The sequence below is a fragment of the Oncorhynchus mykiss genome, chromosome 28, assembly GCF_057628025.1.
Source record: "Oncorhynchus mykiss isolate SJ-2025 chromosome 28, ASM5762802v1, whole genome shotgun sequence".
NCBI lineage: Eukaryota > Metazoa > Chordata > Actinopteri > Salmoniformes > Salmonidae > Oncorhynchus > Oncorhynchus mykiss.
The window spans coordinates 12,946,436-13,090,614 of NC_143049.1; the positions used below are offsets into that span (position 1 = coordinate 12,946,436).

General features: G+C 42.2%; 4 protein-coding genes across 10 annotated transcripts; 2 read left to right on the top strand and 2 right to left on the bottom strand.

The window, feature by feature from the left end:
* Nucleotides 1-12,435: 12,435 nt before the first annotated feature.
* Nucleotides 12,436-84,206, top strand: rock1 (Rho-associated, coiled-coil containing protein kinase 1). Of its 5 annotated transcripts, none has more exons than XM_021589150.3 (33): nucleotides 12,436-13,446; nucleotides 49,273-49,354; nucleotides 56,346-56,446; nucleotides 56,640-56,777; nucleotides 56,994-57,169; nucleotides 57,429-57,513; nucleotides 60,341-60,485; nucleotides 62,789-62,927; nucleotides 63,495-63,586; nucleotides 65,212-65,371; nucleotides 66,356-66,425; nucleotides 67,036-67,124; nucleotides 67,314-67,362; nucleotides 67,522-67,657; nucleotides 68,604-68,695; nucleotides 69,379-69,625; nucleotides 70,554-70,660; nucleotides 71,080-71,230; nucleotides 71,655-71,815; nucleotides 71,968-72,152; nucleotides 72,971-73,040; nucleotides 73,128-73,231; nucleotides 73,419-73,584; nucleotides 73,792-73,885; nucleotides 74,040-74,128; nucleotides 74,295-74,486; nucleotides 74,761-74,926; nucleotides 79,659-79,729; nucleotides 79,874-79,962; nucleotides 80,152-80,230; nucleotides 80,992-81,253; nucleotides 81,491-81,698; nucleotides 82,113-84,206. In XM_021589150.3, exons 1-33 carry the CDS (start codon nucleotides 13,354-13,356, stop codon nucleotides 82,180-82,182), a joined length of 4,158 nt encoding a protein of 1,385 aa, XP_021444825.2. In that variant the 5' UTR covers nucleotides 12,436-13,353; the 3' UTR covers nucleotides 82,183-84,206. The 5 variants fall into 5 exon arrangements, 4 of the variants coding, with proteins under 4 accessions (XP_021444825.2, XP_021444828.2, XP_021444826.2 ...); XM_021589153.3 differs by having other exon boundaries at nucleotides 82,608-84,206; XM_021589151.3 differs by having other exon boundaries at nucleotides 82,889-84,206.
* Nucleotides 84,207-84,507: 301 nt separating this feature from the next.
* Nucleotides 84,508-100,032, top strand: LOC110508562 (ubiquitin carboxyl-terminal hydrolase 14). Of its 3 annotated transcripts, none has more exons than XM_021589155.3 (16): nucleotides 84,508-84,913; nucleotides 85,939-86,084; nucleotides 86,193-86,225; nucleotides 93,713-93,817; nucleotides 94,119-94,222; nucleotides 94,560-94,618; nucleotides 94,851-94,981; nucleotides 95,182-95,262; nucleotides 95,343-95,407; nucleotides 95,582-95,696; nucleotides 95,855-95,920; nucleotides 96,040-96,132; nucleotides 96,260-96,388; nucleotides 96,590-96,653; nucleotides 96,808-96,915; nucleotides 99,782-100,032. In XM_021589155.3, the coding sequence occupies exons 1-16, from the start codon at nucleotides 84,898-84,900 to the stop codon at nucleotides 99,925-99,927; spliced, it is 1,461 nt and encodes a 486-aa protein (XP_021444830.3). In that variant the 5' UTR covers nucleotides 84,508-84,897; the 3' UTR covers nucleotides 99,928-100,032. The 3 variants fall into 3 exon arrangements, with proteins under 3 accessions (XP_021444830.3, XP_090081528.1, XP_090081529.1); XM_090225402.1 differs by lacking the exon at nucleotides 84,508-84,913 and adding an exon at nucleotides 84,953-85,176; XM_090225403.1 differs by lacking the exon at nucleotides 84,508-84,913 and adding an exon at nucleotides 85,284-85,456.
* Nucleotides 100,033-100,760: 728 nt separating this feature from the next.
* Nucleotides 100,761-109,569, bottom strand: thoc1 (THO complex 1). Its single transcript, XM_021589156.3, has 21 exons — nucleotides 109,364-109,569; nucleotides 109,062-109,135; nucleotides 108,884-108,944; nucleotides 105,021-105,090; nucleotides 104,757-104,875; nucleotides 104,584-104,632; nucleotides 104,394-104,489; nucleotides 104,201-104,283; nucleotides 104,016-104,095; nucleotides 103,756-103,864; nucleotides 103,435-103,569; nucleotides 103,131-103,231; nucleotides 102,943-103,009; nucleotides 102,799-102,849; nucleotides 102,553-102,623; nucleotides 102,324-102,419; nucleotides 102,033-102,098; nucleotides 101,782-101,865; nucleotides 101,506-101,653; nucleotides 101,302-101,386; nucleotides 100,761-101,187 (listed from the first exon to the last, which is right to left on the bottom strand). Exons 1-21 carry the CDS (start codon nucleotides 109,412-109,414, stop codon nucleotides 100,910-100,912), a joined length of 1,974 nt encoding a protein of 657 aa, XP_021444831.1. The 5' UTR covers nucleotides 109,415-109,569; the 3' UTR covers nucleotides 100,761-100,909.
* Nucleotides 109,570-125,069: 15,500 nt separating this feature from the next.
* Nucleotides 125,070-127,922, bottom strand: LOC110508565 (aquaporin FA-CHIP). The gene is made up of 4 exons (XM_021589158.3): nucleotides 127,333-127,922; nucleotides 126,296-126,457; nucleotides 125,929-126,009; nucleotides 125,070-125,672 (listed from the first exon to the last, which is right to left on the bottom strand). The coding sequence occupies exons 1-4, from the start codon at nucleotides 127,693-127,695 to the stop codon at nucleotides 125,496-125,498; spliced, it is 783 nt and encodes a 260-aa protein (XP_021444833.1). The 5' UTR covers nucleotides 127,696-127,922; the 3' UTR covers nucleotides 125,070-125,495.
* Nucleotides 127,923-144,179: the final 16,257 nt, after the last annotated feature.

The window sequence follows — 144,179 nt, forward strand, 5'->3', positions numbered from 1 at the left end:
TAAAAAATCTTTGGAGGGAGTTGAAAGTCCGTGTTGCCCAGCAACAGCCCCAAAACATCACTGCTCTATAGGAGATCTGCATGGGGGAATGGGCCAAAATACCAGCAACAGTGTGTGAAAACCTTGTGAAGACTTACAGAAAACGTTTGACCTCTGTCATTGACAACAAAGGGTATATAACAAAGTATTGAGATAAGTATTTGGTCAATAACAAAAGTTTATTTTCCACCATCATTTGCAAATAAATTCATTAAAAAAATCCTACAATGTGATTTTCTGGATTTTCTTTCTCATTTTGTCCGTCATAGTTGAAGTGTACCTATGATGAAAATTACATGCCTCTCTCATCTTTTTAAGTGGGAGAACTTGCACAATTGGTGGCTGACTAAATACTTTTTTGCCCCACTGTATATACAGTGCATTCAGAAAGTATTCAGACCCCTTCCATTTTTCCACATTTTGTTACATTACAGCCTTACTCTAAAATCGATAAAACGAATTATTTTCCACATAAATCTAGACACAATACCTCATAATGACAAAGAGAAAACAGTTAAAAAAAATAAAAAATTTAAGCAAATGTATCAAAAATACAAAACAGAAATACCTTATTTACACAATATTCAGTCCCTTTGCTATCAGACACGAAATTGAGCTCAGGTGCATCCGGTTTCCATTAATCATCTTTGAGATGTTTCTACAACATGATTGGAGTCCACCTACGGCAAATTCAATTGATTAGACATGATTTGAAAAGGAATACGCCTGTCTATATAAGGTCCCACAGTTGACAGTGCATTTCAGAGCCAAAACCAAGCTATAAGTTTGAATAAATTGTCCGTAGAGCTCTGAGACAGGATTGGGTTGAGGCACAGATCTGAAAAAGGGTACCAAAAAAATGTCTGCAGAATTGAAGGTCCCCAAGAACACAGTAGCCTCCATCATTTTTAAATGGAAGAAGTTTGGAACCACCAAGACTCTTCCAAGACTGGTCCTAGACTTGGTGCTCTGGTACCGCTTGCCTTGTGGTATCAGAGAGAAGTATATAGGTCCTGGATGTCAGGAAGCTTGGCCCCAGTGATGTACTGGGCCGTATGCACTACCCTCTGTAGGGCCTTACAGTCAGATGCTGAGCAGTTGCATTACCAGGCGGTGATGCAACCGGTCAGGATGCTCTCGATGGTGCAGACTGGAGAGACCTGAAAATAGCTGTGCAGCAACGCTCCCCATCCAACCTGACAGAGCTGGATAGGATCTGCAGAGAAGAATAGGAGAAAATCCCCAAAGAAAAGCTGTGCCAAGCTTGTACCGTCATACCCAAGAAGTTTAGAGGCTGTAATCGCTGACAAATGTGCTTCACCAAAGTACTGAGTAAAGGGTCTGAATACTTGTGTAAATGTGATAATTCAGTTTTTTATATTTTATAAATTAGCAAACTTTTCTAAAAACCTGTTTTTAGTATAAGGCTGTAACATAAAAAAAAATTGGGAAAAAATCAATGGGTCTGAATACTTTCTGAATGCACTGTACATACACTGAAACAAAATATGAACACAACATCCAACAATTTCAAAGATTTTACTGAGTTACAGATCATGACTGGGAATACAGATATATATGTGAAGTTCACAAATGCCTTTTAAAAAGGTAGGGGAGTGGATCAGAAAACTAGTCAGTATTTTGTGTGACCACCATTTGCCTCATGCAGTGCGACACATCTCCTTTGCATAGAGTTGATCAGGCTGTTGATTGTGGCATGTGGAATGTTGTCCCACTCCTCTTCAATGGCTGTGTGAAGCTGCTGGATATTGGCCGGAACTGGAACACGCTGTCGTACACGTCGATCCAGAGTATAACAAACATGCTCATTGGGTGGTGGCATGTCTGGTGTGTATGCAGCCCATGGAAGAACTGGGACATTTTCAGCTTCCAGGAATTGTGTACAGATCCTTACGACATAGGGCCATGCATTAGCCCGCAGGTGAAGAAGCCTTATATGGATGTCCTGGGCTGGTGTGGTTACACATGGTCTGCGGTTGTGAGGTTGGTTGGACGTACTGCAAAATTGTCTAAAACGATGTTGGAGGCGACTTATGGTCAAGAAATTGCATGCTCACTCAAAACTTGAGACATCGGTGGCATTGTGCTGTGTCACAAAACTGCACATTTTAGAGTGGTCGTTTATTGTCCCCAGCACAAGGTGCACCTGTGTAAGGATCATGCTGTTTCATACGTTTATTGATATGCCACACTTGTCAGGTGGATGGATTATCTTGAAAAATGAGAAGTGGTCACTAACAGGGATGTAAACACATTTTTGGCCAAAATGTGAGAGATATATGGTTTTTGTGCGTATGGAAAATTTCTAGGATCTTTTAGTACCCGCAAAACACTCATCTCAACGTCAACGGTGAAGAGGCCAATCCAGGATGCTGGCCATCTAGGCAGAGTTGCAAAGAAAAAACCACATCTCAGACTGGCCATTAAAAATAAAATATTAAGATGGGCAAAAGAACACAGACACTGGACAGAGGACCTCTGTTCCCGGGATCTCCTCTTCACTGTTGACATTGAGACTGGTGTTTTGCGGGCACTATTTAATGTCCTCCCAATTGAGGACTTGTGAGGGGTCTGTTTCTCAAACTAGACACTAATGTACTTGTCCTCATGCTCAGTTGTGCACCGGGGCCTCCCACCCCTCTTTCTATTCTCGTTAGAGACAGTTTGCCCTGTTCTTTGACGGGAGTAGTACACAGTGTTGTACAAGATCTTCAGTTTCTTGGCAATTTCTCGCATGGAATGGCCTTCCTTTCTCAGAACAAGAATAGACTGACGAGTTTCAGAAGAAAGTTCTTTGTTTCTGCCCATTTTGAGCCTGTAATCGAACCCACAAATGCTGATGCTCCAGATACTCAACTCGTCTAAAGGCCAGTTTTATTGCTTCTTTAACCAGAACAACAGTTTTCAGCTGTGCTAACATAATTGCAAAAGGGTTTTCTAATGATCAATTATCCTTTGAAAATTATTTGGATTTTAAACTTGGATTAGCTAACACAACGTGCCATTGGAACACAGGAGTGATGGTTGCTGATAATGGGCCTCTGTCAGCCGATGTAGATATTCCATAAAGAATCTGCCGTTTCCAGCTACAATAGTAATTTACAACATTAACAATGTCTAAACTGTATTTCTGATCAATTTGATGTTATTTTAATTGACAAAAAATTTGCTTTTCTTTCAAAAACAAGGACATTTCTAAGTGACCGCAAACTTTTGAATGGTAGATAATTCAAGATGTTTAACTCACCAAACCTCAGAGGGAAGGAGGAGAGGGACACTCAAAGTGTTTTTAACAGCCAGTCTGCTGCGATATTTAGATTGTGTTGCAGCAAGAGAGGAGAAGCTGGTCTCACATAAATAGGTAGAATTAAAGGAGCTTAACGTCATCACTGCCCTCTCGCTGAGTTGCGGGTATTATACACCGCTTTACAGCCAGAATGTGGAAAGGCGCATCTCATTCAAACGTTCGCCCCAGACCTTGGTCACAGGTTAGCTCCAGGTTAGCTCCAGTTAGCTCTAGTTTATCATCAAGAACCGGTGACAGTATGCGAGTCTCTTCTGTGCTGGTGAACGGATTACGCATCCACTGCTTTCCCGGGCGTGGATCGGATATTGAGGGGAAGTAATCGTAGAATTTGAGCAGTTTGTCTCAAATGTAACCCCCTCAATTTACGCATGTGATCCATGTCTACATCACCCTCGTCTGTCAAAATTGAGAAGAGGGGGAGTATTGTCCACTGGGTCTCTCCAGGCGCACAGCTTTTTATTGAAGCGGCAATTGTATTGTTTGCTTGGAAAATGTCACTTGCGCGTCCCTGGTTGGATAGGTTGAGCAGCAATCCCGTCCGTACAGAGCGGTCCCTTCGTAACGGTCCCATCGTAATCCATGTCCCGTTATGTAGGCCTATTCGTTCAGAACCCGGAATATTTCACCTGCAGTTGTATTCGGAGGCAACTCTCTGCAACAAATACATTATTAATATAGCCTATGTAGCGTTAATGTTCAAGAAGTGGCCGTCTGAAATGTCAGTCGTCTCATCTAATTGGATTGCAGACCAATGTTGTTGTGCGAGCTCTGTCTAAAACCTGGGATTCAACATGATCTGCCATATTCTGGATTCTATGCGTGACAGTGTTATTGTAAAGTAGGATTGCACTTTCCTTTGTAGCAGCAGTTGGGCCTAAAACGTCTTGCCATTTTCTTGCCTGCCGATTTTTCTCCCCCCCCCCCCCTTTCTATTTTGGCACTACAAGGCCTGGCACACATAGTTTTGGTAGCAAGAACATGGCCTTGCGGAAATACTCTCCCCTCTCTTCTAATTTCCTTAATTTTGTGGCTAGAGTGAAATACTTTGTTTCCTATAAGAGCTCTTATAGGACCAGGGCACAAACAATAATATACTAATACTCAATAATGTTGCTCTTTATTTAACCATCTTACATATACAACCTTATTTGTTCATCGAAAATTGTGAATAACTCACCACAGGTTAATCAGAAGGTTGTGATTGAAAGGATACACATAACTCTGCAATGTTGGGTTGTATTGGAGAGTCTCAGTCTTGAATAATTTCCCACACACAGTCTGTGCCTGTATTTAGTTTTCATACTAGTGAGGGACAAGAATCCACTCTCAGATAGGTATGTGGTTGCAAAGGGCATCAGTGTCTTAACATCTCGATTTTCTAAGGATACTCTGAGTGCAGCCCAATCCAGAAATCGGGCAGTGGCTTCTGATTAAATTAAATTTTCACAGAACCGCTTGTTGCAATTTCGATGAGGCTCTCGTTCAGATATCGATAAGTGGACTGGAGGCAGGGCATGAAAGGGATAAGGAATCCAGTTGTTTGTGTCGTCCGTTTCGGGAAATTACCTGCGTAATTACGCACCCAACTCACTCAGATGCTTCGCTATATCACATTTGACATTGGCCTTAAGCTTGAGTTCATTTGCACACAAAAAAAGTAATACAATGGTGGAAAGACTTGTGTTGTCCTGCAGACAGAGAAGAGCTCCAACTTCTTAATCATAGCCTCAATTTTGTCCCGCACATTGAATATAGTTGCGGAGAGTCCCTGTAATCCTAGATTCAGATCATTCAGGTGAAAAAAAACATCACCCAGATAGGCCAGTCATGTGAGAAATTCGTCATCATGTGAGCGGTCAGACATGTGAAAACCATGATCAGTAAAAGAAAACTTTAAGTTCGTCTCTCAACAAAAAAACCGTGTCAATACTTTGCCCCATGATAACCAGCGCACTTCTTCTGTATGTTGTAAAAGCATTACATGGTCGTTGGCCATATCATTGTGTGACAAAGTGGAAATGTAGAGTTCCCATTAAAGAACACCGCAGTTCGTGGGTAGAGTAGTGGGTGAAACCATTCACTTCAGGAAAAGGTTTGATATAAATAAAGTTTCCTTTCATTATGTGTGTCGAATTCATAAAAAATATTTGCTGCCATTGTAGAAAGGTTGGCAATATGAGAGGTCTTCTGGACGTTTTTTAAATTTTTATTATTATTATCCTTGAAAGAATAACTAAGTGCTTCTCCCCTATTTGGAAAGTTTGTCTGCCTGCTCTTCAGTCTGAGAGAGATATTCTGAGTGCAGGTTTGTGTCTCCCTCTGTACATAAAAAAAACTGTTCAAAACTGTATAACACAATAGTGTCTTTGGAAAATGGGTTCATATTCAATAGTGAATGTGACTATGTATATATATATATATATATATATATATTATATATATATATATATATATATGTTATGTTCTGTTAATTACTGATGTCCCCTTTAAGGATGGAGCACCCTTGGTCATGCGCAGTATTGTTCTATGTTATTCTGGTACTAACTAGTTTGAGTAAATGTGAAGCTCCAGTTCAATTGCTTGTATTCCGAGTCTTTCTTATTACATAAATAAGTACTAAGTGTTAAGACACTACAATGGCGACGAGGATGATTACCTGCAGTGTGCATCACGAATACAGATGGAGTTCGTAGGAAGAGAGGAAGATTTTGACCCTGTAGCACAACAGCTAGCAAGCAGTGAAGACGAGGGGAGAGCTGACGAGAACGAGGCGGCAGATCAAAGACCCGTGGAGCCGGAGGTAAAGAGAATGGCTAGCATCGGGAAAATAGATGTGTTTGATGACACGCAAGAAAACTGGGCAATTTACATTGAACGACTGGAACAGTACTTCATTGCAAACGACATTGCTGATAACAAAAGAGTACCAGCGTTGTTGAGTTTAATTGGCCCAAAAACATACAGTTTGCTAAGAGATCTGACTGCCCCTCTGAAGCCCTCAAATAAAACATTCACAGAGATTGTGGAGATATTGCAAAATCACCTATCACCTAAACCACTCCTCATCGCGGAACGTTTTCGTTTCCACAAGAGAGATCAGAATGAGGGGGAGGGTGTTAGTACATATGTAGCAGTGTTGAAGAAACTGTCTGAACATTGCCAGTTGGGAGAGAACCTAAATGACACATTAAGGGATAGATTTGTGTGTGGACTGAAACATGAACACATTCAAAAACGTTTGCTCACAGAATCAGAGCTCACGTTTGCAAAGGCTGTTGAAATTGCTGTGGCTATGGAAATCGCGACTAAAGATGCATTTGAGTTGCAAAGTAAAAGAAGTACTGACCTGTCACAAATTTCCCTGCACAAGTTTTCACGCAGTCTACAGCGCCCCCGTGTGGCCGAAAAATGCAACAGGTGTGACAGAGATGGTCACAAAGCAGAGGACTGCCGTTTCAAAGACGAAATTTGTCACAAATGCAGTAGAAGGGGGCACATTCAAAGAGCATGCAAAGCTAAATTCAGTCACAACAGTAAAACTGAGAAAATTAAAGGGTTGGTGAATACACTAGCAGAGAACAGTGGCAGTGATTCAGATGAACGATTAATTGGTACAATGGAGTTAAACACAGTGACTTCTCCCAGCAGTAGCATAATATGGGTGACACCAGATATCGAAGGCAAACCCCTCAAAATGGAGCTGGACACAGGATCTGCAGTGTCTATAATTTCCACTACTGTCTACAATGAGCACTTTAAGGCTATCAAGCTGAAGAACACAAATGTGTTGCTGAAGACATACTCAGGAGAGAGATTGAGCCCAATGGGGGCGTTGCAGGTCAGAGTGCATTATGGGGGGCAAACACAGCAGTTACAGCTGTATGTGGTGCCTGGAACTGGCCCCCCATTATTTGGCAGGGAATGGCTTTCAAAAATAAAGCTGAATTGGTGTGACTTGAAAATGCTCCACACGTTCCAGTCCAAAGAGAAAGGCACAGACCAAACACTGGAACACTTGCGGAAGAAATACAACACAGTTTTCAGTGATCAGATGGGAACAGTAAAAGGCTTCACAGCAAAACTTGTACTAAGAGATGACGCAACCCCGAAATTCTGCAAAGCCAGATCTGTTCCATACTCCCTGAGACCAAAGGTGGAAGCGGAAATCGATCGCTTGCAGGATACAGGGATCCTGACGAAAGTGGACAGAAGCGAATGGGCCACACCCATAGTTCCTATTTTGAAGAAATACGGGTCTGTTAGAATGTGTGGGGACTTCAAGGTAACTGTGAATTCAATGTTGCATGTGGACCAATACCCCCTACCACGTCTGGATGACATCTTTGCTGCACTAGCTGGTGGGAAACACTTCAGTAAAATCGATCTGAAACAGGCTTACCTGCAGCTACCGGTTGAAGAGAGTTCCAAACAGTACCTGACAATAAACACACACAAAGGTCTATACAGGTATAACCGCCTGGTTTTTGGCATTGCATCAGCCCCAGCCATTTGGCAACGAACTATTGACCAGATTTTGCAAGGAATCCCAGGAACCCAGTGTATCCTGGATGACATGATCATAACAGGACGCACCGACAAAGAGCACCTGGCTAACCTGGAAGAGGTCCTGAAAAGACTGAAAGAGTATGGTCTACAGGCAAACTTAAAGAAGTGTGAGTTCTTCAAAGACAAGATTGTCTTCTGTGGACATGAGATTGACTGCAATGGATTGCACAAAACACAGGACAAAATCGAGGCAGTGGTACAGGCACCACGACCACAAAATATCACAGAAGTAAGATCTTTCACGGGACTGATCAATTACTTTACCTGCTCCTACCTATCTTTCCGATTTGGTCCTGCCGTACATACCTACACGTACGCTATGGTCACAGGATGCAGGCCTCCTAACTGTCCCTAGAATTTCTAAGCAAACAGCTGAAGGCAGGGCTTTCTCCTATAGAGCTCCATTAATATGGAATGGTCTGCCTACCCATGTGAGAGACGCAATCTCGGGTTCAACTTTTAAGTCTTTATTGAAGACTCATCTCTTCAGTAGGTCCTATGATTGAGTGTAGTCTGGCCCAGGAGTGTGAAGGTGAACGGAAAGGCACTGGAGCAACGAACCGCCCTTGCTGTCTCTGCCTGGCCGGTTCTCCTCTCTCCACTGGGATTCTCTGCCTCTAACCCTATTACAGGGGCTAAATCACAGGCTTACTGGTGCTCTTCCATGCTGTCCCTAGGAGGGATGCGTCACTTGAGTGGGTTGAGTCACTGACGTGATCTCCTTGTCTGGGTTGCCCCCCCCCCCCTTTTGGGTTGTGCCGTGGAGGAGATCTTTGTGGGCTATACACGGCCTTGTCTCAGGATGTTAAGTTGGTGGTTGAAGATATCCCTCTAGTGGTGTGGGGACTGTGCTTTGGCAAAATGGTTGGGGTTATATCCTGCCTGTTTGGCCCTGTCCGGGAGTATCGTCAGACAGGGCCACAGTGTCTCCCGACCCCTCCTGTCTCAGCCTCCAGTATTTATGCTGCAGTAGTTTATGTCGGGGGGCTAGGGTCAGTCTGTTATATCTGGAGTATTTCTCCTGTCTTATCCGGTGTCCTGTGTGAATTTAAGTATGCTCTCTCTAATTCTTTCTTTCTCTCTTTCTCTCTCTCTGAGGACCTGAGCCCTAGGACCATGCCTCAGGACTACCTGGCCTGATGACTCCTTGCTGTCCCCAGTCCACCTGGCCGTGCTGCTGCTCCAGTTTCAACTGTTCTGCCTGCGGCCATGGAGCCCTGACCTGTTCACCGGACGTGCTTCCTGTCCCAGACCTGCTGTTTTCAACTCTAGAGACAGCAGGAGTGGTAGAGATACTCTGAATGATCGGCTATGAAAAGCCAACTGCCATTTACTCCTGAGTTGCTGACCTGTTGCATCTTTGACAACCACTGTGATTATTATTATTTGACCCTGCTGGTCATCTATGAACATTTGAACATCTTGGCCATGTTCTGTTACAATCTCCACCCGGCACAGCCAGAAGAGGACTGGCCACCCCTCATTGCCTGGTTCCTCTCAAGGTTTCTTCCTAGGTGCTGGCCTTTCTTGGGAGTTTTTCCTAGCCACCGTGCTTCTACACCTGCATTGCTTGCTGTTTGGGGTTTTAGGCTGGGTTTCAGTACAGCACTTTGAGATATCAGCTGATGTAAGAAGGGCTTTATAAATACATTTGATTTGATTTGGTCTGCCTGCTCTTCAGTCTGAGAGAGATATTCTGAGAGCAGGGTCGTGTCTCCTTCCTCTGTACATAAAAAAAACTGTTTAAAACTGTATAACACAATAGTGTCTTTGGAAAATAGTGAATGTGACTATGTATATATTTATCTCACCGATAATGTATTTAAGGCCTATTTCGGCAAGTTAACCAAGTTTTTGCTGGTTAAGCTAGCCATGTTAATGACGAGCTGACTAGCACTGTTGTCAGTCCAGTGCACTGTAATGTTAAGCTAGCTATTGCTAGCAGGTGATTTGCTACCAGGTAATTTATTGAAATATTAAGTGAATGTTTATTTTCTTACTACCTTAAAAGGTTTATATGAAAAGGGTTGTACTTGTGCTCTGTATTCATGGATTAATATCACTTCACATTGAGGGCATGTATCATTACTGTTTCTCCTATCTAAAATATATCTTGTGTTCTACCTAACCAGTGAACGTGTGGCTGTGACCGTCCTGTCAATGCCTGTCATCATTGTTTGATATCTTTTATTGCAGAAAAAAACAAGTCAACCTGAAGTGTGGGTGTCCGTGTGCATTTCTTCTGGGGGGGCTATGTGAAGTTGGTTACAATTGCATAGTGCAGAAAATACACAAGAGTTCAGGGGCCTTGCTTTAACCAAGTTAACTATTTTCACTTTAGTGTCCAAAACATCTTTCAAGCTGTCAGGCATTCCCTTGGTAGCAAGAGCCTCTCGGTGGATGCTGCAGTGTACCCAAGTGGCGTCGGGAGCAACTGCTTGCATGCATGTTCCCACTCCACTATGTCTCCCTGTCTTGGCTTTTGCGCCATCAGTACAGATTCCAACATGAGAAGCAGCTACATATGGACCGTTAGTAGAATTCCCACGCGAGAGTAACGATTAATGTGATTGGATGTTAATTATTTGACCAGGCTACATGTATTTTACTTTGTGTTGTTATTTCGCTGAACACCCAGATGGTTTAATTTTATTTTAGATTATTTAATTGTATTTTTGGCAGTGAAACGAGGCTACTCAGGCGAGAAAAAAAACTCGCCCAAATGCATAACCCTGTTGGAAAATATATATATATTTAAATGTGAATCACATTTTTATTTGGTGTACCCCTAGGGGGAATACCTGGGCTACATGAGCATGTTCTTGCAATTTTTCCGCCCTAGGCAGACCAAGTAAATTAGTATTTTCCAGATGTTGAAAATATGTATTTTCTGAAAATATGTGGTTCTGAATGAAAGTTGTGAAGACATTTATAGACGTCTTTGATTGGTTCAAATTTGTTTTGGACTAGATCAAAAATCAATGTCCATGTATGTGGAAATCAACGTTGGTCCAGACTGCACCAAAAAAAGATGGCGTGAGTTGGTCTGTGCTAATTTATAAAAAAAAATATGTAACTTTTTTTTTTATCTTGGCAAGTCAGTTAAAGAACAAATTCTTATTTGCAATGACGGCCTAACCCGCATGACGCTGGGCCAATTGTGTGCCACCCTATGGGACTCCAAATCACGGGCGGTTGTGACACAGCCTGGAATCAAACCAGGGTCTGTAGTGACGCCTCTAGCACTGAGATGCACTTCCCTCGACCGCTGTAGGAGTAGCCTACATTGTTGCCTGAAATTGAATTTTGCCCATCTATGTGGTAAGCCTACCGTTTGCAAATAACCAAAAAAAGATGTCCAAAAGAAGTCAGCTCGGCTTACTGAGGTCTAGTTTTACCAAGTCAGCCCACAATGGAATTTGATGAATCCATGTGGTAGCCCCACCATTTGCTAAACAGGCCGTTGCATTGGCTTTACTAGTCCTGATTCCTGTGACTAATAAATTTGGCTATTTAAGCTCTGAAAATCAGCTACCCAACTTTATCAGGAGTTATCGTGAGGCTATTTGCAATGTGTTTACACAGCCGGAAACGCATAATGATTTTATTTTTCGCCATGATTAGCTTGTCAGAAATGGACAGATACAACTTGAAACCACTGATCATGACAATTGGGTGAAACTCCTGGACAACAGTTGTGATTGTCCATTTTACTGACCTATCCTGTTTTTAGGTTAGGCGCATTTTGTAGGTTAGGCTATTTGATCGGATAAACCTGCATGATGTAAAAATTCTCATTACATTGTCATACCTTTATCTCCAGCCTGTAGGCTAAAAAAAGGCCACATACTCTTTCTACCATATGCTATATCTGCAACATGATTTATGTTGGATTTTATTTTTGAGACGGAACGTTGGTTCGCCGCAGTGAACAAATTATTATTATTTACAATGACCGGCCAAAACCGGGCAACGCTGGGCCAATGGCGCGTCGCCCTATGGGACTCCCAATTGCAGCCAGTTGTTATGAAGCCTGGATTCGAACCAGGGTGTCGGCCTCTAGCACTGAGTTGCATTGCCTTAGACTGCTGCGCCACTTGAGAGCACAATAGACAAGAAAAAATATTTGGACACTGCTTATCACAGGGCAGCATCAACGCTTACGACCAAAGCCCAAATCTCTGGTTGAGAGAAATTGGCATTGTTTTGGGGCAGAATTATGTTGAGAACTAAGCCTAGCCCATGCACAAACTCCTTTGCAAACTGGGGTTTTACACTGTTGAGTGCTGACACCGGTGTAGATCGATTGGAAATCTCTATTTGATTTTAAAGTACTGGCTGGGTGGGAGTCTGAAAGGCTAGATAAAGCAGGATGTATTTGTCTACTTTTGAATTGGGTTTGGCCGGGCCTCCTTATGTGGAATTTACATTGACATGTATATTGTAAAGAGGGGCGTGTTTGAGCTGGGCCCTACAACATGTTGTCATCATCATGATCGTGCGCTCAACAACCCAGCCTGGGTAAACTCCATACCGTCTATGGTGGTAAACTCCTTCAATGAGCCTCCACCGGGGCTCATGCGCAGTACTTGACGTTTCAAAGTTGCTTCTCCGGGTGTTTGAACAGGAAGGCGGACATGTTGGTCAGGCGGTGGGAGAAAATCGGGCATCGTTTAGTTTTTCGAAAAATAACATAGCTAACGTTAGATCAAAACCAGATTTATCTATGTAGAACCAGAAAGTTTTCCTTCTGTATCGGTCGATATCGATGGCCGATGACAATGTGAGGCTTACAGCGAACGGACGTCAATGAAATGTTGTAACAAGACGGTGTTTTAAACGGATCGAAATTTGGAAGGATCATTGTTTTTCCGCCACTTCTACTTTGCAGCTGTCAGACTCGTTTATTGTTTTTTTTTGCAAGGGCCTTACACTGATATATGGACACAAGCCTGGGAGTAATGTGGCTACTTTGCAGCCTATCGGATTTTTAAAACTGTATTTAAGTTTTACTCTTTGGATGTATTGATATATTTTTAAATTCAGCACAACTCATCTGCGGCATCCTGTGGACGCCGACTAATCTGTTGATGCATTTAGCCAAGTTAACTTGCTAACGCTAGCTAAATTAACTTCTTTTGAATTGCTGAAGTTGTCTGCAAAACCTGGCTGAACTGGGGAAATATTTATTCTGAAAATGTGGCTTTTGAATATCAAACGCCACTTTAAACGTTTCGTGGTCAGTGAAAAAGAGAGAAGAGGCACGTTTCTTTGATTGAATCTGCGGGTTCTTTCTAAACACTTGAGTTCACGCAAAGGAAATAACAGTAGGCTAAATAGCTACGTTAGCACTTGAGCTAGATTGCTAACTCGTTTTATTTAGCTATAGCACCGGCGTGGAACTCTACTTGTCTGCAAAAATGTCGGCTGGAGAAAGTTTGGAAGCTCGTTTTGAGAAAATCGATGCCATGTTGAAGGACCCGAAGTCGGAAATAAACACGGATTGCCTTTTGGTAAGTAAACTAGCCAGCGTTAACTTGACGATAAGCTTGGCTCGCTAAAGTTGGCTAACGTTAGCTAGATATGTTATTGAATTAGCTAACTATTAGCATCATTTAGCTAACTAGGTAATGAATGTGTTAGTAATCTAACTACCGTTAGCCAAGTTGAAATTGGTTAGATTAAATTAGCTAGCTAACGTTAGATTAGAAGTTAGTTTGCTACTCAACTTTCTAGCTACCTGGTGTAGGCAGCTATATGAATAGCTGCCTGCTATAGGCTATATTTGTTAGCCAGCCGACGTCTTGAAGATTGGCTTGCTACCTTGTAAACGTTAGCTAACTAACGTTGACTACCTGTTAGCTAATCAGCTAACGTTATTTGGCTAACAAGCTGAACAAGTGGCATCCAAAACAACCATGAGATATAACCTTAGTAGGGCTGTGAATTGCCAGGGATCTCACGATACGATGTTATCACGATATGTAACTACGTGCCTAAACGATATGTATTGCGATTCTACATTATATGTAACGTTATTGCAATAACACGTTGAGTTTTTTTTATTGCGATTTGATGTTCCAAACGTATTGCTCACTAAAGTTATGTCTGCTGCCGAGTGACTGTTTTGATCGGTCAGGGAAATAAAATGTATCTATATCGTCATTCCAGTCCATTTTTTTTACTGTTTCCGGGAACGTTAGTTAAAATATATATATATTATATATTTTTTTAAATGTCCATGTTAACTTCTTATCAGGCATCGATGCTAGAATGGCTGAATAACTTTAATTAAGTTGAATACCGGTATGTCTGATTATTGATATAATTACAATTGACACATTTCACTACTAGTAGCTATTTTAAAATCGTCAACGCTGTTGATAGTGAAGGTGCTATGCTATTTTAACCCGAGGGTATTTTGCAGTCTAAATATTAATAAATAACTGTGTAGTTTTGTTTCCATGAAGATGGACACAGTCCAACCTTGACCATGGTGACTTTGCAGCCTGGTCTCATATACAAGACGTAACACAGTAAAACACACAGAACACTCAAATTACTATGGTATGGTGACATAAGACAGATCGTTACTCTATCCAAAAATGAAAGTCAGGTGGATGCTACTTCGAATCTCATCATGGACAAAGTTAGCATTTTAGCTATTACCCAACTTTTCAACTACTTACTACTTTTTAGCTACTTTGCAAATACTTATCATGTTAGCTAACTTGTCCCTTAAACCTCTACTGACTCCCCATCCCGCATGCGGGAGCGTAATCATCGCTTGACACTAATTAGCATAACGCAACGGACATAAATATCCCTAGGAAATATTCCTATTCATGAAAATCACAAATGAAAAATATTGAGACACAGCTTAGCCTTTTGTTAATCAAATCATCTCAGATTTTCAGAATATGCTTTGCAGCCAAAGCTAGACAAGCATTTGTGTAAGTTTATCGATAGCCTAGCATAGCATTTTGTCCAGCTAGCAGCAGGTAATTTGGTCACGGAAATCAGAAAAGCAATCAAATTAAATTGTTTACCTTTGATGAGCTTCGGATGTTTTCACTCACGAGACTCCCAGTTAGATAGCAAATGTTCCTTTTTTCCAAAAATATTATTTTGTAGGCGAAATAGCTCCTTTTGTTCTTCAGCTTTGGCTGAGAAATCGCCCGGAAATTGCAGTCACGAAAACGGCGAAAAATATTCAAAATTAGCTCCATAATATCGACAGAAACATGGCAAATGTTGTTTATAATCAATCCTCAAGGTGTTTTTCAAATATCTATTCGATAATATATCCATCGGGACAATTAGTTTTTCAGTAGGACAGATTGGAGTAATGGCTACCTCTGACCACTTGCGATGTGGCCGCCTATGGCTATTCTTCAACATAAATGTGTAAAACTACGTCACAATGCTGTAGACACCTTGGGGAATACGTAGAAAGCGCAATCTGGTTGATAGCCCATTAACTGCTCAATAGGGACTCATTGGAACGAAGCGCTTTCAAAACATGGGGCACTTCCGGATTGGATTTTTCTCAGGCTTTCGCCTGCAACATCACTTCCCCTAACCTTAACCCCTAGCATAGCTAACGCTAGCCACTTAGCTAGAGTTAGTAACATAGACCTTTTGGAAATTTGTAACACATCATACAAAATGGGTGTTGGACATCCACAAATTAATACATACCATAAGAAGTGGAACATATGCTAAATGGAGTGTCTCGGATTTATGTACAGAATGATACGAAATGCTCCGAGGCCAGGTTTGCCTTCTGGTTGTCAATCATAGTGCATTGAACCAAAACAGAAAAGGCACAGTGGACCAAATGTGACAGGGGTTGTGGCTGTCTGCCTGAAGGCCTCCTTTGTGATGTACAGGCAATATTAGAACAAACTCTTTGGAGAGTAGGGCTATACATGGACTTTTATTTTTTTAATATCCTCTGAAGTGGTAGCATCACGCCTGTTCGAACCTGCCAACCCAGCTGCATCAGTTAACTTGCTTGGGTCTGCCTGCCCTGACGTTTTACTGTGTCACTCATTCCCCGCTCATGATGTAACTTGTATCAGACTGCCACGTGCTAAACCTCAGAGGAACACCTCCAGACTCAAGTATCAATCATGCAAACCGAAAACAAAACTGTTGTTATCAGCAACCATCACTCATGTGTTCCAATGGCACATCGTGTTAGCTAATCCAAGTTTATCATTTTAAAAGGCTAATTGATCATTAGAAAACCCTTTTGCAATTATGTTAGCACAGCTGAAAACTGTTGTTCTGCTTAAAGAAGCAATAAAACCGTCCGCCTTTAGACTAGTTGAGTATCTGGAGCATCATTTGTGGGTTCGATTACAGGCTCAAAAATGGGCAAAAACAAAGACCTTTGTTCTGAATCTCGTCAGTCTATTCTTGTTCTGAGAAATGACGGCTATTCCATGCGAGAAACTGATGATCTTGTACAACGCTGTGTACTACTCCCTTCACAGGACAGCGCAAAATGTCTCTAACCAGAATAGAAAAAGTGGGAGGCCCCGGTGCACAACTGAGCAAGACGACAAGTACTGTTTGAGAAACAGACACCTCACAAGTTCTCAACTGGCAGCGTCATTAAAAAGTACCCGCAAAACACCAGTGAAGAGGCGACTCCGGGATGCTGGTGTTCTAGGCAGAGTTGCAAAGAAAAAGCCATATCTCAGACTGGCCAATAAAAATAAAAAAATTAGATGGGCAAAAGAACACAGACACTGGACAGAGGAACTCTGCCTAGAAAGCCAGCATCCTGGAGTCGCCTCTTCACTGTTGACATTGAGACTGGTGTTTTGCAGGTACTATTCAATGATGCTGCCAGTTTTACTGCTTCTTTAATTAGAACAACAGTTTTCCGCTGTGCTAACATAATTGGAAAAGGGTTTTCTTTTCAAAAAACGTTTATTTCAAAAACAAGGACATTTCTAGGTGACCCCAAGCTTTTGAACGGTAGTGTATATATCTCAGAAATGCAGTGTAACATTTTGTCTCCTTATATTACAGGGTGAAGATAATTATTATTATTTTTGACGGACAACTCTCCAAAAATCTATGTGATGGCAAAATCGAGAGCTTCTAAAAATATCACCTTAACTTGATAATTAAAACGTCAATTGATAGTCATTAACGTGGTTCTTCACTGACCATGTTTACATGCACACCCATATCCCCCTATTTTCCGGGGTACTCAAGTATTCTGTTTTTGAGTTGACGAACATAAGCGGCATATCGAGTTTTGCAATAACCCGAAAAAAGATTATATCGCGGTTATGAGAAACCAGGGTTAAGATGCCTGGGAAATATTTATCTTAGACATGATACTGTGGCACGTAATCATCTTTTCCCGTTTTAATGTTTTTTGCGGTCTGTGCAGGCTCAGTTTCTCTTATCATGGGTGTTGTGTGAGGATGCTTTTATCTGATTGTCAAAGAAATCACTTCAAAAAGTGATTCTGCCAAATTCTCTAAAACAACATTGGAGGTGGCTTATGGTAGAGAAATTAACATTAAATTATCTTGCAACAGCTCTGGTTGACATTCCTTCAGTCAGCATTCCAATTGCACGCTCCCTCAACTTAAGACTGGCGTTGTGTTGCAAATCTCCACATTGTAGTGTCCTTTTCTCCTCAGCACAAGGTGCACCTGTGTAATGATCATGCTGTTTAATCAGCTTCTTGATATGCAACACCTGTCAGGCGGATGGATTATCTTGGCAAAGTAGAAATGCTCACTAACAGGGATGTAAACAAATTTGTGCACATTTGAGAGAAATAAGCTGTTTGTGCTTATGGAACATTTCTGGGATTTTAATTTCAGCTCATGAAACATTTTTGTTGCATTTATATATTTGTTCAGTGTAGTTAATACTGGTAAAGTTGTCTGTATTTAGAGACCCAGGAGCAAGCACAATAACAGTGAAAAGATTGGTCCTGTCCAAAATGTTAAAATGTCATCAGTTGGATCGGTTTTAAGGAAATTAAAGGTTCAGTTTGCCTTGGGTGCATATTTTATGTGGTTGAAGTACTCTCTGCTTCAGTTACTATTCCATTTCACTCATATTCATTTAAATGAGGAATATTCATGGAAACAGGGATACTCGTAAGCGGGATATCAAAGGTGCATGTAAACAGCTTATCGTGAATAAGACCTTAAGTGGGATATGAGGTACAAACCGTAATACTGTGTGTGTGTGTAAACATGGTCACTAAACTATACTTAATACTTGTATGATGCGCATTTGGTGTCAAGCTGTTTAATTACACTGATATGTTCAAGCAGCGTCATTATCTGATCCAGGAAGGAATTTTCTGAATGACAGTCTAGACGAACAGCTGTTGTGATAGCACATGCGACGCAACAACAGCCCAAGTGCTTGAAAAAAGGTAATTTGTTTCGCCAGTGAAGACAATTGTGCCTATATGCATGTTGGATCTAATATGTCTAGCGATTTATGTTTTTCTATGCTTGATAGTGCTCAGTTAACTGGTGTTTTTGTTTTACCAACATCAGTTCAATTACTTGAATTCTGTTTACTCCAGATTTTTTTGTGACCCCAATGCGCCGTTTCTGTAGAGAAATCAAATCATTCACGAGAGAAATCGAGGAAATTACAATGTGGGATGCTGGGCTGAAGGGAGTTGTAGTTTTGATTAAGCAAATTTTCAACCTAGGTCAGTGTCGAAACGTAATTAACTACAATGATCATATTCAACCTTACTTTAGACTTAAGTTTGTCGCCTGTCTTCCCGCTTTTGGGATGACCCCCCCCCCCCCCCCCCCCCCCCCCCCATTGTTAGGGTGTGGACATGAGCATCTCGTCATTATATACTGATCGATACACTTTTACGATTGATATGTTAGATACACACACACACACAAACCGCATGAAAGAGGAATGTACACCAAAACAGTTTGTTAAAGTATGCCTTACCTACTTTGAGGAACTAGTAAAATGATCTTGTCAGACAGCTCTGCAGCATGATAGGCATGCTAGCCAAATAGGGTGACTAAAGATAGTACTGTATGGGGAGCACAACGTTATATGGCCTGGCTGCTACTGTCTCAGCAGAGATGAGATGATTACTTTAAGCAATGAAAAATAATAGTCATCAAATAACTAAATCATATTTTATTATTTCCTAGTAAATTCCTAGTTACCTATTGGGTCGACATCAATGTGGACCTGACAGACTGTTGAAAAAAAATATGATCAATGTTTTGGCAATTTAGCTTTGGTTTCTTTTTTAATTTATCCGGACCGACTGCAAAAAGCACTAATCGCTAGGCACTACTGCTTGATTTACAGCAGGGTCTCGTTAGATTTAACTGAGGTATTATCCAGGTAATGAGGTCATTTTCAGTTTTTTTGTGGCTCGAATTGGACACTGAGTCTACTGTGCGCAATTGTGTGGGATAGACTATTGTGCAACACCCAACGCTATTCTTCTTAATCATTCTGAATAGAATGCCAACAAATTACATAGCCTCGTGTTCGTCTTCTGCTGATTTACATGTCATACATTTTGGTTTCCATGTTACACCTTTTTAGTTTAAACAATACAAGGGGCTTGAAGTAGTCTACTCAATCTGGAATTTGGAGCTCAGAAGTTCAAGTACTGGAATAGGCCTACCTTGAAAATCTGACGTTTCCTTACTTTTGTGCTTGTAATTATCGTAGGCAATTTATACGTTTTCATTCTCCCTTATCTGTGATTATATCTGCCACTTTCGTTTGTTTCCTGCCGCTTCAGTTGAAGGGTGTTGCGAAACTCTGTTGCGGTAAAACCACGTGCTGTTATGAGGATGACAACATCTAATGCTGGCTCCAACTTGCCTCATATTTTACAATGTAGTAATTATAATTAGAATATCAATGTGTTGGCAAGGCCTAAACAAAATCTTTGATAATGGCCTATTTATTTTTTTTACACTTTGCATGCTTTTTGGGGAGGGGTTTGTATTGTGCCCTATATGTACAATTATATAAATTATACAATTGTCTAACATTGAGGTCCTTAAATTACAATTAAGTGCTTGAAGAAGTCCTTTAATTTGACTTGCCAATGTCTGTATGAACCCAGCTTAAATTGTGAATAGGCCTAGATCTATGTTGTATAGGTGGAGTTATGGGAGAATTTGCATATATTCCTTTAACTACACACTTATACCTGCATCAAAATATATATATTTTTGTTTCCAACCATTTTAAATTTTGATCCTAGTGTGTCAAATTTGCCCAATTATTTATAGAAAGACCCACAAGCAAGTTGCCTAAAATGTGTGATAAGTATGAATAGGACTGGGAACTGCGAGGGGCCTCACGATACAGTATCATCACCATACTTAGGTGCCGATATGTATTGTGATTCTCACGGTTTTAGATTTGTTGAGATTCGAGGGACGAGAGAGCATGAGAGTTTTATTTTGATCAGTCATGGAAATAAGTGCTGAAAACAAATTGGCTCACTATTTAAAAAGATGAAGAACACGCTAGAATTGAAAAATATAACAGTTTTGGTACAGTTAAAGCCGACTAGCGCAAAAGTATTGCCATATTGTACAAAATGATATTGCCATATGTCGTCCATAATAATATCCTGATACCCCCCCACCCATAAACAACTTATAAACGGGAGGCATAGAAATGGTGCACATAAAACAACTCTACCGCTTCTTAGACTTGCTTTTAATGAGTGACAGATCTATAACAAACATTTCTATGTGAATATGACCGGGTCGCCCGAAAAGTTACATATTGCAGCTTTAAATTAAGCTAGCAGGTATTAGGCTAAGCCGAATACAGATGGGGGAAGCCTTTCTCTACATGGAGTTCAAATAAATAGAACCGCACACTGTCGGAAAAAATAATTATTTAAAACCGAGGCTTGAATGCAAAATAAAGATGTTTATTGAAACGTGGCCAAAAAAAGCTCCCTAATAATTGATGATATTTCTCGCTTTTGTATATTTTGTGTATATAATCTAGATCATGCATTCTATTGTACTTGGTACTGATTCATAGATTTTCCAGTGTTTTTCTTGCTTGATCATGTGACACATGCAATTAACCTTGAAATACAAGCCAGGTGTGTGTGCTGACAATTTCCACTGATGACCTTGTAAAAAAGCTTGTGTTTTCACCTATTTTTTTGATTTTATGCATTTTCTTGCGCAATGGTTTTTTGGGGCACCGTGATGGTTCAATAAACATCTTTATTTTGCTTTCAAGCCTCGGTTTTGGATTTTCCTTTTTTCTATGGTTTGTGGTTCTATTTATTTGGCTCCTACACACCTGGAACAGACACTATTCAGTAGTTAGGACCTTTTTTAAAGAACATCATCTACATGGAGGGTGCCAGGGCTGCTAGCCATATTAAAAACGACACCCTTTTAAAGAAGAACAGTTGTTTAGTCTCCCTGGCCTGCCTGCCTGCCTGCCTGCCTGCCTGTCATAGAGAAAGGCACTCACCTAATGCACACACTCCGGCTCTGCTCTGACTTAATGGCAAAAAGCTGTGGCGACTTTTCCGAAGCTCAAGCCCAGGGCAGCCACACACACAAGGGTGTTGTTCCTCTTTTCCCCTTAGCTGCAATCTCCCTCAATGAATGGAAGCCTTTGCTTCAACCCCCTCTCCACCACCACTCTGCTTCTTCACCCACAGCTTAATAAAATTCCATGCTAATCAAATAACCTCTTGTCTTTGACTGGCCTGGAGTCCCCTGTGTGTCCCAAAGCCATTCTGTACGTGCTGCCTGCGCCTGGAGAGAGTCAGAGCTGCTTGCCCGGCCTCTGCTCTGAGGTAGCTAGCTGGGTGTGTTCTCTCCACCCATAAAACCAAAATTATGTGGGCCGTGGTAGTTTCATGTTTCTGAGAGCTTTGCCTGTAACATTTAACTCGTAAAGCAGTTTCCAACATGTTTGGCTGCTAGGCTATGAGTAGGCTAATCAGTTCCATCAAAAAAACACAATGCTAGCTGTTTTCTAAGGATGCTATGGTTATCTGACTCTAACCTGATTTGACTTTTTGTTGTGTTTTTCCGCTAGCTCTGGCGGGGTCTGGGGTTCCAATCTGTTTTTGCTCTCTTGCCAACTCCCTATGGAATTGCCATGCCAAATGTTGTCAAGAGAGCATTAACAGACTGGCACCCAGGCTAGTTTGACCGCTGCCTTAGCCGAAAGCAGTGATGTTGCACTTTTGCCCATTTGTTGTTTTGACTGTGATATTTTGCCCCTGTCCTGCACTCAGGGGTAGCCTACCACTCCTGTCAAGCTTATCTTCTCCCTAAATAATTTCTGTTGGAGAGAGAGATGGAACCTTATCTGTATCACACTGCCCACCCTCATCACAGCTCCAGGCAGGCTCCTGCTCCTGAGAGCCTCTCCGCACAACCAGAATTCCTGGCATTGTGTTGGGAAAAGCTCGCTGACATTTTAAGGGTGCTTTTATCGTCTATATAGTGAGCTATGTGTGTTTTTCCATAGGTCTTTTGATAGTACACAGGCCTAGTTTAAAAAAAGTGTCATGCCCTGGAAATCCTGGAATAGGAGCCTGAAGCTGTCTGAAATAGCATTTTTAACAAAAGCTGCATTCTAGTAACAGAATGTTATATTTAAATCCTAATTGCTAGTTGGTAGTTTCCTTGAGTTTGATCACATGTTTGGTAGAACTAATTCACCGGCTGGCAGAATGGGATGGCTGGATTGATCTGTTGGAGCTTGCCTGGTATGGGCCTTTGTTCCTGCTATAGCTCAGTCTTTATTTAAGCAGTAAGGCTCGAGGAGGTGTGGTATATTGGCCATATACCACAAACCCCCAAGGTGCCTTATTGCTTAAATAAAGACTTGGCTATTATAAACTGGTTACCAATGTAATTAGAGCAGTAAAAATACATGTTTTGTCATACCTGTGGTATAAGGTCTGATATACCACGGCTGTCAGCCGATTTAGCATTCAGGGCTCAAACCACCCAGTTTATTTATTTTTTAGACACTTTGCACATTGGGCTCCCTAGCCTAGCATAAGTCTGTTTTGCCTCTTCCTTGAGCTAATGCCTAGCTGATTTTTAATGTGCTCACATTTCTAGATTTTCCTTGTACCAAGTCTTTCATTCCATCCATCCTCAACCCCAGGACGTGGGTGCTGACATTACACTCTGATTCCCTAGTTCAGAGATCAACTAGATTCAGCCATGGGCTGATTTTTATTATAATAATTTTTCCTGGAGCGGATGGTCAGTTGGCCGGAACATGCACATTGGCCACAAAAAGCCCAAACATATATTGACTCAAACAATCCTTTAAAACTTTGCTTTCATTTGTATACTTTCACAAACACTGAGTATACCACACATTAGGAACACCTTCCTGATATTGGGTTGCAGCCCCCTTTGCCCTTGGAACAGCCTCAATTCATTGTGGTATGGAATCTCCAAGGTGTCAGAAGCGTTCCACAGGGATGCTGGCCCATGTTCACTCCACCGTTGTCAAGTTGGCTGGATTCCCTTTTGGGTGGTGGACCATTCTTGATACACACAGGAAACTGTTGAAAGTAAAAGCGTTGCAATTATTGACACAAACCGGTGCGCCTGGCACCTACTACCATACCCCTTTCAGATGCACTTAAATCGTTTTTCTTTGCCCATTCACCCTCAGAATGGCTGGTAAGTTGAGTGACAACGCGTTCTCTTTTACAGCAACGACCTGGGGAATAGTGACAGGGGAGAGGAGGGGGGGATGAATGAGCCAATTGTAATCTGGGGATGATTAGATGACCATGATGGTATGAGGGCCGGATTGAGAATTTAGCCAGGACACCAGGGTTAACACCCCTACTCTTACGATAAGTGCCATGGGATCTTTAGTGACCAGAGAGTCAGGACACCTGTTTAACATCCCATCCAAAAGACTGCACCTTACACAGGGCAATGTCCCCAATCACTGCCCTGGGGCATTGGGATATATATCTTTAGACCAGTGGAAAGGGTGCCTCCTACTGGCCCTTCAACACCACTTGTAGCAGCATCTGGTCTATCATCCATGGACTGACCAGGATCGACCCTGCTTAGCTTCAGAAGCAAGCCAGTGGTGGGATGCAGGGTGGTAATGTTGCACAATCCATGTTTCAAGGCTTAAAAATCTGTCTTTAACTGGTCTCCTCCCCTTCATCTACACTGATTTTGAAGTGGATATAACAAGTGACATCAATAAGGGATCATAGCTTTCACCTGGTCAGTCTGTCATGGAAAGAGCATGTTTTAAGCATGTTTTCAGTGTATGCTGTAGTGTTAAGATTTCCCTTCACTGGAACAAATGGGCCCAGTCCAAACCATGACAAACAGCCCCAGACCATTATTCCTCCTCCACCAAACTTTACAGTTGGCACTATGCTTTTGGGCAGGTAGCAATCCCCTGGCATCTGCCAAACTCAGATTCTTCTGTCAGACTGCCACATGGTGAAGCGTGATTCATCACTCCAGAGAACGCGTTTCCACTGCTCGAGAGTCCAATAGCAGCGAACTTTACTCCACTCCAGCCGATGCTTGGCATTACGCATGGGGATCTCAGGCTTGTGTGCGGCTGTTCAGCCATGGAAACCCATTTCGTGAAGCTCCCAACAAATTTTTCGCTCCCGTTTTGCGCTCATGTGGCCGATCACTTCATGGCTGAGCCGTCTTTTTTATTTATTTTTTATTTTACCTTTATTTAACCAGGTAGGCAAGTTGAGAACAAGTTCTCATTTACAATTGCGACCTGGCCAAGATAAAGCAAAGCAGTTCGACAGATACAACAACACAGAGTTACACATGGAGTAAAACAAACATACAGTCAATAATAAAGTATAAACAAGTCTATATACAATGTGAGCAAATGAGGTGAGAAGGGAGGTAAAGGCAAAAAAAGGCCTTGGTGGCAAGGTAAATACAATATAGCAAGTAAAACACTGGAATGGTAGTTTTGCAATGGAAGAATGTGCAAAGTAGAAATAAAAATAATGGGGTGCAAAGGAGCAAAATAAATAAATAAATTAAATACAGTTGGGAAAGAGGTAGTTGATAGGGCTAAATTATAGGTGGGCTATGTACAGGTGCAGTAATCTGTGAGCTGCTCTGACAGTTGGTGCTTAAAGCTAGTGAGGGAGATAAGTGTTTCCAGTTTCAGAGATTTTTGTAGTTCGTTCCAGTCATTGGCAGCAGAGAACTGGAAAGAGAGACGGCCAAAGAAAGAATTGGTTTTGGGGGTGACTAGAGAGATATACCTGCTGGAGCGTGTGCTACAGGTGGGAGATGCTATGGTGGTCTTTGCTCCAAGACGTTTCCACTTCACAATAACAGTTGGCCTGGGCAGCTCTCGCAGGGCAGGAATTTGACGAACTGACTTGTTGGAAAGGTGGCATCCTATGATGGTGCCACGTTAAGTCACTGAGCTCTTCAGTAAGGCCATTCTACTGCCAATGTTTTCCTATGGAGATTACATGGCTGAGTGCTCGATTGTTATACACCTGTCAGCAATGGGTGTGGCAGAAATCGCCAACTGCGCTAATTTGAAAAGGGGGTCCACATACGTGTGTGTGTGTGTGTATAGTGTGTTTGAGAAGTCCGTACTAGGCCCATGGGTGTTCTAAATAAGCCCACCTCTTAAATAGTAAATTCTAATTAATTTCCAAATGTTCAAAACTTACAAACTGTCATTTATGTAAAATTGGATCATATTAATATTCCTTAAAGTTATTAAAATAAACTGATCATTGCTATTGTTGATCATGAAGGTAGCACATAACGGGTGTGTTCAATCGGATCACACGGAGATCAATGTGGATTTAGGCTTTTGTTTTTGCCAACCAGTGTACAAACCGGATTCAACTAATCATAGACTTGATTCAATATGTGATTAGTTGAATCAGGTGTGTTGTTGCTTGGTGAGAACACAAACCTGCACCCACACTGGCCCTCTGAGGATAAGAAGAAAGATAACACACACAATTTTCAATGACTTTTCTGAAAGCTGATTTCACATTTGCTGTACGGCTGTTCTTGTTAATTGTCTTTCTAAAGCATATCTGAAGAATAAGATCTACTCTTATTTTACCAAGGTACAGGTGGTGGTCCAAAAAATGTAATCACCTGGATGAATGAAGGACAACAATATGACTGTGTCCCCACCCAATAGTGCATGAGTCGTCACCCAGTAGTCCATATTCTTGTCCTCATTTGTTTGCATTTTAGTCTACCACTTGTAGGTCTTTTATTCCTTATGTCCTTCAAGCCTGATCTTATTCTCTCTCTGCATCAACCTGTTCTTTCCAAAAAATCTTGGCGAGAGTACAGAGGTTTTTAATCTTGGTAAAGGCACCGTGGCTAGATTAGGGCTGTGATGGTCATGCCGTTTTTCCAGACGGTTATTGTCATGCAAAAGACTGCCAGTCTCACGGTAATTGACGTTAACATAAACACGTTTAGCATTTCCAGGAATAGAAACTGCATACATGCCTTTGGAACATCTATAATAAAACATGAAAAAATCTAAATGAATTGAATATACACCATCACAATAAGTCCATTATTTATATTAGGAAAGTCTAAAACATTAGGATATGAATGAAATGTATTTCAGAACATACAGTAGACCAACTCATTCTGTTCTTATCTGGCTATGTGCCATGCCATAGGTTGTAGGTGTGTTCATTAGGCAGACAGGATATGCTTATAAGTACGGTTTAATTATTTTATTAGATTTTATAGTAAGAAGAATATAATTTAAATTAGCTGAATAAAATGAATATCTTTTTCCCATTTTGGAGCCAGCCATTTCAAATACGCACTATGTTGAGCTTAGGAGTGATCAGTTGAAACTGGTCCTATATGCTAGAAATCAGAGTTATTTGGCAACTTTAGCTGGGGGAGTCTCGGGCTGAAAATAAGTTTTCATATTTTTATCCATCAGATTATTTTCAATTTGATCTAGTCTGAATATGTTAAATTAGTTTAGATTGGCCCATTTATCAAATGTGCAGGAATAGCAATTGGAGGCCGCTTTCCCGACTTCATTTTTTGCGGGGTAGGCAACTCTGGTTGTTTCACTCCATGCAGCAACCACTGTTTTGAGGAGCATGCATCCAGGTGATTCCCCCCCCCCCCCCCCCCCGCCTAAACTCTTTATGCCGTGGGCTCTCCAACCTGGTTCCTGCAGCTACTCAGTGCTTAATTTGGGAAACCAAGTGAAATCTGTTCGGGAACATCGATAGGAACACGTTTTCACAACAAAACATGTTTCATTCAACTGTTAACAGCCTCTATCTCTGCTCGCTCTAGAAAGGAATGAAGGGTAGGAGATGGAAAGGCACGGTGGTGAGATTCTGTAGCTTAAGGTAATGTCAGCTTAATTTTGAAAATATAAAAATGCCCTATTACTAGGCTATTCAAAATCATATAGAAATGCACTATAATTGTAGGCAAACTCTGTTAGCCACCCTGCACAATCAAGGAACCAATGTCATTTATTTTTTTTACTTAAAAGAAAATATTTAACTAGGCAAGTCAGTTAAGAACATTCTTATTTACAATGAATGCCTAGGAACAGTGGGTTAACTGCATTATTCAGGGGCACAACGACAGATTTTTACCTTGTCGGCTCGGCGATTCGATCTAGCAACCTTTCGGTTACTGGCCCAACGCTCTAACCACTAGGCTACGTACTGCCCCATTGCCTAGGTCTATACATTCTGGTCTATACATTCTCTCCCAGTCTCACGGATAGAAAGTTTGGAGCGTAGCATAAGTCAACCAGTCCATCCAGTATGCGTAATAGTACAGTACACACTCAAAAGCCATTACTAAAAATGTTTATTTTGGAGGATAGGCTACACCAAATATACCAAAGACTTCTTAAATAAATGTTTTAAAAAATGGTTGTGTGTAATATGCGGTAGGCTATGTATTGTATTGCACAATCATAATTTTAAGTCAGTTTTTTTGGGGGGGGGCTTGGGCTCATTATGCCTGTGTAAACCTGTGTATGTTTTTTTTTTTTCTTCAGCGTAGAAAGCATTGTCCATTCAGGCTTTAAAACAACATCCACAACGACTATTTTCCACTCAGTTTCAACCTGTTGAACTACTTCATTCAAATTGATCAATCAGTGAGGTGAGCTTTTTTTTAAAGAAAAATACTGTTTTCATGAAGTGTGTGTGTGTGTGTGGTTTTAGATTGTATTTGCATTGATGTTAGATGGACAATGGAGCCCTGAGTACCAGACCATCAGCAACCTGACGATCGTTAGTGAGTTGGGTACCACCAATGCATGTTCAGAGTGCATAAATGGAGATTACTGTGACTTTCCTGCGGTCAAAGCAACCGCCCTAGGCTACATGCATAATATGCATAACTGTAGTTTTTTTGTGTGTTCTAAATAACTTAAATCTGGAACAAAAAATGTATGCTCATGTTCAATGAATATTAGGGAGAGCAACACTATCCCCATGTTTCAAGTCAAACCGGGCTTAATAGAAGCGTACTGGGCTTAATGGTGAAAAAGACAGAATAGCAAAGTCTCTACTCATAAAATATGATGCAAAGTTAGTATTGAACAGTATTTTATTTATTTATTGCCATTTTACATTTTGTGTAGAGTGTTGACATGAGAGATGGCATCTGTGTATAACAATGCCAGGTTAATTTGAACAAAAATGCATTGAAGAATGAGCTGTGAAAGATAATTTCCAGCAATCTTTCTGTCGTTCAAGTTATGTTGCTACAGTGTGACATGCAGGCACAATTGCTAGCATGGAAAAACCCATGTTTCTTAATGGTCAAGAAAGTCATTAATTCTCAAGGAATATGCTATCGTGTGCTTTCGGCAAGTATTCAGGCCCTTCCCCTTTTCCACATTTAGTTACATTACAGCCTGATTCTAATATCAATTAAATATGTTTGTCCTCATCAATCTACCACACACTACCCCATAATGGCAAAATGTATATATTTTATTTTTGCTCAACTTGAATTGGCCAGTTGGGGAACACTGCCCTAGTTGATCCTGCCTGGTGCGAACAAAAAACAATGCATACCTTCAAACTGCGAGCTGCTTTATTAGTGTGCCCACTATTATGTGCAGAAACCTGGGGGAAAATACTGCGGTAGGTCTGTTAAGTTGACCATTTTACCACCACGCTGGCGCTCACAAGTCATGACCGCAGTTAAATTCCATGTGACCTTTTAGTCACGGTAACTAGGCTTCTCCAAAACTGCTCTGATGCTGCTGATGGTCATTAGAAGCCTACCAAACATGCTAACGACCAGTCGCTAATAGCCTGGTACTCAGCGCTCTGTTGTCCCTCTAATCACTCTGACATCAATGCAAATGCCTAGGACCCCTGGAACAGCTTTAGAGAGCAGATAGCGTACAGAGCCTAGTGACGGGTGTTCTTATAAGCCCAGCCATTGTGCAATCGCACATGGAATGAGTTTTGACTACCCACTATTTAAAAGAGGATCCCAGCTTTCTCCTGCTGCTATATTTATTGCTCAATTCTAGAAATGAAGCACATAAATCCGCTTTACAACCTGGCATACAAGGGCGTGAGTTTCAAGTTTGGGGAAGTAAATTTTCACAATTTACAAAAAAAAATCACATTTTATTATAATAAAAAAACAAACATTCTATGCATCATAAGTGTGCATTTGCCTTGTAGCGTTGTATTCGTAATGTGATGAGTAGATCGGATAGTCATAATTTAGGCTAATAATATAACTCACTGTTCAGTGTGGTGTGTGTGTGTGTGTAGTGTAGGCCTAGACTATATCAGATACGTTTCTTCTATTTTTGCATGGGGAAAAAACGGGGCCTTTTTATAAACGCATTCCATGCAATTCTACTACACTTTATGACTGGAGACATTAGCAGAATATGTTTTTATATGACTAATTACAGGGTTGCCTAATCTGCTGACACTGACAAACAGATCAGTGAAAACGACATTGTCTATATAGGCCTTTTGAGAAGGGGGAGACGGAATATGAAGTCGATCTAAAAATCCTTGAAATTGTTGCATGTTGCGTTTTTTAAATATTTTGGTCCAGTGTAGATGAGTTTGTTGCAGACAGACCAGTAGAGAGATGAATGCGATTTGCAAGAACATTAACAAACTGCCATGCATAGCCGATATGATTAATAGGATATTTGTTTTTAGCAGGATATTTTCTACCGGTAATATATTTGTTGATTTTTATGTAGGATATTCGTACCTAGTTGCATTTGTGTGTGTGTGTATACAGTGGGGCAAAAAAAGTATTTAGTCAGCCACCAATTGTGCAAGTTCTCCCACTTAAAAAGATGAGAGGCCTGTAATTTTCATCATAGGTACACTTCAACTATGACAGACAAAATGAGAAAAAAAATCCAGAAAATCACATTGTAGGATTTTTAATGAATTTATTTGCAAATTATGGTGGAAAATAAGTATTTGGTCACCTACAAAAAAGCAAGATTTCTGGCTCTCACAGAACTGTAACTTCTTCTTTAAGAGGCTCCTCTGTCCTCCACTCGTTACCTGTATTAATGGCACCTGTTTGAACTTGTTATCAGTATAAAAGACACCTGTCCACAACCTCAAACAGTCACACTCCAAACTCCACTATGGCCAAGACCAAAGAGCTGTCAAAGGACACCAGAAACAAAATTGTAGACCTGCACCAGGCTGGGAAGACTGAATCTGCAATAGGTAAGCAGCTTGGTTTGAAGAAATCAACTGTGGGAGCAATTATTAGGAAATGGAAGACATACAAGACCACTGATAATCTCCCTCGTTCTGGGGCTCCACGCAAGATCTCACTCCGTGGGGTCAAAATGATCACAAGAACGGTGAGCAAAAATCCCAGAACCACACGGGGGGACCTAGTGAATGACCTGCAGAGAGCTGGGACCAAAGTAACAAAGCCTACCATCAGTAACACACTACGCCGCCAGGGACTCAAATCCTGCAGTGCCAGACGTGTCGCCCTGCTTAAGCCAGTACATGTCCAGGCCCGTCTGAAGTTTGGATGATCCAGAAGAAGATTGGGAGAATGTCATATGGTCAGATGAAACCAAAATATAACATTTTGGTAAAAACACTGTTTCCCATGCTTGTTCAATGAACCATTAACAATGAACGAACATGCACCTGTGGAACGGTCGTTAAGACACTAACAGTTTACAGACGGTAGGCAATTTAGGTCACAGTTATGAAAACTTAGGACACAAAAGAGGCATGAGGACTGCAGATGTGCCCAGGGCAATAAAATGTTGTCTGTGAGACGTCTAAGACAGTGCTACAGGGAGACAGGACGGACAACTGATCGTCCTCGCAGTGTCAGACCACGTGTAACAACACCTGCACAGGATCGGTACATCCGAACATCACACCTGTGGGACAGGTACAGGATTGCAACAACAACTGCTCGAGTTACACCAGGAATGCACAATCCCTCCATCAGTGCTCAGACTGTCCGCAATAGCCTGAGAGAGGCTGGACTGAGGGCTTGTAGGCCTGTTGTAAGGCAGGTCCTCACCAGACATCACTGGCAACAACGTCACCTATGGGCACAAACCCACCGTCGCTGGACCAGACAGGACTGGCAAAAAGTGCTCTTCACTGACGAGTCGTGGTTGGATTTGCGTTCATCGTCGAAGGAATGAGCTTTACACCGAGGCCTGTACTCTGGAGCGGGATCGATTTGGAGGTGGAGGGTCCGTCATGGTCTGGGGTGGTGTATAACAGCGTCATCGGACTAAGCTTGTTGTCATGGCTGGCAGTCTCAATGCTGTGCGTTACAGAGAAGACATCCTCCTCCTTCATGTGGTACCCTTCCGGCAGACTCATCCTGATATGACAAGCCATACTGCTCGTTCTGTGCGTGATTTCCTGCAAGACAGGAATGTCAGTGTTCTGCCATGGCCAGCGAAGAGCCCGGATCTCAATCCCATTGAGCACGTCTGGGACCTTTTGGATTGGAGGGTGAGGGCTAAGGCCATTCCCCGCCCCCAGAAATGCCCAGGAACTTGTAGGTGCCTTGGGGGACGAGTGGGGTAACATCTCACAGCAAGAACTGGCAAATCTGGTTCAGTCCATGAGGTGGAGATGCACTGCAGTACTTAATGCAGCTGGTGGCCACGTCAGATACTGACTGTTACTGTTACTTTTGATTTTGACCCCCCCCCCCCCTTTGTTCAGGGACACATTATTCAATTTCTGTTAGTCACATGTCTGTGGAACTTGTTCAGTTAATGTCTGTTGTTGAATCTTATGTTCATACAAATATTTACACATGTTTAGTTTGCTGAAAATAAACGCAGTTGACAGTGAGAGGACGTTTCTTTTTTTGCTGATTTTATTATAACACAGGGTGTGTTTATATGGAAAAATACACGTTTAAAAATTGACATCGATTGGTCGAAAGAACAGGTGCTTCCTGGTCGACCAAGATTTTGTTTTGTCAGGGACAGCCCTAGCTAGAATGCAGACTAAAAGGATGCAGATCCAGGCCCTTTACTAGATAGGCAACCCAACCCACAGTCCTCTCATCCTCCCTTGATTTATTTCATTTAAAATAATTTCCTCCTGTTTTTTTTTGTTCCTTTTAATTTTTCCTCGTTACTGTTCTTTTTCTTTGTATCCCACAAACCAAGGAATCCCTTCTGCATGCCCTGGCTGTGCTGTCTGTGTGCTTCAGTCGAGCCAGCTAGCTGAAGTGAGCTGCAGCTCTACCAGCCTCAGGACAATGTTTAATAAATTGTTTAGTTGGTCCAGGTTATCTCTGGGGTGAGGTCAGGATCCTGCCAAGGCAAGGCAGGCAGCCATGGTTGAGTTTGCTTTGCTTTGCCTTGAGAATCTGTACTAAGGAACTTGTGAGCAGTGCTCCTCTCTCTGTTGGAATAACTCAATTATATTTTGATGTGAAAGCCTTTGACAGCCAGTACAACTCACAGGGGCCTCATAAGGAAATGGAATGCCCTGGTTCGCCATGCCTGGGTTCACTGTCATTGCCATTTATACACAATGCTTGTTAGATATGCGGTCTTTCTAGGTAAATGTGATTTCCTGTCAGCACTGTACAGTGGGGCAAAATAGTATTTAGTCAGCCACCAATTGTGCAAGTTCTCCCACCTAACTATGAGAGGCCTGTAATTTTCATCATAGGTACAGTGCCTTGCGAAATTATTCGGCCCCCTTGAACTTTGCGACCTTTTGCCACATTTCAGGCTTCAAACATAAAGATATAAAACTATTTTTTTTGTGAAGAATCAACAACAAGTGGGACTCAATCATGAAGTGGAACGACATTTATTGGATATTTCAAACTTTTTTAACAAATCAAAAACTGAAAAATTGGGCGTGCAAAATTATTCAGCCCCCTTAAGTTAATACTTTGTAGCGCCACCTTTTGCTGCGATTACAGCTGTAAGTCGCTTGGGGTATGTCTCTATCAGTTTTGCACATCGAGAGACTGACATTTTTTCCCCAAATCCTCCTTGCAAAACAGCTCGAGCTCAGTGAGGTTGGATGGAGAGCATTTGTGAACAGCAGTCTTCAGTTCTTTCCACAGATTCTCGATTGGATTCAGGTCTGGACTTTGACTTGGCCATTCTAACACCTGGATATGTTTATTTTTGAACCATTCCATTGTAGATTTTGCTTTATGTTTTGGATCATTGTCTTGTTGGAAGACAAATCTCCGTCCCAGTCTCAGGTCTTTTGCAGACTCCATCAGGTTTTCTTCCAGAATGGTCCTGTATTTGGCTCCATCCATCTTCCCATCAATTTTAACCATCTTCCCTGTCCCTGCTGAAGAAAAGCAGGCCCAAACCATGATGCTGCCACCACCATTATTGACAGTGGGGATGGTGTGTTCAGGGTGATGAGCTGTGTTGCTTTTACGCCAAACATAACGTTTTGCATTGTTGCCAAAAAGTTCAATTTTGGTTTCATCTGACCAGAGAACCTTCTTCCACATGTTTGTCTCCCAGGTGGCTTGTGGCAAACTTTAAATGACACTTTTTATGGATATCTTTAAGAAATGTCTTTCTTCTTGCCACTCTTCCATAAAGGCCAGATTTGTGCAATATACGACTGATTGTTGTCCTATGGACAGAGTCTCCCACCTCAGCTGTAGATCTCTGCAGTTCATCCAGAGTGATCATGGGCCTCTTGGCTGCATCTCTGATCAGTCTTCTCCTTGTATGAGCTGAAAGTTTAGAGGGACGGCCAGGTCTTGGTAGATTTGCAGTGGTCTGATACTCCTTCCATTTCAATATTATCGCTTGCACAGTGCTCCTTGGGATGTTTAAAGCTTGGGAAATCTTTTTGTATCCAAATCCGGCTATAAACTTCTTCACAACAGTATCTCGGGCCTGCCTGGTGTGTTCCTTGTTCTTCATGATGCTCTCTGCGCTTTTAACGGACCTCTGAGACTATCACAGTGCAGGTGCATTTATACGGAGACTTGATTATACACAGGTGGATTGTATTTATCATCATTAGTCATTTAGGTCAACATTGGATCATTCAGAGATCCTCACTGAACTTCTGGAGAGAGTTTGCTGCACTGAAAGTAAAGGGGCTGAATAATTTTGCACGCCCAATTTTTCAGTTTTTGATCTGTTAAAGTTTGAAATATCCAATAAATGTCATTCCACTTCATGATTGTGTCCCACTTGTTGTTGATTCTTCACAAAAAAATACAGTTTTATATCTTTATGTTTGAAGCCTGAAATGTGGCAAAAGGTCGCAAAGTTCAAGGGGGCCGAATACTTTCGCAAGGCACTGTACATTTCAACTATGACAGACAAAATGAGAAATAAAATCTAGAAAATCATATTGTAGGATTTTTTATGAATTTATTTGCAAATTATGGTGGAAAATAAGTATTTGGTCAATAACAAAAGTTTATCTCAATACTTTGTTATATACCCTTTGTTGGCAATGACAGAGGTCAAACGTTTTCTGTAAGTCTTCACAAGGTTTTCACACACTGTTGCTGGTATTTTGGCCCATTCCTCCATGCAGATCTCCTCTAGAGCAGTGATGTTTTGGGGCTGTTGCTGGGCAACACGGACATTCAACTCCCTCCAAAGATGTTCTATGGGGTTGAGATATGGAGACTGGCTAGGCCACTCCAGGACCTTGAAATGCTTCTTACAAAGCCACTCCTTCGTTGCCCGGGCGGTGTGTTTGGGATCATTGTCATGCTGAAAGACCCAGCCACGTTTCATCTTCAATGCCCTTGCTGATGGAAGGAGATTTTCACTCAAAGTCTCACGATACATGGCCCCATTCATTCTTTCCTTTACACGGATCAGTCGTCCTGGTCCCTTTGCAGAAAAACAGCCCCAAAGCATGATGTTTCCACCCCCATGCTTCACAGTAGGTATGGTGTTCTTTGGATGCAACTCAGCATTCTTTGTCCTCCAAACACGACGAGTTGAGTTTTTACCAGAAAGTTATATTTTGGTTTCATCTGACCATATGACATTCTCCCAATCCTCTTCTGGATCATCCAAATGCTCTCTAGCAAACTTCAGACGGGTCAAGACATGTACTGGCTTAAGGAAGCGGGACACATCTGGCACTGCAGGATTTGAGTCCTACAATGTGATTTTCAGGATTTTTTTTTTCTCATTTTGCCTGTCATAGTTCAAGGGTACCTATGATGAAAATTACAGGCCTCTCATCTTTTTAAGTGGGAGAACTTGCACAATTGGTGGCTGACTAAATACTTTTTTGCCCCACTGTATGGAAAGACTCTTTCTGTTAAGGCATTGAGGACAAACTCGCTTTTAGTATGGCCCTTGTTGGTTGGCAAGCAGTTGCCCAATGTTCTGGCCTACAGTTGAAGTCTGAAGTTTACATACTTAGGTTGGAGTCATTAAAACTCGTTTTTCAACGACTCCACAAATTTCTTGTTAATAAACTATAGCTTTGGCAAGTCGGTTAGGACATCTACTTTGCATGACACAAGTAATTTTTCCAACACTTGTTTACAGACATATTATTTCAGTTATAATTCACTGTAGTATCACAATTCCAGTGGGTCAGAAGTTTACATACACTAAGTTGACTGTGCCTTTAAACAGCTTGGAAAATTCCACAAATGATGTCAGGGCTTTAGAATCTTCTGATAGGCTAATTGACATCATTTGAGTCAATTAGTGATGTACCTGTGGATGTATTTCAAGGCCTATCTTCAAACTTAGTGCCTCTGCTTGACATCATGGAAAAATCAAAAAAAAATCAGCCAAGACCTCAGAAAAATAATATAGACCAACACAAATCTAGTTCATCCTTCGGAGCAATTTCAAAACGCCTGAATGTACCACGTTTATCTGTACAAACAATAGTACGCAAGTATAAACACCGTGGGACCACGCAGCTGTCATACCGCTCAGGAAGGAGACGCGTTCCATCTCCTAGAGATGAACATACGTTGGTGCGAAAATTGCAAATCAATCCCAGAACAACAGCCTTGTGAAGATGCTGGAGGAAACAGGTACAAAAGTATCTTTATCCACAGTAAAACGAGTCCTATATCGACAACCTGAAAGGCCGCTCAGCAAGGAAGAAGCCACTGGTCCAAAACTGCCATTAACAAGCCAGACTACGGTTTGCAACTGCACATGGGGACAAAGATTGTACTTTTTGGAGAAATGTCCTCTGGTCTGGTGAAGCAAAAATAGAGCTGTTTGGCCATAATGACCATCGTTATGTTTGGAGTAAAAAGGGGGAGACTTGCAAGTCAGCACGGGGGTGGCAAGCATCATGTTGTGGGGGTGCTTTGTTGCAGGAGGGATTGGTGCACTTCACAAAACAGATGGCATCATGAGGTAGGAAAATGATGTGGATATATTGAAGCAACATCTGAGAAAATTAAAGCTTGGTCGCAAATGGGTCTTTCAAATGGACAATGACCCCAAGCACATTTCTAAAGTTGTGGCAAAATTGCTTAAGGACAACAAAGTCAAGGTATTGGAGTGGCCATCACAAAGCCCTGACCTCAGTCCTATTGAAAAAGTGTGTGTGAGCAAGGAGGCCTACAAACCTGACTCGGTTACACCAGCTCTGTCAGGAGGATTGGGCCAAAATTCACCCAACTTATTGTGGGAAGCTTGTGCAAGTCTACCCAAAACGTTTGACGTAAGTTAAACAATTTAAAGGCAATGCTTCCAAATACTAATTGAATGTGTGTAAACTTCTGACCCACTGGGAATCTGATTAAAGAAATAAAACATTCTCTACTATTATTCCGATATTTCATAATCTTAAAATAAAGTGGTGATCCTAAGACAGATACATTTTACTCTGATTAAATGCCAGGAATTGTTTAAAACTGAGTTTAAATGTATTTGGCTAAGGTGTATGTAAACTTCTGACTTCAACTGTACGTCCCTGCATACAGGGTATTTTCCTATTCATTCCCATTATTTGGCTTTTCCCCCATTGACAATGCATTGCAGTAGACTTATGCAAAAAAGGCTTTCATATATTTTTATTCATTTGATCGGCAAAGGCTTTAGCAAGCAGAGTTTGTATAAGTTGCAGACTGAGAGAGCCCGCCATCGGCACGGTTTGGTTTTAGTTGGCCTTTTTGATAGATACCGAATTTCTTTTGCGTCTGTATTGCTAATGTGTGTGTGTGGGTGACCTCTTTTAGGTGGCAAAGGGGAATGAGAGGTAAGGCTACAATTAAGACCTCTGTGCCTGGCCTGTCCACAGTGCCCAGCGTTGGCATGTAGAGAAGGAAGATGTGGTTGAGTCGCCCATGGAAACTAACTCAAAACTGAAATGTCTGCCGAAAAAAAAGAGGTGGTCTGACTAAATGTGTAGATTTCAACTCCCTTTCAGCATAATATAAATAATTGCCATGTTATGTCAACCACAGATTTTTATTTGCACTTATGAATGTCCTTTTCATCAATAGTAGTGTGCTTTTTGTGTTATTATTTAGCAATCTTCGGGATGGATGTCACCCTTCCCTGCAGCATCAGCAGAATGCAGGAGAAGTACAGAGTTGGCAGGATGCAATGCTTTGCTCTCCTCGGTCTGCTTTTCTAGCCATTTTCCCCAAACCACCATATGTGATTGGTAGAGGTTTGATTTTCTTCAGTTTGTGGAGTGAAGCAAACTATAGCCTATGGACTAGAGCCATATACATGACTCTGGCTATAGACCTAGGCATACTTTAAAACATTTTTTTTTTTTTTACATAGGCTTAGTCTGAAGAGTTAGGCTTAGCCCAGTATACAATTGATCTGTTTTACCTTGGTCTGAATCTGTCAAGCAACAGTGCCATACGGAGCAGTTATTTGGCCTAGATCCTTCGTATGCTGAGAATCTAAAATATTACCAGCTGGCCATATTGCATTAGTCATTACTACCGTTTGTTATGCATTTATTGATGGTCGCTGCACGAGTCACCTCCTGTGCCTGGAAAGCAGATAGACTGCACACCTCTGGTGCTCTGTAATACCCTTCTCGCACGAGTGAGATGAGCTGAGCCAAGCTGTACTATGCTGGTCTGGTTACGCATCCATCATAATGGCTGGAAATGAGATCGAAAGGACAGTCTGACACACAAACTCTGAAACCGCACCGTATGATTCCGGTCGGCGTAAAGGCATTTAAAAAGTGTAAAGAAAAGCAATCCGTACGGTCCGGGTTGGCATGATGGCGTGAAAGGTGTCAATCAGTGCATTGGTGGCAGAGGCTTTTTTTGGCCCTGTGTTCCTGTCTTCTCCATGTAGCTAGACGGAGACAGGGGAGAGATGGATAAACTCAGGTCAATCCCTGCCCGTGCCCTGCTCAGCATTGGTTGCCTGGTGCATCGCTTTCTGCACAGGATTTGAAACCAGAGCCTTCATTATTCGGTAGGTCTTAGTAAAGTCACTGTGGTTTACACAGCTACCGGTTTTCTCAGAACAGCGGCTTGACTTTTGCGCATGAAAAGACGTTTCACGCATCACTGTTTGGTGCATGGATGACCTGGGTTCCATCTCTTTCCTCCACAATGCATACTTGGGTTTATGCCTTGGGTTGGTGTATCTGAAGACAACGTGTACATACACTTAGGCTAATATGTATTTTTGTTCTGAGTTAATATTATACTGAACAAAAATATAAACGCAACATGTACATTTCAGACGTAGCTGGTAAATTCGCTCAGAATATGGCTGGTGTCAGCCGAACCAGCTCTGCTAGGGTGAGTAAAATGGTCAGAGTGAGCTGTTCCCTCATTTGTGTCTGGAAGTAGCTAGCCAACGTTAGCCTGTTAGTATGGGTGCTTGACTGCGTCCAGTGTGCGTGCTGAACACGCCGAGACCGCAGCGCTCTGAAGTTACGAACGGACAATCTGACAACGCTCTGAGTTTACGAACCCAAAGAACATTCTGGCACTCCAGATTACGGATTACGAACACACCCGTAGTATAAACCACCCTTTTAGTCTTGAAATCCTTGGTTGTTTTAGTACATAGCCCCACAGTGAATCCTTAAAGAGATGGGTGGGGCTAAAGCTTCAAAGGGTTTGTATGATGTTGAATGGGTGTAGACGAAGCTCTCCAGTAGGTACCAAAACATTTGATTCATTTCCCCAAAAGTGAGTTTACAAGTTTATCAACCTTCAAAGCAGAATTACTTTCCCATTGTTCCTCAACTGGTAGTGTATGATATACCATTTTCTAGCTCTGAGTCTCTACTTTTATCCAATGTAAAAAATAAAAGTTCCCATTTTGCTGCAGAAGACTGAGCCGGTCGAGCCGGTCGGTAGGTCACATTTTATTGATGGCCATTTGAATGCACAGAGATACCATGACGAGATTCTGAGGCCCATTGTCGTGCTATTCACCTCATGTTTCAGCATGATAATGCACGGTTCCATGTCGCAAGGATCTGTACACAATTCCTGGAAGCTGAACATGTCCCAGTTCTTCTATGGCCTGTAGGCTCACCAGACATGTCACCCCTTGAACACGCTGTGGTACACATCGATCCAGATGTGGGTGACATCATCTGGATCGATCTGTACGACAGCGTGTTGAAGTTACCCGCCAATATCCAGAAACTTCGCACAGCCATGAAAGAGAAGTGGGACAACATTTCACAGGGCACAATTAACAGCCTGATCAACTCTGTGGGAAGGAGATGTTGCACTGCATGAGGCAAATGGGGGGTTACATCAGATAGTGACTGGTTTTCTGATCCACGCCCTTACTTTTTTTTGTGACCAACACATGCATATCTGTATTCCCAGTCATGTGAAATCCATAGATTAGGTCCTAATGAACTGAAATAGTTACATGTTGCGTTTTTAATATTTTTGTTCAATGTATCATTATTAGGCCTATATCAGACATGTTATGTTTTATAATATTATTGTTAGGTTACTATTATAAGCCTATTATTCAGTATATACTCATACCATAATCAGGGAGTGTTGAGCGAGTCTGACAACAAATCTGTGTTTTTAAATTGAAAGTCGAGGGTGTTCTTGGGGACCTTCAATGCTGCAGACATTTTTTTGGTACTCTTCCCCAGATCTGTGCCTCGACACAATCCTGTCTCGGAGCTCTCCGGGAAATTCCTTTGACCTTATGGCTTGGTTTTTGCTCTGGCATGCACTGTCAACTGTGGAGACCATATATAGATAAGAGTGTGTGTGTGTGTGCGTGTCTTTCCAAATCATGTCCAATCAATTGAATTTAGCATAGGTGGACTCCAATCAAGTTGTAGAAACATCTCAAGGATGATCAAAGGAAACAGGCAATTTCGGGGCTCATAGCAAAGGGTCAGAATACTTTTATGTAAATAAGTTATTAACCTTTAAAAAAAAAATCAAAACCTGTTTTCACTTTGTCGTTATGGGGTATTGTGTATAGAATGCAGAGTTTAAAACAAAAAACTAAAACATTTTAGAATAAGGCTGTAACTTAACGAAATGTGCAGTAAGTCGTCTGGTCTGAATACTTTCTGAAGGCTACCGCCACACCTGCGGTCACAAGTCATGACGGCAGTCAAATTCCACGTGACTGTTTAGTCATGATAAATGGGCTTCTCCAAGCTCTGACGCTGCTGATGGTCATTAGTAGCCTACCAAACTTACTAACTGTATTGTACTCTGCACTCTTACTGTCCCTCTAATCACTCTTATGCAAATGTCATCGCAAATCAAAATCAGGCACTTAATGAGCGCCAATGAGCTCATGTTGCGCAACATTTCTATAGGCTGTGCAATTGCGTGAGAAAATGTTGATGGCCTCTAAGAGTTTTCTATAGGCTAGGCCTAATATATTTATTTCTCAACCTTCCTAATATTAAGCACATTGCTTCTCTTTAAAACAGGAGTATAACCTACCTGGCTGGCATGAAAATGAACCGTGGGAAAAGTGTCCTCCATTCGCCAATTAAGTGCATAGATGACATGTGTTTTTTTCCCCCGCTGCCCGTTTCGAGACGTGCATGATAATGGTCCGTTCTTCTTCTAAAAAAATGTCACACATTATTTACTATCTGTAAAGACGAGATTAAATCAAGTATAGTGTGATGAGTGACAATTTTAGCCTATCACTTGTGAATGATATATTATAATGTCCTGCGTAAGGCAAACGGCGCATGCTTTGTTTTGGGCAACTTTTCAAGTCATAGTAGCACAGTTAATGGAATGAAGCACATTAAGCCACTTTGCAGCGCGTGAGTTTCAAGTTTGGGGAAGATCATATTCACCATAGAAATGCACCTTTTATAATATGTATTACATGCATATTCTTAATTGTGGTCACTTTTGACTGCTGCTTTCATGCTAATGGAATTTTTTTTGTGTGCTTATTGCCTACTGCCTTGTGCGCATTTCTGCGCTCCGTAATGTTTAGAAATAGCCTGATAGTTTATCAACATTTTAAGCTAAACGTTCTGATCTGTTGCATCAGGCTCATTGCTTAAAACAGTTTTTTTATGCTATTGGTTGAATTGATTTGGGATCTATCGCATCCCGCAACTGTCCAAGAGTATGTTTGGAATATTTATTTCTCGCACAGACTAGAATAGGTCAACTTTTGTACTATGGGTATTGTATATTGACATAGGGTAGTGCTCTTGCTGTTCGTTAGGCCTACTCATCTTGTTGTCTGCCGAAAATTAAATGTGGACAGTTCTTCCAATATCTTCAATATGCTCCTCAGAATTTGATAAGGACGCGCGCAGTTTCTTCCCATATGTGTCTGTCTTCACTTGTAAAAGAGAAAAGACCCAATCACGTGACTGAGGGCCGTGTGCGTCAGAGGTTCTTCGGCATGCAGTTGGGAGAAGAGAATTCTATTCAGCCACAGGCCGCAAAATGCATGTTTTTTTTAGGGGGATTATGGCCACACAGGGATGCAGCCGGGAAATTAGATGCTTGTGTGCAGCCTGCGCAAAAAACAAGGCAGACCTCATGCTTTTTCATGCAACTTTTTTTCAAATCGTCATTAGTCAAATCTTGCCGCCTTAGAATGTTTTAAAATTCAAAACATATATCCCAACATTTGTATCCCTAAACTAAAGTTACATAATCCTAAATTAAGCATATAGGAGGACCTATTTCTTAACCGCTCAACACAGAATATCCTGCATGTGTGCACTCCCTAAAATCATTTGGAGAAAATATCCTTTCTATTTTATTCATCCTTGTTCAATTGCATTCTTCATACTATTAAAAACAATGCCACGTAATTCTAAGCAAATCTTGTCTGCTAAATGAGCCTAGTGTAGCCCACATCCATATGGCATAGCCAGATCAGGGACTAACATAAGGACAAGTCAGTATGCTATTCTGTTCTTCTGAAATAGACTACATTTTCTTATGTTTCTTTAGACCTGTCTAAAATAACTAATGGGTTAATTGTGATGGTGTAGGTTATAATTACATGGATTTATTAGACTTGTTAAAATTGAGATGTTCCAAAGGTCTGCATCTCAGTGGCTTGTAGGCTATGCGTGGAAGCCAGGAGATGCTAAATGTGTATGTTAATTTATGGTCAGTTACCGTGAGACCGGCAATTATTTGCTTGACAATCACCGGTTGGCATAATTTCATGACTGCCACAGCCCTAAGTTTGCAAATATAGTTTTTCTAAAATGAAAATACATTAGTGCAACATATTTGGCCCAAAAAATAGCTTCACTATCATCAGAAAACAGAAGTGCAACGTTTTTTGGCGAGCAGCCACACAAGTAAATTAGCTTGCATCGTTTTGCATAAACGATGCATGGCCATCATATTTCTGTTTTATCACAGAGAGAATGGAACCAGCTACATTTCTTATTGTTTTGCGAGGTGTTAATCTTGCATTTTTCTGGAGAAAAGTAGGCTACACTGACGAGTACCAAAAAAGTAGACTGATAGAATGCCCGTTCGTGAATTCTCATCCGAGTGGAGAAGTGCAGCTGAAGTACAAAATGAGTCTGATGCCGATCAGAAATGACCATAAGGAGCGTTTTTAGATATGCGTTTACCAAACGCAGCATGATTTTTCTTACGGGTTATATATATTTTATATATCGTTTGAAAAACACATTTTGTATTGTGACCCCTGCAGTTGTAATGCAGGATATCTTCTCACCCACTCTTCCATGGCCAAGCTTAGCCCCTCGGCTATATTGCCTAAAGTGTCGTTTCCAGGCATTTTGACTCCAGCTCCCAGTAGTCCTTGGTGATGGAGTGTGCCGTCGCAGTCATATAGGGCGTCAGTTGCAGCTGGAGAACTTATCCTCTGCAGCAGAGGTAACTCTGGGTCTTCCTTTTCTGTGGCGGTCCTCATGAGAGCCAGTTTCATCATAGCGCTTGATGGTTTTTGAGACTGCACTTGAAGAAACTTTGAAAGTTCTTGACATTTTCCGGATTGACTGACATTCATATCTTAAAGTAATGATGGACTGTCGTTTCTCTTTGCTTATTTGAGCTGTAATTGCCATAATATGGACTTCATCTTTTTCCAAATAGGGCGATCTTCTGTACACCAAACCTATCTTGTCACAACACAACTGATTGGCTCAAACGCATTAAGAAGGAAAGAAATTCCATAAATTAACTTTAATCAAGGCACACCATTTGGTGGCCCCCTTTCACCCTATGTTGGTATCAGAAGTCTGGCACTATGGTGTGATAGAGCATCTGCTAAACTAACTAAATGTATGTATATGTAAAAATGAACAATCTGAGTATTATTCGAATGAGCTCTGCCCCAAAACACACCCAATAATGAATACCTAGTGTGTGTTGCAGTTCATTTAGCTATTTTCACATGTACATTTACATTTTTGTGATTTAGCAGACACTCTTATGCTTCAGTTCGGCTGGCGCCTAGCTGAACTCTTCTAACCGAACAGGTGTGCTCGCATACTCCCTTAAGACTGTCACTTGAAAAATTAGGAAAAGCGGCAATAATACTTTGTCCATTTTGAGACATTGTATCCAGTACTCACTGCCTCAAAATTGTCAGAATGAATCTAAAATAACGAAAGAAATCTGCCGAGGAGATCTTAGTCGAGCAATTGTACGTCAGATGTTTGGTGCAGTATTTCTCGATGAAAAAATGTGCATTAAAACCAGTCTTTTCACATTGAATGACATACTTTATTGAAGATTCCGTACTGTTGACAAATCACCGACGAAGGGGTGTAGACTCCGGCTCCGAACTTCGGCTTGCCTTTAGATAGAATCTTGTCTTCCTGAACAGCCGATTAAAATAAAAATCTCACAAATCCAAAAACAAACGGACCTGTGAGGCTTCTGTTTCTCAAACTAGACACCCTGTGCTTGTGCTCTTGCTCAGTTGTGCACCAGGGCCTTCCACTCCTCTTTCTATTCTGGTTAGAGACAGTTTGCGCTATTCTGTGAAGGGAGTAGTACACAGCGTTGTATGAGATCTTCAGTTTCTTGGCAATTTCTCGCATGGAATGGCCTTCCTTTCTCAGAACAAGAATAGACTGATGAGTTTCAGAAGAAAGTTCTTTGTTTCTGCCCATTTTGAGCCTGTAATCGAACCCACAAATGCTGATGCTCCAGATACTCAACTCGTCTAAAGAAGGCCAGTTTTATTGCTTCTTTAACCAGAACAACAGTATTCGGCTGTGCTAACACAATTGCAAAAGGGTTTTCTAATGATCAATTAGCCTTTTTAAAATGATTTGGATTTTAAACTTGGATTAGCTAACACAATGTGCCATTGGAACAAACATAGGAGTGATGGTTGCTGATAATGGGCCTCTGTCAGCCTATGTAGATATTCCATAAAAAAAATCAGCCGTTTCCAGCTACACTAGTCATTTATAACATAAACAATATCAACACTGTATTTCTGATCAATTTGATGTTATTTTAATTGACATTTTTTTTAATTTTCTTTCAAAAACAAGGGCATTTCTAAGTGACCCCAAACTTTTGAATGGTAGTGTATGCATGAACTCTTCCAAACTGTTTCGGCTGAGAAGCATGCGGGCGCCTTTATCCAAAGTGACTACCTATATTAAAAAAATATATATAAACGCAACATGCAGTTGCATTTCATATAAGGATATCAGTCAATTGATATAAATTCATTAGGCCCTAATCTATGGATTTCATATGACTGGGCATGGGTGCAGCCATGGTTGTACCTGGGAGTTCATGAGCTTTTCCCCACAAAATTGCATTTTTACAGACAAATAATTTTCAGCATTTGAGAGAAGTTTTGGAGCATTTTATTATTATTTTTCAGGTCATGAAACATGGGACCTACATTTTGCGTTAATATATAATTACGTGTATTTACCGTCCGTGCATTCAACTGAGGTAGATAAACATCACATTCATAGCAAATAACATGTTCTGTAACTGTTTCTGAGAATGTTGTTGCTGTTCGGGACGGCTACTTGCAAATGCATTTCTGTATTTTAAAAAACAACACGTATTTTTGTTTTAAATGCATTTCAAAATACAAGTGTTATGTAGTTATGATACATTGATATTTTTGCCCAATCCTGTCCGCCATCCGGAGCCATCGTTACTTAAGAGCATTCCTCTCTTGTCTGAGCTGCAGCTGATTCACCATGAGGAGGGTCGGGCCTATCTGTCTGTAGTGTCATCTATTGTTTTTATTTCACACAGATTGGTTGATCAAGTCATAACTAGGTAGACAAAGGTCAAGTTTCTGTGCTCACGTGACACAGAACAGAATACATGACATCTATGCCCGACTCAATCAGTCCATCACAATTGACTCCAATGCTTCCTTCTTACTTGTGTGGGAGCCAAGGAAAGAACCATACACGTCCTGCTGCTGTTCAATTGCATGCAGCTCGGATAACTTTTTTATAGACCTAGATATCAAGGTGTGAAATAATGTTTTTGCCTTTATGATTCTCTCCATGAGGCAGCTGTTCCCCAGTCAATTGAGCACACGAAAGAGTCACAGACAAAGAGGTTCGCTTCTGCTGCAGCCTTCGCTGTAAAATATAACGCTTTCCAGCAGCGATTCGGTCCTGCTACAGGCCTGGCTAAAACGTCTCTCTTCGATGTGGCCCTGCCCTCTTTGTGTGAGACATCCTGGATTAAGGAAGATTAGGTTAAATCCCGCCAGTTGGCTGGCCGGCGGCACTTCTTTTTCTGCTCCAGTATGGCCCGACCGACCTAGGCTCTGAGGAGGTCCCTTTTTGTTCACACCCGGGTGATGACTGGGGATTAATATGTTTTAGTAATTAATCATCGTGTTGGAATAACATCATATGGATGACCTCATGTCACGAGATGTGGAGAGGACTGTTTCACTGCAGTGTTGACATTGACGTAATCCTTCCCCCATTTATCTACTTCCATTCGAGTCGAGGTGCTAATTGTCTAAGCCTTGCCAAGTTGACTAAAGGTAGAAATTCGGTCAACCAGACAGGTTTGCATTAAAGAGAGCTCCCTGACCTGTGAAATTCAGGCAATTATTACAACCCACTGTTTTACGTCATTTGATTTGTAGTGCTTTCTCATTCTTCAGTTTCCTCAGTTGCTGTTCTTAAGGAGTGGCTGGTGGTAAATGAAATCTCAATGCTTGTGAGTGTGACGTCCAATGCCTGTGGCTAACCTGTCCATTCATCATTTGTTTCTTATGAACATAGATTTGCGATCTTGCTGTAAGGGGAATGAGCTGTAAAGTCAGACTGAACAGGCTTTGTCCATCTTTTTTTTGTTGGAGACCAAACGCCTGACTACATTTGATGTCACACCATTGCTGTGATTGTGTGTAGTGCACTAGCTCTATGACTTAATGTGACTTGCAGGGCTCTATGCTGAGTTTAAAAAAAAATAAAAAATACAAGGAGGATGTGTGCACTTACATTGGAAAATGTAGGCACACATAAAGACATTTTAGAGCTCAATGAAAAATATTTCAGATAATGAATTTGTCTAGGTGCATTGGTGCTCCTAAATGAAAATTCCTGGTCGAACAGCAAAATATTTAGCCGCATTTGCGAGTAAATTGGTCACCACTGTAGAGCCCTGCCTTGATGCTTTTTTTCCTTGGGTCTGAAGCTCCTTAAAGATGGATAAAGTTGTGAAACAAAACCCTTTTCAATCTGTCATTAGATCAGCTATTAATCAGTTAAACTAAATTGCAACCATTTAGGCTACAAGTGGCACAGAAATATGATCTTTTGATTTGCTGAAAACCCTGGCCTCTGTTGGCTAAGCCAGGTTGGGGCTACTGCTTGCAGGGTTGCTTATTGTGAAGGTTTGGGTATATAGCTGGTTTATACAGTGCCTTGCGAAAGTATTCGGCCCCCTTGAACTTTGCCACATTTCAGGCTTCAAAAATAAAGATATAAAACTGTATTTTTTTTGTGAAGAATCAACAACAAGTGGGACACAATCATGAAGTGGAACGACATTTATTGGATATTTCAAACTTTTTTAACAAATCAAAATTATTCAGCCCCTTTACTTTCAGTGCAGCAAACTCTCTCCAGAAGTTCAGTGAGGATCTCTGAATGATCCAAGGTTGACCTAAATGACTAATGATGATAAATACAATCCACCTGCACTGTGATAGTCTCAGAGGTCCGTTAAAAGCGCAGAGAGCATCATGAAGAACAAGGAACACACCAGGCAGGTCCGAGATACTGTTGTGAAGAAGTTTAAAGCCGGATTTGGATACAAAAAGATTTCCCAAGCTTTAAACATCCCAAGGAGCACTGTGCAAGCGATAATGGAAGGAGTATCAGACCACTGCAAATCTACCAAGACCTGGCCGTCCCTCTAAACTTTCAGCTCATACAAGGAGAAGACTGATCAGAGATGCAGCCAAGAGGCCCATGATCACTCTGGATGAACTGCAGAGATCTACAGCTGAGGTGGGAGACTCTGTCCATAGGACAACAATCAGTCGTATATTGCACAAATCTGGCCTTTATGGAAGAGTGGCAAGAAGAAAGCCATTTCTTAAAGATATCCATAAAAAGTGTTGTTTAAAGTTTGCCACAAGCCACCTGGGAGACACACCAAACATGTGGAAGAAGGTGCTCTGGTCAGATGAAACCAAAATTGAACTTTTTGGCAACAATGCAAAACGTTATGTTTGGCGTAAAAGCAACAAAGCTCATCACCCTGAACACACCATCCCCACTGTCAAACATGGTGGTGGCAGCATCATGGTTTGGGCCTGCTTTTCTTCAGCAGGGACAGGGAAGATGGTTAAAATTGATGGGAAGATGGATGGAGCCAAATACAGGACTATTCTGGAAGAAAACCTGATGGAGTCTGCAAAAGCCCTGAGACTGGGACTGAGATTTGTCTTCCAACAAGACAATGATCCAAAACATAAAGCAAAATCTACAATGGAATGGTTCAAAAATAAACATATCCAGGTGTTAGAATGGCCAAGTCAAAGTCCAGACCTGAATCCAATCGAGAATCTGTGGAAAGAACTGAACTGCTGTTCACAAATGCTCTCCATCCAACCTCACTGAGCTCGAGCTGTTTTGCAAGGAGGAATGGGAAAAAAATTCAGTCTCTCGATGTGCAAAACTGATAGACATACCCCAAGCGACTTACAGCTGTAATCGCAGCAAAAGGTGGCGCTACAAAGTATTAACTTAAGGGGGCTGAATAATTTCGCAAGGCACTGTAGCCTATAGCCTCCAGGTAACACGCCATAGATTTCTTCAACTGCAGACCAGCTAAGAGCTGGTTACAGTATTGTAGAGTAGTTGCCCCAGTTGTGGCCTTAAGCCTTGAAGACTATACCTTTTTATTAATGCTTCTCTTCTATCTCTCTAGGATGGCTTGGATGCGTTGGTGTACGACCTTGACTTTCCAGCCTTGAGGAAAAACAAAAGCATCGACAACTTTTTGAATAGATGTAAGTAACTAGCCCATACGAGGCTCTTTTCCCCATTTGTCATCCTTCCTTTGAATCTGTGACTTCCACCATGTAGAACATGCGCACCAGTGTTTCCCCCAGGATTTTTTTCAGCAGTGGCGACAAAGTTAGCATACCTGGGGGGTGGTGGTGAGCGTGGCCAATGGCGCAATCTCCGATCAACATTTTTAGAGGCTTTCCTCTTGGCTGCAGAGACACAATTTAGCTGTTCCAAAGAGAAGTTCCTGCAAATCTACAGATTTTGTCATGGGGTTGAGAGAATTTGCTGTTTTTAAACCTAATTTTCTGCATTTCTACACAGCATGAGCCATGGCAAAATATCTGAGTGACTAAAACATAACAACAAAATCAATAGGGGCCCCATTTTAGATTCACCCCAATTTTGTGATATCCAATTGGTAGTTAGTCTTGTCCCATCGCCGCAACTCCCATACGGACCCGGGAGAGGCGAAGGTCGAGGGCCGTGCGTCCTCCGAAACACAACCCCGCCAAGCCACACTGCTTCTTGACACACTGTTCGCTGAACTCGGAAGCCTACCGAACTAATGTGTCGAAGGAAACACCGTACACCTGGCGACTGTCTCAGTGTGCATGCGCCTGTCCCGGCCCGCCACAGGAGTCGCTAGAGCGCGATGGGACAAGGACATGCCGGCCGAACCCTCCCCTAACCCGGCAGACGTTGGGCCAATTGTGTGCCGCCTCATGGGTCTCCCGGTTGCGACACAGCCCGGTAATTGAAACCGGGCCTGTAGTGATGCCTGTTGTTTTTATTTTGGTGATTTTCGTTCTGATGATGTTATAGAATAATATAGCGCTCGCTCCATTATCTTTTCTATATGTTTTATCTGGCTTTTGTCGTTTAAGTTTACACTTTATTTTGAGTCGCGGCAACGATTTAGCAGTGGTGTCAGGAGAGATTGGAGGCTGTTTTTAGGTCACTGCCTCGCCTCTGGCCAGTCCCGGGTATAATTGTCTGCAGCTTAGCCCACTCAGGGTCCCCAACAAAGGGGCTTTCATGAGTGGCTGGTGACCCACACGGTGTCTATCATGACACGTTCCCTTCACCACTACACCCTCTATGACTGTAAAACTTATGGAGGCTATGGCATTTTTACACATGGACTCTCGTCATGTGTGTTAGTGTCTTTATGATGACAATTCTTCACAAACTGTTCATTGTATTAGAAACAAACTATTGTTGAATTAGTCTAGTTGGTACTTTTTTCACGTTCAACTCGGGCTGGGTGATATACCGTATTTTACTATATACCAGTATTCTTGCACAGACCGGTTTGGGTTTTTCATTTACTTTCTATAATGGTATTTTTAATGTTTCAAAAAATGAAATGTCATACTGAAGTCCAGTGCGTGTAGTGTCTGTTTTTATAGTTTCGTCCATTTGCTATTGGTCATCTTTCTCCCCCTCTTGCTGCATACCACTTCCCACACCACGCCCTGCCCCCTGTCACTCAAGGAGAGAGCAGTTGCTCAACCAGGGAGTCATGAGCACTTTTTTCCCCTTCACTTTTCACTTCTTCATGGTCAGATAGATGCGACAAGATGTTGGTGACAACTAGTGATGGGCAATTTGGAATTATTTCAGTATTTGAATAACATAATGATATCCGGATAGTCGAAGAACATGTTTTCAATTATTATAATCATTTTTTAAATATTTTTTTTTTTTTTTTTTTTTTTTTACTTCAATGGAGACTTGCTCACACAACTCAGGAGGAACTGCCGGTAGTGGTGTGCAGGTCAGCTCTTTTGTTCACCTGCTCCTGCCTGCAATTACTAATAACGCATCTATTTTTTTTTTTACATTTTGGGACAGGGTTTGCAGGATTTTGTTTTGTCATTTAGATGTTTCTGCTTATAATTTCAGACATTTTGGTAGGCTATTTGTTCTTCAACTTGTCTATAATTAGATACATATAGATTCTCTTTTGTCATATGTTGCCCTAGAAGACGAAATAAACCATTGCTCAACAGAATGTGGTTGAAATACTATCATATTTTATGATGAAGACAGCACCTCTACAGATCGTATCTAACGGAGCATTGCATTCTCAAGATGCAGAAAGAAATGAATCATTATTCTCCACTCCTGTTCCCAAGTAAACATTTTCCTCATTTGGTGTATAATTTTACTGCAAGAAATGCTTAATTCAGCAGAGGTTAAGACTATAACCCTGTTCGCACGGTACTAATATTACCAGAGAACGTTGGTTATGTATTTGTTACCCCAGAATGTCTGTTATTCCAGAGAAGGATTTGACGGGATAAGTTTTTTTCCAACCTGCCCCCTGTAATTCTTACTTAAAAAAAATAATAATAAAGTTGTGAAGATATTTCAACCAGTCCAGGCAATTTCAGGCCACACTGATAACATCTTTGGTATAGTGTCGCTATAATATTTGCATTGAGGAAGTGCGATCAATATCATTAGGATATTTTAGCTATCCGCAGTAGACATCCTAAATGCCCCCCAGCCTTCAGATGTGAGCTAAACGGCTAACTACAAATGACATTTTATTTACCAAATACAACAGGTTTAGACTTTACAGTGAAATGCTTACTTACAAGCCCTTACTAACCAACAATGCAGTTAAAAAATAAAAATAAAAGATTAACAAGGAATATAATACAAAAAATATGTAAGAAATGAAAGTTACATAATTAAAGAGCAGCAGTAAAATTACAATAGCGAGGCTATATACAGGGGGCACCGGTTAGTCGAGGTAATATGTACATGTAGGTAGAGTTATAAAAGTGACTATGCATAGATAATAACAGAGTAGCAGCAGTGTAGGAGAGGGGGGTCAATACAAATAGTCTGGGTAGTCTTTTGATTAGTTGTTCAGGAGTCTTATGGCTTGGGGGTAGAAGCTGTTATGGAGCCTTTTGCTCCTAGACTTGGCGCTCCAGTACCGCTTGCCATGTGGTAGCTGAGAGAACAGTCTATGACCTGGGTGGCTGGAGTCCATTTTTAGGGCCTTCCTCTGACACTGCTTGGTCTAGAGGTCCTGGATGGCAGGAAGCTTGGCCCCAGTGATGTACTGGCCTGTACGCACTACCCTCTAGTGCCTTGTGTTGGCTGAGCAGTTGCCATACCAGGCAGTGATGCAACCAGTCAGGAAGCTCTAGATGGTGCAGCTGTATAACCTTTTGAGGATCTGAGGACCCTTGCCAAATCGTTTCAGTCTCCTGAGGGGGAATAGGTTTTGTTGTGCCCTCTTCACGGCTGTCATGGTGTGCTTGGACCATGTTAGTTTGTTGGTGATGTGGACACCAAGGAACTTGAAGCTCTCAACCTGCTCCACCACAGCCGCATCGATGTGAATGGGGGTGTGCTCGGTCCTACTTTTCCTGTAGTCCACAATCATCTCCTTTGTCTTGGTCACTTTGAGGGAGAGGTTGTTATTCCTGGCACCACACGGCCAGATCTCTGACCTCCCATAGTGTTGTCGGTGATCAGGCCTACCACTGTTGTCATCGTCAAACTTAATGGTGGTGTAGGAGTCGTGCCTGGCCGTGCAGTCATGAGTGAACAGTGAGTACAGGAGGGAACTGAACACGCACCCCTGAGGGACCCCTGTGTTGAGGAACAGCGTGGCGGATGTGTTGTTACCTACCCTTACCACCTGGGGGTTGCCCGTCAGGAAGTCCAGGATCCAGTTGCAGAGGGAGGTGTTTAGTCCCATGGTCCTTAGCTTAGTGATGAGCTTTGAGGGCACTATGGTGTTGAACGCTGAGCTGTTGTCAATGAATAGCATTCTCACATAGGTGTTCCTTTAGTCCAGATGTTAAAGGGCATTGTGAAGTGCAATAGAGATTGCATCATCTGTGGATCTGTTGATGCGGTATGCAAATTGGAGTGGGTCTAGGGTTTCTGGGATAATGGTGTTGATGTGAGCCATGACCAGCCTTTCAAAGCACTTCATGGCTACAGGCGTGAGTGCTACTTGTCTGTAGTAATTTAGGCCGGTAACCTTAGTGTTCTTGGGCACAGGGACTATGGTTGTCTGCTTGAAACATGTTGGTATTATAGACTCGGACAGGGAAAGTTTGAAAATGTCAGTGAAGACACTTAAAAAAAAAATGTAGGCTATGGATGAGAAAGTGAATTTGTTCCAAATGTTTAGCTCAGTTGTATGCTGCTTTGCGATCTATTAAAAGCAGGGGTTGCATTAAATATCAAATCAAATGTATTTATATAGCCCTTATTACATCAGCTGATATATCGAAGTGCTGTACAGAAACCCAGCCTAAAACCCCAAGCACGCTATTAGTTTCTGTCTGCTAGTTAATTTTCTTAGTAAATGCTGACTGAAGGTAAATAGGCACAACCTTTTTTTTATGACGCATATGGCGATGTTCAAGTCATTCCCACAAAACGTATAAACAAAAGCATTCATTGTGAAGTTGCAACACGGTCTTGCAACAAAAGTTGATACATGTAGGCCCGTCATATATAGGCTATGCACAGCATTTCATTCAATTTATCGAATTGTTATTGTTTTCTTGCTCAAATATCAAGAAACACCTGTAAAACTTTTATCTCAAAACACAAGGATGTCGATTCGCACGGCACGAGTATTATCAGAGGACTTTGCCAAAAAACAGTAGGTTTTTCAGGTTAGTCAATGCCCAGATTTCAATTTCCGTTTAACCCATCTAAACGATAGGCTACGGTTTCCTTGACATGCCATAGACCTATTTGAAGTCCTGTCTTGTGACTGTCGAATTTTTATAGTGCCTCGCTATCATCCTCTTTTACCACTTCAAATCTTTTCAAAACATTTTCTGGCCCTCCCTTCTCTTTATTTTTGACTCTCCTTTCCCAGCTTTTGTCTAATTGAATTGAATTTCGACAAAGTTCTTTTTGCCTCCGTGGATAAATCTGTCTGCTAGTTTATTTTCTTAGCAAATGCTGGCTGAAGGTAATTGTGTTAGCCGTGAATGCTAATTGCTAGTTAGCTGGCTAGCTAGTAGGGATCTGAACAATGGAAAATGTTTCTGAATGTTTAAACGTTTTTCCCCTTAAAATTATAAGAAAGGAATATAATTCCACGTCAATTTCACACTCCAGCGTCGCTGCTAGAGCAACAGTTTGGTCTCATGATGCGTCCCTTTCGGATGGTTATGCGCTGCACCTGGACTACCATTGCTGTACCTCAATTTCAACTGGCAAAGTTAACATTTCTTTCTCGTTTAACTTCTTAAAGTATTGCCATACAGGACTTTGCTGCTGTCGCTTGCCTTTCTCTGCCATTGTTCCAACTGTTAACGATGCTAACTAGGCAAGTCCGTTAAGAACAAATTCTTATTTACAATGACGGCCGGCCAAACCGCCCCAGCCCAATCATGGCCGGTTGTGATACAGCCTGGATGTAGCGGTGGAGTGTCGACTCCAACTCCTTGCACATCGACTCCATTTTTTTCCCCCATATCATGCAGCTCTGCGTGTGGAAATTAAAACAAAAGTCCAGGAAATGCAGAAATTGGTTAAAATGCTGCAATATTGTTGTTGGATTGAGCATTATAAAACTGTGTTGCCACCCTGGTGTCATGAATTACTCATAAAGCATATTTTGAACTTTTATTATTCAAAAACATAAAATAACATGAATTAGAAAAATAAGTTCAACAGCCAAGTGTTGGACATTAATGGATTTAGCTTATACGCATAGACTCAGTCACATTAGCCGACATCACAAACACGTGATTTAAAGCTGGAATCCGTAGTGGTGAAACTACCACGCCCGTTTAGGATATTATATTACTTCAAACCACAAACAGTTTTCTTCCCCTCGGGCATCATTGCGTGATAGAACAGAAGAGTATTTACTACAAAAATATTTATCACGAATCGCCTCCGCTCTGTTTACATAAACAAAACAATGACAAATGAGCCTGGGGCGACCAGTGGTGTTGGTTCACCTTATGCGGATCTCGGCTTAAATGCTTCTCAAAATGTATTTTAATCCCGTTTTTTCAATACCATTTCTCAAGTAAGGATCATGTTCTTTACCTTCTTGAAACTGTAACTGCTGGAAATGATTGCATCAAAATGTTCTGATTTTAATGGTCCATGGCTTTATTTTGTAGATCAGTTGAACTGTGATACTGGACTCTGGCGCAGTGGAAATGTGTTCTCTGGATGAATGAATCACGCTTCACCTTCTGGAAATCAGTCGGAATAATCTAGGTTTGGCGGGTTCTAGGTGAACTCTACCTGCCCCGATGCATAGTACCAACTGTAAAGTTTGGTGGAGGAATAATGTCTGTGGCTGTTTTTCATGGTTCGGGCTAGGCCCATTTGTTCCAGTCAAGGGAAATCTACAGATTACAGTGGCATTCTAGACGATTCTGTGCTTCCGACTTTGAGGCAACAGTTTGGGGAAGGCCCTTTCCTGTTTCAGCATGGCAATGCCTGCGTGCACAAAGCGAGGTCCATACAGGTTTTTCAAGATTGGTGTGGAAGAACTTAACTGGCATGCACAGAGCCCTGACCTCAACCCCATCAAACACCTTTGGGATGAGTTGGAACACCGACTACGAGCCAGGCCTAATCGCCCAACATCGTTGCCCGACCTCACTAATGCTCTTGTGGCTGAATGGAAGCAAATCCCCGCAGCAATGTTCCAACATTCAGTACAAGGCCTTCCCAGAAGAGTGGAGGCTGTTATAACAGCAAAGGGGGAACCAACTCCATATGAATGCCCATGATTTTGGAATGAGCTGTTCGACAAGCAGGTGTCCACATACTTTTGGTCATGTAGTGTACTTCAGATATCCAGTGAGGGTACTGACAGGTTTTCATCTGCTGTTGAGCCTTTTTTTTCCCGATTCTGAATTCTCAGTCAGTGGACAAAAGCCTCATACTCACTAATCAACCCAGTTTACTAATGATAAACCCTTGCCCTGCTCTAACTGGTTTCCTCTTAATGTCATCTCTCCTCCTCAGATAAGGACACCATCGGTAAGATCCGGGACCTGCGGATGAAAGCAGAGGACTATGAGGTGGTCAAGGTTATCGGGAGGGGTGCTTTTGGAGAAGTGCAGTTGGTGAGGATAACCATTATGGTTATGCTAATTTGTCTTCCAGTGAATTACATCAACTGTCATTTGTCTGTCTGCTTGCCCATTTTTATAAATCTGGTGCAGGCGTATTAAATAATTATATGGCTTAAGTCTTTGTTTTCATCTGTATGGAAGCCCAGTGTACGTCCTAAGAAGACTGTTCTCCTGTCTCTCCCAGGTAAGACACAAAGCCACCAGGAAGGTGTACGCCATGAAGCTGCTTAGCAAGTTTGAAATGATCAAAAGGTCGGACTCTGCTTTCTTCTGGGAGGAGAGGGACATCATGGCCTTTGCCAACAGCGCCTGGGTTGTGCAGGTATAGATAATTGAATAAAATTTTTTTTTTTTTTAGAGCAACTCCCTAGTGTCGTCCTCAGTTTGCCTACTAGGAACAATCTGCAAGGAAGCCCGGTGATTGAGTTTCATGTAACAGAATATTCATGCAATTTCTAGTTTTGGGTCTTTTAACTGTCCATTCCTCCTACTTAAGTTTGGTCACTAACCCTTTCTCTCCCTCCCCCCCCCCTCCCAGCTGTTTTATGCGTTCCAGGATGACCGTTACCTCTACATGGTGATGGAGTATATGCCCGGTGGAGACCTGGTCAACTTGATGAGCAACTATGACGTCCCCGAGAAGTGGGCCCGTTTCTACACCGCTGAGGTGGTGCTGGCTCTGGACGGGATCCACGCCATGGGCTTCATACACAGGTATACTTACTGGGCTTCTCTTTCTCTTCGCCTCCACTGTAAAGGTTGCTCTTGAATGTCTCCACTTCTATGTCAGTTCTGTCGTGGAAGTTCTCGCCACCCTTCCAAAGCCTCCCTGAATTGGAGAAAGCCGCTCTTTCTCTTGACTGGGTCTTGAAAATGGCAGTTTGATGTACCGTTGTTGGTTTGAGAATGCTTTGGTTGTATTCTTGTTCGAGAGGTGCTGGTTTGTTATATTACTGTGTCTTTGTCTTTTCAGGGACGTGAAGCCTGATAACATGTTGCTAGACAAAGCGGGCCACTTGAAGTTGGCAGACTTTGGGACCTGTATGAAAATGAACAAGGTAGCTATCGCACTAGCCTTCCAATTCACCACGACTGAAAATGAGGAGTTAGTCGACAGTTCGACACCTTGTAGAGTAGACTGTTGGTATTCTCGGATCCCGAAATTGAGATCCGAACCGAATTGGATCTGCAAAATTTCCATCCGACATCGAAAGGGACCCTTTTAAAATATATATATATTTTTAAAGATAATATCGGATCCGAGGTAGATCAGATCCAACCCAAAATATGTCAGAGATGGTGGAGAATTTTATCGGACATGACCCAGTTAATCAATAGCCTAGAGATTTACCATTCAAATAAATGATTGTTTTCTTTACCAGTCTAATTGATTGTTTGACCGAATAATCGATTTGTTAATGCATACATAAAATAATCTAATCATTGATATGGAACTCAAAAGATCTGTCTGGATCAAGTGCCATCTGAGACGAGCTAATTCGTGTTATTTTTTGTGCCGTGGTATTTGTTTTGGTATCGTGATACTAAACCTGGTATCGAAGTCAACATTCTGGAATCGTGACAACACTAGTTGCAAGTTTTCTCTAGCGAGCTCAAGCCAGACCGAGAGAGAGGCAGACAGGCGGCGGAGAGATGTTAATGCATTTGACTGAACTGACTGCCATGCGTAGCACGATTTAACCGTGCATCAATCTTTAGAACGGTTTAACACATTTACTTTCCATTTTTCCTCATGCATATCAGCTACGTAGGCTTACAATTTCTTTGCTTTCTTGTACTGACAGCTTATGCATTTTATGCAGATCGCATTAAGCATTGTACGATGCGAGACACAGCTGTGTTTTATAAATACTGTAGTATAGCAGTATAATATGAGGCTGTGTTTCAGGATGGTATGGTACGATGCGAGACACAGCTGTGTTTTATAAATACTGTAGTATAGCAGTATAATATGAGGCTGTGTTTCAGGATGGTATGGTACGATGAGACACAGCTGTGTTTTATAAATACTGTAGTATAGCAGTATAATATGAGGCTGTGTTTCAGGATGGTATGGTACGATGAGACACAGCTGTGTTTTATAAATACTGTAGTATAGCAGTATAATATGAGGCTGTGTTTCAGGATGGTATGGTACGATGCGAGACACAGCTGTGTTTTATAAATACTGTAGTATAGCAGTATAATATGAGGCTGTGTTTCAGGATGGTATGGTACGATGCGAGACACAGCTGTGTTTTATAAATACTGTAGTATAGCAGTATAATATGAGGCTGTGTTTCAGGATGGTATGGTACGATGCGAGACACAGCTGTGTTTTATAAATACTGTAGTATAGCAGTATAATATGAGGTTGTGTTTCAGGATGGTATGGTACGATGAGACACAGCTGTGTTTTATAAATACTGTAGTATAGCAGTATAATATGAGGCTGTGTTTCAGGATGGTATGGTACGATGCGAGACACAGCTGTGTTTTATAAATACTGTAGTATAGCAGTATAATATGAGGCTGTGTTTCAGGATGGTATGGTACGATGAGACACAGCTGTGTTTTATAAATACTGTAGTATAGCAGTATAATATGAGGCTGTGTTTCAGGATGGTATGGTACGATGCGACACAGCTGTGTTTTATAAATACTGTAGTATAGCAGTATAATATGAGGCTGTGTTTCAGGATGGTATGGTACGATGAGACACAGCTGTGTTTTATAAATACTGTAGTATAGCAGTATAATATGAGGCTGTGTTTCAGGATGGTATGGTACGATGCGAGACACAGCTGTGTTTTATAAATACTGTAGTATAGCAGTATAATATGAGGCTGTGTTTCAGGATGGTATGGTACGATGCGAGACACAGCTGTGTTTTATAAATACTGTAGTATAGCAGTATAATATGAGGCTGTGTTTCAGGATGGTATGGTACGATGAGACACAGCTGTGTTTTATAAATACTGTAGTATAGCAGTATAATATGAGGCTGTGTTTCAGGATGGTATGGTACGATGCGACACAGCTGTGTTTTATAAATACTGTAGTATAGCAGTATAATATGAGGCTGTGTTTCAGGATGGTATGGTACGATGAGACACAGCTGTGTTTTATAAATACTGTAGTATAGCAGTATAATATGAGGCTGTGTTTCAGGATGGTATGGTACGATGCGAGACACAGCTGTGTTTTATAAATACTGTAGTATAGCAGTATAATATGAGGTTGTGTTTCAGGATGGTATGGTACGATGCGACACAGCTGTGTTTTATAAATACTGTAGTATAGCAGTATAATATGAGGCTGTGTTTCAGGATGGTATGGTACGATGAGACACAGCTGTGTTTTATAAATACTGTAGTATAGCAGTATAATATGAGGCTGTGTTTCAGGATGGTATGGTACGATGCGAGACACAGCTGTGTTTTATAAATACTGTAGTATAGCAGTATAATATGAGGCTGTGTTTCAGGATGGTATGGTACGATGCGAGACACAGCTGTGTTTTATAAATACTGTAGTATAGCAGTATAATATGAGGCTGTGTTTCAGGATGGTATGGTACGATGCGAGACACAGCTGTGTTTTATAAATACTGTAGTATAGCAGTATAATATGAGGTTGTGTTTCAGGATGGTATGGTACGATGCGAGACACAGCTGTGTTTTATAAATACTGTAGTATAGCAGTATAATATGAGGTTGTGTTTCAGGATGGTATGGTACGATGCGACACAGCTGTGTTTTATAAATACTGTAGTATAGCAGTATAATATGAGGCTGTGTTTCAGGATGGTATGGTACGATGCGAGACACAGCTGTGTTTTATAAATACTGTAGTATAGCAGTATAATATGAGGCTGTGTTTCAGGATGGTATGGTACGATGCGACACAGCAGTGGGAACACCAGACTACATTTCGCCAGAGGTACTAAAATCCCAGGGAGGAGATGGATATTACGGCCGGGAGTGTGACTGGTGGTCCGTGGGAGTCTTCCTGTACGAAATGCTCGTTGGTGAGTCGCAATTACGTGCCTTTTTCTCACACTGTTACGATGGGAAAGAAACTGATCATATGAACTTGTTGTAGTTCTGGAGCAGAGTATTCCCATTAACTCGCAGACGGGACATAACAAAATTCTCCTGGTTAGTACTTCACATCTTTCCCTTGTTTTGTCATGTTGCGTAACCCTGCACTAAAGGAACCATGAATCCATACTATACAATGATGAAGTTGAAAATAATACTATCATGTGTTTTCACATTGGCCACTGGTTGCATATCACATGCCTGATTTATTTTATTAGGATCCCCATTAGCTGTTGCAAAAGCAGCGCTACTTTTCCTGAGGTCCACACAAAACATGACAATACAGAACATCAATAGACAAGAATAGCTCAAGGACATATATACACACATACACATACACATACACATACACATATACACACACACACACACACACACACACACGTAGCATAGATATCAATGCATACACACAAACTATCTAGGTCAAGAAAACAACATTTCACACACTGAACCTGGGTGGATGTGACCTCTGGAATGACCCTGGGCTTCCAGTGTTGTTGTTTATTTGTCGCGTGTGCTTTTCCAGTATGTTTATTTGTGATGGTTTTGTCGGAACTTATTGTGGATAGGATGTTTAACCAGCAGATCCAAAGATTATGGTTCGGCATATGGATCAAAATTGGTTAAGGTGAAAGGTCGAAGTAAAGTTAAGGAGGTAGCAAACCACCTTTGTGAACCATTGAAAATCTGGCTGTATATACAGTGCATTCGTGAAGTATTCAGACCTCTTGACATTTTCCACATTTTGTTACGTTAATGTCTTCTTCTAAAATTGATTAAATATTTTTTCCCCTCCCTCAATCTACAAACAATACCCGATAATGACAGAGTAAATACAGGTTTTTAGATTTTTTTTGCAAATGTATTAATAATAAACAACTGAAAATACATTTACCTAAGTATTTAGTTCCTTTAGTCAGTACTTTGTTGATGCACCTATGGCAGCGATTACAGCATTGAGTCTTCTTGGGTATGACGCTACAAGCTTGCCACACCTCTATTTGGGAGTTTTCCCCCCATTATTCTCTGCCGATCCACTCAAGCTCTGTCAGGTTGAATGGGGAGTGTTACTGCACAGCTATTTTCAGGTCTCCTTATATGTTCGATCGGGTTCGGGACAAGAGACATGTTCCAAAGCCACTCCTGACCTTGTGCTTAGGGTCATTGTCCTGTTGGAAGGTGAACTTTGGCCCCCAGTCAAAGGTTCTGAGCTCTCTGGAGCAGGTTTTCATCAAGGATCTCTCTGTTCTTTGCTCCGTTCATCTTTCCCTCGATCCTGGCTAGTCTCCCAGTCCCTGCCGCTGAGAAACATCCCCACAGCATGATGCTGTCACCATAGGGATGGTGCCAGGTTTCCTCCAGATGTGACATCTAGCATCCAGAGAATCTTGTTTCTCATGGTCCGAGAGTACTTTAGGTGCCTTTTGGCAAACTCCAAGCGGGCTGTCATGTGCCTTTTTACTGAGGAGTAGCTTCTGTCTAGCACTCTACCATAAAGCCCTGATTGGTGGAGTCCTGCAGAGATGGTTGTCCTTCTGGAAGGTTCTCCCATCTCCACAGAGGAATTCTGGAGCTCTGTCAGCTTGGCCATCGGGTTCTTGGTCACCTCCCTGACCAAGGCCCTTATCCTATAATTCCTCAGTTTGGCCGAGCGGCCTGCTCTTGATGGTTACAAACTTCTTCCATTTAAGAATGATGGAGGCCACTGTGATCTTGGGGACCTTCAATACTGCAGACGTTTTTTGATACCCTTCCTCGACACAATCCTGTCTCGGAGCTCTACGGTCAATTCCTTCGACCTCATGGCTTGGTTTTTGCTCTGACAGGCACTGTCATCCGTGAGACCTTATATTGACAAGTGTGTGCCTTTGCAAATCATGTCCAATCAATTGAGTTTATCACAGGTGGACAATCAAGTTGTAGAAACATCTCAAGGATGATCAATGGAAACAGGATGCACCTGAGCTCAATTTCGAGTCTCGTAGCAAAAGGGTCTGAATACTTAGGTAAATCAGGTATTTGTTTTTTATTTGTAATAAATGTGCAACATTTTCAAAACTTGTTCCCGTTTGTCATTATGGGGTATTGTGTGTAGATTGATGAGGAAAAACAATTTGATCAATTTTCGAATAAGTTTGTAACAACATGTGGGAACGAAAAGGGGTCTGAATACTTTCCGAATGCACTGCACTAGCTAACCCCAATGCCTTTTGGTTTTGTGTGCCTATAGGTGACACACCGTTCTATGCTGACTCGTTGGTGGGGACGTACAGTAAGATCATGAACCACAAGAACGCCCTGACTTTCCCTGATGACAGCGACATCTCCAAGGATGCCAAGAACCTTATCTGTGCCTTCCTGACTGACAGGTGTGGATGATGATGGTGGTTCAGAGGGGCCTGACTTAGAAAGAGAGAGTGCGAGATTTATCTACTTGTCCAGTCAGCTTAACTCATTGAAGGAAGTTAACGGTAGTTTTGCATGCAATTGCTAACTAGTTAGCGCAATGACTGGAAGTTTATGGGATCAGCTATTATTGCGCCGACACATCAAACTGCACACAGACAACACAATTGTCTCCAGAAGTTCATCTGACTGTCAATTAAGCCCTTTGTCTATTTACCCAATCTCACACTATCCAATCTCGCACTATCCCTCTCCCTCTCTGATTTTTCCAGGTGAACACATAGCTAGAAAGGGAATAGTGTTATGAACTCATTGATTGGATTCGACTTAAGTCGTTGAGAAATGACTTAAACATCGAGCAGTGATCTTTTGAAGAGCTGTCAATCATATCTAAATGCTTTCACTGGGTTGTGCCCAGAGACTGTTAGATGCAAAGCCAAAGACTTTGATTAATAATGGACGTTATCGGTGGATGGCAGAATCGCTAAACTGTACGTCCTCTGTTCCTGTGTTTTTTAATTTGTCACCAGGGAGGTAAGACTGGGTCGCAACGGGGTGGATGAGATCAAGAGACATCCTTTCTTCAAGAACGACCAGTGGACATGGGAGAACATCCGAGACAGTGAGTTCCGTTCAGGTTTCATGCTTCCTTTGAAGGGGAGGGGCGTTACACTCTGTATTGTTCTGTTGACAAATGTTACAGATAGCCAGACATGCTATAATACCATGTTTTCCAATTGACCTACTAAAGACAGTCACAGGAAATTTCAGAATAAGAACCATTCATTTCATTCAGTATCACAACCACTGAATTCCACGATTTCATTGTGTGAACCTAGATGGTTGATTTTGAGGGTGAGAATGGGGAGGAAAGCTTTCCTCGGTCATGTCCAGTAGGTAGAAGAAAAAAAAAACGTTTTGAAACTGGGAGGTACTACCTAAACTTGTCCAATAAGAATGGCTCATTTTGGTTTTCTGTTGCAAATTATTTTTTGCTGCGGTGTACCCTACTGAACAGGAGCCTGGCATTTAGTATTCATGTGGTCTCCGGCTACAACAGAGAGATTAGAGGCGGGAGGCTAAATGTAAATCGAGTGGCTGTAGCAGCTCTCAGGATCGCTTGAGCTTTCAAAAGTCTGCATTTTCAAAACGCAGACCAACCAAAAAGCTGTGTTTTTTTAATAGATTTCATATACATGGGTCCTCTCAGTGTTCTAGAAGGAAGGAAAATGGGCCTCCCGGCTGGCGCAGTAGTCTAAGGCACTGCATCGCAGTGCTAGCTGTCACCAGAGACTCTGGGTTCGCGCCCCTCCAAAAGGAAAAATGTGAAAATAGGCTAATCAAACACTGGTTCGAACTCAAGCAAACAAACTAGTGTGAAAACAGCAACATAGTAAACGTTGTCGATGTGCACACGCATCCTATCTTACTTCCTCATTTCCACTTTTCTCGATTTTCTCCTTTCGGCAGCCTGGTCAAAAATGGTCTGTGCCTTTATCAAAGTAAAGAATTCGGGACTACGGTGCCCCCATTTGAAATTTTAATTTGTGTCTGTGGGTTCTGGGAGCTGCATCCCCTTTCAGCGGGAACACTGGACTTGGGGAGGACCACAGAAAGCTCCCCGAGCTGAGCGTGTGCTGGGAACACGTTGCAAAGGCCATTGACAGAGCGACCAGCCGGGCACACCCTCCCTGCAGAGAGAGTGGTTGTCAGCGAGAGGTTGGGGAGGATGGATGAGACTTCTCAGATCATTGCAGCGGGTCTATTTAAATATAAAAAGTTGGAATTCTGCGTGAATGCGACCCCTGGCTCTTTACCGGGTTTATATGAAGTAATCTGAAGCACTGTGGTCAGCGCTTTGGCTGGGACCCACTGGCCCTGCTCCGGCCTACTCTGCCATGGCACCAGCTGTCCTAGCTAATACGTCGTACTGTGTCAACTGTCAGACTGAATGCTGGTATTTTATAGTTGATGCATTTGATCTCCAAGCAACCTAGCCTGCATCCAAATGTAGGCTAGATTGACAAGATGCTGTTTTATATAATATAATGGGGGAGATAGACTGACCTATTTGACAGTAGAGGTGCTTCTTGCCTCAGTTTAGGACGGACATTTCCGCTACAACATGCTCTGAAACTCAGTGTGGCTCTGCACCAACTCATAGAAAACTAGTAGAATACCTCTCCATCTGCAGTGAGTCACGTTTCTCTCTTCTCTCCTCCACCTTCTGTCCATCCGTGTTTCCAGCGGCGGCCCCGGTGGTGCCTGAGCTGAGCAGCGACATCGACACCAGTAACTTTGACGACATCGAGGCGGACCGGGGAGACGAGGAGACCTTCCCCATACCAAAGGCTTTCGTGGGCAACCAGCTGCCCTTTGTGGGCTTCACCTACTATAGCAGTCATCAGTAAGTCTTACTCCGCATTGCCAGGCTTCAAACTACTACAGCAGTCATCAGTAAGTCTTACTCCGCATAGCCAGGCTTCAAACTACTACAGCAGTCATCAGTAAGTCTTACTCCGCATAGCCAGGCTTCAAACTACTACAGCAATCGTCAGTGATGCTCTTAAGGCCCTTTTTTCCTGGAGAATTTCCATCGATTTTTAGTCCAAAACGGTGTCCAGTGTATGTATTGGCACTGTCTGCTTAGCCAGGCTTCATCAACTACTGTCACTGTTAGTCTTTACCTAGGCTTTTCCTGGTCAGCTCAGTTGGTCAGGAAAAACATCAAGGCCCCTAACCACAGTCGAAATAGTCAGGCTGCACCTACTGGAGCAATCATCAGTTAGTCTAATGTCAACTACAGTCATCACATTCTAGGCTGCACCTATTAGAACAGGCGTGTTTGCGGGCCGGTTCCGGGCCGTAAACACATTCAAACCGCGTGCGGGCGGTTTGAGTAAAACAAGTTTTGGGGATTTATAATGGACCTACTTTTATAGTCTCTTCACTCTGCCCAGCTTGCTAACGGTCATCGAAACGAATGGTAGACTGTCAAGAAGTGTCGGAAATTCTAAAAGCCATGGATTTGGGATTATTTATTGCTAATTTAGAGAGGCGAGGAAATATAACCAATTTTAAGTGCGGCCATCCGGACCTCGGTGAACGAATGCGGTCAGCGGGACCAAATTAGTTTGACACCCCTGTACTAGAGCCATTAAGCAATTTTTTAAAATTACCGCCACAGAAATATCACGCAACCTGTTTAAATCACCCAGAGCTTGTTAGACCTGCACATGTCTCAAACCGCAGACTAGGTAACCTGACCTAGATAACAACCACAACATGTGTTTGCGGTGTGGTCAGGTCATCCGTGGCTCAGGTCAGGGAAGTGTGGTCCTACTGTTGCCTCTGACGAGATCTGATCCTCCTGTTGTGGTCTATTCTCCAGGTTTTCCCGGAGCTCCAGCACCAAGAGTGTTGACAAACGCAGCAGCTCCACCAAGGAAGACAAGAGCCATGTGAGTACTCACTTGGATATTAAAACGAAGACACTGTTGCGTTACTACTTTCTGCATAGGCAAAAAAAGACGGCAAGTTTATTGGGATGGGCACGGTTAATCTGTTAATTGAATATCCGAACGGATGTTAGTATTAGATTACTTGAGTGGGTTCAGGAATAAATAAATACAAATAAGTGTAGGCTTATTTTAGCAATGGGAAAAGCTTTGTCTAAGTTATCCTCGAGACATTGTTACCTACAAGGGTATACAATCGCATTGAAAAGTGTTAATTCAATAAAATGTGAATGTTGTAATGGTGCATTGAGCTACTGCTGCTATTTCCGACCTTGCAATAGCTATTAAAAGGCACGCACCTAGCAGTTTCCACAGGACCTGACACAGATCAAGACAAAACACTCACCAGAAAACCTTTTCGGTATCAGAATCAGTTCCATAGATGGTGAAAATAGGACTTCTTTCTCACTGTTGCCATTACTCCAAACCACCGGGTTAAAGCAGTCTACTTCTGCCACGTGCATTTGCATCATTACCCTAGTTTTATTGACGTTTTTGTCATTTTAGAAGACAGAGTATCTGTTTAACGTGTTATACGTTGTTTGTCGTTCAGCTGGAGAACCTGCAGAAGAGGATCTACCAGCTAGAAGAACAACTCCACTGTGAGATGCAGCTGAAGGACGAAATGGAGCAGAAGTGCAGGTACACAACCTGCCAATCAGTTCCGATAACTTCCATCTCCAGCTAGACAAATACACACTGCTGGTTTTGAGAGAGAAAACAACCCGTCTGTCTTTTTCAAAGAACAATGCGCTTGATCTCAAGTCGTCCCTGTTTTAGAAGGCCAAGCAAAGCAATTTTAGAAGTGCAAATCTGTGTCTGTCTTTTTAGGGCCTCGAACACAAAGCTTGACAAGATCATGAAAGAGCTGGACGAGGAGGTGAGTGAATATCTCAGATTCTGCGACACAATTGAAGTCGAATGGATAATAACGATCTACGGTAGTCTACAAAATGTGTTTTTAAAAAAACAACACATAATATAGGGCCGAAATGCTCTGTACTTTGAGGACTTACTCCTGTCCTCCCTTCCCTCCCAGGGCAACGTGAGGAAGGGTGTGGAGGCCAGCATGTCCCTGCTGGAGAAAGACAAGATGATGATCCAGCACCGAGCCACCGAGTACCAAAGAAAGGCCGACCAGGAGGCCGAGAAGAGACGCAACTTGGAGAACGAGGGTAAGGATTGTTTTTGTCCTCCTCATTCCTCCTCATTCACCCGATCATTTCATCTCTTTTCAATCTGCCCCCGTTTAAGTCCAAACCTCTGTTTATAATCATGTCTATAACATGTGTTTTTAACACTGATTATGAACAAATATGATCATAGGTGTGTATAGAATGTATTACAGAATGTATACAAGTGGTTTGGCCATTATATTGACAGGGTTTGTACAGGGTTAATGCTACAGTATAATCCATGATAAGCTCTCCCCCCGGGGCTGTACTGTAGTTCAAATACCCGAGCTGGCAAGATTAAAAATCTGATAAGGTGCTCTTGAGCAAGGCACTTAACCCTCATTTTCTTCAGGGGTGCTGTACTACTATGGCTGACCCTGTAAAATGACACAATTCACTGCACCTGTCCGGTGTATGTGACAATGCATATATACCTTTGTAGCATCCCTCTCCTCCCTGAAGTTGGAGAGCGTCCCAAAATGGCACCCTGTTCCATATAAAGTGGACAAAGTTTGACCGGGGCCTGTAGGGAATAGGGCGCTATTTAGTGCGTAGCCTTGATCTGGCCCGAACAGATGTTTGTCCCAACTGGATTACTACTCACCCTGGCAGAGCAAGACTAGAGCTGCTTGACCCGCTAGTCTGGTTGTCTGCTAGTCTCTGTCCCTCTGATGAGCGGTCTTAACCCAGACACACATCATCTGAGACCCTCCCATTGACTGGGACCAGTGGCTCGCTGTGAATTCAAGCACAACCAGATCTGGTACCATACACGGAGCACTTTTAAATGCAACGCGTGAGCAAGTCCCATGCACAAAAAAACAGGTTCTTGATACGGTTAGTTTAGTGTAGCGTCATGTTTTGAAAGGGACGTGTGTGTGTGTGTGTGGGTGTGTGAAGATTTACTTAATCTTTGATTGACTCCTCTTACTCTCTCTCGTCTCAGTGTCCACTCTGAAGGAGCAGCTTGAGGACATGAGGAAAATCTGCCAAAACTCTCAGGCCTCGAATGACAAGATCCTACAGTTGCAAAATCAGGTACAGTATCTCACACACCCACACACACACACTGCTCTCTTTGATTACCATCCACACAGCACAGGGGTCAGTGTAGTTGTGAGGGGGTTGTTTGAGGTCTGTGTCAATGTAGTAGTCGGCTCATCCAATCAAAGAGTCAGAATGTCTGTCAAAGTTCAGAATCTGGGGTCAACGGTACAGACGGTGAAGGCGATGTGTGAGGGATGTTAGTTTTGAGGGTTGTGTGAGACGGGTCAAGGAGAGGGCAGGCCAGGTTTTAACCACAGATCAAGGATCAGATTACTCCACTCTAAATTGGAACCTTAACCATGACAAGGATGAACAATATCTGACCCGGTGTCATCACCCTATGGCTTTGTTGCATTACATGCATGGATGTTTATCAGCAAATTGAAGTCACTTTTTATTTTTATAGAGCAAAATGAAGGACACTGAGGTAACAAGGCCTCAGACTGGACTGGTATAGACCTTTCAGAGAGCAGAAGTAGTCTTTGCCTATTAGGTATTATTAGAAGCTTATGATTGGATATCATTCTGTTCAGAACATTAGACGTCCTCCCACATGTCGGTTAAGAAACCCACCTGTCTCAATCAAACGTTCTGCAGCAACTGAGCGGATTGTCTGTGTCCGGAAGTAATATTGAGTCCAAGCTTTCCCTAATGGCCGTTTCCTTGACTGGCAGCTGGAGGAGGCCAATGACCTGCTGCGGGCAGAGTCGGACACGGCGGCGCGGCTGAGGAAGAGCCACACGGAGATGGCCAAGTCCATGAGCCAGCTGGAGGGGCTGAACCGCGAGCTGCAGGAGAAGTGCCGTTCATCTGACGGGGGGAGGGCCCAGCTGGAGAAGGAGCTGCTGCAGCTGCAAAGCACGCTGGACTCTGAAAGGAGGTGCTACAGCCAGGGATCAGAGGAGATCCACGAGCTGCAAGGTACCATTTGGCTACATCCTAATTCTCCACACTTCTCCCTAAAGTGTGCACTTTTTAATCTTTATTCTGATCCCCATTAGCCGACAGCTACTCTTCCTGCGGTCTATACAAAATCAAATCAAATGTATTTAAATAGCCCTTCGTACATCAGCTGATATCTCAAAGTGCTGTAACAGAAACCCAGCCTAAAACCCCAAACAGCAAGCAATGCAGGTGTAGAAGCACGGTTATACATACAACAACAAATACATATCTAAGCACTCAGCTAAGCATGGTCTCTTACACCAATCAAAGGCTCTTAAATCTATATAGGGGAGTGCACGAGACAAGGAAAAGGGTGGCGATTTTGGACACACGGGCTCAAAGACTGCACTCATTGTTCTATGAGTAAATGTGACTACGACATGACTCTGTGTTTGAGTAAATACGAGGTGTCTGACTGCATGTGTTAGAACTAGAATGGATTCATGTGGTCGCCTACACCCATTTTAGTTTGCTTTACATTAATACCTCAGTCACTCTTACTTCGCTGTTCAACGAACTTCAAATGATCTGAAGTGAAGTCACTCGCTGTTTAAGAGACAGCTGGGGATTATTAGCTACAGTTCTAACCATTCTCATTCATCACATGAGACATGCCCAGGCACTGTCCAATGCCTACAGAACTCTTTGTACAGTAGGAGAGGCTCGGGGGTGAATATATCTGAGTGATTGTGTTGAAATATTGCTCTTAATTCCGACTGAATTTGAAGTGGTACAGAAGTCCACATTGACTAGAAAAAAATAATACTTTATTGTCCAGTGTCCTTACAGTCCAGACTTTTGTAGATGTACAGATATAGTTTTCCAAGTCTTAAAGCTATGCATTCTGGTGCGTTGAGCACGTTGCACAAACCCCTGTTTTGTGTGTGTGTGTGTGTGTGTGTAGTGCGGACGGCTGGTCTTCAGGAGGACAATAAGAACTTGAAACTCGGCCTGTCCAAAGTGGAGGCGGAACGCAAGCAGGCCCAGGAGAGGAGAAACAACCTGGAGAAGGTTTGTGCCCTCCCAAGTCTCTCCACACGTCACATACAAACCCATACTATGCGTTCTCCTGCTAACACAAAACCTGCCGTTGATATCCAGTTACTTGTGAAGTCCACCTACTGTCAGTAGGGGTCCAAATGGAAGTATAAAAATAAATAGAATATCAAATTAAACAGCTGTGCTCCTTTATTAGCTTATTTTCTTTTCAATCTTGAGAAAGTAAATCAAACATTTTAGACGAATAAAAACATCTTACGGTGGGATAACCAAATGTTCATCTAACTGGTATTTTAGTCCCCTTATTCGCAGTGTCTCTCCCATAAAGATCAGCAGAATGACTGTTTTTCCGGATCAAGATGGACACGCTGCTCGTATGCAAATGTCCATTCTTGGGATTCTTTATGCAATTCAGTGTTGTCTCCCAACAGGAGAAGAACAACCTGGAGATTGACCTGAACTACAAGCTGAAGACTCTGCAGCAGCGTTTGGACCAGGAGCACACAGAACACAGAGTGACGCGGGCCCAGCTCACTGACAAATACGAGTCCATTGAAGAGGCCAAGTCAGCTGCCATGCATGGTATTTCTGAGCCTGTGTTGGAGCATACCCTATCTGTCTCCTTTTTCTGTTTGTCACCCCCCCCCCCCCCCCCCCCCCCCACCTGCACCACTCTTACCCAGGGGGCACTGGATGGCAAGGGGCGGATTTCAGGGAATGTACTCCGCTCCCCTCCACGTGGCATGTCGAGACTTTACCCCCCCCCCTACGTATTAAAAAGCTGGACCACATCCCACCTTCCAAAAACAGAAATGACTGAGACTGTCTAGCACTGAAGCAACATTTACTTGTCTTCTAGCAGTTGTTGCAGTCCTGACCTTTTTCGATGTAGTTTATTTGAAATGACTGAGCACGAATGTCCTATTAAATCTGTCGGTAAGATCCTCCATAGAATGACGGATGGACAGTTGCAACTGAGTGACACGTCTTCCTTTCTTCCCTCCAGCGGTGCAGCAGAAGGTGTCGGAGGAGAGCGGGGCGAGGATGCGAGCGGAGAGCAGGGTGGTGGAGGTGGAGAAGCAGTGCTCCATGCTGGAGTTTGACCTCAAGCAGTCAGTGCAGAAGATGGAGCAGCTGATGAAGCAGAAGGAGAGGCTGGAGGACGAGGTGAGCGCCACCGGATGTTAACTCGTACTGTCGGGGGTGGATGCCCACGGTCACGTGCTGAAAACCTTCAACTTTCTCCTGGTATAACCTGTGTAGTTAGGACATACTGTTTGTCTCCTAACACATGGGGTTCCCTCCCTCTTTCCTCTCAGGTGAAAGGTCTACGGGTGCAGCTGGAGCAGGAGTCCAGTAAGAGGCTGCTGGCCCAGAACGAGCTGAAGAGCCGCTCGCAGGAGGCCGACCGGCTGAAGGGCTCGGAGAAGCAGCTGAAGCAGGAGATCAACGCGGCACTAGAGAGCAAACGGTCGCTCGAGTTCCAGCTCGCACAGCTCACCAAGTGAGAATACCCTCCAAAACTAGTCGCATGTTGTCACAGCCCACCACAGTTTGACTTAACCCAAATTATAGAGTATGTCGAGTTTACCACTAGTCACTCATACAAGGGTCAGAGATCTTTCCATCCCCCTAATGTTTATTATAGTTGGGATGGGGGTTGGGTGATCTTATCCTAGATCTGTGGGTAACTTCTAGCTTGGATTCTCAACCTGCCCATAATGAGCATCGTCTCAATGCATGTTACCTCCCTTCCAAATGTGTGCAATACCTTTCAGCCACACTTATCCGTCTTCATTAGCTCAACTCTATTCTGAAAGTCTAACATTCTGTAAGAGTCTTTTAGTTTGACGTTTTTCCTTCCTGCAGCTAGCTAATACCGCTTTGGGAGTCAAGACGTTAAATGGCCCTACAATTGGTTGATATTCCAGTAAAAAGGCTCTTATTCCAGTTTAGGGGGTAATTGTGGCAAAGCTGCCCTCTGACAATGTTTACACCACAGGATTAAGGATTAGCCTGCAGTCTAGCTCCTCCCACCAGACCAGACTGACTGGACTGTTAATCCGGCTGCAGAGCGTTCTGTAGGTTTCCGCCTACGGAGCTCTGCAAGCAGTGGTGCTGGTGGTGGTATTCCCCAGATAATTACAGCCCTGGCACATATTGGATAGTACAGTGTCAATAGGTTCATAATCTATACACACATTTTGGGGCTGACAAGTTTGTCTTCTTGATGATTTTATCTGAATTTCCCTTTCAACACTGATTTGGTTGTTTTGAAACTCCAATATGTTAAATCGTGTGGGTTGTGTGTCTGTCTTCCAGGCAGTACAGGGGCAACGAGGGACAGATGAGGGAACTTCAGGACCAGCTTGAGGCCGAACAGTATTTCTCAGTGAGTAGGACCCATCTACCCCACTCTCCGATAACCTGGCTCAGTGGCTAACTTAATTGCCATATCTCCTCTCTCTACCCCTCCCAGACTCTTTATAAAACTCAGGTGAAGGAACTGAAAGAGGATATTGAGGAGAGGAACCGGCAGGTCCAGGAAGTTCAAAAGAAGGTGCAGGAGCTGCACAGCGAAAGGTAACAAATCACAAAATGGAAACCGTTATAAATCAGGCATTTGTCAATGTAGCAAGAATATGTATTGCAATCATACGTACTTCAAATATGACGTGCATCTTTTTTTCCACCACTCTACTTTCAAATCTCCACGCAGAGTGATTTATTATTCCATTTTAAACCGTGTGTCCCTCCTTCCTCCCACCAGGGACACCCTGTTGGCCCAGCTGGATCTGACAGTGACCAAAGCGGAGTCGGAGCAGCTGGCCAGGGCGCTCCAGGAGGAGCAATACTTTGAGCTGAGCCAGGAGAACAAGAAGACCACGGCCAGACACAAGCAGGAGGGCACCGAGAAGGATGCCACCATCGCACGGGTCAGTTACAGCGTGCCTCAATACACACTGCTCTCCTGCATTGTAAATGAATGTCAGGGAAAATGCATACCTACCCAGGAATAGGGACACAGAGGAAACAACAGATTGGTATACTTTCAATATTGGAATATTTAATTATTGTTTTTGTGTGTCTCAGGCAGCTGTAGAACACCTACATTTTAAACCTCTGAATGCATCTCTCCCCAGCTTGAGGATTCCAACAAAACTCTGACCAAAGATGTGGAGAACCTCAGCAAGGAGAAGGCCGAGCTGAACAACAAGCTTCGCATTCAGGAGGAAGGTAGCGCCAAGACTCAATTGTCATAATTTGGTGTAATTACTATATTCTAGGTCTATGGGTAAGGTCAACATAGACCCTTGTATGTCCCCGATAGGTCAGTTAGATCCCTGTAAGACTGCCTAGTTTCCTCAGGCTGTACCCTTCTTTCCTGCAGAGTATGCGTCCCAGAAAGAGGAGATTACAAACGCAATCAAGGCCAACTACGAGAAGGTTCTCAGCACAGAGCGCACGCTCAAGACTCAGGTGAAGACACTTCATCCTAACACCACAATTTACATTACATAATTCTACATCAATAGTTATCCTTATTTACATCCAAACACCTCAACCAGTTGCCCCAATTTGTTATACCTTAACTTTACCTCAACTGGTTACCCTATTTGATCCCAACCCTCAACTGTGTCTCCAGGCGGTGAACAAGCTGGCAGAGATCATGAACAGGAAGGATATGAAGCTGGACACCAAGAAGAAGGGCAACACGACCGACCTGAGGAAGAAGGAGAAGGAGAACCGCAAGCTGCAGCTTGAGCTCAAACAGGAGAAGGACAAGTTCAACCACATGGCCATTAAGTACCAGAAGGAGCTCAGTGAGATGCAGGCGGTCAGTAATACATTGTCAGTCAATTGAACAGTGGTGTCAAATTGGTCTGAACATCATCTGACGATGATCATGGGAACATTTAACTAGTAGTATGCTTTAAAATAGTACAAAAAAAGCACCCTTTTAGGTATAAGAGTGAGGTAATAGGACAGTTAGTAAGATTTAGTCAAATACATTCCTAATTTAGAACAGAGCTGATTCCTCCTCGACGGTGCTTCTGATCTTCCCTAAAGTGACTGCATATTCACTGTTTGCCTCTCCTCTTCTACAACAGCAACTGTCCGAGGAGTGCACGTACCGCAACGAGCTGCAGATGCAGCTGGACAGCAAGGAGAGTGACATCGAGCAGCTGAGGGAGAGGCTCAACGACCTGCAGCTGCGCATGGACAACTCCAGCGTCACCAGCCTGCAGATGGACGAGACGGACAGCAACATCGCCGGTAAGTTCACCGTGCGGGTCAACTGACCCGAGGGCAGCTGTGTCAAAGGACGGGCTAGGCCAAACACCCTCAAACCCTGTTTGTGATGAGCCACAGCACACATGATTCAGCGAAGGGGGGATGATGCTAAGCTGGGACAAAAATCTACAGTACTACAGCATGATTTAAATCTTATCAATCCTAGCCATTCCAAGTTATTAAACCATTCCATGACTGGTTGAGCTATGACTGTATTGTTCTGAAGCAGTGAAGTACCTAGAGTGCATTCGGAAAGTATTCAGACCCCACATTGTAAGTATCACATATACAGTTGAAGTCGGAAGTTTACATACACTTAGGTTTGAGTCATTAAAACTAGTTTTTCAACTACTCCACAAATGTCTCGTTAACAAACTATAGTTTTGGCAATTCGGTTAAGACATCTACTTTGTGCATAATTTTTCCAACAATTGTTTACAGACAGATTATTTCCCTTATAATTCACTGTATCACAATTCCAGTGGGTCAGAAGTTTACATACACTATGTTGACTGTGCCTTTAAACAGCTTGGAAAATTCCAGAAAATGATGTCATGGCTTTAGAAGCTTCTGATAGGCTAATTGACATCATTTGAGTCAATTGGAGGTGTACCTGTGGATGTATTTCAAGGCCTACCTTCAAACTCAGTGCCTCTTTGCTTGACATCATAGGGAAAAAAATAAAAAGACCTAAGAAAAAAAAAAATTTGTAGACCTCCACAAGTCTGGTTCAGGCTTGGGAGCAATTTCCAAACGCCTGAAGGTACCACGTTCATCTGAACAAACAATAGTATGCAAGTATAAACACCAGAGTTGAACGTACTTTGGTGCAACAGGTGCAAATCAACCCCAGAACAACAGCAAAAGGACCTTGTGAAGATGGTCAAAGGTATCTCTATCCACATAACCTGAAAGGCCGATCAGCAAAGAAGAAGCCACTGCTCCAAAGCCGCAGTAAAAAAAGCCAGACTACGGTTTCCAACTGCATATGGGGACAAAGATCGTACATTTTGGAGAAATGTCCTCTGGTCTGATGAAAGGTCTGATGAAACAAAAATAGAACTGTTTGGCCATAATTACCATTATGTTTGGAGGAAAAGGGGAGGCTTGCAAGCCGAAGAACACCATCCCAACTGTGAAGCACTGCTGTGGCAGTATCATGTTGTGGGCGTGCTTTGCTGCAAGAGGGACTGGTGCACTTCATAAAATAGATGTCATCATGAGCAAGAGAAAATATGTGGATATATTGAAGCAACATCTCAAGACATCAGTCAGGAAGTTAAAGCTTGGTCGCAAATGGGTCTTCCAAATGGACAATGACCCCAAGCATACTTCTGAAGTTGTGGCAAAATGGCTTAAGGACAACAAAGTCAAGGTATTTGAGTGGCCATCACAAAGCCCTGACCTCAATCCTATAGAAAATTTGTGGGTAGAACTGAAAAAACGTGTGCGAGCAAGGAGGCCTACAAACCTGACTCAGTTACACCAGCTCTGTCAGGAGGAATGGGCCAAAATTCACTCAATTTATTGTGGGAGGCTTGTGGAAGGCTACACAAAACGTTTGACCCAAGTTAAACAATTGAAAGGCAATGCTACCAAATACACTCAATTTGTATGTGAACTTCTGACCCACTGGGAATGTGATGAAGGAAATTAAAGCTGAAATAAATAATTCCCTCTATTTTTCTGACATGTCACATTCTTAAAATAGTGGTGATCCTAACTGACCTAAGACTGGGGATTTTTACTAGGATTAAATGTATTTGGCTAAGGTGTATGTAAACTTCCGACTTCAACTGTACATAAGTATTCAGACCCTCTACTCAGTACTTTGTTGAAGCACCTTTGGCAGTGATTACTGCCTCGAGTGTTCTTGGATATGACGCTACAAGCTTGACACACCTGTATTTGGGAAGTTTCTTCCATTCTTTTCTGCAGATGCTCTCAAGCTCTGTCATGTTGGATGGGGAGCATCGCTGCACAGCTATTTTCAGGTCTGTCATGAGATGTTTGACCGTGGTTTAAGTCCGGGATCTGGTTTGGCCATTCAAGGACATTCAGAGACTTGTCCCGAAGCTACTCCTGTGTTGCCTTGGCTGTGTGCTTAGGGTTGTTGTCCTGTTGGAAAGTGAACCTCCACCCCAGTCTGAGGTCCTGAGCGCTCTGGAGCAGGTTTTCATCAAGGATCTATCTGTACTTTGCTCCGTTCATCTTTCCCTCAATCTTGACTAGTCTCCCAGTCCTTGCCCCTGAAAAACATCCCCAAAGAGTTCAATCTTGGTTTCATCAGACAAGATAATCTTGTTTCTCATGGTCGGAGAGTCCTTTAGGTCCTTTTGGCAAACTCCCAAGTGGGTTGTCATGTGCCTTTTACTGGTCACTACCATAAAGGCCTAATTGGTGGAGTGCTGCAGAGATGGTTGACCTTCTGCAAGGTTCTCCCATGTCCACAGAGGAACTCTGCAGCTCTGTCAGAGTGACCATTGGGTTCTTGGTCACCTCCCTGACCAAGGCCCTTCTCTCTTGATTGCTCGGTTTGGCCGAGTGGCCAACTCTTGGTGGTTACAAACTTCTTCCATTTAAGAATGATGGAGGCGACTTTGTTCTTGGGTACCTTCAGTACTGCAGACATTTTTTTGGTACCCTTCCCCAGATCTGTGCCTCGACACAATACTGTCTCGGAGCTCTACGGTCAATTCCTTCGACATTATGGCTTGTTTTCTTTTCTCTGACATGCACTGTCAACCGTGAGACCTTATATAGACAGCTGTGTGCCTTTCCAATTTATGTCCAATCAATTGAATATTCCACTGGTGGACAATCAAGTTGTAGAAACATCTCAAGGGTGAATGGAAACAAGATGCACCTGACCTTAATTTTGAGTCTCTTAGCAAAGTGTCTGAATAGTTATGTAAATGAAAGTATTTCTGTTTTTAATTTTTAAATGTGGAAAAAAAATCTAAAAACCTATTTTCGCTTTGTTGTTTTGGGGGTATTGTGTGTAGTTTGAGAAAAAATATTTAATCAAATTTAGAACAAGGCTGTAATGTAACCAAGTGGTAAAAGTTTAGGGGTCTAGAGTACTTTCCGAATGCACTGTATAGGAGATTGCTGATTTTTCATATTTCCTAACCCACCTGGTTCAAGTGTCAACTTGAATAGTCCATTTTAAAATGACAGTTTTTCTTTGGAGACCTACCAACAATGTTTGCTGTACATTGAATGCCTGATGTGCCTGTGGTTAAAGTCCTCTCTCATCTCTTATTCCCCCATCTCCAGTTGGTTCTCCTTGCTCTCCCCCCCTATCTTTGTATCTTCTGTTCTTTTCCTTCTGTGAGTAACTCGGAGTTGTGGACCCCAATTGTGCCTGGCCTAGGCTGTACTACTGTATGTCTTTCGCATCCCTTGTGTTTTTGTTTTTTGGGGCGAGAAAGGTGTCCATCCTTCCTGTATGCTCTCGCCAACACTTTTGAAAGGCCATTCCGAGTGACAGCAGTTATAGCCCCCTTTTAGGGTATTTTAAGCAAGTTGGCTTTTGTTGAACCAAGTTGTGCCATGCTGGGGGGCATTTTCATGTACTAACCGTGAATCATAATTCACATAAGCCATTTGTAGGGTGCAAATGAACCATTTACAGTATAGAACTTCATTTAACATTTATTTCAGTACAAATTCTAACTGTACCCTATGAATGAGTCTTCTGTAGGTAATCCGTTTCAATGTTGTCAGCTGTACATTTAATTTTGCGGCAGGGCAAGCGATCCTAAAATCTGAGTGACTCCTAAAGTGACTACATGAGAGGTTAGCTACTGTAACACTAGACTACAACAGCACTGTGTGGTTTAACCCATCACTCTGAGCACCTTTCAAAACGTGTCTGGAAACCACAATCCACACCCTTCCTTTTGAGCCTCTGTCCCTTGTGCTTCAAACAAACACTCCTTTTTTTATTTTTTATTTAAGTTTTGTTTTGGCATGTTCACCTCAGAACAGAAGCGGCTCCTTTTCAGAGTCAAGGAACTCTCCACACACTTGTAGTTGAGCTTTTGATCAATTCACTGTTCTTTTGTAGCTTGCGTTGCGCCAAAGCATGCTCTTTTGTGTCGAGTCGGTAAAACTTGTAACACAATGGAAGGATATTCCCAACCATATACAGTTCCCTGCTATGTGACGGTAGACTGAGGCATCAGAAGCCCCATCAGAAGCCCCATGTTGGATGGCCAGATCCATTGAATGAGAATTTGATAAGTGGTTCATAATTCTATGGCTGGAACGGCCATGCTTGGTCAGCCGTTGAATGAGTAGAAAATAGTTTAAGCTAGTCCATGTTATCTAACTGGCTGGGAAAAAATAACGTGGATGTGACTTGCTTTTAGTGAAGACATTTTATACTGTCCTATATATCCCTTTTGAATGAATGCTCCTTTATGCATGAGATCTAAAACTACTGAGCTTGAAGTAACCGTATGGGATATTCTAACTGTCGGTCACATGCTATTGTATAACTACAGTTATTTTGACGTGTAACCCGGGCAGAGAAATTGAACTTGAGTTGAACTTGAAATGACTTATTATGGCCCGGCCTTGTCACATTACTTTTTGTTCTTCCCCTCCAGCTGAGTTTGAATTGAATCACTGCATGGTGTTTTGGGGACAGTGTGGCGGCCTGTACCCACAGGCTTGGTTTTCATTTGTCTATCTTGTGTCTGTGTAGAATCCAGACTGGAAGGGTGGCTGTCCATTCCTAATAAACCTAATATCAAACGATATGGCTGGAAGAAGCAGGTATGTCACCTGGACGCTTTTGAATCGATTTCCTGACATTACTGATTCAGATTTAATGGCACAGTACGGGTCGTACTGATGGTGCTGCCTAGGTGCCTACTCCTTTGGGCCAACATTATTCTTCCTAACATTATTTCTCCTCAGTATGTGGTGGTGAGCAGCAAGAAGATTCTGTTCTACAACGATGAACAGGACAAAGAACAGTCCAACCCCTCCATGGTACTAGATATTGAGTAAGTACCCTTGTTCTGTGGATTTCGTTAAAAAAAAAAAAACACTCGCCATCTGTTTTAACACTGACAGAATATTCACCATCTTAGATGAGTTTGTTTTCTGTGAAGATTATTACTTGTGTTGTAAGAGCTCTGAGGCAGTGTATTATGATCCCCCAATACTCACACATGGCTTGTTGTTCTGTGCAGCAAACTGTTCCACGTGCGTCCAGTCACCCAGGGTGATGTGTACCGTGCAGAGACCGAGGAGATCCCCAGGATATTCCAGGTAGGAAGGAAACTTCTGACCTGACCAATCGACCTTCTTGACCCATTGTCTTGCGTCAGAAAGCATGGAGGCCGTCTGCACTACTGGTTCGTGGCAACGCGTTCGCGTTAGAATGCCCCCATCGGTCGGAGGACGATGCCTTCTGACCTAAACCAATCAAGTTAACCAGCTCAGTATTTTTTTTTAGGTCTACAATCACCTTACTTGCCCATTCTCAAACAAGTTTTCACAGTCTGTCAGAATTAGACGTTGTTTTGAAGTGTTTGGGTACTTCTCTGTATCGTTCCAAGGTTACGTTTAGGCATGAATTCAGAATGGTTAAGGTTTGGGATAGGCTTAAAACACAAATATGAAAAAAAAACCTTCCTATCGCTGGGTTCGAACATGCAACCTTTGGAACCATAGGCAGATGCTTACACCGTCCACCATCCCTGTCCACAACATCCGAGCAAAACCAAAACCGATTTAAAGGTATCACTCACCGTTGACCCCTAGTGGGCAGACGTCGAATACTGGGTGACCTGCCTGCTCAAACAGATGATTACAATCCCATTGTAGATTTTGACACCTGTCTTGAGTGCACTTCAGTCTACATTCACAATTAGTTAAGTAGACTCCTTTTTTACCCCAGAGAGACTTTCAATTAGATTTTCTCATTCAGTAGTATACAACCCTGAAAGCCCCGCTTCAAACTATCCCTTTTATAAAAACGCAGAAATGTTTGGAACAGACTCTTACTCTCTCTCGTCTCCCGCCTTTAGATCCTGTATGCCAATGAGGGGGAGTGCAGGAAGGAGGCGGACATGGAGACGGTCTCGCAGGGCGACAAGACCAACTGCCTGCCCCACAAAGGTCATGAGTTCATCCCCACGCTTTACCACTTCCCCACAAACTGCGAGGCCTGCGCCAAGCCCCTGTGGAACGTCTTCAAGCCCCCACCTGCCCTGGAGTGCCGCCGCTGCCACGTCAAGTGCCACCAGGACCACCTCGACAAGAAGGAGGACGTCATTGCCCCCTGCAAAGGTACTGTCGCAGAGTTTAGGTTAGACTGACGAAACATAAATCAGTGGGGGAAAATATACTTAAAAAATTACAAGACCAACTGCTTGATCCTGGTTTTCAGCACCAAAATAAAGGCGAGAAAGAAAAACCGGTTAAATTGAATATAATATAACTTGATTTGGCTTTCGTTAAGGGGTAAGTGGGGACTTCCTGAGTTTGTGTTCTCAGTGTTCTGCCTGCTTTTGTCTTCTCTAACAGTGAATTACGACGTGACCTCTGCCCGGGACATGCTCCTGCTAGCTCTGACCCAAGACGAGCAGAAGAAATGGATCGGCCACCTGGGCAAGAAGATCCCCAAAACACCGCCCTCCTCCTTCCTGAGGGCGTCGCCTCGCACCATGTCCACCCGCCCCGCACCCAACCAGTCCTTCCGCAAGAACCCCAAAAGCATCACAGGCAAGCCAAGGTAACCTTACATACACTCTCTGGGCCTGAAATGGCATCCTTTTCCTTCTATAAAGTAGTACACTACAGTTGTCCAGAGCATCTTATTCTCCATATAGTGCACTACTTTTGGTCAAAAGTAGTGCACTATATAGGTAATGGGGTGTAATTTTGGACACAACCTCTGATGGTCCCACAAGGCAGCCCTTTCCAACCTCCTTGTACTGCCTTAGCAGCCACACTCGTTCTCCATAGCTTGAGGCTTGTTTTGGCCTATACAGAACATTGAGGCTAAGAGACGATAAGGGAGGTTGTGCTCCGGTCCAGAAGTCCTCTGTTCATCCCTGCTGCTGCTGGTGGACTGTCTGTGACAGTTGTCGTCCGGTCAGCCACGTGACTTGCTATTTTGTTTTCTCCTGCCCTGTGTAACAAGCAGGTCGCAGTCTCATTCTGCTACCACAGCCTCCAGCCTCCAAGCAGCAGATGCAACATCCAGTACTTGTTGACATTGACAACAACAACTCCTCCTCACCAAATTTACAGAAGAAGTCTTAACTCTTTACACTATTGTCTCCTTACTGTTTTGGCTTGATTATTTATTATTAACAGACTGTGTTGATGGTGTATCTAACAGCAGTGGTACTGTCCTTTTGTGGTTCTTTCCCGTTTGACTTGGAACTCTTTCAATCTAATCTGACTCTAAAGTGTTTGTTTTTTTCCATTGACTAACTCTTAGGCCTCTATGCAACCTTTCCTGAAGCGTTTCCCTCGACCAAGTATGACGCCAGAGACCATGGAATGCATAATGGAGATGTAGTTGCTATGTCAAACCTGTTTTTCTATGTAATGTATTAACATCTACCGGGGGGGTACTAACCAAGTGTCAAATGTCTTACTCTTTCACTGGACACCTGTTTTCTCTTTCTTCCAGCTAACCATCTGAACCATTGGATTCTATTGGGACTTTGTGTTTTTTTTCTTTCCCACCTCACAAAAACAGGAGGGTCCCTATTTGATATCAAAGTCAATTAAAGCAATCTGACCAGCGCTGGAAATTTGGGATAGTTATCTGACATAAGGCATCAGGGACATTGAAAAGGCCTGCTATTCCCCCCTCACCCCCTCTTCTCCTACCCTCACCCTCACCCTGGAACCTCAACTAAGACTCCCTCATCCAGCCACCACATACTTGCAACTCTTTGTTTCTTCCAGAAGATGGCGTGGCTCGTCGTTCCAAAACGTGGGACTTGGGACCTGAATGGGAGATGGAAAGACAGAGCGAGGGGCTCGTGACATGCTGTGGGTAGTACATCTTCCATGTCAGGAATAGGAAGGGTTTATGGTTGAATAAATGACTGAAGGTTTTGCTGGGACTCTTGCATGTAAACATGGTCAACGTTGAGGTACTGTAGTACAGGGATTGGCTTAACTCTGTGGAGAATGGGTACATCTCGGGGGGAAAGTAAATGTGTGTGTGTGTGTCCCGCCCCCCGCCCCCGTCTGAGGAAAAAGATACTCTGTTTCCATCTAAATTGACTTCAATGCCTTTGACTGATGGACTCTGGTGGCCTTTGCTTCGATCCCTCATTACTTGGCACTCCAACTATATCAGGGGTCAGTTGAGACAGAGTATGTATTGGGAACTGAGTATTAGATGTTTTTCAGTATTGAGTGAGGAGCGTGCAGGATCATTTAAATCTATGCATTATTTTTATGAATTATTGTAATTGCTCCAAGCCATAAGCAAATTCCATTGTAATGGCGGATAGGAGACCTAAAAAAGTATTTTCTTTTTCTTTGTGTATTCATTGGGTACATTGTTTTCTGTAATATTGTATTTTTTTTGTATGTATTGCCTTACATTGACTCATAGATAAATGGTTCAAAAGGAAAACATTAAGTTAACAAATGTAAAACTGCACTGTTTGAATTGTAAATTATTTGTAGAAGACTTAACCAGGTGTAGCATTTGGCCCACCTAGTGCCTTAATGTTTGGATAATGAATTTACTGCCATATCTGTTTTGTGTTTATCTCCAAAAACAAGACAAATCCAAACTCTTCCATTTTTTTTTGTTGTTTTTTTTAATCTACTACATTGTGGTTTTATCAGAACGTTTCCTGTCTGGTTGGGGTATATTTTGAAATGCCTCTTTATAGACTCATTGCAATCTTGTAATGTGTCAACACAAAGTACCCAGAGTCCAGTATCTAGTTCACAACAGTTTCTGGATGGTGTACCTTGACGGAGGCTTGTTAAAAATGCAGTTATAATTATATTCATATGGTAACGTCCCATTCACGCAAATCCAGCTGTGTACATCATTTGAAGATGAAAAAAAAAAAATATCATGAATAAACCGCTAATTCAAAATGTTTTTTTTTTTTTTTGTTTAAGTAAAAAGAGGGTGAGGGGGAAGCACTGGAACTATGACCTACTTACTCTATTTTGTCTTGGATGAATCGCATGTTTAATTGCATTGGAGGCCGCACTGATGGATATGTGTCAATAAACATATCTTTATCTATAATCTACAGACTTCTCTTTTGTTATGTATTTAGGCAATGAGAGTGATTTTGATATACAGTGGGGCAAAAAAGTTTTTAGTCAGCCACCAATTGTGCAAGTTCTCCCACTTAAGATGAGAGGCCTGTAATTGTCATCATAGGTCATCTTCAACTATGACAGGCAAAATGAGAAAAATCCAGAAAATCACATTGTAGGATTTTTAATGAATTTATTTGCAAATTATCTGATTTTGCTGGGGGGGGGTGGGGGGTGGAAACGAGTTTCCCAGGCTTGGAATTTAACAAATGGGTAGATTTAGGCTAGGGATTTGGTCAGTTTTCTAGCGATCATGATTCATCAGGAGAGTCAACCTTGGAGACGGAAACTGGTTAAATTATTTTGTGCGCGTTTTTAAAAATTTATATATTTTTTTACAATTAAATCGGCTGTGTCTGATGTGTGAATTTGATGAGATTACAAAAATACTATTTGAACCAGGCTGGATAGCTGCAGGCAGAGCGCATCGATAATGTTTCAGCGTGCACACTGGCATGCAGTTGCAGCGTCATTGTGCGAGCTGCTTAAATGAAGTTCGGTGACGGTGTAGCTAGCTGACTAGCTAGTCCGAAACCTAACGTAGCCACCTGCACCAGACAGCGAATTCGCGTCCCGGCGACTGGAATTGGTCATTAACAAACAAAACTGCCTAAAATATGCCCGTGTTTTCAGGTATGTTAACCCTATAACGTGACCACTTCCCTTGATAATACTTTTCCCGGAACTATTTATACACGTGTTTTAGTGATCATTATTGGAACGCTAGCAATTTAGCATCATAGGCCGACAAAAATAAACGATTCGGGAGTGTTCTCCGATTTTAAGAAAATACTAAATTAAAAACTAACCAACTATTTACAAGCTAACTAGCTAAACCAGATCCGTGTTGGTTTTGTGGACATAACTACCAAACGAAATAACTCATTTAGCCTACGGTATCTAGCTATTAACGTACTTATATTATGCTAACAAATTCCTCAGCATCACTAACTTCCTGCACTCACGTCAATATTTAGCTAACTACGTTAGCCTACTAACTGCTAAAACAGCCAGATAGACTCTGTGACAGTTCATATCTAGCTATGAAAACTCTGCTGCAACGTTTGCACGTTTTGGGGGGGGGGGCAGATGTAGCTAAACAAGTACCTAGTCAAACGTTAGCCAATTGGTTACAGCTAAATGTATGTTTTTTTGTGTGATTCTTTTGCTAGCCAGGTAACTAATTAGCAAGACAGTTATGGTACTTAGTAAGAGAGTTTAGCTAGCTACAGGTTAGCTAGTATGCTAACGCTTTATCAGCACAGTAACGTTAGCCGCAGTGGTTCACTTGCTTATGTTCGACTAACGTTAACATTATGGATGTACTTAATGTTAAAACAGTGTAACTGAAAAAGGTTACATCACGTCAAGGAAGCTTGCCAGCCTTCATTATCCCTAAAATCTAGATAGCTAACGTTAGCATATAAGGTGAGGGTGGACATGTCTATTTAGCAGGTGATCAAGACTAACATAACCAAAACATTCGACTCCTATTTCAAACCATTCTCTGCATCACAAAGGTTATCACTATAACATATGATTGTGCTGTATCATTCATGACTTGACAAGACATGATGCATCAGAGATGCCCTCCACTCCCAGATGCCGGCTTGGTTTTCACACATACCTGTGTTTTTGTTTCTCTTTTATTTCCTCAGTGAATGTGAAATGGGGAAAAGAGAAGTTTGATGCAATAGAGCTGAACACAGAAGAACCTCCAATGGTCTTCAAGGCTCAGCTCTTTGCCTTGTCAGGGGTACAACCAGAGAGACAGAAGGTTATGGTCAAGGGAGGCACACTCAAGGTAAAGTTGCTGTCACGTTTTAGTTTACAATCAATGAATTTGGACCACAGGTAATCAATACATGAATTATTTCCAATAATACTTAATCATTTGTGTATATATTTTTAGGATGATGACTGGGGAAACATCAAATTGAAGAATGTAAGTATAGTCTGAGTTTGTTATGAAATAATAAAAAAATAAAAAGATGTCACACACTGGATAGCTTCAGTAAAATGTGTTGTTTTACAGGGTTAGCCATAATAGTATTGTAATGAAACAGCAGGGAGCAGGTCTCGAACCCTCGACGTTCTAGCCCGAGGTCCGGCGCGCTATCGACTGCCGCAAAAGCATGCTCGTGCGGCAGGGTCGATATCCGCGCTCATAAACCCAGGGTCGTTACACTACTCCCTCCTTTCAAAGAGCCAAGCACACGCACTGTCGTGGATGCAAGCTCCGATCCCACTTCTGACGCCAATGTAATGAAACAGCAGGGACCCTCGACTTTCTAGCCCGAGGTCCGGCGCACTATCGACTGTGCCGCAAAAGCATGCTCGTGCGGCATGATCGATTTCTGCGCTTATAAACCCAGGGTCGTTACAGTATGGAGCAAATGAAATGTTATTGGTCACATACAGATTTAGCAGGTGTTATTGCAGGTGTAGAGAAATGTTTGTGTTCCTAGCTCTAACAGTGCAATTATATCAAACAATACACACACAGTAATAGACTGGAATGAGGAAATATTAGGGCGAGCCATATCAGATGGGTCAATAACAAATAAGGATTTCAAAATGCGCGGGGGGGTGGTGTGTTAAATGCTAGTTAAGTTCTTTCTACTTTCATTAGTTGTTGAAATATACAGTACCAGTCAAAGTTTGGACACCTACTCATTCAATTTAAAAAAAAAACAAACTATTTTCTACATTGTAGATTAAATAACACATTGAATCATGTAGTAACCAAAAAAGTGTTAAACAAATCCAAAAATATTTGAGATTCTTCAAAGTAGCCACCCTTTGCCTTGATGACAGCTTTGCACACTCTTGGCATTCTCTCAACCAGCTTCACCTAGAATGCTTTTCCAACAGTGTTGAAGGAGTTCCCACATATGCTGAGCACTTGTTAGCTGCTTTTCCTTCACTCTGCTGTCCAACTCATCCTAACCCATCTCAATTGGGTTAAGGTCAGGTGATTGTGGAGGCCAGGTCATCTGATGCAGAATGCTGTGGTAGCCATGCTGGTTAAGTGTGTTTTTGAATTCTAAATAAATCAGACAGTGTCACCAGCAAAGTACTCCATCACACCACCTCCTCCTTGCTTCACGGTGGGAACCACACATGCAGAGATCATCCGTTCACCTACTCTGCGTCTCACGGTTGGAAACAAAAGTCTCAAATTTGGACTCATCAGACCAAAATAAGTTTTCCACCGGTCTAGTGTCCATTACTCATGTTTTCTAGCCCAAGCAAGTCTCTTCTTCTTATTGGTGTCCTTTAGTGGAGGTTTCTTTGTAGCAATTCAAACATGAAGTCCTGGTTCATGCAGTGTCCTCTGAACAGTTGATGTTGAGATGTGTCTATTCCTTGAACTATGAAGCATTTATTTGGGCTACATTCTGAGGTGCAGTGAACTCCAATGTACTTATCCTCTGCAGCAGAGGTAACTCTGGGTCTTCCTTTCCTGTGGCGGTCCTCATGAGAGCCAGTTTCATCATAGCGCTTGATGTTTTTTGCGACTGCACTTGAAGAAAATGTCAAAGTTCTTGAAATGTTCCGTATTGACTGACCTTGATGTCTAAAGTAATGGACTGTCGTTTCTCTTTGCTTATTTGAGCTGTCTTTGCCATAATATGGACTTGGTCTTTTACCAAATAGGGCGATCTTCTGTATACCCACCCCTACCTTGTCACAACACAACTGATTGGCTCAAACGCTTTACGAAGGAAAGAACTTCCATATATTAACTTTTAACAAGGCACACCTGTTAGTTGAAATGCATTCCAGGTGACTACCCCATGAAGCTGGTTGGGAGTGCCTAGAGTTAGCAAAGCTGTCATCAAGGCAAAGGGTTCTTACTTTGAAAAAATCTAAAATATTTTTGGATGTAACACTTCTTTGGTTACTACATAATTCCATATGGGTTATTTCATAGTTTTGTCTTCACTACAGAAAATAGTAAAAATAAAGAAACATTGAATGAGTAGGTGTGTCCAAACCTTTGACTGGTAGTGTACATACACAAGATTTAGTCACCGAAAATAAAAATCCATGCATTTGAATTTTGAATCATATTATTTCTCCATGAATGTCATTCGGTGTAACAATAATTGATTTTCTAATTATTTAGCAGTATTAGCATTCAGCTGTTTATAGATAGTAATTGTATCTCAACAAACATGTACTGCTTCGAAAATCAAAATTGCATCATAATTAATATCATACATTTTGGCCTTTCTGAACATTTTAGCACCCAAAATGTCATACTCAAAAGTGAAAAAAGCTGAACAATTTCAAAAAATGATTTTCTGTAATGGGCTAAAGATTGTTATTGTTTCCTCTGCTTGATTAAACAAAATTATGTAAATGACGTAGAGAAACTGCTTTACACTGTCTGACTGTGGCATCGTTATATCGAATGACATACTGTGAGATTCCACATGGGATGATCCTTAGACTGGCTCAGCAACAAAAATGTACTTCTAAAATGAGAGGCACTGGCAGTCAGTTTTAATCTGGTTTGTAAGGTAAATTGAGAAAAGTCATATGAGAACTCCTAATTAATATATGACATGAAGGGAAAGGGGATACCTAAGTCAGTTGTACAACTGAATGCATTCAACTGAAATGTGTCTTCCGCATTTAACCCAACCTCTGAATCAGAGAGGTGCGGGGCGGCTGCCTTATAGCATTTTGATTGAATAACATTCTCTGCAAAATGTGATGAACTTGGATTGAAAATCGAATGAATAAAATCCTGGTTGACATTTTATCCTACTGACAAGACTGAGGATGATATGAAATAATGACACTCCATGTTTATCATTTGAAATGTTGGTTTAAAACTTAAATGCATAACTATTTTTTTAAATAACTTTATATTTTCTCTTCACATTTGACTTTTATATGGCCTTGTAACCATCACTTTAAGTCAAGATACAAAATACCCAGTCTGGTGAACTCTCCCCGTTTTAGGTGGAGCCTTTGAGTTATCACCTCTTTGAATTGTTTCCAGTCAGGGCTGCGTAGTTTTGAACTTCGATTGGTGGATGGCTCTGGCTCTGAGGTGACTGCTTTCACGTCAGATAACTAGTAAAAGATCACATCGCTTCTGGCCACATGTCTGAGTTCTTCCCAACGTTTGTCTCCTGCAGCTCACCTCAATTTCATTCCCCACTGGATCAAGGACTTGTCCAATGAAAGGTTGGTCATCATACATCATGGTGTTCTACGGCTTGCAAGCGTCCCCCTTTGTCCTCCAAACACAACGATGGTCGTTATGGCCAATCGTTTTGTTTCATCTGACCAGAGGGCACTTCTCCAAAAAGTATGATCTTTGTCCCCATGTGCAGTTGCAAACCGTAGTATGGCGGTTTTGGAGCCGTGGCTTCTTCCTTGCTGAGCGACCTTTCAGGTTATGTCGATTATAGGACTCGTTTTATTGTGGATATAGATCATGTTGTATCTGTTTCCTCCAGCATCTTCACAAGGTCCTTTGCTGTTCTGGGATTGATTTGCAATTTTTGCACCAAAGTACGTTCATCTCTAGGAGACAGAACACGTCTCCTTCCTGAGCGGTATGACAGCTGCGTGGTCCCATGGTGTTTATACTTGTGTACTATTGTTTGTACAGATGAACGTGGTACCTTCAGGCGTTTGGAAATTGTTCACAAGGATGAACCAGACTTGTGGAGGTCTACAATTTCTTTTTCTGAAGTCTTAGCTGATTTCTTTTGATTTTCCCATGATGTCAAGCAAAGAGGCACTGAGTTTGAAGGTAGGACTTGAAATACATCCACCAATACGCCTCCAATTGACTCAAATGATGTCAATTAGCCTATCAGAAGATTCTAAAGCCATGACATCATTTTCTGGAATTTTCCATGCTGTTTAAAGGCACAGTCAACTTAGTGAATGTAAAATTCTGACCCACTGTAATTGTGATACAGTGTATTATAAGTGAAATAATCTGTCTGTAAACAATTGTTGGAAAAATGACTTGTGCCATGCACAAAGTAGATGACCTAACCGACTTGCCAAAACTATAGTGTATGTAAACTTCCAACTTCAACTGTATGGTGGCCTGCTTTCTGCTCCCACCAAAATGGAAAGCCTGAACCTCTGTTTGCAATTTACATGCATAGTTTTCTGAAGTCCACGTGAACAACTACGTCATTGTCACCGATGATTTCCTTAAGATTTGGGCACTCAACTTGATGAAGCGGTGCTTGGCGAGCATGTCAAGTTTTTGATTCAGGCTTTTGTTCAGATCCTGCCATGTTCCTGACTTTTGTTGTTTCCACAAAGGTTGTGAATGTCTTCTTCATTGCTGGTATTCTCTTTCATATTACTGCCATGTTGTATTTACCTAACTGTAAGGGCTTGTTGCTCAGGGTGCTCTTCAAGATTTTCACCATCCATGGAGTGAGGTTCATCACAGCATGCATCTGCCAAATTTTTTCCCAGTCACTTAACTGCATCACCACTAATACCTTGCTTTCCTGCTCAGATGCCACTCTACCCTAACTTGTGGATCTGTGTTCTTCCCGGGCCCTGAACTTGCAGTCGTCTCTTTGTTGGATAGAGGCATCTATAAGGACAGATATTTCCTCGACATCATCAAAACTGTAGTGATAGAGCATGAATAAAATATGATGATAATTAAGTGCTTAGGACTTGAATAGGTCACTTCACTAAAAAATGTTTTTACCATGTCATTACTTTTGTCTTTCACAATGTAATACATAGACAATATATATCTTAACACATAAAGATACATGTTACTAATGAAACATACAAATATATACACTACATTCCCTAAAAGCTTAAGAATAGAAAAACTATGTCAGGCGGAGTAACGAATGACGTGGTATAACAGTTATACAGAATGACATAATCGTTACTCTGTATGAAAAACAGTTAACTTATTCTACAGGAAATTGCTTGGCCACATATGGAAAATATATCATTATGAAACTGTAGATCAAGGTAATTGTATCTCTCACATCAAATATGCCATTTTAAAATAAAACAACATTCTACATGTTTTTTTTATAGGTATTTTACCGTATGCCACAGGATTTTGTATCAGTGCACCAGTGACCGAAAATGTGAAATTATAATTTTTAGGGGAGACTTTACTGACCTTTCTGCGCTGTGTGGGGTCCTTCTGGCTCTTCTTTCTTATGCAATATACGGTCGTGACTATCGCAAAGCATTATGGTCTGAAATGGCTCATGGATATCTGTTATATTGAATGAAATCCCAAAGTAGGGACCAAAGTCTTCAAGCATAAAAATGTAATGAAGTTTAGGATCCTCACCATTTTTTTTTTCTTCTATACAAGTGTTTCCCAAACTTTTTATAGTCCCGTACCCCTTCAAACATTCAACCTCCAGCTGCATACAGGGTTAGTGCACTTTCAAATGTTGTTTTTTGCCATCATTGTCGGCCTACCACACACACATATGATACAAAAATTTAAACATATGAGTGAGTTTTTGTCACAAACCTGCTCATGGGAAGTGACAAAGAGCTCTTATAGGACCAGGGCACCAATAATAATAATAATTTTGCTCTTTATTTAGCCATCTTACAGGCTACTCAGGCAAGGAAAAAAAAACTCACCCAAATGTGTAGTCCTGTTGGAAAATATAAATGTACTGTTTGAAAATGTGAAGAGTTTAATTTAAAAAAATGTTTTTTTTTATGTGAATAATTTTATTTTGCATTGCGTACGAGTACCCCAGTTTGGGAATACCTGATCCATACAGATGCCCTCACAATTATGCCAGAGGAGTTTATTAGCTCTTTTGCTCCCTAAGTTCCTATTATTCGTAATGAGTACTCTTATAAGCTGATATATAGAGGAAGGTTACATCTTATAGTGCAGTGTTTATAAAAGTATTTTTACAATACCGAAGATATGTTTCGGACACCAAAATGGACACGTCACAACTTTGATGAGATGTATAGACAATATGGATAGAATATGTGGTATATCTGAAAAATATGTAGGATAGAATAGTAAAATAGGATAGGTCTTGACTAGAATATAGTATAGGCATATATGAATGCGGTAAAACGATATGTAAACATTAAAGTGACAAAAGTGTTCCATGTTTATGTACAGAGGTCAGCAGCCTCTAGGGTGCAGGGTTGACTAAAGGTCAAGGTAAGGTACTGGGGAGAGGCTGGCTAGTGGTGACTATTTAACAGTCTGATGGCCTTGCGGTAGAATCTTTTTTTCAGCCTGTCGGTCACAGCTTTGATGCACCTGTACTGACCTCGACTTCTGAATGGTAGCGGGGTGGCGGAGGTCCTTGATGATCTTCTTGGCCAGTTGTGCAGACCGCACCACCCTCTGGAGAGCCCTGCGGTTGCGGACGGTGATACAGCCTGACAGGATGCTCTCAATGTTGCATCTGTAAAAGTTTGTGGGTATTAGGGGCCAAGTCAAAATTTTCACCCTGCTGAGGTTGAAAAGGTGCTGTTGCACTGCCTTCACCATACTGTCTGTGTGGACCATTTCAGATTGTCAGGGATGTGTATGCCGAGGAACTTGAAGCTTTTCACCTTCTCACTGTGGCCTCGTCGATGTGGTTCGGGGCGTGCTCCTTCCGCTGTCTCCTGAAGTCCACTATCAGCTCCTTCATTTTGTTGGGAACACAGGAGGGGGCTGTGCACAGCACCCTGTGTTGAGGATCAGTGTAGTGGAGGGGTTATTGCCTATCTTCACCACCTGGGGGCGGCCCGTCAAGAAGTCCAGGACCCAGTTGTACAGGGCGAGGTTCAGACGCAGGGCCCTGAGCTCAATGATGAGGTTCGAGGGTACGATGGTGTTTAAGGCTGAGCTGTAGTCAATGAACAGCATTCTTACATAGGTATTCCTCTTGTCCAAATGGGATAGGGCAGTGTGCCTTGCTCAAGGGCACATTGACTGATTCAAGAAAAATTATTATATTTTTTTCAGATTTGTTATCTGTAATTGCTATGACGATACAAATATCACTATTTTTTTCAATGGCAATCATGGAAACACGAAGCAGTCATAACTCTTTGGTCATTTAAACATCTGCTGTATGTAAAATATTGTGTGTTATTGCTTGAAAAAATAAATATGTGACACTGGATGACAGCTGTTTGTTTCCAACATTATGGCTATTGTCCTAAAGAAGTCAAATCCGCTTCGCGTTTTGTTTCCTTGCCACGAGATTAGCGAGTATCGCGGTACAGGTGTCGCCCCGGCCCTACTATCGACGTCAGTATTGTGCAAAGTAGGCTATGATGTATTGGCTGATTTCATTGTCATTTTAGTGGGATGGATTTAGGATGCATGTTATCCAACCTAATGCTGCTGGTGATTACCATCTCCAGTTATCCGATGGAATGCAATGTGACACTTTTTCTCCTCTCCCCTCTCCTCCCCAGGGGATGACTCTGTTGATGATGGGCTCAGCCGAGGCCCTGCCCGAGGAGCCTGCAGTCAGGCCCATGTTTGTTGAGGACATGACTGAAGACCAGCTGGCCTCAGCTGTGAGTTCATGTTCACTAGCTGGCTCTTTAATAGCTATGTCGAGTACTGTTTTCAGGGCCAGTGTCTAGTCCGTCTGGAACTGTATGATATGTTCAGGCTAATGCCTTCCACAGTAGTGCTATGAACGGCCACAGATATCTGTCATTTCTACTAGCCCTGATGGAAATTGAGACTGTACAACGTATGACTTAGTCGTTGGATGTGTTTGTTTTAACGGAATCGATGCTGCCTGGGTTTGCCAGCGCAGGCAGTCATAGAGAAACTAACCCAATTTTGCTTGTTGTCTGATCCGATGTGTAGATGGAGATGCCTTGTGGACTGACCAACCTGGGCAACACCTGCTATATGAACGCCACAGTGCAGTGTCTTCGCTCCGTGCCAGAGCTCAAAGGAGCCCTCGGAAGGTGGGCCCTTGATATTGCATTAACGCCAATCTGTTAAGATGCAATCAACGTTTGTTGGATCTATAGCGTTGATGATAAAATAGGTTTCTTATTCATTTGATATCTATGCAGTGATACAACTGAGAATTAGATCACACAGGCTTCGTTAGAGTTGGGACGATAAACTGAAAATTACAGACAACCACATTGCCTTCTTACCGATGGTCAGTGATTTTGTTACTCAACGTTCCTGCAGATTTTCGGGTTGTTCTAAAACCATTATTTGGTCAACAGTAATAGCCTATTCATTATGTTGATTCCTGTTATGAAAGTATCTGCCCTCTGTCTCCCTCTACAGGTATACAGGTGCTCTGCGGTCCCCTGGGGCCAGTGTACCAGCCCAGTACATCACAGCAGGTCTGTCATTTCCCTTTTGTCTCTGTATGTTTAAAAAAATATATATATCATTGTGCCACTGCCTTTTTTGTTATCTGCTAGTGTAGATGGTAATAGTAGGACTCGGTGAGTCAGGGCATGGTGCAGGCTACACCAGCGTTGTGGGCTACATACTATGAACTGCTTTGTATAAAAGAGGCGCCTGTTAAATGGCCATGTTAGAACTGCTAAATTACCATTGTATTCCCCCCAGCCCTCCGTGACCTCTACAAGATCATGGACAAGACCTCCTCCACCATACACCCCATCATCCTGCTGCAGTTTCTGCACTTGGCCTTCCCCCAGTTTGCTGAGAAGGGAGATCAGGGACAGTACCTCCAGCAGGTGAGACCATGGCCTCTGACTGGCACCAGTCACTCACTCACCATCAGAAGATGCCGCTTTGCGATCACTGCTTGGTACTGCACATCCTATACTCCAATGAACCACATTGATTGCTACGTTTTTAGTCGTTTTTTGTTGATACTAAAAGTGGTCTGAAGAGTAGAAATGAGCTTCATTTGTCAATTTCTGCCCCTCTCTAGGATGCCAACGAGTGCTGGTTGCAGATGATGAGGGTCCTTCAGCAGAAGTTGGAGCCACAAGACACAGATTCTCCCATGGAAGTATGTGTAAATGGAAGTATGTAAGCTATCAAGCTAGTTACAGATGTGAGTGTTGTCCTAACTTTCTCCTCCACCTCCAGACTGAGAGTGGAGCTGCCAAGAAGAACTTCATTGACCAGTATTTTGGAGTGGAGTTCGAAACCACGTATCCTGGCAGTCTGAACATCTGATACATTGAAGTTCAGATGAGTGCATGACCTATTAGGGAATGGAGAATGGCTTCCAAATTGTTATATTATTTCAACAAACCTTTGCTCTCTCCTCCCAAGAATAAGTCTCCTGTCTCTCTCTCAGTTCCTTCCTTAACCCCTCTCCACAGTGTGAAATGTACAGAGTCTGAGGACGAGGAGCCAGCCAAAGGTAAAGAGAGCCAGCTCCAACTCAGCTGTTTCATCAACCAGGAGGTCAAGTACCTGGCCACTGGCCTCAGGCTGGTGAGTAGTACCACTGCAACTCACAATCACATGCACATGCACAGGAACACAGACACATGCACAGCCCGCACGCACACCGTGAGGTCTCCAATGTGGTCGGTCACCATGGCAACACTGATCTAATCCCCATCACGTGTCTCTTGTTTCTTTCTCTTCAGAGACTGCAGGAAGAAATCACCAAGCTGTCTCCGTCTTTGCAAAGAAATGCCCTGTACATAAAATCTGTAAGTTTGGCATGGGCCCCTAAAGGTTTTTATAAACCACTGAGAGGGTGTGGCATTTGTTTTATTGTTATGTACTTTTTTAGTTGGTTGGTTCACTTGGTCTCCCTTTCTTCGTCTAGTCTAAAGTCAGCCGCCTCCCTGCCTACCTAACCATTCAGATGGTTCGATTTTTCTACAAAGAGAAGGAGTCTGTCAATGCAAAAGTCCTTAAGGTATGTAATCTGATGTTATAGGAATGTCCTCCTAATCGATGGGATTATCATCAGAATACTGTTGCAAGTGGAAGGAAGAATATTGTCTTGATGCTTTTCTTCCCCCCCCATTGACTTAATGTTCCAGGATGTAAAGTTCCCACTGATGCTGGATGTGTATGAGCTGTGTACCTCGGGACTGCAGGAGAAGATGGTGGCCGTTAGGTCAAAGTTCAAGGAGATTGAGGACAAGAAGCTGGAGAAACAGTCGCAGAAGGTAGAAATGAATTGAATCGCTTGTCTACTTTGTCCGTTGCGAATCAGCTTTGAACTGCAAATGTATACTCTACGAAGTGGACCTAAACCTCCAAGAAATACGTTGCTCAGTGTTGTTCCCTGACCAAACAAAGTAATTCAGTGTGAACGAACATTAGTGTAGTCCGTTTAGCTTACATTGTTCCCTTTGTGCATCAAACAGGTGGAGAGGAAAGTGGGAGACGAGCCGAAAGAAGTGAAATACGAGCCCTTTTCATTCGCCGACGGTTGGTTTACTTTACATCATATGGATTTGTGGCCTGCCCCTACAAACAAGGCATCAGTCAGTCATTCACACACACACACGTGTAAGGGATAGGTTGTTACACACGGTAACTTAAGGAATATGTTTCTAAGCGTGTGCCTGTCTATTGCCTGCAGACCTGGGCTCTAACAACAGTGGCTACTACGACCTGCAGGGAGTGCTGACACACCAGGGCAGATCGAGCTCCTCCGGACACTACGTCGCCTGGGTCAAGAGGAAAGAAGGTGACCTCGATAGCATTAAGAAAAGAGTCTCTGCACACAAGTCGTTTAATGTGAAACGTTTTCAGTCACAGTAGACCTTCATCAAAGCATACAGCCAGACAATGAGTAGCTGTGTAAGAGGCCAGTCAGTCAGTGCAATCGACATGATTCATAGATGTCAGTCTGTTCCTTAAAGGGATAGTTTATCCAAATTACAAAATGGTATGTTGGTTTCCTTACCCTGTAAGCAGTCTATGGATAAGATGTGACAGCAATCCATGCTTTGTTTTAGTTTCTCTAGCGACGTTTTGGGGTTTTGCACTGTTACCAAATGCTAACATTTTTGAATTTGTGGCACAAATTCCATTCACAGGGTGTCCGCGAGTCCTTAAAGTCTAAAAAAGTTAATTTATCTGATTTAAAGGCCTTAAGTCTTAATGTATTACATTCTGTTTTCACAGGTCTTAAAAAATGTGACGTAGATGACTACAGTGTTACCGTTATTGTGCCGCTGCTTAATTGTTGCCTCCATGGCAACAAAAAAGATTTGAACATGAAATAATAATCTAGGCCACTTTCAAGATCTTAGAGCAATCCCTATGCACGTTGTGTGTGTGTGTGTGCACGTCGTGTGTGTGTGTGCACGTCGTGTGTGTGTGTGCACGTCGTGTGTGTGTGTGTGCACGTCGTGTGTGTGTGTGTGCACGTCGTGTGTGTGTGCACGTCGTGTGCGCGCACGTCGTGTGTGCGCACGTCGTGTGTGCGCACGTCGTGTGTGCGCACGTCGTGTGTGTGTGCGCACGTCGTGTGTGTGTGCGCACGTCGTGTGTGTGTGCACGTCGTGTGTGCACGTGTGTGTGTGAACGTTGTGTGTGTGCACGTCGTGTGTGTGTGTGCGTGCATGTCGAGTGCTAGACAGGCCGTTGCCAGGGGAGAGAGCAAAGTAACCTATACAATTTGATAGACATCAACACTCACTAGAGCCCGGACGATAACTTGAAAATTATCGACACCTGACATTGCCCTCTTAAGCAATTTTGCTTATGTGAGTAATTTCGGTGGTTAGTCTACACAATATTCCTGCAGCTTTTTTGGGTCCTAAAACCATTCTTTTGTCAGGTTAATGTCCATATTTCGCTGATGGCTCTGACCCCCTTTCCCCCCTTTGCACACGGAGTGAAGGGAGAGATGCATTCTGATAAGAGCTAGCATAGCCTACTGACTAGGGATGTGAGAAATGTAAAACATTTCTTCATGTTTAAACTGCAATTTTTTTTAAATTGTTAAAACGATCATAGAAATGAAATCATAAAATGACGAACTCACAATTCCGAGATTATCCTGCGTATGACCGATTGAACTGCATTGCTCCCTATCACAGTCCTGGCTACCTACCAGATTGTGCTCGCCTTACTGCTGTCCACCACCGACTCAGCAACAATGGTAGTTAATGCCTTTGCGTTTTGAGTTCCCACTTCCTCAAGTGGTAAATAGTGCTACATAGAGCCATGGCTACATGGAACTCTATTCCACATCGGGTAACTGATGCAGCAGTAGAATCAGATTAAAAAAAAACAGATACAAATACACCTTACGGAACAGCGGGGACTGTGAAGAGACACACACAGAAGTATAGTCGTGGCCTGAGGGGGCACACTTAATGTTTTGTGAAAAGTGTTATCAAATGTAATGTCATTTTTATTGTATATAACTGCTTTAATGTTGCTGGAACCCAGGATCCTTAATAAATACAAAAAGGCCCCTTAGTTCCAGTGAAGGGATATTTTAATCCTACAGCTTCCAAGTCATTCTAGACGATTATGTGCTTCCAACTTTGTGGCAGCAGTTTGGGGAAGGCCCTTTCCTGTTTCAGCATAACAGTGCCCCATGCACATAGTGAGGTCCATACAGAAATGGTTTGTCAAGATTGGTGTGGATGAACTTGACTAGCCTGCACAGAGCCCTGCCCTCAACCCCATCGAACACCTTTGGGATGAATTGGAACACCAACTGAGAGCCAGGCCTAAATTACCCCACATCAGTGCCCGACTTCACTGCAAGTCCCTGCAGCTGTGTTCCAACATCTTGTGGAAAGCCTTCTCAGAAGAGTGGAGGCTGTTATAGCAGCAAAGGGGGGACCAACTCCATGTTAATGCCCATGATTTTAGAATGTGATGTTCGATGAGCAGGTACCCACATACTTTAGGTCATGTAGTGTATGTGACTTTGTTGAGCTTAATCTATTTGAGATACTTTTGGATGATTTGGGCATGATGCAGTGAAAACTGCTAATATCGGTCCCATGACTTGAATGGGATTCATACCACAAAGGCTAAAACGTTAGCATGTAGAAAGTGCCAGGGAAACTAAATCAAAGCATGGATTTCTGTGTTATACCTTGTCTATAGACTGCTTACAGGGTAAGTAAACCAACATGTAATTTGGGTGAACTATACCTATAAAGGAATAGTTAATCTCAGTCAGTTCAACACAACCAGAGGGTGTGGGATATGGACCCAGATACGTGTAGACCACTTGAGGTCTGAACAGATTGATTTTGGGGATCTATCCCTTAAACTAAGGCTTGGGGATATGACGTAGCCACATAGCAGCCGGACGAACGGCCGATATTGCAGATGAGCGCAATACAACATGATGCACTGAGTATATGCGTATGTACACTTTCTGCTGCAACGTGGTAGCTGCGGGACCAAAACATCAAAAGTTTAGCCTCGCGTTTCATGCTCTTATTTGTCGTGGAAGTCTGCCCGATATTGCTGTTTACCTTGTGCATTGCAGACTACATGATACAAACGACTGTATTAATTAACATACATTTTTATCGAGGTTCAGGTGAATAATATAATACATGTTTTTCCCATCATAGATGAGTGGGTGAAGTTTGACGACGACAAGGTAAGCGTGGTATCTCCAGAAGATATACTGAGGCTGTCCGGTGGAGGAGACTGGCATATAGCCTACGTTCTACTATACGGACCAAGACGACTGGAAATACTTGAAGAGCAACAGTAACCAACCTTAACACAAATAAAATCTAGCCAACCTACACACACATGCCATTTCCAAGCACTGTCTACTCTGTGTGGATGTGCAATAAATTCTGGGTGTCTACAAAAATGGATTACCTTTATTTTTTACTCTTTGACACATGCTTGTAAACCCATCCAGCATCAACATGAGGTAGTTTATCTATCAAAGCCAGGCCATCTCTGGACTGGATCCTTGAGAGGTTTTGCTAGATTTAGTTCTGCAGTTTCATTAATTAAATGTTTTATAAACATTGTGTATTTTTTTTAAAGCCTTGAACAAGGTGCTTATGTCATAACTAATCCGCTTGTACAGAAGTCTTTGGCCAAGCAACATTGTTTTAAGATACATTTTATTTGAAGGGAAGGTTCAGGGTATTGGAGAACCCCCCCCCCCCGCATACGAGCAGTTCAACATCTCTGCTGTGAAACTGACTATAACGCTTCACTGTACATGCCAACTACGATGTGTAAGAATATGACGGTCTCTCTGTAATAAGTTGACATTGCTTTTCATAAATGGTCAAAGTAAACCGTTTTGATTCATTTAAAGGGGGAAATGTGTGATTGCTACATCAATTTTTTTTACTTTTATTGATATGCCATGAGCTCAACTTTATCAGAACCCAAATGATAATTTTACTCCATTGTGAACATGCTTAAATGATCATGGATGGGGTGTCAAGTGCTAGTTAAAATACATTGGGGGGGGGGGGGGTTGAGGTGCCCCATTTGTGTTATGAATCTAAATGCCCTTCCTGTATGGCTAGAAGACATTACAATTAAGTATACCGTGTATTGAGGGGTCAAAGTAGAGCATTTATTTAGAAAAAAGATTTATTGACGATTCTAGAGGACAAAATTACAGTTCATGTCCCTTGAGCATAACTACAGACCAACATAAGGAAAGCCTTGACAAGTCAGGGAGGGGGGGGTACATTAAAAGAGGAATAGATGGGTGGAATGATCTATGTCTCATTGAGGATGTCTGCGATCTTGGGGAAGCCAGCAGCGTTGAGGGCTGTAACCAGGCTCTCAACGGTGGCTTGTGTCCCCTCGCGGTCCTGCCAGGCCACCAGCAGCAGCTTGGCCTGCATGTCCACATCCTCGCTGTCTGTCTCAATCTCCCGGATCTCTGCGGCCTTTATCTCCAGCTGGCCAGCCAGGGTCTTCCACTGGGCACCCAGCTTGGCTGCTATCTCATCCATCTGCTGGTTGGACACCAGCTTGTTCTGCATGCTCGGACCTGGGGGCACACAAAATGAAGGAATTAATCAGGTGATGATATTAGAAAATATTCCATATAAAATAACTCATATTTAGATGATATAGACTTCAGTCTTATGAAGTTAGAACGCACTGTCGTTGCTCTCCTTGAGTAGGGTGTCACTGTTGTCTTCATCGTCTTCCTCCCCGGTCTTTATCTCCTCAGACGGAAGGTCCTTCTGTGAAGACGGGGGAAAAGGGATCAATCAAGAGTGAGGTGGAGACATGGACGCCAAGATGACAACTTAAGTCGTCATGAAATTTTTGAGTAGCCATGGTTCCAGACAAGACTTCTCACCGGCAGCTCCTTGGCCAGTTTGATGACCATGCTCTCTAGGTAGTCGGCCAGGCTCTTGAACTGCTGGTTGGTAGGCTGGAAGAAGTGAGGACTCCTCCTGGACAGCAGACGCAGGGCTCGCCATCCATAGTTAGAGTTATGAACCACCCTACATGACACGGAGGGTGGAGGTTAGTTGAAGAATATCGCACCAGAACACTTTTCTCATGGCAGGATCTTTCTTTACACCATTGGTTAGGTCTTTAGGCAATCATCAGTTCCAAATCATTTGCATACTTGTATTCATTTTCCACCATGTTGGCTGGGTCTGCCTGCTCAATGGCCTCTTCAAAGAAATCCTCCAGAGAAGGCATAAACTCCCTGTCGAAAAGACATTTACATTATGTAGGGTCAACAAACAGTTGACTGAAAAAAAATAATAATTTTGAACCGGGTGAACAACAAGCAAGTTATACACAAAAACCTTCCATGTAGGTATGTGATCTTTGTAAATTTGACCAGCTGCACAGTGACGCATGATCATTCACCTGCTCTCGGACTGACAAGCCGCCATATTGTCGTGGTTCAGATTCCAAAGTCTCGTGAGTTCATCACTGCAAGAAAAGAAACGCGTGTGTTTTGGCAAAGCCAAGTGCAAGAGAAGCTGAGTCACTCGTTAAGACTTTTCATTAAGACTCCCAAATGTGAGGGCTAGACATTGTCAATCATCCTACTGGGCATATAAACCGTCCTAAACCAATTATGGTTTTGGAGAACACATGACTAGGCTGTCCCAGTTATCACTGCCATACAGAGGACAGGTTAGAATTGCTACTTACTTCCCCATGAAGACCTTCCTGTCAGGGCCTTTACCCAGGAAATCTTCTGGAGCTTGTCTTTTCCTTGTGGGTCTCTTGGGTTTGTCATCTACTGGTCTGGGGGGGGGGGTACATTTGTATCGTCATGAGGTTAACGCTGTATATATTCCTCATTTGAATGTATGATATGAGTTTTCAATTTGTACTTTGTCTTGACAAAGAATATTTTTTACAACATAGGATTCCATACCGGTCCTTCACAAAGCTCGGACATCCCTCATTTTTCCACGAGTTCCAGTTCTCCTCTGTGTTTAAGACATGCTGTCAAAATATAAGAGAGGACTTTAAAACGGTCATCGTCATCAATAACCCTTTACCGGTCTCACCTTGGCTTGTCAAACAGTTGGCCACGTGTTGTGATGTTACTCAGAAAACGTTTGAACGAGCAGGAATTACAAAAATGTCCGGAACACCCGAATATTCAGACTAGTCTTACCTCGACCATGGTGGCAAACTTGTCTCCATCAGGTGGGATCTCTTTGAGAAGCTACATGGAAACAAGTTAGACAGGATAGTACAACATGCCCAACAATGTGCCATCTCCGGACTAGAGAGAAAGAGGAAAAAAAAACACACAGACCTGGTACACCAGTTTGGTGGTCTCCTCCATCCACAAACACTGGTCATCATTCAGGATACAACTGGAGCTGTGGCAACAGACAAATAGTTAGGCAAACCAGCAGTCAAAGCGTATTATGGATTCTGCCAGACAAACTGCCATAGGGTATGACGGAGTGGCACGGGGGTCATCTTTTTGGGCCATCTCACCTTTTGAACTTGACCTGTCCCTTGAGGTACTGGAACAGGACAAGGTACTGCAGGAGGATGTGTCGTCGGAAGTTACTGTCACTGAGCTGCAGGTCCATTAGCTAGATGGTCAAAAGGAGACTCAGTGTATGAGGGGATCCGTTTAAACAAGTCGAGGCACAGAATTGCACATAATGACGACTTATTTGGGACGCAAGGTGATTTTGTCGACCAAGTGACTCTGCACTCTCACTGCAATGTAGTCAATCTCAAACACCCATGCATAGATCTATTATTTTATGATTAGGAGGGTGAGATATGCAACCTTCTCGCTGGTGAGGAACTTGGCGAAGTAGACGTGGTCTCCTCCCGCTGTCCTCAGCTCCTCCAGCTTCCTCTTCGAAGCCTGCATGTCGTCCAGCTTGAAGCTCTTAAACACCGCCAACGTCTCATCTGAATACTACAGACAGAACATTTCCATGAACTCAAACATATTTTCACGGTCTTCTCGAAAGGAACAAACCTGGTCAGTGTGTTTTGAACGAGAAACATTTTAAAGCAAAGTGTCATACTTTTAGTCAGATAAAAAAACTTTTTTTTTTCTACAATTATTTTAGAAGGAAAGGTTAGATGGCAGAAGAGTCACCTTGAGGAAAGTAATCCAGGAGAACTTTTCGTAACACTGAACAGGGTTTCTAAAGTAGTCCTGCAGGGTCCAGAACTTCCTGTATAGGTTGTAGTCGATGGGGATGGAACTACGAACAAAGGGAGCAATGTCATAGGTGGAAACCTGTTTAAGCAAGCTGCTGTTCAACAAAAGTTGCCGGCATAGGGCTCTGTGTAATAGCTATGTTCATGATGATTCCAAGCATTGTGATAGATAGAACAAGGACTCATGTTGCTAACCAAGGTGCAGGTGCACCAGGTTCCTCATCTCCCATCTCCCCCTCCTCTACCTCCATCCCATCCTCTTTTTCCTCTGTGGGCTGTAGAATACAACACAGAGTTAGTGTTGAGGGTTAATTCATCGTTAACACATTCAACAGCTCACACGCTATACAGTATCTGTAATCCTTAGAACGAGGCCTTACCCTTTGACCGAGAGTGCTTTCCTGCTCGTTTTTGTTGAACACTGTGATGTTGTCGAGATTAAACTGGCTCTGCAAGTTCAGACCTGAAACACACAGAGGAACACATAAAAGAACACAAGGGTGTCCACATCCACGATTAAACGCAAATTAGCTTCGTTCCTGTAGTGATCTGAGATCCATGTAATCCTCTCACCTGATTTCTCCGACAGGGGGAAGAGACGAGCCAGGAACAGCTGGATCCGCCCACAGAAGACGGTGTTCTGAGACTTGGACAACCTCCTCAAAAGATCTGCAGGTTCAGAAGGTGTTTCATGATGGAATATCTGCACATATCAAGGGAACAACAACAAACAAACAAACAAACTTTGTGACTTTATCCTCACCATTACACATCCTTAACAGGTAGTTCTTCCCAGCAGTGTAGAAGGAGTTCTGGAAGTGAGAGGAGAAAGTATTATTGGCGTTACTTCCTCAATACCCAAAGGAAAGATCTTCTGGAGTTACATTGAAGGTACTTTTAAAAACGGCGCAGAGAAACACAGACTAAGCTACTCACAGACTTCCAGGTGGAGACATTCTCTTCAACAAAGGAGAAGATCTTATCACACTGGTCAAGAGGTAGACAGTCCAGAATATCCCCCAAAAGTAGGAAAGGAGTAGTGGCGGAGCAGATACCTGCATGGACAAGGGACTTTACTACACAATTACTACATCATTTCTGGTCCGACATGTATATCAATTAAATACTAAGGAGGTAGAACAGAGGTAGATGTAACGATGCTATGAAGTGACGCTCAGCCTCACTGAGCCTGCTGCTTACCTTCAGTGACTCCATCAATGCTGAGATAGATGAGAGACAAGAAGTCATCGACAAGTGCTTTCTTTTCCACCTGTAGAAGAAAAGGAGAGAAAGGGAGAATGTTACTCGACTCCAGCTATAGCTTACTAATTATTCGTAAAGCAAATTGAGCATAAACATGACCACGTACTAGCAGTATACCTATATTAACTGTAGAAACCAAGCAAGATACAAAATGGATAAGGCCAAATCCCAACATTATATAGACACCGTTAATGACAACTTACATCAGCCTCAGAAACTGTGGAAATTTTTTAAAAGGACATTGGCCCAAAAACTCTCCATAAAGTAAAATCCTGCAGTATTGGCCTGGATATTGATGTTTTATGTTATGACCAGGCAAAGGTTGCAAATTATTTTACCACTTTTTTTTTGTTTTACCACCATAGCCTCATCTCTGGTTAAGAAGTCACCCACCTGATCTGGACACTATGGCCAGCATTTCATTAACAACTTTTACCATAGCAACGGTATCAGAAATGGTTTGTTTGAGCTTTGCATGGTAACAGAGGACAAAGTTTCCAATCGACAATGCTTAATGAGCACAAACAAATCAACTGGGCTGGATCACCTTCCTGCAAGATTCATAAAGGATAGTGCTTGTGTCACTGCTAAAATGATAACACATATTGTGAACCTTTCTATTAGTAGTGGTACATTTCCCAAGGATCTCAAAACAGCCCGGGTGGTTCCACTCCACAAGAAGAGCAGTAGAACAAATGTAGGAAACTACAGGCCGGTGTCTATCCTCAGCACCTTATCCAAAGATGTTGAGAGATTAGTTTTTAATCAACTTGAGGGATACCTTCTTGAGCAAAAACTTCTTTATGAACTACAATCTGGCTTTAGAACAGCTCATTCCACTGATACTTGCATTTTCCACCTTTTTGACCACATTAAGCAGGAAAGTGAGAAGGGGAACTATACAGGTAGGGTCATGTTAGACTTGCAGAAAGCTTTTGACACTGTAGACCGTGATATTCTCCTGATGAAACTGAAATGCATGAGTCTAAACTATGTAGCAGGGAATTGGTTTAGGTCTTATCTAACCAACAGAACACAAGTATGTAATGTTGGTGATGTTCTGTCAGAGGCCAAAGAAATATCCTGTGGAGTACTGCAATGATCCATTTTAGGGCCTCTCTTATTTCTTATATACATTAATGATATGCCAGATACAGTAAAGTGCAAACTATTGCTTTATGCTGATGATTCAGCCATACTGGTATCAGGGAAGGATGTAAACTCAGCAACAACAAAAAAGTCCCCTTTTCAGGACCCTGTCTTTCAAAGATAATTTGTAAAATTCCAAATAACTTCAGATCTTCATTGTAAAGGTTTTAAACACTGTTTCCCATGCTTGTTCAATGAACCATAAACAATTAATGAACATGCACCTGTGGAATGGTCGTTAAGACACTAACAGCTTACAGACGGTAAACAATTAAGGTCACAGTTATGAAAACTTAGGACACTAAAAAAGGCCTTTCTACTGACTCTGAAAAACGCCCAAAAGAAAGATGCCCATGGTCATCTGCGTGAACTTGCCTTAGGCATGCTGCAAGGAGGCATGAGGACTGCAGATGTGGCCAGGGCAATAAATTGCAATGTCCGTACTGTGAGACGCCTAAGACAGTGCTACAGGACGACAGCTGATCGTCCTCAGTGGCAGACAACGTGTAACAACACCTGCACAGGATTGGTACATCCGAACATCACACCTGCGGGACAGGTACAGGATGGCAACAACAACAGCCCAAGTTACACCAGGAACGCACAATCCCTCCATCAGTGCTCAGACTGTCCGCAATAGGCTGAGAGGTGCTGGACTGAGGGCTTGCAGGCCTGTTGTAAGGCAAGTCTTCAGCAGACATCACCGGCAACAACGTCACCTATGGGCACAAACCGACCGTCGCTGGACCAGACAGGACTGGCAAAAAGTTATCTTCACTGACGAGTCGCGGTTTTGTCTCATCAGGGGTGATGGTCGGATTCACGTTTATCGTTGAAGGAATGAGCGTTACACCGAGGCCTGTACTCTGGAGCGGGATCGATTTGGAGGTGGAGGGTCCGTCATGGCGGTGTGTCACAGCATCATCGGACTGAGCTTGTTGTCATCGCAGGCAATCTCAACACTGTGCGTTATAGGGAAGACATCCTCCTCCCTCATGTGGTACCCTTCCTGCAGGCTCATCCTGACATGACCCTCCAGCATGACAATGCCACCAGCCATACTGCTCGTTCTGTGCGTGATTTCCTGCAAGACAGGAATGTCAGTGTTCTGCCATGGCCAGCGAAGAGCCCAGATCTCAATCCCATTGAGTACATCTGGGACCTGTTGGATCAAAGGGTGAGTGCTAGGGCCATTCCCCCCCAAAATGTCCAGGAACTTGCAGGTGCCTCGGTGGAAGATTGGGGTAACATCTCACAGCAAGAACTGGTAAATCTGGCGCAGTCCATGAGGAGGAGATGCACTGCAGTACTTAATGCAGCTGGTGGCCACACCAGATACAGACTGTTACTTTTTATTTGGACCCCCCTTTGTTAAGGGACATATTATTCCATTTCTGTTAGTCACATGACTGTGGAACTTGTTCAGTTTGTGTCTCAGTTGTTGAATCTTATGTTCATACAAATATTTACACGTTAAGTTTGCTGAAAATAAACGCAGTTGACAGTGAGAGGACGTATGTTTTTTTGCTGAGTTTAGTTTACATAGAGGAGACCCTGAGTAAGGAATTGCATTTTGTTAGAGATGGTTTGTCTGACAACGAATTGTCACTACATTTGGGATAAACATAGATTTCCTAGGACTGACAGGGTAACGGTAAACTGTGCAGGCAAGGAGATCTTGGTGTCCCTAGATCAATCCCTTTCTGGAGACCTGATTGCTGCTAAAATTGTTTCTAAAATAGAAAACATATTGAAATGTTTATATCGTAACACTAGATACTTTAACATTAACGTTAAGAAACTGCTTGTCTCAACCTCTATTCCGTGTCATTTTGATTATGCCTTCTCTGCTTGGTCTAGTGGGCTATCAAAAAAGCTGAAAAAGAGAATGCAGGTCATGCAAAATAATGTTATCAGGTATATGCTGAATGTCCCCCCTAGGACCCACATAGGGGTACAGGAGTTCTGGAAGATGGGCGTGTTGTCTTTGGTGTCCAGAGTGGACCAACTTAAACTTAAGCATATGTTTGACATCTTAAAATGATCGCGCCCCAGGTTATATGAAAAACCACATTGATATGGTCTATTTTGACCAAATAATATTTACTCTTTTATTTTATACAGTTTTGCTGCAGTTACAATACCAGATCTAGTGTTATGTCTTGTAAAATCCCAATAGTAAACAGTACCGCGAGGAGCACGTTTTTCCATACAGGCATTTGTCTATGGAATAGCCTTCCCTTGGAGATCAATAGTAAAAGGTAACATTTTTCATTTGGACAAGGTTGTTTAAGTAAGGGAAATCACTCCACTGCCGGTCAGGTGTATTTATTTGAAGGATAGGTATGATGGGCAATTAATAGATTGTTTTAATGTGAAATGAATATGGTTTATTTTCAAGGTTAGGGAGAAGTGCAGTGAATAGTGACACTTTTTTGGATGTCTATATACATGTATGTAATTTTTTTTTGTCTCGTCTTTTAAATCATTATGTTTTATTGATTTCACCATCGAGGACCACTTTGGAAGAAAACATTTTAATTAATACTTTCAAGTCATATCCTCTAGGTCCACATTGTGCATTTTGTTGTATATGTCTGTTGACCCAAATAAATTCAATATACTATAGATAAAATACACTTTCAACTTACAATCTGCTCCTCCAGGACCTGCCTTAGAGCTTGGTCAAGGGTGGTCTTCTTCTCTGTCTCACTGTGGAGAGACAAGTAGGCAGGCACGGTCATGAGGTGGGCAGAAGAGGCATAGCCTAGAGATAATTTAATTAATATAGTCCGTTAGCTAGCTAACGTTTGTATTTACTTGACGTACTTTCCAGTGATCTGGTTGAATGCGTTTATCAAAGGTTTGCTGGTTTTGTTGTCCAACGCACTTCTGGTTGCGGCCTAGGTGAGATATATAACAAATCAACAAAGAATACTAGTTTAGTTTTCTTGAGACTACACATAATCTGCCAACGTTATCTAGCTAGCTAGCTAACGCGTGGTTAATGTAATGAATCATGCTCGGCTTGCAAAGTTATTGTAAGCGTTTCTAAAAAAAGATGTGATAAACAACTTCATTTAAGCATAGAAGAGATCCTGAAATACACCATATTGAAGACAAGTTCTTACAGTAAATGTATCTTTTGCATCGTTGAAGTTGAATAAGATCGGAGGAGACATAGCTATTTCCTCACAATAAGCGTGACCCCGACGGGAGTTTTAGATCCGGTTCAAATGGGGTGCATTCAGGATGGCAACATTGAAACGCATGGTTCAAAAAGTAATGTTACAGTTATGTAACAGAAATACAATTTACTTCTTGAGTCTTCTGCTCTGACGGTATTTAGATTTTGTGACGTATGCTTGTCAAAGTTTACTAGGAAGATCATCATAAACACAGGTATAAATTGAAAACCATCGTCAACTCACTATTAAAAACGAGGCATAGGCATTGCAAAATCCAATACATTGCTGGCCTTTAGATATTGTGCAAAAACGTTGTTTTATAACCAGTTCAACATGGATGATTTATCGTGTATTCCCTGGATGTTAATTGTAATTAATAGCCTACTTATTGATGGATGTGTAGTTTTACATGAGGCCAGATGATGGCACTAATACACCTCTAAAATGTATCAACCATTACATGCGCGTGCTCTCCGTGAGTGCAGTCTCATTGTCTGAATGACTGCATGTTCCGCATGTTCTGCCCTCAGTCGGGCTGTAGTCTATGACAGGATGACGTCAAATGATTCAACCCTAGGAACATTGTCCCCATCTCCCAGTTCTCAGACCGCACATTTCCTGACATTTAAAATAATCTCAAGTCTTTTGAAAGCTTTTAGTCCCCTGTATTGCCCCTGCTATTGTGTGAAGAAAAAGATAACCCCATAATAATCTGTCCAATGGTCAAGCCAGGCTGACGTGTGATGTTAGATACTCCGAGGCCTGTTCCCATGCCTCCAGAAGGAGGTGGACAGAAACCAAATAGATAAGGAGAAATTGTACATTGCATTGCCACACTGGACTACTGGTTAGTGTGTAGCTGGTAAAGTGTTTGTTTGAGTGTGTGTGTGCATGCTCACGTGTGTCTCTTAGATGAATGATGTGTTCTCTGAAGTAAAGACAACTGCTTCTGTGTGCAACTTTTAGTCGTCTCCGGTATGCAGCTGGCAGGGCCTTCTGAAGAGAATGGGCTAAGTGGACATTAACATTAATCAGCTGTTATAAAAGTAACACTTCAGTGGAATTTCTAGCTTTTTTTTACCACCATCTTCAGTGCTGTGTTTTATGCAAGAAAGGTTTGTGTCGTTTCAAAACGAGCCAGTGCTTTTGTCAGATTGATCCTCTCTATGGAATGTACTTAGGTTCAGTGACATTTGTCAATGCCATGATTTTATTGTCGGGGGGGGGGGCAACAAGTAAGGGGGGAGGCCGATGACATCAGAGTAAACCCATCAGACCAAATCCTTGAATGGCCAACTCCTGAAGTTTGCAGTTGTGTCTACAAAACACCCTTAAGTGTGTGAACATTACTGTATATATACAAAATAGCTGGAGTGCGTCTTTAATCATTAACTTCTGATATGATCAATATGAACATTTTGCTGTGTGTGACATTGTGTGGTGTGTGACATTTGACAATTGTTGTTGCATAGCTAATTTGTAGTTTGGTCTGGTACTTTGTATAACCTGACCAACGTTCTACAGTTGGATGTGTTCATATTTTAGCCTCCATATTTGCTCTCAGCACAAGAGGCATGTTTGAAGCAAGAGTCCAGTATGCTGATGTGTTTAACAGACTAGGAACACTTTGTTGAGTTTCTGCAGTGCAGCACATTTCGAAAATGAGAGACACTTATAACTAAACTTTGGGGTGTTATGGGTGCTTCTGTTTGAGCAACAAGACTGTAAATGGTGGACCAGGAGGTGTTGATATCTCACCGAGGAGACAAGGCTAAGAGACAAATCACTCTGTTTGTGTGGCTGGAAAAGAGGGCACATTTAGGGGGCCTCCAAAGAGGCTGAAAATATGAGTCCCAACTACAAAAGACTATTCCTTTTTTCCCCCTCAAAGTAAGAAAAGCTATTCAAGAATTGACTCCATTTTTCTGGATTCAAAAATTCCTGATATAGAGATATCGAATCATCCTCCGTTTAATTACACCAATACACTTAGCGACAGTTTTGAGAATGAACGGAGCACATTTTCTGGAACCAAAACGTATTAAATACAGAAACTAAACATTTTAAACCTTTACCATTACACATGTAGGCAGAGGACAGAGAAAAGCCAACCCCCGATATAATTTGGGATGCCTTTAATGCGATATATAACTTTTGAAGAGAGCCAACAACTACAGGTTTAACTCAGATAAAGCATATTACTTCATGGAAAATAAACCTGGTAAACATCTCGCAGCTCTCACAAAATGAATACATGCTAAAGCAATTATCATCTTTGAAGATAAAGGTACAAAAGCAGTAAGGAAAAACAATGCAATTAATGACAACTTTAAAATCTTCTATGAAAATCGATATCAATCCAATTTGAACAGTTGAGTGGTTCCTATAGCCTTCTTAGACTCAACAACTCTGAAGCAATTATCAGCAGACAAAAAAATCATCACTAAAAAAAGAGAATCACCTAAGAATAAATATTAGATACTGTTAAAAATATTCACACAGAGAATAGCAACAGGAGTGGATTGCTTTCCCATAGAATTCTATTCAACATTTTGGGACAAAGTAGCCCCACTATTAATTACAATTTAGCATTAATACTGATTATAGTGATAGATAATAGTGATAGATGTGCAGATGATGATGTGCAAGTAGAGATACTGCGACGCAAAAGAGCAAGAGGGTAAGTAATAATATGGGGATGAGGTAGTTGGGTGTGCTATTTACAGATTGGCTGTGTACAGGTACAGTGATCAGTAAGCTGCTCTGACAGCTGATGCTTAAAGTTAGAGAGGGAGATATAAGACTCCAGCTTCATAGATTTTTGTAAACCGTTCCAGTCATTGTCAGCAGAGAACTGGACGGAAAGGCGGCCAAAGTACGTGTTGGCTTTGGGGATTGACATTGCAACATACCTGCTGGAGCGTGTGCTACGAGTGGGTGTTGCTATGGTGACCAGTGAGCTGAGATAAGGCGGATAGTTAAGATAGTTAAGAACACTGTAAGAATATGGAAGAAAATGAAACGTATTCTACAAGAAGCAATATCACTCCCTAAAAACACAACCTTATCAAACAATCCTTGGATAGCTTTTCAGAATTTACCTATAAATTGATCCACATGGAAAACTAAAGGCATAGAAACCATAAATGACGTGGTAACAGGAAATACATTTATTGCCATGACAGAATTAAAAATATATTTTGGACTGACCAATGTAGAGTTTCAAAAACATGCAACTTAAAAGTTACACATCACAAAATTTAGATTGGAAATCTTTTAGCAACCTTGAGGGAATTTTATTTGAGTCAGAAAAGGATGTTCATATGATAGGTAAGCAATACAAAACCTTGCGGAGAGCATATGCAACTGACAATCTCTTAGAAAAAAATCTACTTTTGGAACCAAGACTTAAAAATAACTGATGTTGGCACAAGATGGAGGGAAAGTTGGAGCATAACTAAAGCAATTACAGTTAACGAAAATATACGCTTAATCCGGTATAAACCAATGTATAGAATGTATTATACAAGTGACAAAATTCACAAATTCTACAGCACAACAGCAGAGTCATGTCTTAAGTGTAAAACTAACAGTGATTCAATAATCCATGCTTTCTGGGAATGCAATGAAGTCCAAAAGTTATGGGCGGAGCTAGAAAGACAGATGTCAGAAGTGTTACAATGTAAACGTACTTTTAATCTGCCTGTCTGCACATTTCAAGACACGGCATACTGTGTGGGGGTGTTGTGAGATACACAATGGGCTGGACCATTCTCTTATCACTCATTTAAAAAAAAAAAACATATATTAAAAACTTGGAAATCAATTAACCTGCCATCATTAACACAATGGATAAATCAAATTATTTATTATTGAAATAGCTTGGGTGACTGAGAAAAACAAATTTAAGCCCATGCGGCTATTTATAATGCAGACACCAGGGATGGGGGTGTGAGCATGTGGGTCTGGGCAGAGGAGATGTAGTCATATGTGTATGTTTCTATTTGGTGTGAAATGTCTGAAAGAAAACATACAAATAAAAATATAGTAAGTCGTGACTGCTTGACCGAGCAGTTGAGTGGCACCTCGTTCCTCCTAGATTTGACTGTACACAGTTCTCTTCTTTCGCCCCCTTCTTCACAGATGATGATAACCATGGCCAAATGAACTTCACCTCCAACTTCAAAACAATTACTAGGTTACATACCTCAGCAGTGTCGCTCCCCCATCTGCCACAGCGGGTTCTGACCGTTTACCAGTAGCTGATGAGAAGCAGAGAGGGAGGGAATGCATCAAGTCTCTCTGGGGTCACAGATAAGGGCTCGACATTGCTCAACACCGTTAATGTGGACATCAGGTGGTGGGGCATGTGTCTGCTGGAGGACACAGATTAGAAATAAACAGTTGGGATATTATGGAGAGGGTATGACGAGGCCGAGGCTAAGCACTACTAATGAACACTGTTGTTTGAACCAGGTAATGTCTCAATGCACAGGGTCAAAGATAGAGGGAATGTCCTATACGGATGTGTTTCTATATGCATTTATATACAATTCAATATGGTAGGAACAAGTTGACAAATCATTTATGCAAGTTAGCAGACACTTTTATTGAAAGCAACTTACAGAAGTGGTATGGGTTATCCCAGCAGGAATCGAACCCATGACCCATGGCGTCGCAAGCTCCATGTTCTACTGACTGAGCCACACAGACCTACAAAAGGGAATATGGAAGGATCTAGGCCACAGTGGCGATTCGTCATTCAGTGCAACATTTACATGCTTAAATCGCCACTGCACTGATTCTTTGAGACAGATGATAGGGAGCAGTGATACTACTAGGTAAGGGTTCTCTGCTCCCTTCGCAGTAGTGGTTGATATTCCATGCGCTAGTTGGCCTCAGTGAGCACATTTACTGCAATCACAAGAACCGAGACAAAGGAGCAGCAGGAACTCGCTTGAACCTTTTTTTTGTGATCTACATTTGGTTGATTTAGCAAATACAGAATAACCAAGGCTTTTCAACTTCACTGGCTTACAAACAATTGTGTACAAAACATGCTTTACAGTTAACCTTATCTAATACAAACATTTTACCTTGTTTGTTTGCAGATCACTGTCTGATATTAACTTGATTATTGCCACATTTTCTGGTATCAAAGATGGTAAGCTGTGAATGTGACTTTTTGAGAACCAGGTAATGCATGTATCAAGCGTGTCGAGGAGAAGAACACAATACACCTTCTACTGGAAGCATCTGTCGCTATGGGCCACCCTGACCACTTCAGGGATAGATTTAGCTGGAACACTTCAAATCAACCTCTCCAACCTTCAACCTGTGTGTGTTTGTGTGTCTTTCGGAGGGGTTAGGATCAAAGCTGTACATGAATTTGAGTCTATTTGTGGTTGCCATGTATGATAACTAAACATGACCAAATGGTTCTTTGTCCCTTGCAGTAACACAGAAGTAATACATACATAGACAAAAGTATGTGGACACCCCTTCAAATTAGTGGATTTGGCTATTTCTGCCACAACCGTTGCTGACAGGTGTATAAAATTGAGCATGCGGCCATGCAATCTCCATAGACAAACATTGGCAGTAAAATGGCCTTACTGAAGAGCTCAGTGACTTTCAATGTGGCACTGTCGCAGGATGCCACCTTTCCAACAAGTCAGTTCGTAACATTTCTGCCCTGCTAGAGCTCCCCGGGTCAACTATAATTGCTGTTATTGTGAAGTGGAAACGTCTACAAGCAACAACGGCTCAGCCGCGAAATGTTAGGACACACAAGCGCACAGAACGAGACTGCTGAGTGCTGAAGCGCATAGCATGTAAAATTTGTCTGTCCTTGGTTGCAACACTCACTACCGAGTTCAAAATTGCCTTTGGAAGCAACATCACCACAAGAAGTGATCGTCGGGAGCTTCATGAAATAGGTCTCCATGGCCGAGCAGCCGCACACAAGCCTAAGATCCCCATGCGCAATGCCAAGCGTCGACTGGAGTGGTGTAAAGCTCTCTGCCATTGGACTCTGGAGCAGTGGAAACGAGTTCTTTGGAGTGATGAATCCTGCTTCATCATCTGGCAGCCCGGAGGACTAATCTGGGTTTGGTGGAAGCCAGGAGAATGCTACCTGCTCCAATGCATAGTGCTAACTGTAAACTTTGGTGGTGGGGGGGTTGTTTTTCATGGTTCGGGCTAGGCCTCTTAGTTCCAGTGAAGGGAAATCTTAACATTACAGCATGCAATGACATTCTAGACAATTTTGTGCTTCCAACTTTGTGGCAACAGTTTGGGGAAGGCCCTTTCCTGATTCAGCATGACAATGCCCCCATGCACAAAACGAGGTCCATACATAAATGGTTTGTCGAGATCGGTGTGGAATAACTTGACTGGCCTGCACAGATCCCTGATCTCAACCCCTTCGAAAACCTTTGGGATGAATTGGAACGGCGACTGTGAGCCAGGTTTAAATCGCCCAACATCAGTGCCCGACTTTGGCTGAATGGAAGCAAGTCACTGCAGCAACGTTCTAACATCTAGTGGAAAGCTGTTATAGCAGCAAAGGGGGGACCAATTCCATATTAATGCCCATGATTTTGGAATGATGTTCGATGAGCAGGTGTCCACATAGTTCTGGTCATGTAGTGTAAGTTATATATCTTGCATTCTTACACCAAGTAGCCTACTTTCTGTTGTTATGTAATTCGACTGATATCTGACTGCTGCAGGAAATTGTTCATTGTCCCCCATGATGAAATCGGGGAGGGGACTGTGGATCTGTCTCTGTCCGTTAGTCACGTGATATCTCAGACAGCACTGGCCCCATTTTGACGAAACTTCGGTCAATGGTGCGTACACTGATTGGCCAAATGTGGGAGCTACAGTGCATTTGGAAAGTATTCAGACCTCTTTACTTTTTCCACATTTTGTTACGTCACAGCATTATTCTAAAATTGATTCAATATATATGTTCTCATCAATCGACACACAATACCCCATAATGACAAAGCGAAAACAGGTTTTTAGAAATTTTATGAAAAATAAGAAACAGAAATACCTTACTGTACCAATCAAAAGTTTGGACACACCTCATTCAACTCATTCAAGGGTTTTTCTTTATTTTTTTAAATGTTCTACATTGTAGAATAATAGCGAAAACATCAACACTATGAAATAACACATATTGAATCATGTAGTAACCAAAAAAGTGTTAAACAAATCCCCAAATATTTTAGATTCTTCAAAGTAGCCACCCTTTGCCTTAATGACAGCTTTGCACACTCTTGGCATTCTCTCAACCAGCTTCACCTGGAATGCTTTTCCAACAGTCTTGAAGGAGTTCCCACATATGCTGAGCACTTGTTGCCTGCTTTTCCTTCACTCTGTGGTCCAACTCATCCCAAACCATCTCAATTGGGTTGAGATTGTGTGTTTGTGGAGGCCAGGTCATCTGATGCAGCACTCCATCGCTCTCCTTCTTGATCAAATAGCACTCACAGAGCCTGGTGGTGTGTTGGGTCATTGTCCTGTTGAAAAACAAATGATAGTGGGACTAAGCGCAAACCAGATGGGATGGCGCATCGCTGCTAAATGCTGTGATAGTGATGCTGGTTAAATGTGCCTTGAATTGGAAATAAATCACTGACAGTGTCTTCAGCAAAGCACCCCCACACCATTACACCTTCTCCTCCATGCTTCACGGTGGGAACCACACATGTGGAGATCGTTCACCTACTCTGCGTTTCACAAAGACATGGCGGTTGGAATCAAAAATCTCAAATTTGGACTCATCAGACCAAAGGACAAATTTCCACTGGTCTAATTGCTTGTTTTTCTTGGAGCAAGCAAGTTTCTTATTGGGGTCCTTTAGTAGTGGTTTCTTTGCAGCAACTCGACCATGAAGGCCTGATTCACGCAGTCTCCTCTGATTCACGCAGTCTCCTCCTCAGTTGATGTTGAGATGTGTCTGTTACTTGAACTCTGTAAAGCATTTAGTTTGGCTGCAATCTGAGTTGCATTTAACTCTAATGAATTTATCCTCTGTAGCAGAGGTAACTCTTGGTCATCCTTTCTTGTGGTGGTCCTCATGAGAGCCAGTTTCATCGTAGGGCTTGATTGTTTTTGCGACTGCACTTGAAGAAACTTTCAAAGTTCTTAACATTTTACAGATTGACTGACCTTGTCTTGAAGCAATGATGGACTGTCGTTTCTCTTTGCTTATTTGAGCTGTTCTTGCCTTAATATGGACTTGGACTTTTACCAAATAGGGCTATCTTCTGTATACCACCCCTACCTTGTCACAACACAACTGATTATCTCAAATGCATTAAGAAGGAAAGAAATTCCACAAATTAGCTTAACAAGGCACACCTGTTATTTGAAACACATTCCAGGTGACTACCTCATGAAGCTAGTTGAGAGAATGCCAAGAGTGTGCAAAGCTGTCATCAAGGCAAAGGGTGGCTACTTTGAAGAATCTCAAATATAAAATATTTTTGGATTTGTTTCAACTTTTTTGGTTACTGCATGTTATTTCATAGTGTTGATGTCTTCACTATTATTCTACAATCTAGAAAATAGTAAAAATAAAGAAAAACCGTTGAATGAGTAGGTGTGTCCAAACTTTTGACTGGTACTGAATACACATAATTATTCAGACCCTTTGCTAGGAGACTTGAAATTAAGCTCAGGCGCATCCTGTTTCCATTGATCATCCTTTTACTGTGTCTACAACTTGATTGGAGTCCACCTGTGGTAAATTCATTTCATTGGACAATATTTGGAAAGGCACACACCTGTCTATTTAAGGTCCCACAGTTGACAGTGTATGTCAGAGCAAAAAAAATAAACCATGAAGTCGAAGGAATTGTCCGTAGTTCTCTGAGACAGGAATGTGAGGCACAAATCTGGGAAGGGTATGCAAACATTTCTGCAGCATTGAAGGTCCCCACGAACACAGTGGCCTCCATCATTCTTAAATGGAAGAGATTTGGAACCATCAAGACTCTTCCTAGAGCTGTCCGCCTGGCAAAACTGAGCAATCGGGAGAGATTTGGGCCTTGGTCAGGGAGGTGACCAATAACACGATGGTCACGCTGACAGAGCTCCAGAATTCCTCTGTGGAGATGGGAGAAACTTCCAGAAAGACAACCATCTCTGCAGCACTCCACCAATCAGGCCTTTATGTTAGAGTGGGCAGACGGAAGCCATTCCTCAGTAAAATGCACATGACAGCCCGCTTGGAGTTTGACAAAAGGCATGTAAAGGACTCTCAGACCATAAGAAACAAGATTCTCTGGTCTGATGACACCAAGATTGAACTCTTTGGCCTGACACAGGGGGAGCGGGGGGAGCTGGTAGCTGCCTAGTGGTGGGTATTCAGCAGTCTGATGGTCCGCAGGTAGAAGTGATTGGCCAGTCTGACAGTTTTTGCCACGATACTCCAGTAATGAAAGCGGAAAGAACAGGTCGTGGCTCGGGTGGCTGAGTTCACTGATGATGTTATTGGCCTTCCTGCGACACCTGCTGATGTAGGTGTCCTGGAGGGCAGGCAGTGTGGGCACCCAATGGTGCGTTCGGCTGAGCGTGCCACCCTCCGTACAGCCTTGCGGTCAGCGGCGTTGCCGTAACAGACTGCGATGTCTTGTTTCCAATTGAGATGTAGAACAAACAGACACATCCAGTACATGCTAGATTGTACACCTTATTCCATTTGACTATCCTCCAGGGGACTCCAATAGTAATTGGGTTGAAAACATTAGAGGTTAATGATCCCCCGCACACAGAGTAAAATAATAGGAGCAGTCAACGAGAGGATGTTCATTCAAGCACAGAGCTTTTCCTGCCTCTGATTGGGGCTTCTGCCAAGAATAACTTACTAGTTAGTATTCACTGGGGCCACTGGCTGGATATGGATGTATTTACTTCCAGTCCAACGTCCCTATCTGTTCAGATTGACTCCACAGGCAAAGCCAAAGTAATTTGGTCGTAACTCAATGATTAGCGCAGGCCCAGGGTGTGGGCTAGGGACCATTAAATACCCATAACAAAAATGCAACCTCCCTACCCACTGGGCAAAGACGTCAGTTCAACGTCAAGTTTTGATTTACATTTGGGTTGAGTTGTCCAGTAATTCTGAATTCAACGTGAAATGACACCATGTCATTGGATTTAGGTTAAAAGTTTGGTGAAAAAAAACGTACAGAATGCCCTTACGTTTGACTTTTTGCAACTCCAAATGAGTTTTCCACATGGATTCAACTTCATCACATATTTTTTTTTGGGGGGGGGGGGGGTGGGGGGGTGGGGTTGAAATGTGGAAACAATGTTAATTCAACCAGTTTTTGCCAATTGGATTTCCTCTCCACAGTGGGTATCCTCTCCACAGTGGGTATCCTCTCCATGCTGGAATCATCTTTCATTTTCTGGTGCAAAATGTATAGCCTTTTAATGTCCCATTATCAGATCCCCATCCTCATGTTGTTACTGTAGACACCTTGGAATGACTCCAGGGGACATCCAGCTAATTCTTCAAATAGTAAAATGACCTGTGCCATACTTCTGATGACCTTGAAGTCAAGGTTAATTGATGCCAACTACTGTTTGGTGGTGTTTCCTGGATGATGGACATCTGATGTAATGAGGTCAATGAGGTACTCTATTGAACATTACACTGAGTTGAGTACATTCAGATTTGTGGCTGACATTCGGCCTTTCAGTCCAGGAGAGTTCAAATAAATAATTACAAGTGTTGAAATATATTACTTAATAACAAAACATACTGTATTTATATGTGGGAAAAAATACTAAAATATTATTAGGAGAAAATGTAAGTACCCTAGGTGTGAAATATATCCAAAACAAAACCATCAACATACTGTAGGACAAACTGTAGGACAAACCCAGACTATGGGGCCAAACCCAGATTCGTCCATCGGACTGCCAGATGGTGAAGTGCAATTCATCACTCCAGAGAACGCGTTTCCGCTTCTCCAGAATCCAATGGCGGCGTGCTTTACACCACTCCAGCCGACGCTTGGCATTGCGCCTGGTGATCTTAGGCTTGTGTGCGGCTGCTCTGCCGTTGAAACCCATTTCATTAAGCTCCTGACGAACAGTTCTTGTGCAGTTTGGAACTCGGTAGTGAGTGTTCCAGCCGAGGACAGACGATTTTTACGCACTACACACTGCAGCACCAGGCGGTCCCGTTCTGTGAGCTTGTGTGGCCTATCACTTCACAGCTGAACCGTTGTTGCTCCTAGATGTTTCCACTTCACAATAACAGCACTTACAGTTGACCGGTGCAGCTCTAGCAGGGCAGAAATCCTACGACTGTGCTCATTTAAAGTCACTGGGCTCTTCAGTAAGGCCATTCTACTGCCAATGTTTGTCTATGGAGATTGCATGGCGGTGTGCTCGATACACGTCAGCAATGGTGTGTCAGAAATAGCCGAATCCACTCATTTGAAGGGGTGTCCACATACACTATATATACAACAGTATGTTTTTAAATTGCTGACATTTGAAGGTTTGTAAGTAACTCTACGTCTAGAGCATAGGGTCTGTTTCAAATGACCACTTCATATGCTCACTTGCTCCAGAATGGGAAAAATATGCTTTCTATTTTTATTCAGCTCAATTATATTCGTCTTACTATAAAATCATAGTATATAATAAAGGCACAGGACCTGAACATATCTTGTCTGCTAAAGGAACTAGCCTACAGCCTATGGAATGGAGCATAGCCAGATAACAGACAGTAGGCCAACTCTTATTCTGTTATGTCTTTACACCGACCTAAAATAGATCTATTGTGGTGTATTTTAAATGGATTTATTCAGCTTTTTTAAATACAGCAACACGTTCAGCGTCTCCAGACCTGGGAGTGCTACATGTGTTTATGTTAATTAACTGCCAATTACCGTGAGACTGGCAGTCTTTTGCTTGGAAATAACCTAGCTGGGGCCGTAGCTGTTTTGACTTGTGCAAAACTACACATTTTTTAGAGTGGCCTTTTATTGTCCCCAGCACAAGGAGCAGCTGTGTAATGATCATGCTGTTTAATCAGCTTCTTGATATGCCACACCTGTCAGGTGGATGGATTATCTTTGCAATGGAGAAGTGCTCACTAACAGGGATGTAAACATTTCTCTGATATTTTTCAGCTCAAAACATGGGACCAACACTTTACATGTTGTGTTTTATATTTTTTATCCGTATATTTGGTCTCGGAATGACATGTGGCACATTTTTCACCTTGTCATCAATTACATGGCTCACGACAATTTTGGGTGTTTCAAAGAGCTGTCAGTCAAGGCGAGCTCATGAATATAAGCTCCCCGCCCACCCAGCCTGTTCTTTCAGGCTTCCTGATATTTAGAGATGAGAGAAAAGGTAGCGTTTCTTTCATTCTGAGCATTTTAATAGTGTACCAATATTATGGGTAATGTTTTGGTCATTCAAAGGCTCTTTTGATATGGGAAATAGGGTGGCTGTGCAGGACCTGTAAGCTACTCCATCTAAAACGTGAATCGATTCTGTATCAATTTACCTTTTTTGAAAATAATTTCTCACTGTCATATGAAAGATAAGGTCCTTATGCTTCCAAAACCGCACCACAATCAATCCACGTTAATGTTCAAACTGAGCGTCTGTGCTCTTAAAACTCCCCCCTTACAGAAGATTTCATCCAATGACTTATGTCGAATGTAATGGAACAGAGTCACGATCAAGGGCTAACACACAGCTAACATCATGAAGGAAATTAGAAATCTAAATCTTGTCAACATATTGGAACTCCTGTACTGAGGCCTGAGCGATTGTTCCATAAGAAAACAAACATGTCATTTCAAATAACTTGGCTATTGTACAATGTAATTGATCTTATGAGAAACATTGCAGAGGATGTCCCTCGTTAGAATTGCATAACATTTTTAATTTGAAGCAGCAATTCCCCAAAAGACACTCAATTTTCAAATGTGTGGCGCATACATCACACGCCACCCTTTCAATTACAAATCATTAATCCCATAGACTGGAATCACGTGCAGCACACTTAACTTATTAACACCAAGTGAATCTTCTACAGATGCACCATCGAGAGCATCCTGTCGGGCTGTATCACCGCCTGGTACGGCAACTGCTCCGCCCACAACCGTAAGGCTCTCCAGAGGGTAGTGAGGTCTGCACAACGCATCACGGGGGCAAACTACCTGTCCCTCCAGGTCACCTACACCACCCGATGTCACAGGAAGGCCATAAAGATCATCAAGGACAACAACCACACGAGCCACTGCCTGTTCACCCCGCTATCATCCAGAAGGCGAGGTCAGTACAGGTGCATCAAAGCTGGGGCCGAGAGACTGAAAAACAGCTTCTACCTCAAGGCCATCAGGCTGTTAAACAGCGACCACTAACATTGAGTGGCTGCTGCCAACATACTGACTCGACTTCAGCCACTTTAATAATGGAAAAGGATGTAATACATGTATCATTAGCCACTTTAAACAATGCCACTTTTATGTTTACATACCCTACATTACTCATCTCATATGTATATACTGTACTCGATACCATCTACTGTATCTTGCCTATGCTGCTCTGTACCATCACTCATCCATATATCTTTATGTACATATTCTTTATCCCCTTACACTGTGTATAAGACAGTAGTTTTGGAATTGTTAGTTAGTTTACTTGTTGGTTATTACTGCATTGTCGGAACTAGAAGCACAAGCATTTCGCTACACTCGCATTAACATCTGCTAACCATGTGTATGTGACAAATACAATTTGATTTGATTTGATTTGATTTGACTTGAAAACTATTACGGACTACAAAGGGAAACCCAGCCGTGAGCTGCTCAGTGACGCGAGCCTACCAGACGACCTAAATGCCTTTTATGCTAGCATTGAGGCAAGCAACACTGAAGCATGCATGAGAGGACCAGCTGTTCCGGACAACTTTAAACAGGTCGACATTCACAAAGCTGCGGGCCAGACGGATTACCAGGACATGTACTCAAAGCATGCACGGACCAACTGGCTTGTGTCTTCACTGAAATTTTCAACCTCTCCCTGACCGAGTCTGTAATACCAACATGTTTCAAGCAGACCACCATAGTCTCTTTGCCCAAGGAAGCGAAGGTAACGTGCCGAAACGATTAACGCCCCGTAGCACTCACATCGGTAGCCATGAAGTGCTTTGAATGGCTGGTCATGGCTCACATCAACAGCATCATCCCGGAAACCCTAGACCCACTCCAATTCACATACCGCCTCAACAGATCCACAGATGACGCAATCTCTACTGCACTCCACACTGTCCTTTCCCACCTGGACAAAAGGAACACCTATGTGAGAATGATGTTAATTGACTACAGCTCACCGTTCAACACCATAGTGCCCACAAAGCTCATTACTAAGCTAAGGACCCTGGGACTAAACACCTCCCTCTGCAACTGGATCCTGGACATCCTGACAGGCCACCCCCAGGTGGTAAGGGTAGGCAACTACACGTCTGTCATGCTGATCTTCAACACTGGGGCCCCTCAAGGATGTGTGCTTAGTCCCCTCCTGTACTTCCCGCTCACGCACAACTATGTGGCCAAGCATGACTCCAATGCAAACGCACCAAGACAGTCATGAAGAGAGCACGACAACTCCCCCCCCCCCCCCCCCCCCCAGGAGACTGAAAAGATTTGGCATGGGTCCCCAGATCCTCAAAAAGTTCTAGAGCTGCACCATCGAGAGCATCCTGGCCAGTTGCATCACTGCCTGGTATGGCAACTGCTCGGCATCTGACCGTAAGCCGCTACAGAGGGTAGTGTGTGTGGCCCAGTACATCACTGGGGCCAAGCTTCCTACCACACCATCCTACCTTTATACTAGGCGGTGTCTGAGGAAAGCCCTAAAGATTCCAGCCACCCTAGTTATAGACTGTTCTCTCTGCTACCGCACGGCAAGTGGTACCAGAGCGCCAAGTCTAGGACCAAAAGACTCCTTAACATCTTCTACCCCCAAGCCATAAGACTGCTGAACAATTAATCAAATGGCCACCAGGACTATTTACATTGACCCCCCCCCCCCATTTGTTTTTACACTGCTGTTTATTATCTAAGCATAGTCACTTTACTCCTACTTACATGTACAAATTACCATGCCTAACCTGTAACCCCGCACATTGACTCGGTACCGGTACCCCATGGATTTAGCCTCGTTATTGTTATTGTGTTGCCTTTTATAATTTTTTGGTTTAGTTTATTTGGTAAATATTTTCTTAACTCTTGAACTGCATTGTTGGTTAAGGGCTTGTAAGTAAGCATTTCACGGTAAGGTCTACTACACCTCTTGTATTCGGCGCATGTGACAAAGTTTGATTTGAGTTAAGGAAATGGACTGATGATGACAAGGCTCCTGTTCCTTAACCTGATCACAGGTGTTGCTGTCGTCTTATGTTTTGATAGTGAAAATATCTTTATCTGTATCTCTCCACGGCCCTCACCCTCTGAGAAACACCTAAATTGTTTATGTGTTTGCCAAATTAATGGTCTTGGCTCAGACGTTCTATGGAGATAAAATGAAAATAAACAGGGCACTGTTATAGACCGGATACAGTTTATGAAGAGAAAAATGCAAGGAGGGGTACATCTGGTGTTTTATTTACTTACAAAAGTGAAAGACAATTCAAGATTGCAAACAGAAATATAAACTTTATACATCAAGAAATAAAATGTTTATACATAAAACAGTAATATAGAAAATATACAAAAACAAATGACTCTGTACAGTATATAGAATACTGATAGGGGAAATATTTTAACAAAGAGCAAGATGTTCCAACAATTCTTGTATAAAGAAATATGTTTAATAAATGTTAGTGAATAGGCTACCTAAGTTCATTTTGGATACTAATCGGTAGTTCAGTAATGAATTCTTTCAAATTCATGATCAGTATTTTGAAATAACAAATGAACTGCTCCCATTCTAAAGGAAATGTAAATGTTTTCTTTACAGGAGTATAGTTAGATATCCAAGGTACTATACACTCTATGGTGTTTCTCTCACAATACTACTTTGATGACATTTCTACTGCTGCGGTCTCTTCTCCATTGACATCATAGTCTCCCACAGGGCCACTGACCAGGACCCTCATGCGTTCAGGGAAGTCATCAAACTTGGGGTACAGCAGGAAGTCATAGACCAGAGCAGCTGCCACACCTCCGCACATTGGCCCCACCCAGTACACCTGCCAAGGTGCAAATAAGTCAATCGATTAATCAATGGAAGAACAGATTAAAGACAAATATTTCAGGGTTAACTTTAACTTTGTTCTCAATAGTTTTATCTTAACTTGGACCGTACAATGAAACAATAGAGATGCTGTCACTCAGTAACTACTTTATTGAAAGTAGCTGAGCTTTGGCAATCATTTTCGAGGTTTATTGAATTCACTGGTCATGACATTGATGTCACACTAAATACACCGCTCCACTCCAATTTACCCAGTGGTTTGTGTAATCATTCATGATCAAAGCAGGTCCAAAGGATCGGGCAGGGTTGATACCGCAGCCAGTGTAGCTGATCTGCGCAAAACAACAACAAAGAACAGAGACATGTATTAAGTCAATATGAGGGATGAGAAGATCGGATGTGAAATCAGTGGAAATGATCATTTCTGACATGGTTGTAGGGTTAGGCCTACGGTTTAAGGGGCAAATTAAACGGAGTCAACATTTCCACTGAGTAAAATGCAGCTTTTTAATTCAGTGGCGATTCATCATAATAATACTGTTGCTAAATCTATCGTTGTGAATCAGATGCGTGTTTTAGAGGAGTTCCCTCGTTTACAAACTGCTGTAAGTTACTTACGGCTGCCAAGTGTCCCAGAGCGACAGAGAGCCCAATGGCCAGGGGGGCAGAGCCGGTGACGTCGTGCCGCCTTTTATCAGTGACAGCTATGACACACAGGACCAGCTGGAAGGTAGCCAGGAGCTCGATGCCAACGCCTTGGCTGGCAGAGACACCATTTAGCTACGAGAGGGAATCAGGAGGGCAAAAGGGGGAGCCGAACAAAAGCAATTTGTCAGTGTGGATCAACGTTATGTTTTCCTCAACTGCCACGTCCTATTGTAAATATCTGGCAAGGCAAAAGCTTCTCTATTGAAGTGGAGGATGAGGAGGAAACATTTTAATTTAAACTTCTAACGGGCTGATTATAGTCTAACTCAAATTTGGCAAAGTCTGAACAAGTCTGAGTATTCTCACTCAATGAAATTTTACACGGTTAAAATAAATGTCGATCACTGATAATATATTCTCACAGACTTTGCTAATGCCCAATTTAAATACTTCTGAATTACTTTAATGCAAATAAATATGATGATCCTCTATATGAATAGCTCAATAAATCACATATAATATGCATTTGTGTCTATAGGTGTGGAGGTTTTGCATGCATGGGAAAGTAATTACCATTCAACAGTACACCCTATATTCGCTAGAGGACAGCAGAAGCACCTACGCTGAGTACGCGTTAGTGTGATCATAAACAACATCACATGATTCTGTTTGTCAACTATTTGCAGCCGGTGCATCAAAGCACACTCTAATCAACCATGAATGGCACCCCATTTGAGTCCCTTTAAAAAGAATTAAACTAAGTTCAATCAACTCTTTTATCAATGCAGTGCACACAGGTTCATGTGCATTACTCTTGGCCGACTACTATGAGATGCAATATTAATTGATCAAGAAATTAAATTGTTCAAACACTTCCCATAAAATGGAATTGAAAGCCAACATTTCTACTGAAACACCAGTAAATTGTTCAATTGAAAAGGACACACATAAACCACATACATCCAAATTTGCATTATATAAAACATGAACCAAAAAGTGCCACTCACAGCGTTGACCCCCAGTGCAGCATTTCCCTCTGGCCGGGTTCCATAGACAATACCACTGGCCAGTGCAGAGCCTAGCATCTGAGCCACGATGTACATCACCCCCTTGAACACACTGATCTGGCAGCTGGCGAGCATGCCCAGTGTCACTGCTGGGTTCAGGTGGGCTCCACTGATGTGGCCCAAACTCTGGGCCAGCGTGGCGATGGCCAGACCAAAAGTCAGAGAAACCTTCACCTCCTGGTCAGGAGAAGTGTTGTTTGAGTTCCCAATGGCAGCCGAGATGCTGAGGAATATGAACATGGTCATCCCCACGAGCTCGGCCAGTACGGCCCTCCAGAAAGCCTTGCTCTTGAATTCTCTCATCTTGGCTGCAACCTGGGCCTATGATGTTCCTCTCAGAGATGGGATGTAGTGTGGTGTGTCAGTGGAACTCAAAAACATCATCAACAAGCTGCATTTATATGGCCTCTGCTGATAATGACAGGGGGGCAGGCTCTGAAAAAGTCAAAGGGAATGGCTTGCTGAATTAATGAGAAAACCCTCCCTCTTTTACTAGTCTCCCTCTCTCTTTTTTTCTATCCCCTCCTCCCATCCGTCTCTCGTTTCTCTTCCTTCTATCACTCTCTCATTTCCCCCCCTCCCTCGGCTGCACTTACCTCCTTTTTTTTCTTTGGACTTTTGGCTGTAGTGGTGTAACTGCTTTAGAGCTGGCAAATCAGAGCGGCTGCTCGTGTGGTCATTGTCACGAAGCAACACCCGTCCCACTCGTGTTAGAAGTTCAGAACGAAAAAGTCAATTTAATCATTAAACTAAATAATGAGGATTTCTATCAGCTCAGTCAAGGTGTAGATTAGATCTCACATTCCAGTGTGCGCACTTAATAACACCGGGCAAAGATGTCAACTCAATGTCTATTCCACGTTGGTCAGGGGATAAAGACATAAATTAATTGGTGGGTGGGGTGTCCACCCAGGCCTACCCATGCCTCGTTCCCTGACGTTGGTTCATTTTATTGAAATGTTGTGGAAACAAGGTTGATTCAACCAATGTGTGCCCAGTGGGTTGTAAAACAAGGCTGCAAGAGATTTCTCATAATGTGACTCTGTGCAGCCAATGGCAATGTCCGCTTTTGTGGATTTGACAGCTCTAAAGCAGTTCCACCTGAGATACCGCCAAAACAACCACTATGCGGGTGTCGGCTAGCGGGGATCTAGCCGGGATCTAGCTCAGTGGTGTAAAGTAAAGTACTTAAGTAAAAGTACTACTTAAGTAGTTCATTTGGGTATCTCTACTTTACTTTGCTATTTATATTTTTGATTTACTTTTTCTAGACTACATTTTAAGAAAAAAAATGTATTTTTTACTTTTTCCTTGACACCCAAAAGTGCTTGTTACATTTTGAATGCTTAGCAGGACAGGAAAATAGTCAAATTCACACACTTATCAACCATCCCTGGTCATCCCTACTGCCTCTGCTATCTGTCGGACTCACTAAACACAAATGCTTTGTTAGCAAGTTTTGTCTGATTGTTGGAGTGTGCCCCTGGCTTTCCGTAAATAAATCAAAAACAAGAAAATGGTGCCATCTGGTTTGCTTAATATAAGGAATTTGATACGTAAGTATATTTTGATACGTAAGTATATTTTAAACCAAATACTTTTAGACTTTTACTTTAACTTAATTTTTTTTTTTACAAATCTTTTACTTGAGTCATTTTCTATTGAGGTATCATTTCTTTTACTCAAGTATGACAGTTGGGTACTTTTTCCACCACTGATCTAGCCCAAGGTTCAAATGGGAATACAGTGTCAGATATTTAACTTAATGTATTGTCACTTTACTTCATCTAATAGCACAACAAATTCATCGAATAGCGTTGTGCCAGTAAGCGAAAGGTTGCTAGATCGAATCCCCAAACTGACAAGGTAAAAATCTGTCGTTCTGTCCTCTGAACAAGGCAGTTAACCCACTGTTCCGAGGCCGTCATTGTAAATAAGAATTTGTTCTTAACTGACTTGCCTAGTTAAATAAAGGTTAAATAAAACATTTTAAAAGGCAAAATGGCCTGGATTACAGTTGAGATTACATTAAAAGGACATTATACAAGTGATCAATGCGTTTGAGATTATGAGCATATATTTAGAACAATTGAGAAGATTTCCACAGAGCTACGACCTTGGAATGCTATCTTGAACATGCAGGCTTTCCATGATTACACAATAATACATTTACAGTTACATTTAACTTCAAAATGTGGCCACGGATGTGGTAATTCTTTTAAGGTTGAATAAATACTGTTACTTTAGTTTGCAAGATAACCTTGGGCTATTTACTGTCTTACAGAAGTCAGAATTGTGTTTGGTTGAGAACACAACCAAATATCAACATTTAAAGAATAGGATTAAATAAAATCAAGTGCATTTAAAGTGGTTTAACTCAAATTTTTGATTTGAGATGGAGACGTGAATCCAACATATCAATTCTTAATTTGAGGACAAACGGAAATGAAAGCCAGTCTAAGTCAGTGGGACAGATGGAACTATCCAAAATGACTAGCCTTAGTTAAAACCCTGGATGGGAGACCAAATAGGTAACTGTAGATAGATCAACTCTCCAGTAAGAGTTGCTACCAAGCGCAATGTTTCTTCTGAAAATAGTGTAACGACCCTGGGTTTATAAGCGCGGAAATCGACTCTGCCGCACGAGCATGCTTTTGCGGCACAGTCGATAATGCGCCGGACCTCGGGCTAGAAGGTTGAGGGTTCGAGACCTGCTCCCTGCCTGTTTCATTACAGTAGATACAAAGTTGAAAATGTGACATGGTTTCAAGTAAAAATTCTATATATGCTACGTCCAAAAGTATGTGGAGACTTGCTCTTCGAGTTGATCCACCCTTTGTTGCTCCACTCTTCTGGGAAGGCTTTCTACTAGATTTTGGAACATTGCTGTGGGGACTTCCTTTCATTCAGCAACAACAGCATTAGTGAGGTCGGCACTGATGTTGAGCGATTAGGCCTGGCTCGCAGTCAGCGTTCCAATTCATCCTAAAGGTGTTCGATGGGGTTGAGATCAGGGCTCTGTGCAGGCCAGTCAAGTTCTTCCACACCGATCTCTTCCACAGAAACCATTTCTGTATGGACCTCGCTTTGTGCATGGGGGCATTGACATGCTGAAACAGGAAAGTGCCTCCCCCAAACTGTTGCCACAAAGTTGGAAACACAGAATCATCTAGAATGTCAGAAATCTTATGCTGTAGCATGTATACCATTATTCCTCCTTCACCAAACTTTATAGTTGGCACTATGCATTTGGGCAGGTCGCATTCTCCTGACATCCGCCAAACCCAGATTTGTCCGTTGGACTGCCAGATGGTGAAATGTGATTCATCACTCGAGAATGTGTTTCCACTGTTCCGGAGTCCAATGGCGGCAAGCTTTACACCACTACAACCGATGCTTGGCATTGTGCATGGTGATCTTTGGCTTGTGTGCGGCTGCTCGGCCATGAAAACCCAGCTCCCGACGAACAGTTCTTGTGCTGACATTGCTTCCAGAGACAGTTTGGAACTCGGTAGTGAGTGATGCAACCGAGGATAGGCCATTTTTTTACGTACTATTCGCTTCAGCACTCGGCGGTCCCGTTCTGTAAGCTTGTGTGTCCTACCACTTTGCAGCAGAGCCGTTGTTGCTTCTAGACGTTTCCACTTCACAATAACAGCACTGACAGCTGACCTGGGTAACTCTAGCAAGGCAGAAATTTGACGAACTGACTTGCCGGAAAGGTGGCATCTTATGACGGTGCCACGTTGAAAATCACTGAGCTCTTCAGTAAGGCCATTCTACTGCCAATGTTTGTGTATGGAGATTGCATGGCTGTGTGCTCGATTTTATCTGTCGGGAACGGGTGTGGCTGAAATAGCCAAATCCACTAATTTAAAGGGGTGTCCATATACTTTTGTCTATATAGTGTAAGTTGTACAAGGTTTTTCCTATAATTAAAATGTGTTACAATAATGACATATTCCTGTGAAATAAAATGTATTTTCCACAGATTCCATGTCACAATACGTTAACAAATGACATTGAAACAATCAATCCACTAGGCCACCTGCCGCCCCAAGGACTGAGAATACAGGACTGGGAAAAGGTAGGGGCGTGGATCAGAAAACCATTAAGTATCTGGTGCGACCACCATTTTCCTCATGCAGCATGACACATCTCCTTCACGTAGAGTTGATCAGGTTGCTGATTGTGGCCTGTGGAATGTTGTCCCACTTCTCTTCAATGGCTGTGCAAAGCTTTGATAGCGGGAACTGGAACACGCACTCGTACACATCCATCCAGAGCATCCCAAACCTGCTCAATGGGTGACAAGTCTAGTGTGGTAGAACAGGCCATAGAAGAACTGGGCCATGTTCAGCCTCCAGGAATTGTGTACAGATCCTTGCGACATGGGGCCGTGCATTATCATGCTATAACATGAGGTGATGGCGGCGGATGAATGGCACGTCAATGGGCCACAGGATCTCGTCACGGTATCTCTGTGCATTCAAATTGCCATCTATAAAATGAAATTCTGTGTTCGGTAGCTTATGCCTGCCCATACCATAACCCCACCGCCACCATGGGGAACTCAGTTCACAATGTTGACCTTTTTAAACTGCTCACCCACACGACACCATACACGTTGCCTGCCATCTGCCTGATACCCTTCGGAGAACTGGACACATGGACTGATCGTGGACTACAGTAAAAGACGTGCTGAACAGGCCCCCATTAACATCGACGGGGCTGTAGTGGAGCGGGTCGAGAGTTTTAAGTTCCTTTACTCCAGTCACCCAAGTCATAGACTGTTCTCTCTGCTACTGCATGGAAAGCGGTACAGCTTCTACCCCCAAGCCATAAGACTGCAGAACAATTAATCAAATGGCCACCCGGACTATTTACATTGACATGGCCCACCTTGCCTGACGAGGGTTCAGTCTCCTCGCTGCCCGAATGTACTCTAGATTACGGTGAGAAAAGATGAGAAAAGGGTGTTGAGCCCCCTCAAGCCAATGTCTCCACACCTTCAGGGCCCTGACAACAGCCAGCAGCTCCCGATCCCCCACGTCATAGTTTCGCTCCGCCGGGCTGAGCTTCTGAGAAAAGAAAGCACAGGGGCGGAGCTTCGGTGGCGTACCCGAGCGCTGGGAGATCCCCGGCTCCAACCCCAGCCTCGGACACGCCACCTCCACTATGAATGCCAAAGAGGGGTTTGGATTCGCCAGCACGGGAGCCGAGGTAAAAAGAGCCTTCAGGCGACCAAAAGCCCTGTCTGCCTCAGCCGACCATCCCAGACGCATCGCCCCCCCCTTCAGCAGTGACATAACGGGAGCAGCCACCTGCCCAAAATCCCGGATAAACCTCCGGTAGTAATTGGCAAACCCCAAGAACTGCAGCACCTCCTTTACCGTGGTTGGAGTCGGCCAATTACGCACGGCTGCAATGCGGTCACACTCCATCACCAACTCCGATGTGGAAATGTGATACCCAAGGAAGGAGACGGCCTGTTGGAAGAACAAAAATTTCACAAGTCCAATCCCGCACGAACAATCCCGCACGAACTAAGGCAGGCAACACATACCCTATATACACACAGAAATAAACGCAAATGAAACCAGGTGTGAATAGAATCACAGACAAAACAAACAGAAAAGGAAAAAGGGATCGCCTGAACAGGGAGAGGAGTTACTTTCGGTAGAAGTCATGACATCCGAGCATGTGACAAATACCATTTGATTTGATAGGAATGTTCTTGCAACGTCCAATAAAACTTGTCTAGAACATTAATGCTGTATATATTCTGAGAACATGGCAACCACATTCTAGACAAGTTCTGGTTGACATTAAGGGAATGTTCTCCTACCTTTAACACTAAAACAAACAAAAAAGTTTGGTTTTTGCTAATATAGATAGAATGTTCCCCTAACTAACGGAAAACTGGACACTCAAACATTAGGAGAACTTTACGTGTAACATTACAAAAATGTTATCTCTTGCTAGAATTACTAGCTGGGCCAGTGTCCATTCATTTAGATTAGATGTAACTACACCACACAAGTGCAAGAAAGCCAGTAAAGTCTGTGGCACACAGCTCTTCTCAATGTTGTCAGCACGTGATGTTAAATTAGAATGCATTAAAATACTTTGTATCGAGATGAAGAAATGCCAACAAACAGAGCTTTTCCAGCACATAAAAATAAACCTTTATTTTTGCATCTGGCCTCTGAAAGTAAACCACAATAGAATACAAAGGTGTCTGCTAAGAACAGACATGGACACAACACGTGTCAGTGAAATATAATTAAGAGATGGTTAAAAATGCACAGAATGATTACCTGGGAGAAAATGGGGGAGGGTCGTGCTTTTTCAGTTTCAGTCAAAGGGAGGGTTTAGTCGTTTTTATGTCTAGTCCGGGGGAGTGTCATTTGCAATTTATGAAATGTCTATATTTCTCAGTGTTTTAGAATTTGTTGCCGCCCCTCATCTCTGATTCTCAGCATATCAAGTGCGCCTATAGGCTATTTCATGTGGTCTCAATCAAATGGTCCATAGGCAATAGGCTACGAAGTGCATGCTCGGAGAGGCACAGGGCAACGTTATCTTTCTGAGATAGCTGCAGGGATGGTGTAAATACAACTAGGCTGCGCTACACACTGCAATGGACATTCCAACCCTGAGCCCCGGCCTGCTCTGCTCTTGCAGTTCCAAAAATGTTGTGTGCTGTCTAACCAATGGCTGTGCTGTGTAGGTCTACGGTGGCAGTTCAGCAGGAGAGTCAAAGGCGTCTTCTGAAGGTTTGTTGACCAGGCCTAATCTTGCGAGCGGACTAGTCTATAGTCTATCTTCTGTTCAGTTTGAGAAGGACAGAGTGAATATGAGAAGGAGGTTAGCTTTGATAGCTTGCTACTACTGTAATAGATTTTATTAAACGTAATATGTTTCTTGCCCATGATGAATATTTATCAGAGTAATTGACCTCACAATAAAACAGATTCGTCTAACTTATATTGTGGTACTGAAACTTGAAGCAGCAGCCGTGGCACAATCAATCGGGAAATGGACAGCTCATGGTGCTGAAAGTAGACAATTTCTGGTAGGCATAATTCATTTCAAGGTATTCATTTAAATGTAAATCCAGGATACTGAAATTAGTATGATGTGTTACGTTTGGTATGGACAATAGGTTACTTAAGGTAAAGCCGAAAGGAGGGAATAACGCGATTGTCTAGCAACCCAAATATTGCATGTTCGAATCTCATCACGGACAACTTTAGCATTTTAGCTAATTGACAACTTACTACTTTTTAGTTCCTTTGCAACTACTAAACATGTTAACTAACCCTTCCCCTAACCCTTTAACACAACCGCTAATCCTAACCTTAACCCCAACCTAACAAAGCATATCAGGTCAACAGGTCAAATGACGTAGCACACTATACATCCTACAATTTGTATTATAGTGTATGAGGCTAATGTGATGTAACCTAATGTAAAGTAATATATCATATCACCCTGAACAAAAATATAAACGCAACATGTAAAGTGTTGGTCCCATGTTTCATGAGCTGAAATTCAAATCCCAGAAATGTTCTATAAGCACAAAAATCTTGTTTCTCTCAAATGTTGTGCACAAGTGTGTTTACATCCTGTTAGTGAGCATTCCTCCTTTGCCAAGGTAATTCATCCACCTAACAGGTGTGGCATATCAAGAAGCTGATTAAACAGCATGAGCATTACACAGGTGCACCTTGTGCTGGGGAAAATAAAAGGCCAATCTACAATGTGCAGTTTTGTCATGCAACATAATGCCACAGATGTCTCAAGTTTTGAGGGAGTGCAAGAATGACTGCAGGAATGTCCACCAGATCTGTTGCTAGTGAATTGTATGTTAATTCTCTACCATAAGCCACCTCCAACATTGTTTTAGAGAATTTGTTGGGCCTTCCTCTGACACCGCCTAGTATATAGGTCCTGGATGGTAGGAAGCTTGGCCCCAGTAATGTACTGGGCCATATGCACTACCCTCAGATGAGCAGTTGCCATACCAGGCGGTGATGCAACCAGTCAGGATGCTCTCAATGGTGAAAGCTGTAGAACTTTTGAGGATCTGGGGACCCATGCCAGATCTTTTCATTCTCCTGGGAGGGGGGTCTTGTCGTACTCTCTTCACGACTGTCTTGGTGTGTTTGGATCATGATAGTTTGTTGGTGATGTGGACACCAGGAAACTTGAAACTCTCGACCCGCTCCACTACAGCCCCGCCGATGTTAATGGGGGCCTGTTCGGCTCACCTTTTCCTGTAGTCCACGATCAGTCCATGCGTCCAGTTTACTGAGGGGTTATCAGGATATTCCATCAACATTCCACCAAACAAACACAAAACATGGTTGCCATGTTCTCAGAACACACACTATTAATGTTTTACACACATTTCATGGGGCGTTGCAAGAACATTCATGTGTTCAGTTTTCAGAAGGTTAGAAGAACATTCCATTCCAAAAAAAGGTGTTTTATTACACATTGTTACTGTGTTTTCACACAGTATTTAACATACGTGATTACATTGTGCATGTTTATTTATATTGTAATTATTGTTCAATGTCCTCACCTGGGTTTCGAACTCACCGGCTCTTGGTTCATGACATTCAGAACTTCCTGCTATGCCACCATATCTGTGGTCATTTAATTAGACGATTCCCTCATCATTGATTGAATTACTTATTTATACAATTTAAGGGCTTTCTGTGTAGTTGTCTAATGTTGGTGGGGCATATCAACCTGTTTTAATGATACTCCTGAATCACCATGATCACAGATCATCCATTATATTGATCAGATACTTAAGTGGCCGCTCTAACAATTTAAAAAGATTCTTAAGGAATGGAAGACTGTGGGGAGAAGGCAATATCAGGTGGGACCATTCTAGCCAATGAGTGGGCAGATATGTGTGGGAACAACAGGCACAAATCTGATATAAAGTGTTTTTTCTCAACGTTGCCGGGATGTCACGTGTCCTACTTATATCAGTACACACGTAACAATCTAAGTATTACAAAACGTCTATTTGATCAAATAAGCCACACATAGCAAATTCATAAATGTTTTTGTTAACCAAATTCGACACTCTCTCATTGACCACCTGCTGGAGAAGAGAAAAAAAACATTTATTGGAATCCAGGTTTCTCCTGAGACATAATATTAGGTTATACATGTCCTCAGAGTTGGAGTGATCTTATGGTCTATGGTTATAACTGGTTTTATTTGATTTTATTTTCAAGTTTTATTTTCAAGTATAACTGGTTATAACCAGGTATGACCATATACAAAATAAAAATGACCTTAGATACAGTGGCAAGAAAAAGTATGTGAACCCTTTGGAATTACCTGGATTTCTGCATAAATTTGACATACAATTAGATCTGGTCTTCATCACAACAATAGACAAACACAGTGTGCTCAAAGTAATAACACACAAATTATTGTATTTGACTTGTCTATATTGAATACATAATTTAAACATTCACAGTGTAGGTTGGAGAAAGTATGTGAACCCCTAGGCTAATGACATCGCCGAAGTCAAGGATCGGTAGGATAGCCAGTTTTACGAGGGTATGTTTGGCAGCATGAGTGAAGGAGGCTTTGTTGCGAAATAGGAAGCCGATTCTAGATTTAATTTTGGATTGGAGATGCTTATTGTGATTCTGGAAGAAGAGTAAATAGAACACTAGTCACTTTAATAATGTTTACATATCTCTCATTACTTATCTCATATGTATATGCTGTATACTGTATCCTACACTATCTATGGCATCTTAGCCGCTCTGTTACTGATCATCCATATATTTATATATTCTTATCCCATTCCTTTACTAGATTGTGTGTATTAGGTTTTGTTGTGGAATTTGTTAGATATTAGGTTTTGTTGTGGAATTTGTTAGATATTAGGGTTTGTTGTGGAATTGTTAGATATTACCTGTTAGATACTGCTGCACTGTCGGATCTAGAAGCATAGGCATTTCCCAACACTCCCAGTAACATCTGCTAACCATGTGTATGTGACCACCAATTTTTTTTTGAAAGTAAATAAAGAAAACTAAGCCTTATTTTTGGTCATTTTCTCTCAGGATCAATGGATGAATCACTTTTTTGTCAATACATTTGCTATATTCAAATGTTTTGGTGTACTGCCCCTTTAAATGGCAATTGTTTTTCCACATAAATATGACAAATTAATATTTACTTCAACATGAAATAAATCAGCTTTTTAGTACTAATGTCGATTGAAAATCTGCACATTATATAAGGGAAACATGTAGGCCTATATTTTCATTTGCAGAATATATAAATGAACAGTTTGCATTGAAAAATGGTGCATTATTTACGTGAAGTTATGATTGTTGCTTTTTCCAATAGTATAGGGTCAAAATGGACCCAGTTGGTAATCCATGGATGTAAAATATGTTGGTAGTTTGAGGGTTAAAAACATTGAATAAAGAGTCCACTTTCATTTGTTTTAGGGTGTAAACATGGACTAATTGTGAGTGTTAAGCATACATGAATGATCGGTGCACAAAACAACATTACCTTGGCTATAACTCATGAATTTCATCATTTTAAGCAATTTGATGACATTGGCCAAGTGCCATTGACGTGCAGCAGTTAATTACTTTTCCTGATATTGAACATAAAAATATGGAATGGAAAACACAGAGGGGACTTCTGAAAAGATGATCCTTTTTTTCCTCTGAACGTACGTTTTTCCTAGGCCAAAGAGCTACGGGTAGCAGACATTATGCCGTCTACTATTTTGAACAGGCACTATTCCCAAGTCAAGCTGGTGCAAACAGTAGGCCTACTACTATTTTGAAGGAACAATGAACAAGATTCCCAAGTAAAGTTGTGTTTGCTACTCTGGGTTTTATGTCTGGATAGGGAGGGAGTCCAATCTTCTGGTTCATCGCAACCAATCAGCCACCTTGTCAAATCTGGCATCACCAATGACACCCTATGTACAGTATGTATGATGACAGATATCGTACCAGCGGCTCCAATGCACTGTGCAAAGTAATCAGCATTTGGTCAGAACCACTTCACAATATAGAGTCCTTTTAGTTGATCAAATGCCATAATAAACTTTACGATTAAGAACGATAAGTTAAACAGTTGCACAAGGTATGGCATATTAAATTGTGAGGAGTCAAAGAATTTGGGTAAGAATGTGCAGAATGCTCCGAAAAACATACATTTAGCATATAGCCACGTACAGCAAACATACGGAACATTTAGGAGTGATTGATTTCAACTGAGATATTTTTTGAAGGCTTTTTCTTCACAGCAAATCCAAACAATTGGGTCTTGGTAGCACTTTACTGACCAGGATGGTCCTTTTGAACCTTTATGTTGTTCGTAGCAAAACTAAGATGGTGTCAAACCATGATCTGACTACAGTTTCTTTTTTTTTTTGATGGCTGAACTAACATATTGAAGGGTTAGGGGTTGTGGGATAGGAAACAACACAGTGACACTCACTGACCCGTTAAACATATTGGGACAGTGGAGGAACTCATTTTGCTAATTGCTCAAACCTATTTAATTGGTTCATAGAAATTTGGTTGGGAGGAATTTTGTGCTCAAAGAGAAATTCCTGCAACACCCAACAGTTTTTGTGTCAGAGCAAACAAAATGATCTACTGAGAGTCCAGTCATGGGTAACCTTTTCTTTTAAAGGACAATATAGGCTCATTTAAGAATAAGTTTGACAAATAAACTATTTGAATAATGAAGTATAGAAAAAAAAATCAAATCTAAATACTGATTTACTTTGAAAAGTGGCATTTTGAGAGTCCAATTTAAGGGTAAGTTTGGCCATTCTTCACGGTGGTTACGCGCTGACAGGACAGGAATTTAGCTCCAAGCGTGTGAAACAGACGGAGACAAAAGACCTGAATGAATGGAGTGGATCCTCTTGATCATAAAAGCAGAAAGAACCTTTCTAAAAAATACCTCACGTCAGATCATTCAGAATCTCAGGAGCTTTGCTGAATGTGATGCCCAGTCGTGACGTTTCACAGTGTCCAGAACTTTCAGATACAGAGACCACAGCTGTGTCTGAAATGGCACCCTCTTTCCTATTTTGTGCACTACTTTTTGACCAGAGCCCCTAAAAGTAGTGCACTATATAAACAGGATGCTATTTGCGATGCACCCCACATCAATAAGATGGCTGGAACCCAGAAGTCTCCCTCAAAGGCTTCCATAGTTCCATTCAACTCATGGCGACAGTAACATTAGGTTCCAAATCACATTCACAGGCTAGCGCTTAATGAGGGTTCATCTCAGTGCACTGCGGACTGCGCTGACCCAGACTCAGACAGTACTGAAACTGTTATGTAATTGAGACCGCATAGACTGGACCAGGGGTGGAAATGGAAAAAAGTCACTATGGGAACTCACCAATGTAAAATCCTTGAATTTGCCCTAAAAGGCAAATTATTACATCCCAAAATGATTTCATTTCCAGAGCCTGGTTCACCCCATTCCCTCCTCTGGGTGGACCAAAACAAACTAACCAAAAATATTAATGGAAGTGACGAGTGAGTGCTATTCACTGCACTCTTACTATTGTCCGTTTTTGGGACATCCAAAATATATAGAAACGAGAGACACTATCAAGATGCTGTTGTATTTATTTGTAGCAACTTATCCACCATGTGTCATTCAGATGGGCACTTTCATTCAAATATCAACCTTCAAATATGACTTTTTTTCACCTCTTGCTGTGGCAAGATTTCCTTCTGGCGCTCCTCTTACCATTTGTTTACAAAACATCCTCCTCATGCGTTTGCGAAAAGGGAGTTCGGTGTGCCTGCTCAGGACAGGAAGGTATTAACAATCCTAATGTTTTTTTAATGGTGTTTTGCTTATCGGACTTCCACGAAGGGAACGTAATCAGGGAGGGAATTGTGTATTTTCTTTTAGACATAACCTCAAAAGGATTTCCTCTGATGTTGGGAGGTTGCTCAGGTATTATAAAGACTGAATGGTATACAGTTGGGTCCATTATTGGCACACTTAATAAAAGATGAGCAAAAACTTTTATACAAATATTGAGCTTTATTGTAAAAAAAAAAAGAAGAGGGAAATTATATTATTTTATACTAATAAAATTGTTGGGTTCTTTTATGCTTATGCATTCTCATTTCGACGCCAAACTCACAACTGGTGTGTGCGTGGCCAAAGAGGTCTATCTTCACTGGTGTACGTGGCCAAAGAGGTCTATCTTCACTGGTGTACGTGGCCAAAGAGGTCTATCTTCACTGGTGTACGTGGCCAAAGAGGTCTATCTTCACTGGTGTGCTTGGCCAAAGAGGTCTATCTTCACTGGTGTACGTGGCCAAAGAGGTCTATCTTCACTGGTGTGCATGGCCAAAGAGGTCTATCTTCACTGGTGTGCATGGCCAAAGAGGTCTATCTTCACTGGTGTACGTGGCCAAAGAGGTCTATCTTCACTGGTGTACGTGGCCAAAGAGGTCTATCTTCATATCTTCATGGCACCATTTCCTATCCAAGTGACAAAGCTGTTTAGCAAATTCTAAACGTTTACATTTGTTGGATGACATGAAAATAGAGCTCTTTGACGACGCACACCAGTGGTGGGTTTGGCATCGAAAAAATGATGCATGAGCAGAAGATATCCCACTACCTACTGTAAAATATGGTGAATATTTGATGCTAAGGGGATATTTTGCTTCCATTGGTCCTGGGGCCATTATTAACCAACAGCTTCATAAACTTTACCCAATACCAGGACATTTTAGTCAAAAGCTTGGATGCCTCTGTCAGGAGGCTGAAACTTATAATAACCCCAAGCACACATCAAAACCAAATCAATGATTAATTGACCATAAAAATCAACATTTTGCAACGGCCATCTCAGTCCCTGGACTTGAAAACCTGTGGTTTTAAGAGGGTAGTCCATGAGAGCAGACGAAGGATATCAAGGATGTGGAAAGAATCTGTTTGCAAGAATGGTCTAAGATCCCTCCCAATGTGTTCTCCAATCCCATAAAACATGTTAGAAAAAGTCTCGGTGCCGTTATCCTATTGAAAACAGGGGGGGTCAATAATTTTGACCCCTATCTTTTTGAGAATTGTTTTTATTACTTATTAATTTAAACAAAATGTCTTTCTCTGAACAATTTGAGCATACAATAGCTCAAATATATACAGTGGGGCAAAAAAGTATTTAGTCAGCCACCAATTGTGCAAGTTCTCCCACTTAAAAAGATGAGAGAGGCCTGTAATTTTCATCATAGGTACACTTCAACTATGAGAAAAAAAATTCCAGAAAATCACATTGTAGGATTTCTAATGAATTTTTTTGCAAATTGTGGTGGAAAATAAGTATTTGGTCCCCTACAAACAAGCAAGATTTCTGGCTCTCACAGACCTGTAACTTCTTCTTTAAGGGGCTCCTCTGTCCTCCACTCGTTACCTGTATTAATGGCACCTGTTTGAACTTGTTATCAGTATAAAAGACACCTGTCCACAACCTCAAACAGTCACACTCCAAACTCCACTATGGCCAAGACCAAAGAGCTGTCAAAGGACACCAGAAACAAAATTGTAGACCTGCACCAGGCTGGGAAGACTGAATCTGCAATAGGTAAGCAGCTTGGTTTGAAGAAATCAACTGTGGGAGCAATTATTAGGAAATGGAAGACATACAAGACCACTGATAATCTCCCTCGATCTGGGGCTCCATGCAATATCTCACCCCGTGGGGTCAAAATGATCACAAGAACGGTGAGCAAAAATCCCAGAACCACACGGCGGGACCTAGTGAATGACCTGCAGAGAGCTGGGACCAAAGTAACAAAGCCTACCATCAGTAACACACTATGCCGCCAGGGACTCAAATCCTGCAGTGCCAGACGTGTCCCCCTGCTTAAGCCAGTACATGTCCAGGCCCGTCTGAAGTTTGCTAGAGAGCATTTGGATGATCCAGAAGAAGATTGGGAGAATGTCATATGGTCAGATGAAACCAAAATATAACTTTTTGGTAAAAACTCAACTCATCGTGTTTGGAGGACAAAGAATGCTGAGTTGCATCCAAAGAACACCATACCTACTGTGAAGCATGGGGTGGAAACATCATGCTTTGGGGCTGTTTTTCTGCAAAGGGACCAGGACGACTGATCCGTGTAAAGGAAAGAATGAATGGAGCCATGTATCGTAAGATTTTGAGTGAAAACCTCCTTCCATCAGCAAGGGCATTGAAGATGAAACGTGGCTGGGTCTTTCAGAATGACAATGATCCCAAACACACTGCCCGGGCAACGAAGGAGTGGCTTCGTAAGAAGCATTTCAAGGTCCTGGAGTGGCCTAGCCAGTCTCCAGATCTCAACCCCATAGAAAATCTTTGGAGGGAGTTGAAAGTCTGTGTTGCCCAGCAACAGCCCCAAAACATCACTGCTCTAGAGGAGATCTGCATGGAGGAATGGGCCAAAATACCAGCAATCAGTGTGTGAAAACCTTGTGAAGACTTACAGAAAACGTTTGACCTTTGTCATTGCCAACAAAGAGTATATAACAAAGTATTGAGATAAACTTTTGTTATTGACCAAATACTTATTTTCCACCATAATTTGCAAATTAATTAATTAAAAATCCTACAATGTGATCTTCTGGATTTTTTTTCTCATTTTGTCTGTCATCGTTGAAGTGTACCTATGTACCTACGATGAAAATTACAGGCCTCTCACATCTTTTTAAGTGGGAGAACTTGCACTTGAATATCTACATAGGCGTACATATGCCCATTATCAGCAACCATCACTCCTGTGTTCCAATGGCACGTTGTGTTAGCTAATCCAAGTTTATAATTTTAAAAGGCTAATTGGTCATTAGAAAACCCTTTCGCAATTATGTTAGCACAGCTAAAAACTGTTGTTCTGATAAAAGAAGCAATAAAACTGGCCTTCTTTAGACTAGTTGAGTATCTGGAGCATCAGTATTTGTGGGTTCGATTACAGGCTCAAAATGGCCAGAAAAAATGTTTCTTTCTTCTGAAACTCATCAGTCTATTCTTGTTCTGAGAAATGAAGGCAATTCCATGTGAGAAATTGCCAATAAACTGAAGATCTCGTACAACGCTGTGTACTACTCCCTTCATAGTACAGGGCAGACTGTCTCTAACCAGAATAGAAAGAGGAGCGGGATGCCCCGGTGCACAACTGAGCGAGAGGACAAGTACATTTGAGTGTCTAGTTTGAGAAACAGTCACATCGCAAGCCCACAACTGGGAGCTCTTAAGGATTGGTCCCTTTAAAAAAATGTTTTGGCCTAAAATTATATACCCAAATCTAACTGCCTGTAGCTCAGCCCTGAAGCAAGGATATGCATATTCTTGGTACTAAACACTTTGAAGTTTGTGGAAATGTGAAAGGAATGCAGGAGAATATAACATATTAGATCTGGTAAAAGATAATACAAAGAAAAAAACAACTGTTTTTTAAAAAAAAATTGTACCATCATGTTTTAAATGTAAGAGAAAGGCCTTAATGTATTATTCCAGTCCAGGTGCAATTTGTATTTAGCAGTGTATGTGCAAAGTTTTAGACTGATCCAATGAACCTTTGCATTTCTGTTGAAAATGTTGTATCAAGACTGCCCAAATGTGCCTAATTTGTTTATTAATACCTTTTCATTTTCAAATCTGTGCACTCTCCTCAAACAATAGCATGGTATTATTTCACTGTAATAGCTACTGTAAATTGGACAGTGCAGTTAGATTAACAAGA

Bases quoted from the DNA above. Each gene is read 5' to 3' on its own strand.
- rock1 (XM_021589150.3), top strand. From the start codon at position 13,354: ATGTCGGCTGGAGAAAGTTTGGAAGCTCGTTTTGAGAAAATCGATGCC. The intron at 69,626-70,553 runs GTACCATTTGGC...GTGTGTGTGTAG, and splicing joins GGAGATCCACGAGCTGCAAG to TGCGGACGGCTGGTCTTCAG. The intron at 80,231-80,991 runs GTAGGAAGGAAA...TCCCGCCTTTAG, and splicing joins AGATCCCCAGGATATTCCAG to ATCCTGTATGCCAATGAGGG.
- LOC110508562 (XM_021589155.3), top strand. The intron at 86,226-93,712 runs GTAAGTATAGTC...TCTCCTCCCCAG, and splicing joins GAAACATCAAATTGAAGAAT to GGGATGACTCTGTTGATGAT. The intron at 95,408-95,581 runs GTATCCTGGCAG...CCCTCTCCACAG, and splicing joins GGAGTGGAGTTCGAAACCAC to TGTGAAATGTACAGAGTCTG.
- thoc1 (XM_021589156.3), bottom strand. From the start codon at position 109,414: ATGTCTCCTCCGATCTTATTCAACTTCAACGATGCAAAAGATACATTT. The intron at 103,570-103,755 runs GTGACTCTTCTG...TTCTGTCTGTAG, and splicing joins CCTGGATTACTTTCCTCAAG to TATTCAGATGAGACGTTGGC. The intron at 102,850-102,942 runs GTCTGTGTGTTT...GTTTCCATGTAG, and splicing joins CCACCAAACTGGTGTACCAG to CTTCTCAAAGAGATCCCACC.
- LOC110508565 (XM_021589158.3), bottom strand. From the start codon at position 127,695: ATGAGAGAATTCAAGAGCAAGGCTTTCTGGAGGGCCGTACTGGCCGAG. The intron at 126,010-126,295 runs GTAAGTAACTTA...TGTTTTGCGCAG, and splicing joins CTCTGGGACACTTGGCAGCC to ATCAGCTACACTGGCTGCGG. The intron at 125,673-125,928 runs GTAAATTGGAGT...GCACCTTGGCAG, and splicing joins ATGATTACACAAACCACTGG to GTGTACTGGGTGGGGCCAAT.